The 144179-nt window shown below is 46.6% G+C and overlaps 1 protein-coding gene across 3 annotated transcripts; it reads right to left on the bottom strand.

The window, feature by feature from the left end:
* Window positions 1-73013: 73013 nt before the first annotated feature.
* Window positions 73014-126605, bottom strand: NGF (nerve growth factor). 3 transcript variants are annotated; one of them, XM_047873762.1, is made up of 3 exons: window positions 126577-126605; window positions 81262-81385; window positions 73014-73910 (listed from the first exon to the last, which is right to left on the bottom strand). In XM_047873762.1, exon 3 carries the CDS (start codon window positions 73896-73898, stop codon window positions 73173-73175), a length of 726 nt encoding a protein of 241 aa, XP_047729718.1. In that variant the 5' UTR covers window positions 73899-73910; window positions 81262-81385; window positions 126577-126605; the 3' UTR covers window positions 73014-73172. The 3 variants fall into 3 exon arrangements, with proteins under 3 accessions (XP_047729718.1, XP_047729716.1, XP_047729717.1); XM_047873760.1 differs by lacking the exon at window positions 126577-126605 and adding an exon at window positions 82474-82583; XM_047873761.1 differs by lacking the exons at window positions 81262-81385; window positions 126577-126605 and adding an exon at window positions 74210-74735.
* Between the last annotated feature and the right edge of the window lie 17574 nt (window positions 126606-144179).

The raw sequence follows: 144179 nt of genomic DNA, 5'->3' as shown, positions 1-144179 counted from the left end.
CTAACCAAAGAGGTACAAGATTTGTACACTGAAAACTATAGAAAGCTTATGAAATAAGTTGAAGAATACAGAAAGAAATGGAAAAACATTCCACGCTCATGGATCGGAAGAGCAAATATTGTTAAAATGTCAATACTACCCAAAGCAATCTACACATTCAGTGCAGTCTCTATCAAAATAACACCAGCGTTCTTCACAGAACTAGAGCAAACAATCCTAAAATTTGTATGGAACCACAAAAGACCCTAAGTAGCCAAAGTCATGTTGAAAAAACAGTCCCCTTTTTTCTAACTAACTCTTGTTTATACTTAAAGGCTCAGTTCTGGGACCAGTCCTTCCAGAAATCCTTCCTAGACTTCCCTCATTTTCCCTCACCAGGTTGGATTAAGTGTTTATTGATCTATGTTTCCAAATGCCTAACTTTGTGATTATGTTCTCTACATTATATTGTATTTGTTTCTGGGATTATTTCTCTCCCAGTAAATTATCCTAAGGACTAAGTCCTATGTATCTTTATATTACTAGTTGTTCCTTTGGCCTCCGAATTATAACAGGTACATAATAAATGTTTATGAGTAGGCAAAAAGATAGATGGTAAATCCCTTCAGGACAGATGGTGTTTTACACATTTGTATTCTGAGGACCTGGCTCAACACGTGTTTTCACTGCTGGTAAGGACGATTCCACATTGTTGTTCTCTGGGTTAAAGATGTCATTGCAGACTTTTGGCCAAACCTGTGCCTTAGAGCAGGCCCTGCAAGTCCTGTCTGTTCTCCAACACACTTCTTGGCTTATATTATGTAATAATAATGATAAAAATAATCACAGTTTGAGTGGTTGGTCTTTGTGTATTAGGTGTTCTAATACATAATCACTAATCCTCAACAGAACCCTGCAAAATTAGTATTATTCTTTGCCAAAAAAACCTGATGTACAGAGAAGTTAAATGAATTTCCCTACATTGTATAGCTAGTCACTGGCAAAACTGTGATATGAATCCAAGTGTGTCCAGCTGCAAAACCTTTCATCTTTCCATGTTATCTATCTCTTTAAAAAAAATTTTTTTTTAATGTTTATTTATTTTTGAGACAGAGGGAGACAGAGTGCGAGTGGGGAGGGGCATAGAGAGAGGGAGACACAGAATCTGAAACAGGCTCCGGGCTCTGAGCTGTCAGCACAGAGCCCGATGCGGGGCTCGAACCCACGAACCGTGAGATCATGACCTGAGCTGAAGCCGGGCGCTTAGCCGACTGAGCCACCCAGGCGCCCCATCTATCTCTTTTTTCGTACCTACAACTTATATTTTAACATCAACAAAACTAATAGTAATTAGTAATTACTAGTTAGTAATTAGTAATTCCAACAAAAGTAATAGGAGAAAGAAAGAAAAAAAAGGAAGGAAGGAAGGAAGGATGAAAGAAAGAAAGAAAGAAAGAAAGAAAAGGAAATTTTAGCCACTAACTATCCTGCTACATGAAGAAAATCCAGCTGTTTAAATTTGCCCATGTTCTTGTCCTGTCTGGTTTCCATCACCCTGATCTCTGTGTCCATGATCTCTGTTCCAGTGCAGACTCATCTTTCTCCTGAACCCCTAGAGGTGGCCCTAAGCTGCAACCCACTATAGGCTCTGGAGCATCTGTCTGAGCTGTAAAGCTGACCGGGCCAAGGTCATTCTATGTCCATATGTGTATCAAGTGAACATGGGTAGACATGCTATTTGTGCTCTGTTTTTTTTTTTTTTTAACCCAACATTACATCAAAAGCATTTTCTAATGTCTGGTCATAATCTTCAAAATTGTAACTTTAATGGCATATACTTAATTTCTCATCTTGGTGTTAATAACAAGGCTCTTCCAACTCCAACATCACCTCCACCCCTTCCCCTTTCACTCCCTGCTCTACTAGTGCATCTGGGCTTTATTGGAGGCAGCTGTGAAGAGAGTACCGAACTTGGAGCCAGAAAAATTGGATGGTGTCCCAGATCTGACAGTAAATAGCTGTGTGACCTTGGGCAAGTCAAATTCCTTCAGTTCTGAGCTCCTCCTTTGGTCTGTGGGCACCTTTAGGGCAGAAACTGTTTTATATCTCTATTGTAGGCTTTGTGTCTGTCACAGAGTATGAGATCAAAACATGCTTAAGAAAGGCTCTCAACTTCCTCGTCTGTAAAATTGGATAATTAAGCCTATTCCCTAAGGATATGGTCATCAGATGAAGTTAAACACACACACACACACACACACACACACACACTTATACATATATGTACCCTGCAGTTGTAAATCATGGAAATATAAGCATAACTGCTATAATTGCTAGGTTTATACAATTCACAATAAAAGTCTATTCAATTATCTGGAAGAACAGTGAAATTCTTGATGGAATGTTGCATCTTCTATCCAGATGTTTGGCATCCTGTAGGCACAGTAGACCACAGACTTAAAGGAATTGTTATTCACTGTTTATGTCAAATTGTCTGTATTCCCTCTTCATGATGTTCTCTACTTTGACAATAGAGGCTGCATGTGCTTAAATTGCTGGGTATGGCAGCTTGCTCAGCCATTCCCTTAAAGTGCACTTTGGTATTAATATAAAAGATGAGGAATGTTAAACATTCAAGTCTAAGGGATGCAGTAGTTTGCAAGAACTCATTCTAGTTAGTGCAGTCCTTTGCCTGGGGATAGAAAGTGCTGGGATGGTTTGGTTTTATCCTTAAAGAAACAGACCAAGAGCGTGGGGACAGTTTTCTATACTTCTTCAAGAATTAAAGGGGCGCCTGGGTGGCGCAGTCGGTTAAGCGTCCGACTTCAGCCAGGTCACGATCTCGCGGTCTGCGAGTTCGAGCCCCGCGTCAGGCTCTGGGCGGATGGCTCGGAGCCTGGAGCCTGTTTCCGATTCTGTGTCTCCCTCTCTCTCTGCCCCTCCCCCGTTCATGCTCTGTCTCTCTCTGTCCCAAAAATAAATAAAAAACGTTGAAAAAAAAAATTTTAAAAAAAAGAATTAGGACAATGGTCTTACAGAATATCAGGAAGTGGTGCAGAAGCCTGCTTTGTTTTGATTACCAGTTGCATGGAATATGTTTTTCCCTTTCAGTCTATGTGTGTCCTTAAAGCTGAAATCTCTTGTAGTCCGCATATAGTTAGATCTTGTTTTATTTATTTATTTATTTATTTATTTATTTATTTATAATAAACATCCAACCATGCCTTTTGATTTTAGAATTTAGTCCTTTTACATTTAAAGTAATTATTGATAGGTATATTATTGCCATTTAAAAAATTGTTTTCTGGCTATTTTGTAGTCCTTTTGTTCCTTTCTTCTTCTGTTGCTATCTTCCTTTGGGTTTTGATGATTTTCTGTGGTGGGATGCTTGGCTTTCCTTCTTTTTCTCTTTTGTGTATTTACCATAGGTTTTTGCTTTGTGGTTAACATGAAGCTTACTTAAAACTTCCTATACTTATAACTGTCTATTTTAAGCTGGTAAGAACTGCAAATGCATATAAAAACTCTACATTTTTATACTCTCCCCCACATTTTGTGTTTTTTAAAAAATATTTATTTATTTTTGGGGGGGAGCGCAAGTGGGGGAGGGGCAGACAGAGGGAGACAGGATCTGAAGCAGGCTTTGCACTGACAGGCTGATAGCAGAGAGCCAGATGTGAGGCTCGAACTCATGAAATGTGAGATCATGACCTGAACTGAAGATGGATGCTCAACCAACTGAGCCACCCAGGTGCCCCTCCTCCCACATTTTATGTTTTTAATGTTACACTTTACATCTATTTATATCGTATATACCTTAACAAATTATTGCAATTTAGTTATTTTAATACTTCTGTGTTTTAACTTTTATATGACAGTTATAAATGATTTGCCTTCAACCATCACAATATTAGAGTATTCTAAATTTAACTTTACCAGTGAGTTTTATACTTTCGTATGTTTCATGTTACTAATTAGCATCCTTTCATTTCAGCTTGAAGAACTCCTTTTAACTTTTTTTTTTTTGGTAAGGCCAGTCTAGTATTCCTTCAGCTTTTGTTTGTGTGGGAAACCCTTTATTTCTCCTTCACTTCTAAAGTACTGCTTTTCTGGGTAGAGTATTCTTGGTTGGTAGTTCTTTTCTTTCAGTACTTTGAATATATCATCCACTCCCTTCTATCCTGTGAGGTTGCTGCTGAAAAATATGCTTAGTCTTAGGGGTGTTTCCTTGTATATAACAAATTGCTTTTCTCTTGCTGCTTTTAAGATTCTCTCTTTGTCTTTAACTTGACAATTTAATTGTAATGTGTTTTGGTGTGAGTCTCGTTAGTTCTCCTTATTTGGTACTCTTTGGGCTTTCTAGATCTGGGTATCTATTTCTTTCCCCAGAAAGATTAGGGAAGCTTTCAGCCATTATTTCTTTGAATAAGCTTCTGCCCATTTCCTTCTCTCTCTTCTCCTTCTGAGGTCTCCATAATGCATATATTGGTCCTCTTGATAGTGTCCTATAAGCCCTTTAAACTATCTTTACTCTTTCATTCCTTTTTCTTTTGCTTCTCTGATTGGATGGCTTCCATTGCTCTGTCTTTGAGTTTGCTGATTCTTTCTTCTGTTTGACTTAATCTTTTGTCAAACCACTTTACTGAATTTTCATTTCAATTATTGTATTCTTCAGCTCTATGATTTCTGTTTGTTACTTTTCAGTATTTTATGTCTTTCTTGAAATTTTTACTTTATTCATGCATTGCTCTCTTGGCCTTAGTGAGCATCTTTATGAACATTATATTGAACTCTATTGGGTAAATCAGTTATTTCCATTTCATTGAGATTGATTTCTGGAGACTTATCTTTTGTTTGGAATGCAGTCCCCTAGTTCTTCACTATCCCTGGCTCTCTGTGTTGGTTTCTGTGCATTAGATACCACAGCTACCTCTTCCAGTCTTGACAGACTGGTCTCATGTACGAGTTGAACCTTGTCAATAAGCCTGTCCAGAGCTCCTGGTTGACTCACAAACTTCTGTGATTGTCCAAGCTGCTGTCTTTGTTCTTGGTGGCTCCCAGCAGTTAAGGGTGTGCCAAGACCTGTCAATGTCTCAAAGGGGAGGATCTCAGTCAGCACCTAGATGCAGGTTGGTTGGAAAAAAGTTGGAGCAGTAGATACTGAGTCCAAACCCATCACTCCTCAAGGAGAAGCAGGGATTTGTAAGTTCCCTCTTGAATGTGTGTTGCCATGCCAGGGGTGGGGTTTATGGAGAAATTCTGTCTCAGCTTCTCTTGTCCTTTTTTTTTCTCATTTGCTTCATGTGTGGGACTTACTCAGCTAGTTTCTGGATTTCTTTCAGGGCCAGTTGCTCCATATGTAGATGAGATTTGGTGTGTCTGTGGGAGGAGGTGAGTTTGGGAGCCTCCTATGTTGCCATCTTGAACCATAACTTCTTACTATTTCTTTTTGACATTTTACTGGAGGCCACAAATGATAATCTTGCACATGAAAAATCCTAAAGAATTCACAAAAAAATGATAACAGTAAAAAGTGAGTTTAGCCAGGACACAAGATAAAAAGAATATATAAAAATTGGTTTTAATTCTATACCTTAGTAATAAAAATTGGAAAGTTAAGTTTAAAAACAATACAATTTATAAGAATATAAAAAACTAGAAATACTTAGGGATAAACTTGACAATTTTGTGCCAGACTTGTACAAGGAAAACTACAAAACACAGTTGAGTGAAATTAGAGAAGACCTAAATAAAATTGAGAGATAAACCATGTTCCCATATCAGAAGACTCAATATTGCTAAAATTCTCCCTAAATGGAACCATCGATGCAACAGAAACCTAACAAGAATTCCAGCATGTTTTATCATTAAAAATTATACAGGCTAATTCTAATATTTTATGTAATTGCAAAAGACTTAGACCAAAATACTTTTTTAAAGAGGAAGAAATTGAGAGGACTAAACTGCTTGATTTTAAGACTTACTATGAAGCTACAATAAATAAGACAGTGTAATACTTATGTAAGGGTAGACATGTAGATCAATGGGACAAAACAGAGAGTTCAGAAAAGACCCACATATATATGGACAATCGATTTCCACCAAGGTGCAAGGTAATGCAATGGGAATAGTACATTTTTTTCAGAACAGTTGGCAATCCATTTGGAAAAAAATGAACCTCAGCACTTAACTCCCTCCTTATACAAGTATTATCTTGAAATTAATCATAGATCTAAAAGTATAAGCTAAAACTAAAAAAACTTCTTGAAGAGAGCAAAGCAGAAAATCTTCGCAAAATTGGAATAAGCAAAACTTTTATAGATGTAGCAAAGAAAAAAACGGAACTATGAAAATTGTTAAAAATTGTTTAATTTTCATAAATAGTAAAAAATTTTGCTCTTTGTCACCATTAAGCATATGAAAAAGGAAGGCCATGACCTGGGAGAAAATGGCTGTCTTACATGTATCTGACAGGACTTCTCTTTGGAATATATAAAGACTTCTTATAGAATAATAAAAAGATAGCCTAGTAAAGATTTTAATAGGCACTTCACAAAGGAAGATATACAAAACCCTTTGAAGCAAGTTAAATGGATAGAAAAAAAAAAGAGCCATTTCACAATGATAAATGTGAAACATTTCATTATGATTTAATCAGGAAAACCTCATCATAAATGAGTACTCACTTAACAGCAGGGCTTTTATATCTATGAAGCAAAAACTGACAGAACTAAAGGAAGACCCAAACATACATCACAGATGGAGTTTTTAAAGTCTTCATTCAGAATTCCGCACCTTACATTTCTACACTGTGTGTTGCCCTGGGCAGTCCGCCCTGACCACAGGGAATATTTTATCAGGCACCAGGAGGTCTGCATTTCATTCAATTAATCAACAGAGATAGACTAAGCTTCTTGCATGTGCCAGAAATTTCCTGGAGGTAGCAATCCAGAGGCAGTCTGCCTTCTGGGTTCGTGGGTTAATGAAGCACACAGGTAAGTACACCTCCCTGAGCCTCAGTTTTCCTGTTGATTAAGTGTGGGTAACAGCCACATGAAAATACTGTAAATGACCAGCAGCATATGAGTGCATCACTAGATTGTGATATAAACTTGACAGTTCTATACATCAATGAAAACAGATAAGCTAGAACTGCATTTGTCAATGGGGATAAGTAACTTAAGTGAAAAAAGCACACTGGAGAAGGATACATTTGAATGATCATTCATATAAAGGTTTAAAACATGCAAAACAATAATAGATTGTAGATACATATTTTTATACAGCCCTTAAAAATCTTAGTGGTTTAATAAAACCAAAGTTTGTCATTTATGCAAAGTATTTCAGGTAGTCCAACTCTGCCTTATAAATATGTCACCTGGATCATGGGTCTCCTGGGGTAAGTAGTTGTGGGAGGGGAAAATAGGCTTTTACAAACCAGGCACACTGGTTGGTAACTTTCTTAGCTTGCAAGTGACATGTGTCACTTCTACTCTAGCCACTTGGCCCTAATCCAATTGTAGACAAAGCTGGAAAACCTAGGGAAGCACATGCAATACTTAATGTTTTGCATACCAATAATTGGAAACAAAAAGATGGTCCTTTGCAACTGGTCATATACACAAGATCAGGAAGTAAAATGGCTTTGTATTTCTCAGTAATAATATTGGAAATCCGAAGACAGTGGAGTAATGCTTTCAAACATTTCAAAGTGATTTGTAACTTAGAATTTGATACCTAACCAAACTACCAGTCAAGGGTCAGTGTAGAATAAAGCCATTTCAGACAAGCTCTCAACCAATTTGCTTTCCATAGATCCCTTCTCTGGAAGCAGCCAGAGAATGTACTTCATTAAGTTGAGAGAGAAAACTAAGCGGGAGGAAGACAAAGAATATAGGACACAGGAGAAAGGCAAAAAGAATTCTCAGGACTATTGTGGGGGAGATCTCCACAATTGTGGGGCACCTGGCTACAAGGAAAACAGGAGCAGGTGGGAAGACTCCCAAAGAGGCTTCTTCAAGACAATGTAATTGACAGACTACCTGAAGTATCTGAATATACTGAGAGAAAAATTAAACAGTTGCCAATGAACTTGCTGCATTAATCATAGTTATTTAGAAAATAAGGAAAATGGAAAAGGTAAATTATTAAATACATAAAAAACAAAAAGTTGTGCAGGGAAGGAATTTAATTATAGCTTAGCACACAACTCAGCTGTGAATTGCAGAGTGGTTATCATTGTGTATCCTGAATATTGATCTATTCAAAATTGTGCTCTAAGTATATTGGGAGAACGAAGGGGTGGGAAGGATGCTTGTGGGAAGGTGCAGTGGGAGGGAGGAAAGAGAGCCAAACTTCATCTTTTACCGTGGGTGGGAAAGTAATTGATAATTTCTAAAACTAAAAATATATATATATATATATATATATATATATATATATATATATAGTAGCAAGAGGTATGAAGTCAGTACCGAAAGAACCAGACAGAGGAAATCAGCAAGTGGTTGCCCATGGGAAGGAAGAAATGGGAGTGGGAAGTCTGGGGACCACTCTTTGACTTAATAAACCTTATTGTCCTAGTTGGCTTTTTAAATTATGTGCTTGTATAGCTTGGTTAATAGTAAAAAGTTAAAAAAAAAAAAAGAGCAAGTTCTAGACTGATAGATATAGCCTGATACAATTTTTATAAATGCCACCACACCATATTTTATAGGCACACTCAGATGTGTGCGAATGACCGGAGAAAGTCTAGGATATCCACCAAACTGGAAACCATTATCCCTGGGGAGGTCAGCCTGGCATTTGAAGCTACGTATATAATTTTTGATAAAGAATTTGGCTTTATTGTTCTGAAAAATGTAGTCATATGTTATCCGTGAAATTAAGTGTAAACAAAACCCAAATTTTGTTATTTATAGAAGCAAAACAGTGTTTTGGGATGTAAGTCTGGGAAGTAATAGCCTAATTAAAAAGCCATTTTTGAACCTGCCTCACTTTTGCAGAGCTGTTTGTGGAAATGTCCACAGGGAGAGTCAGCCTGAGCAAAGGGACAGCCGTGAGAGGGAGTAACGGAAGGGGTACCAAAGTGGACCGCACAGGAGACTTGTACTGAACCTCACCACTGTAGGTACCTGTGTGGCCCTTGCTCAGTCCGAGGCCCACAGAGAGGTCTGAACATTTTCTTTCTTCCCCCACATCCATTATTCACTATCATATTCATTCAAAATCCATTTGCATTCATCATCTTTTCACCATCCACTTGCCATCCACCCATCGTCCTCCGTGTATACATTGAACCATGCGTTAACCATACACCACTCACTACCTACCACCCAGCTTTCATCTCTCCTCCATCTACCGTGTACCATTCACCTTTTACGTGACCATCTTCTATGATGTAGCCATCCATCATCTCACCATCAGCCATTCATCACCCAGTCATCGTGTACCCACCACCTGCCTTCCATCTACGATTCTACAGTACACAACCCATTACCCACCCACCTAGCAACCACCCATTTATTTGCCATTTATGTCCCATGCATGCATCATCCAGCCACCATCTACTTGTTCGCCACTTTCAGTTAGAAGGTCCATTCAGGAGGAAGCTGATTGTTACTATCCTCATATTCCAGGCAGTGAGGGAAAGCTGGGATAGAGAGGGTGGGTGAGGGACCTGGCTGATGTCAAGCAATGAATTGGGAAATGTGTCAAGTTGCCGAGGAGTTACTTCCCAGTTACAACTTCTCAACTGCTGCATACTCAGGCAAAGCGACCTGGGTTTGAATTCTGAATCCCCTACGTATGGTCTCGTGAGGTTGGCAAGTTCCTTAACTTCAATGAGCTTCAGTGACCTCTCTCTTAAAATGCTAATAATGCATGTAAAATCCTTAGTGATGCTGTATTGTGTGCCTGGCACATAGTAAGCACTCAATAAATGTTGATAATAATAATTATCAATACAAATCAGCAAGTGAAGGCTTTTATCTTCCTTTCCTCAGAAATCAAATGGGGTGTTCCATATCCAAATAGATATGCTTAGGGTTATCTGTTGTTTGGGTTCTCCATACTACCATAGAATTGACTGATTATAGGGATTTAAAAATTAATTATTTTTATGAGTTCAATGTAGTATTAAATTAGTTTATTTCTATATATTTCGGGCAGACCAAAAATGTAAGTAATATAACAAACACGCAGGTACCTACCAGCTCATTGAAAGGATAAAACATTTCAGGTTCAATGGAAACTCCTGAGCGTACCTTCTGGCAAAGTCCTGAGTGTACCTTCCAGTGCATCTCCCTCCCCAGGGGTAATAGTTTTTCTAAATTTGACATAGCATTCCCATGCATAATTTCTTGCTTTTATTACAAAGCATTACAAAGGAATGTATTTATAATCTATTATTGTTTTGCGCGTTTTAAACCCTTATATGAATGATTGTGCAAATGTATCCTTCTCCAATGTGCTTTTTTCACTTCACTTACTCATCCCTATTGACAAATGTAGTTCTAGCTCATCTGTTTTCACTGCTTACACTGTAATCTAGTGTTGCACTCATCTGCTGCTGGTTGTTTACAGTGTTTTCATGTTGTTGTTGTCATCCACACTTCATCAGTAGGAAAACTGAGGCTCGGGGAGGTGCTGTTTATTTGTGTGTTTCATTAACCCATGAACCCGGGAGGCAGATTGCCTTTGGATTACTGCCTCCAGGAAATCTCTGGCACTTGCAAGATGCTTAGTCTATATCTGTTGAATAACTGAATGAAGTTTGCTCAGAGACACCCAGAGTCGGATCCAGTCCCAGAACGGAAACCTCCCCCATTCCCTGCGGTCAGGGAGGCTTGCCCAGGGCAACATAGAGTGTAGAAATCTAAGGTGAGGAGTTCCTTCCCTTCCTGTGTGTGAATGGGTCAGGACCTATATCATTCATGGGATTACCAGGGCAGTAATTCTGCGTTCTTGACGAAACGTTGGTGAAATCAGGGGAACTTGAGAGGGGCGTGCTTTACCAGGAAGAAGAGCCCAGGACTCTTGGCTTTGGTTAGGCTCCTGAATTCCTGCCTATTCCTTATTATCCCACTTGCGGCCAACAGGAGATGCCCCTCACCTGCCCCATTCCTAAAGAGTTTGGGGGAAAATGCTCTCCATTCAGGCAGAAGCTCCAGGGAGGTTATAATGTTCCCAGCAAATTCAGAGTGGGGGCTGGTACCAGGGCTTCTAGGAGAAGCCATATCTGTGACATGTGAAGGCTTAATTTATTCACCCAGAAGTAGGCACCCATTGAGCTGGCCAGGGAACAGTCTCTGTTTACAGGCTGTCCAGGCCCTGCCGTGGCTCCGGCAGCAGCCCTGCCTCCACCTCCTGTGTGGAGAGCCTGGGCAGTTCACAGCAGGACCGTGCCCTGTGCCCTTTTGGTGACACACCATGCTGGGATGGTGTCCTCTGTGGAAACCTCTTGAGCGCAAATGGCCCCTTTATGACAGAAACACCACAAGAACATTCCCCAAGGGTGCTGTTTGCTCTGGTAGTTTATCTACAGATTTTCCCACCAGGATCCTGGAGCAGGTCCAGTGCACAATTGCCACTGTCATGAGATGGGAGCTGATGACCAGGGACTTAAGTAGTAGCCCTTCCCCCTTCCTTCCCCAACCCCTTGATTTCAGAGGAGTTGTTAGTGGTCAGGAGTCCCGCACCTCCTTTTTGAACTAGGAAGACGTGGGAATGAGAGGTCTTCGGGGCACTTAAAAGCAGCAACAAATAGCCCACAAAACCACTATCTGCAGCTTGAGCAACCCTTGCTATGAACCTCCCTGGAGCACAGCCAGGAAAACAACTCAAGTCAGCCCCCAAAATAGGCTCTGCGCAGGCACTTTCTTAAAGAAAAAAAGAGAGAGAGAGAGAGAGAAAAGTAAAACAAAACTCCACTCAGAAGCAATAATAATATTTGTAGAATGCGCTTTTAACTGTTGCTTCCTTGGCTCAAGTCTAATAATCTGGGAAAAAATATGTTATCAGCTGACAAATAGCATGGCTGTCAAGAGATTCATCACCATTTTTTTTTCCCCCAGAAGCAGCTGATTTCGGATTCAAGCGAGAGCTCTGCATAGTGTTGATTTTGCCTTCACCAAAGCTGTCAACAAAAGGGCCTGTGAGGCAAGGGCAGACTCCTTCTGAAGGTGGTGCCTGTATTTTCCCTTGCATTTTTCTAGAAGGCTTTTCAGGTTGAGTAGAGCAGACAGCCCTTGGCTGAAAGAGGCCTATGTTGTACTGGATACTTTTGCAAATGTTTGTTCCTTTGGTCCTATAACAACCCTTCCTGGTAGACACCACCAGTGACCCCACTTCCCAGACGGAGAAGCGACTTGCTCAGTAAGTGACAGATGATTCTGGTTCTGTGCGGCTGAGTGAGTGTTCTTTACTCTCCTTACGACTACTCATTCGTTTTATCACTTGACAAATTCATGAGAGGAGTTTAATGAAAGATTACCCTGAACCACATCCACGTCCTGGCAGTTTACACTTGTGACTTGCCAGCCCGATCTCTACCTGAAATTCTGGGCTCGTTTCCAACTGCCGACTCAACATCGCCATTGGACATCTAGTAGGCCTCTCCAACCTGACCAGGACAAAACAGATCTTTTTAAGTTTTGCCTCAAAATCTGCTATGCCTGTAGCTGTGTTCATTTCTGTAAATGGTCTCAGCATTCATCCACTAATGCAAGCCAACGTCTTATCCGTCAGAAGCTTGCTGAAAAATATAGCAAAATCAGTCCCCACTTCTTTCTTTTCCACTGCCACTGGCCAAATTCTTCTTCTGTCTCTCACCCAGATTATAGCAGTAGTCTGTTTGCTGGAAGTCTCTTGCTTTCAACCTCCTTCTCCATTCCTCGTACGCAAATCAGACATGCAGTGTCTTACCTAAAGCTCTTCAATGGCTTTTAGATTAATACCCAAACTCCTACAGGGCTTCCTTATCTGACCCTCATCTCACACCGTTTTCCCATCACCTACTATGCTCCAGTTACTCTGGCATCCTCTCTGTTTCTTGAACATGAGTCAGGGCACTTGAGCCTCCCCGTGGCCCCTCATTGCCATATGTCTGGCTCCTGCTTGTCATTCAGATCTCAACTTAAATGTCACTTCCTCGGAGAGCTCTTTCCTGAACACCCAACTTGAAGAAACCATCATCTAGTATATCACCCTTTCTTTTTTTTTAATGTTTATTTATTTATTTTGAGAGAGAGAGAGAAAGCATGAGAGTGAGCGTGTGCAGGAGAAGGGGGGTGGGGGTGAGAAAATCCCAAGCAGGCTCTATGATGTCAGCACAGCTCAGTCCCACAAACTGTGAGGTCATGACCTGAGCCAAAATCGAGTCGGCTGCTCAACCAACTTCAGGCACCCCACATAACCCTTTTGAAATTTCTCTTTGTAGTACCTCTTACTACCTGGTTGTATTCATATAGTTGTGTGTTTACCTCCCCCCAAAAATGTAGATCTGAACTGGTCTTTCTTGTTTATCTCTGAAACCCAGAACAGTTGTTCTCAACACCTAGAATAATGCCTGGGATATAACACGCACATCATAAAAATTTGTTGGTTGAATGAATGAATGCTTTTGTAAGTAGTGGCAAAGGAAAGTTTCTGGATGCCCTCTATGACCCAGTCCTCAATGGCAGAGATGTATACTGCTTTGTATTATCTACGTCCAGATAAAAAGATGGCAATTCTAGAAACCAATACTGTATCCGAGGACATGAATGTAGTCATCGATGGTAGAATAACAACTGGGCCAAAGTTCTTTTTTCACGAGGCTACTTTCACTTTTCTAATCCCACTCTGCCTCCTCAGTGCCACAGGCTTGCTGGGTGAATAGTGAAGTTCTCTTTATCCTCCTCAAATAAAGCTGTTTCTTTATTCTTAACTCAAAAAATCCACTCAATTATTTAATTTGCCATGCCTTCATCAAATATATATACTCAACGTTCAGTATTTGCAAGCCTTTGCTATGATAGTGTTAGAGGGTATGTATTTGTGATCTGATCTTTCTGAGAAAAAAGGCACTGATTACAGCCTCTGGGAGGTTTCTGGCCAATCAGAAGAAACACTTGACCAAAGAGGTGAGGCAGGGGCTCAAAGACCCCACTGCCCCCATAATATCTCCCTCACTGTGTTTGTTTCCAGGAGTTATGTGGGTACTACTGTGTATGTATCCCCACAGGACTAGACGCATAGGACTTCTCCCCCATGGACCCCTAGCTTGACTACCTGGGGTCTAGTTGTAATCCTACAATTGCTCACAGGTGAAGGCAAATAGAATAGTCTGGGCCAGTCTTATGATGAAGATGAATTAGACTCTGACCTTCGTGGTCACCTGTTTAATACTTCCCCCAGTGTCCTACCCTCCCCTCATCTTATATACCCTGAAGAAAGAAACTAAAGAATATATCTGGAGCAAAATTACATGAGTGAGGTCTTTGTTGACTTCCTTATTTACATTTATAGCCTTGTCCCCACCCTGGCACTTCCTGCCCCTATCTCCAATCTACTTTTCTCCGTAGCATTTAGTACTTTCTAACATACTAGGTAATATACTTCTTTCGTTATTAAAGGGTCACTCCAGTGAAAGGTAACCTCCTCTATGACAGTAGGGGTTTTGTCTGATTTTCATACTTCCCTATCCCCAGTGCCTTTAAGAGTGTCTGGACATTATACATGCTTAATAATTATTTGTTGAATCTATTAGTCAATCAGATACTTTGAAATGTACAATATTTTTTTTGGCCTAGAAATTCTATTTCTAGGAATCCATTCTTCACAAATTGGCTTGAATGAATGAAAAGTGTGTGAACCATCTCTTATTATGTGAAAAATAGGAAAAAACATAATCCTTTAGCATTAAGTGATTATATAGATTGTGGTATATCCATACAATAGAATGTTATGAAATCATTAAAATTCACTTCTTAGAAAAATCTTTAATAATGTGGGAAAATGTTAAGAATGATAGTCATTAGTATTTCCTGATTTGATTGCCAATTTATAAAATGACTATGTATATGTGCTTTGAAAAAGTAATGGAATAATGAAATAACAGTATCTGTGGGAGATAGGATTATCTCTGGTTGTTTGTGGGAGATAGGATTATCTCTGGTTGTTTGTGGGAGATAGGATTATCTCTGGTTGTTTGTGGGAGATAGGATTATTTCTGGTTGTTTGTGGGAGATAGGATTGTCTCTGGTTGTTTGTGGGAGATGGGATTATCTCTGGTTGTTTGTAAGAAGCAGGATTACAGATTATTTTAATTTTCTTTTTTGTGCCTTCCCTGTGTTGAATTTTCTAAGAAGCAGGGAGGGAGAAGCTGGCAGCAGTGGTGGGATATTTCCCTTGAGCCTGGGGATTTGGGAGAAATGGCCTCCTCTTTAGTTACCTCCTGGTAACCACACCCTCAGATAAATCCCTCCCACACTGACCCTGGGGTTAGCTCATGTGTCTCAATCTGGCCAATGGGACTTTAGCAAACATGAAAACAGATGGGGGTTTGAAAGTCACTTGTGCATTGGCGTTCTATTGCCAATAGGAACTCTCCCTCTGTCATGCAGACAAATCTGGAGGATGAGATACTATGTGAAGAGAACCCTCAGCCATTCCAGCCATCCCATCTGACACCATAGACATATGAGTGAGATTCTAGACAGTGGCTGTTGAGCCACTAGTGAAATGTGGCTAGTATGAATTGAAATGTATTGTTGTTTTTTTAAGTTTTTATTTATTTATTTTGAGAGAGAGAGAGTATAAGACGGGGAGGAGCAGAGAGAGGGGGAGAGAGACTCCCAAGCAGGCCCCACACTGTCAGCGCAGAGCCCGATGCAGGGCTCAAACCCACAAACTACAAGATCATGACCTGGACTGAAACCAAGAGTTGGTTGCTTAACTGACTGGGCCACCCAGGTGCCCCTGAATTGAAATGTATTGTAAGTGTAAAAATACATACTGGACTTTAAACACTTGTATGATGAAAGAATGTAAAATATTTCACTAAGAATTTTTTATGTTAATTAGACATTGAAATAATAGTATTTTGGACATATTGTGTTAACTTAAAATAAACTTCACTTGTTTCTTTTAGGTTTTTTAAATGTGGCTACTAGAAATTTCAAATTTCAGATGTGGTTTGTATTACACTTCTATTGGATAGCTCTATTCTAGACTGTTTAGCCACAGACAAGCCATCCCAGACCAGAAGGACCAACAGGATTGGAGCAAATAAAATTGTTGTTGCTTAAATCACTAAATTTTATCATGTTCTGTTATGTAGCAAAAATGATCTGTTACCAGAAGTATACTGTACTTTATAGATCCTCCCAATTCAGCATCTTGGCCTTTATGGGAACGAGCCAGACCCCCAAGGAAGCTTGGAAAGAAAGCAGTCATTGTGAAGAACAATGACCAGTGATCTGGTGCTGGAACTGGGAACATCAGTGAAAAGGTTGCAGAGTTTGGAGGGGCTGGAGACTGTTGAGAGATCTTCACCTTCTCAGATTCCCAGCCTGGAAGACACACCTCCTCAGCCTGCAGCTCTGGAGAGCAAGGGCTTTTGGGAATCCTGGAGAGGCCCTTCCTCCCCTTTCCCACTCCTGTTCTCCTTTCCTATCTTCTCTGTGTGTGCTCTGCTGTCCTATCCCACAGAGCTCTGTGGGAAAAAAACACTACATCAACAACAACAAGATAATAAAGGGCATGTCAATGAGAGAACAGGAGGAGGGAGGGGAAAGGGTGATTTTGGCAGCAATAACCCATCATCTAGAGCCTCTGTGCTTCCCTCAACTCCCTCCTCCCTGAACCAGATGGGACTGGATGTCAGAGCTAGAGGAAGCCATAGAGATCGTCCAATCTAGCCCTCTTCCTCTTACAAATGAGTTAAGCCAAGGCTCAAAGATGTTAAATGACTTGCCTAGGGTCAACAGGAAATTAGTGGTGGCAGGTCTAGGGCCCAATTTCTCAACTTCTGGGCATAGCACCTCTTTGGAAGGCCAACCCTCTCATACCACTCTATTTACTGGCTTTTGCTTTCATCATTTGATGTCTTATGGATACTCTGGTTCTTGAAGACTTGAGCACAGTATTAGAAAGTATTCATCCCAGGGACTTTGGCATCCATATGGGGGCATCTCTGCCCTCCCAGGTCAGTTCTTTGAGGAAGTCAGTTCCAATGACCTTTATCTCTGTTCCCTTTAGTTGCTCATCAGCCATATATTAGGTATAGTTGCTACACCATGGCTCAACTCAGAATTGCTTTTCTTCAAGAGTCCAGCCTCCTGTATGTCGAGTCTTCTCACTTGCCTGCTTCTGTGAAATGTTCTCTTAGGTTTCCTCTGTGCTGAGGTGATTTCCCCCCAGGGTGGAGGTGCTCAGCACTTCCTTCCAGGAGCTTGCCACCCTTCCTTGGAACAGAAGAATGCTCAACTGGAAGGCTGCTTACTGTTGACAAAGCAGCCTGCAAGAAGACATTGAAACCAATAACCGAAAAAGGATCTGGATAAAGGATGAAATCTGTCTGGTATCTGGAACCTTGTCACCATCATGCTAAGCATCCTGATTTTCTGAAAAGATTTTTGACTTTTCATCCAGGTGTTTAAAGTCAGGAAGACACATCCAATGCTGTATAACTACAAAGCTGATCGCCATCTCAGTATCAGAAGGCACAAATAACAATGTGGTTCAATCCAGGGAAATCAGCCATAATGACTTTCATGGGCCTAAGGAGCTGGCCTTTGGATTCTTTCTGGTCCACCTGACAAACACTCAAGGTGGCTGTCTCGGTCCATTCTGGTAGCTATAACACAAATACCACAGGCTCGGAAGCTTAGAAACCACAGGAATCCACTTCTCACAGTTCTGCAGGGTGCAAGTCCAAGATCAGGGTGCCAGCACGGTCAGGTTCTGGGGGAATGTCTCTTACGGACTGCAGGTTGCCCACTTCTTGCTGTGCCCTCACATGGTGGAAGGTGCAAGGGCTCTCTCTGGAGTCTCCTTTACAAGGGCATGGATCCCATTCATGACCTCACAGCTCTCATGACCTAGTCATGTCTCAGAGGTCACAGCTCCTAGCACCATCGCCTTGGGTGTTTCAACATAGGATATCAACATATGAATTTCGGGGGGACATAAACACTCACACCATGGCAGTGAGACAGAAGAATAAAGCTCCACGAAGTGATGGGAGAGTGGAAAGGAGAAAAGCATGTGATGCTATCCAGGAACCATCTAAGGAAACAACTCTTCTGAGGCAGATTGAGAATTTAAAAACAACACTCTCCCACCCAACTGCCCCATGACATCTGTTAACACAAGAGGCAGAGCTATTTCCTGGAAAGGCTCCTTGTGTTTACAAGGGTGAGACCCTCTTGATGTTTTCGTAACTTTAATTAAAGAGCTGAGGGATGGATTTATATCCTCAGCAGTTCCCATGCGGGAACACACAGGCTGGTTGTACACAATGCAGCACATTCAAATAAAAAAGAGAAGAAGTCGATCAATTATCCAGATGTTTTTGCATTTTACATGAATGTAGCCACAGTGGGGCTTTGGTCCTTGGTAATAATGGATTATTCTTGCAAACTGGTGGAGAAAAGTGTTCTTGAAAGGAAGGAAAAGGGTGTTTTCCCAGTACTCTTTTGCATTTTCTCTTCCTTTGTGAGTTTAACAATATCAAGCAGAACATGGAGACAGAGGAGACATGACAGAAAGAAGCCTAAGACATGCCCCTCCCTTCAGACTGCAGTGGGTGCTTCTGGTTGGAATAGAGCAGCCTTGAAGTGGCGGGTAAGGGGGGGAACATCTCTTAAGCAGAGTCTGCCATTCTGTAGTGTGCAGAATACCACACAGTAGGTGTGTGCTCACAAAGTGTTAATGGTGGGGCGCCTTGGTGACTGTCGGTTAAGCGTCTGACTCTTGATTTTGGTGGTTGTCACGGCTCGTGGGTTCGAGCTGGCGCTGGGCTCTGCGCTGACAGCAGGAAGTCTGCTTGGGATTCTCTCTCTCTCTCTCTCTCTCTCTCTGCCCCTCCCCCACTCTCTCTCGAAATGGATAAACTTTCTTTCTAAAAAAGGAAGTGTTATGGCATTCAACATGAGTTTCTGTTTCTCATATAGTTCTTTGATCTTTCTCTGAAATCTGAATTAGAAATCTAGTTCTTTTGGGGCGCCTGGGTGGCTCCATCGGTTAAGCTTCTGACTTCAGCTCAGGTCATGATCTCGTGGTTCGTGAGTTCGAGCCCCGTGTCGGGCTCTGTGCTGACAGCTCAGAGCCTGGGGCCTGCTTCGGATTCTGTCTCTCTCTCTCTCTCTCTCTCTCTCTCTCTCTGCCCCTCCCCTGCTCCCACTCTGTGTCTCTCTCTCAAAAATAAATAATAAACATTAAAAAAATAAATCTAGTTCTTTGGCTCAAGGAAAAGGTTCTGAGATGTTAGTGTGCCTAAGAATTGTCCTAGAAATTAAGATGTTAAATTACAGGTTTCTGGGCCAGTCTCAAATATTCAGATTCAGTAAGTCTAGGGTGGAGCTTTTTAAGAATCTGCTCTATGAAGAAGCACCCCGATGGTTCTAACATGTCTTTGCCTTGAGAAATAATTAAGGCATTGCCTATTCCAGCTGTTCTCTTCAAAAAGGGCACACACAGGCTGACAGAGCAATTGTCCGGCCAGTGTGGGAACTAGGTTCTGGAACACTCTGATCAAGTACCAACACCCATCTTTCTAGCTCTGTAACTTTGGGCCGGACAATTCAACTCGAAGAACCTCATCGAGTTTCCTCATCCACAAAACGGAGAAGAAAATCTCAGCCCTACTTAACTGAGGAGGCGATATCAAAAACATCACCAGGTGAAATAACAAACGTAAACGTTTTGAAAAGTGTCCATCACCTGGAAAAGATTTCATTCTGTACGTATGTAAATCCTTGTCATTGTTATTTTCCATTAACAGCCATTAACGCATCCATCTGAAATTGTTCGAGAAATTGTGTGACGGGGCAAGAGGCCAACTGGGGCACCGGGGCTGCTCAGGAAGGGGGCACGTGGGTTGTGCTGCTCCCAGGCTGCCAGGAAAGCTCAGGGAGTACCAAGTGGGGGAGAGAGGCAGGCAAAGTGTGTGTGTGTTGTTGTGTGGGTGGAGGGGATGTTGAGTGTTGGAGACAAACTTAACTAACGCAAAGCTACAGTTTTGTATCGGGTTTCAGGTTACTGGACACGCATAACATGCTTGGCGGGGTCCGGGGGGGAGGGGGTAGTTCTCTGGTTTTTTTCCCCAAGATTTTTGAATAAGCCTTGAAAGTCACACATAGTAGAGTATAGGAGGATAGCTTTTCATGGAAAAATAAATAACAAAACGGAACATTATGGAAATAGTATGGGAAAAGAATCAACTTTAACATAAAACTTAAAGAATGTGTTCCAACTAGCCACAGAGGGCCTCTCACCTTCTGGATATTCTCACTCTCTTTTTGGACAATGGGAATGGCCAGCTATCTTCCTATCCCCGAGGCTGGTTTCAAAATAGCCGCTTCTCTTGGGAATTCAAACCAAAAAAGAAGCCTGCCTGCCTTCCAGGAACCGGGAATGGAACTACGTGCGTGCGCTTCATCTCACACAATGTGGATGGCTGTGTCTCTACCTCCCCCGCGATCCCCCACGATTAGGGAAATTATGCCTGTCCCCTCCTTGGCACAGACCATCAGAGACTCCAAGCTGTGCATCTTCAGGGAAGGGGAGACGGTACAGGGTGGAGAGGGGACCAGAGCCACTGGCAAGAGGAGCCCCCAGCCCGAGGGGTCAGCCTCTGGGTCCAGTAGATTCCATCTCGACAGGTTAGACTCACTTCACTCTGAATGGAGACAGCACCTGCGGTCCCTGCCCACACCGTCTCTCGGCACACAGACTGGAGTTTGCACGGCAGCTTGGTGTGGCACCAGGGATCACTGAGGGCATCCACCCCCACTGGATGGGAGGTGGCAAAGGGTTTAAAAGTCAACAGAGAGGGAGACGGGAAGTGAAGAGGAACCTATCTCCCATTTAAAGTTTTTTGCAGAAGGCAAACAAATGGAGATTGGATTATCAGCTCGGAATTCGGCCTGGAACAGTGGAACGTTGAAGGGACGAGGTCCAACCTTGCCTGCAGAGGCCCGGGGAGGCCTTTTGTGGTCAGGCCTGGGCTGCTGGGCGGGAGAGGATGCTACTTTGCTAGTGAGGCCCCCGTGAAGTCTCTGGTGCATCCTGAGCTTGGAGAACGGACGGCGCCATGCAAATGCGGGGCTGTTTTCACATCCTTAACACGTCCCAGATTTGTGCTGCCGAAAGCCGGGTCCAGTTGTGTGAAATTCCTGCTGGTTTTCCTTTTTGAACAGAGCCCTGAGTGAGATGTCAGACCTGCTTCTTTAAGCAGGATAATAGAATATGCCACAGTGCAGTTGACTTCTAGAGGAACAGTGAAGCAGATAATCCCTAGCTCTGGAAAAATCCCCAAATCACATATAATTAGCTTTTTGAGAGAGAAAGAGAGAGAGAGGGAGAGAGAGAGTGTGTGTGTGTATGGGGGGGGGTGGGGCAAGAAGAACATATTTAACTGTATCATGCTTGCTTTCGTTGATATTAAAATGCATAAGCACACCCTAGTCCTCGCTGACTAATGACAGGTGTCGGAACGCTCTGCAGCGTTTGTGGGCACAGGGGGCCGTCACCCTGCAATGGCAAATGGGGTGGAGCATTTGTGAAATAATGAAGTCACGTGTGTGTAATGAGGTGTTTACTGCCCTTGAGTATTCTCTTTAAATTGCACATGATGTAAACTCTCGGTTAAGCTTCTGTTCCTCTCAACTCGGCGATCTAGGAGCGGAGCGGGCTTTCTTGTGTGTGCAAAGTCGGTTCTCGAGCCCCTGAGGATGAGCCTTGTCCCGGAGGTGGCTGGCGATTAGAATGATTCGTTTGTGGATGTGCTCCTGGGAAGGGAACCTTCCAGGGGGAAAAACACAGGCGGACTTGGGAGAACTTTGGCAGAAGTCCCCCTGCCTCCCTCACAGCAGCACATGTTTTATGAGCCTTGACTTGAGAGCCGTGCTTTGACACCCCTTGAGACGGCATGCTCCAATTTTCCAGACACCTGAAGGCGAGAAGTCCTTTTGTTCTGACTTTGTTTCTGATGTTAACTTTACCCCTTCTGGTTGAGTAGAACATTGAATTCCCTGGCCTATTAGAATGTCTACACCTTGCTTACTTGGGCTCTTTTCAAGTGTAGCTTCACGTCCCATGCCCTACTTGACACAGCCTTTTGAAAATTTCTGGAGACGTAAACTGGAGTCTCCCCTAAATTTTCCCATAGACCAATCAGCCCATTCACCACCTCAGCTGGTTATATTTCTGGAGTACCTGCTTTACTTTCTCTGTGGGGCAAGGAGGACACAAAGTCCTCCCGGCTGTGTCCCCCCAAAGGTTGTGATCTCATGAGCAGGGTGATACCTTTAGCAGATATACAAATAATGGCTTTTGAAAAATGCCATAATGTGCTGTGGTCAGAGGGGGAAGGTTAGCTAGGGCTGGATTTCCCCAAGGCAAGAGTGAGCTTCCCCGCTCAGGTAGAGAGCCTTCAGGGAAGACTTAGGAAGCTATCACACCTTCTGGCTATTCCACAGTCACCAGCAAACAGAATTGGGTGAGTTTTAAAGATTTATCCTTGGTAACAGCACCCCGAGTGTAAGTCTCCAAGATCTTAGTGACCCTGGGAAGGTTGTTAGACTTTCCAAAGGGTCACCAATGGGATTCTTTGTCTCCTCATGGTGGAGGGGAAAGTGGCATGGAACAGATCTGAATCCTTACTCTGTTTATATTTATATTTGTCTTCTATAAAATGAGGATGATATTACCTACGTGCAGAGTTGCTGTGAAGGTTAACCCGTGTAACTAACTGCCCAAATACAATGGCTCATTGTAGAATCTCAGTTGGTAGCAGCTATTATAACTTTGGTTCAATCCTAAACTCTCGAGACAGATAACGTCTTTGAGACCAGTCACAGAATTCAGCTGGAAACTATTGAGGAATTTCGGCAGTAGAAACAAATGAATTGTACCATTTTATCACTTAATAGCTCTGGGACTGAGAACACACATACTCTCTCTAAGTCCCAACCTCCTCGTCCATAAGACATGCTTTATAGGTTTGTTGGAAGAATTGAAACAGTAATCATGAAAACGTTTTCCCCTTGAAATGTAAAGCCTCCAGATACGATTCGACTCAAATTTGTGCGGATAAGTATGTGCGTTTAGCAAAGCTGGAGAAAAGTCAGGTGCCTCTTTGTGGGTCTGTAAGCAATTCCTGGGTTCAGGAGGAAATTATTTCTTATTGAAGTCTTTCTTACTTAAACAGGAAAATTGAGACTGAGAGAAGTTATGACATGTGTGACATGCCCCAAATTGTGACAAAGCCAAAGAGGAACTTGGTCTTCCCATCTGGTATTTTCTGTCAGACCAACTTTAAGAGCAGGTGATGGATGAGCATAACTGAAAGAGGGTTTCCCACCCTGTCTGCTCCCGGCTCTCCCGAGCGAGGTTTCCTCTCGTGCCCACAGAGTGTTCAACCCCATTCTGGCAAGATTGGGCAAATGGCTCCACTGTCTCCAAAGGCCGATGGTAAATGGAGTTTCAGGTAGTCGCAGGGATTGATTTTAGTCTCAGGTACTGTAAAGGAAATACTTTTAAGGTTCTTCTAAAAATAAAATTCCTCTGACGAGATGTTTGGCCTGTGGCTGATGTGTTTGGAAACCTGTTTTCTGTAAAACTCAACCTCATTAATCTACTTGCAAATCCAGAAAGACAGCTTTCAGTGCACACATCAGGGCTTGCCCCAAACCTTCCATGCAGAGAAATGAACCTCAGGCTCAAGGTGCCTCTATCTTCTTTTCCCCCCAAACAGTTCAGGAACTGAGGATTTGGGTGTCACGGTCAGCCACACCTCAGCTCTGGAAGCCAGCACTCAGGGCCCAGGCTCTTCTAGGGAGGCCATTTTCTCTCCCTGAGTCTTAGCACTTCCCATCCCCGATGCCATAGGGGACCTTGGAAGGGGCTGAAAGCTGTCACCCTCTTACAAATCAGGGAGAGTCTCTCCTCTCCAAGAAAGGCTTTTGTATCTTTCTGGCTCCTAGCTATTTCCACAGTTCCTGAAGAATCAGCCTCTGACATTCCAATTATTCATTCATCAGAACTGTCAAATCTTATGAATCTCTTCCTCCCTTCCTCTGGCTGGCTTACTGTAGACACTCATCTTCAACAAGTTTTGAAATCATCAAAGACAGTGAAAAATACAAAGAACTCAATTCCAACCAACGTTGTAATTTACTGCTATGTAATTGGGGGAGTTGCCGTTTCGTAAATGGAGGTGACTGTCTCCAAAGGAATTAAATAGTCAGGTGAACTCAAGGACCAGGACTTGGGTGCTCATGACCTCCAACTTTTCTTCTCTATTTTACAAGGTTGTTGATCCAGGTGGGGGGAGGGTTGCAGTTTATGTGATGTTCACAGGATAGAGATGCATGTTGTGAGTCTCCAGCAAAGTCCTGGTGTGTCCTCAGTGTACCCAGGGTGAGTCCCACACGGAACAGACTTTGCCACCTTTCGTCAACTTTGCTCAAGACACGCTCCTTCAATACCGTGCCTTGACCTGATGTGATTTCCTGTAATAAAAGGATTAAAATCCATGCTTGTTGACCTACATATTCCACGTGCATATTAAGAGGGTCGTCCCAGTAGCAGCGGCTTGATGTTGGGAAATCTGAGCCTGGATCGTGTGCCGGGGGAACTTTATGAGGCATTCCACGATGTCTAGGCTTTAATTTTGCCTTTATTTCAGTGTGACAAGATGTGTTCGACTGAGATGCCTTTGGGCTCTAGCCCTGGAATTTATGAAGAGAGAACACTGCAGGGTTATGGCATGGGCGAGACTGGAAGATGTCACCCACACACAGGGTTCAGCACAATAACACATGTTAGAAGAATAAACTAACACTGGAACAGTAAACACACACACACACACACACACACACACACACACACACACAGCAAACCCAGTGTCAAATCCTGGACACCCTCCATTTGGTCCTCTTAGTCTTGTGGGGGTTGGGGAACAGTTTCATTAATACTGTCCTTTCTTTCTCCCTCTCTCACACATAGGACAATAAGGGAGGACAGGAGCCAGGAGCTACGTGTCTGGGCCCCTCTCAACCCTGCCTTCATTTCCACTTATTATTGGAAGTAATTTATCACTATTCTCTCCTCTCTCAGTCTCTCTCTTGAGCCTTCCCCTGAGCTGCCTCAAAGGTGGCAGATGACAGGCTGGTCTGGCCAGGAACAAAGACAGTTATCCTTGACTGCCACCTGTCTCTCTATGGGTGCCTGCCCTGTCTTGTTGCACTCCCTCTGTGTGTCTAATTTACATGGCAAGCCCTCTGGGCAGGGGCTTTTTTTTTTTCCTCTGCTCTCCTTTATGGTTATGGCTTATGTCTGATGTTGAATTGTTCTACCTCCACTCCCCTTCACTCTTAAAAAAAGAAAACACCAACAGAAAAATCTTTAACATGTTTGACTGCTGTTAGATATACATAAAAAAATTTTTTTAAGGGTAAAATGAGACTTGGGAGGTGCTATGGTTGGAATGTCTATGTCCCCCTGAAATTTATATGCAGAAATCCTGCCCCCCAACGTGATGGTATGGGGCCTTTGGGAAGTGATTATTAGGTCATGAGGGTGGAGTCCTCATGAATAAGATTTGTGTCTGTATGAAAGAGGTCCAAGAGGGCTCCTTCACCCCTTCCACTGTGTGAGGACACAGCAAGAATGTAACCATCTATGAATCAGAAAGGAGGCTGTCATCAGACACTGAATCTGCTGAAGCCTTGATCTTGGGCTTCCAGCCTCCAGAACTATGAGAAATAGATTTCTGTTGTTTATAAGCCACCCAGTGTATGGTACTTTGTTATAACAGCTTGAACTAACTAAGACAGGAGGCTTTTTGTGGCCATTATTGGGTGTTTGGTGCAGCTGGGGATTGCCAGGGAGAAGACCTAAATTAGTCCTCAGCCTTACTGAGAATGATGACCTGAACACAGACCAGGACCAGGACCACTGATTGCTTTGCTCAGAACAGAGAAGACTTAAAAAAAAAGAAAGAGAACGCTTTGTGATTTGGACCTTGAAGTCGGGAAGTTTTCTGGGGTAGAAAAACTGGCCTCATTGTCAGAGAAAAATACCTCTTGAGTACTTTTCAGAGTACTATGCTGAAGATTCCGTACCATTTAGGGTTAGACAAGGTCCAGGGCCTGGTGGAAGCTATTATGTATTTCTTTAATCCATCCATCTATCCATCCATCCACTCATACAGATTTTAACTACAGAGATAATTTTAGAAGATAAACATGGTAACATGCTCCCAAACTGTCATCCACTTGCACATAAGTCATTGTAATGTGACTAGAAGACCAGAGGGCTACAGATGAAAGGGGAAGGACAATGATCTGGCTAGGAGAGGTCCACACAGCAGGTTTTCTGGAGGAGTGCTCGGGGTAGAAGAGAAGGGCTGCAGAGGAGGCAAAGCATGCCGTTTGGGAGGAAGGCCTCTAGAATGCTCGAAGGTGGAGTGAAGGGGCCGGTGGTCATGGCCTAGGGCCTGGAATGGGTGCTCAGTAATGAGGGCAGTAATGACAGCAGGGGGCAAGCTAGAAAAATAGAAAAGAATCATGGTAACCGTCAGGGTGTAGTTGGGAATCCGGTGAAGAAGCCATGCATCATAGGCCTAGAGGCTCATTTAAGGAAGTGGAACAAGCAAGGAAATGGTTCTCAGTACAAGCAAGGATGAGCATTCCATATCTGACGTCTGCCCTATGTTTGAGAGCCCATGCTCACAGCTCTGAGTCTGTGGTGGAGGAAACGGTCTGGTTGAGACACTGACAATGTGCAATGTGTTCATGCCCAAACGGCCAGGGGCTGCTCCTATGGCACAATGAATGCATTGAGAGTCAACAGTTCTAGAGACTGGGAGCTCTAACAAGATGCCAAGGCCTAGAGAAGTAAGACCTGAGCACATGCCATGAAGGTGCAGAGAGCTGTGGTCTCAGACCTTGGAAACATCATCAAAAGAAGCCGTTCAGAGCAAAATGCATTCCATGTGTTGGCTCTGCCCATGTGTTTCTTGTCAACGAGGCTGATCTTCCTGGGTTCGGAGGGTTTCTGTTTGAAATTTTATGAGCCTTGGCTGGGAAGCAGCATTTACCCCTGAGCTGTGGGAGTTAATGGCTTCTTCTGGCAGCATGACTCTGGGGGCCTGGGGGAGTTCCCAAATGCCAGGCAGGGATAAACTTATAGCCCATATTTCAACTTAATATTGCACTTTATTTATAGGCAGCCAGGGACCAAAGGCTCCCCAGAGCTCTTCTTCAGCATCACCTCAGAATCTGATGTGGTGTATCTGGGTTCACAGGACCTTCCTTGGGTCAGCGCTTAGAGTGAAGGGCAGCACTTTTATGGGGAAGATGCCCAAGGTCAGTGCCAGTGCCAAATAGGGACATCAACCTACATCCAGAGCAGAGGCTGTATTTGCTCCTTAGTCTTTCATTGACACTAATGGAACACTAATAACACTAGTTATTGACACACCACTGTCTACTTAATTTAACTCAACCAATGTTTATGGGGCAAAGACTAGGAGTGGATCTTGTATCGGGTGCCATGATGAATACAAAGGGACAACAATGGGCTGGGAAATCCAGAGGATGATGGTTCATGCTCTGCCCTTCTGTAATTTATCAAGTTTTGTCCCTGTGACAAATCATTGCCCTTCTCTGGGCCGCTGTTTCTGCATTTTACAAATGAGAAGTTTGGATCAATTAGCACGAATCCAGAAGAAATTCAAAGTAATGGAAAGATTCTTAAAGTATTGATCTTTGGATGAGCATTGAAGGAGACTTGTGGAATTTCTGCAAATATTGGTGTTTTGTATGAGTGTCACTTAACTGGTTATGATCTCTGGTAGAGTATCTGCCTGGAATAGCCTAAGAAAAACTCCTCACTGCTGCCCAACTTGGCTGTCTGGGACCCCTTGCCATCCTGTGTCTTCATGCCAGCCTGACATCTTATATGCTAATTTCCTACAGACAAGCTGCTGTTCACAGCAACGATCCCAGACCAGGTTATTTACCTGCACCATCCCAATATTCTTTCTGCCTGGGCCCGACTCTTGGCTCTACCTCCTCTTCACTGTCTTCTGTCCTCTGGACTTAGGGTTGTTCTTTGTTCTTCTTGGCTTGACTCTTAGCTTTCCCTCAAGGTCTTGGCTGGGACCCATGCGTGGACTCATCTCTTTTTCACTACCTCAGTTAGGATTTGAGTGCCCCATTTGATCCCCCATGACTCAACTCCTGTTGCTAGGCAAAAAAAAAAAAAAAAAAAAAAAAGAATGAAAATCCGGGGAATTGGAAACTCTTGAATGTAATACTCCTAGCTGGGAAGTAAGCACCTTACCAGAATTTTAGCCAAAAGTAATGTGTATAAAGGAAACTGTGGAAGATAAGCTAAAATATGACTCATTTCAGATTCCAACCATTGGTCCCAGTTTTATCTTTTGAGGTCACACATGAACAAGTTTAATTCCTTCCTCCTATGCCAGCTCTTCACATATTTCATTACAATTATCAAGCCCTTAACCTTCTGTGATTACCTCACACCCCTGCCAAGTCAGCTCTTCTCCAGGCAAAGCATGTCAGTTTTTCCAACATTCCTTGGATATTATGGTTTTGAGTATTTTTGCCAACCTAATTGCTCTGCCTAATCTTGTCCAACTGATCTCTATTTCTCTTCCTTTGAGGTGTCTGGAGCTACATGCTATACTCTAGATGGGCTCTGCAGTCCTTTGCTTCTCGAAGTGAATTCCACTCATCCCAGCTTCTGTGACATGACCTGGGGCCAGGGCTCGGGGCGGGGGGTCAGTTTGTTGCAGTCAGATATGTTTGGGAAATCCTGTGGAGTACCATAAAGTCTTGGAGATTTCAGAATGTGCTTCAGAGTACTGAAGGACCTGAGTAGTCCTCTTGATCCTTCCCTAACCTACTGTTTCGTAAACTAATTTGACCACAGAGCTGTTATCTACACGTAGACACCCTACTGGTCCAAAGCCTTGGAGAGCACTGCTCAGTTTTCACCCTGCCACCTAAAATAATTTATTTTTCCTCTATCTGTCTTCCTCTCTTCCTCTTTCCCTCTTCTTTCCCTCCCTTCTCCCCTCCTTCTTTTCTTCCTTCTTCTATCATTCTGACTTATTGAGTTTCATACCAGTCAAAACACTTAGATATTTTTCAAATCCGTTGCTGTTAAATCATGACCAACTCCTCCTACCCTCTTTCCTGTAGCTGGGCAATTGGTATGAAGCATACCTTGTGTATCTTAATTTAAGTCATTAATAAAAATATGGAACTTAACTAATATTTTTGGAAAAATTTAAGTGTAGGGCTGAGGACCACGTCCTTCCAATATGGTAATTCAATTAGTTATTAATTGTCTTGATTGTATTATCCAGCTAGTATATCTTGGCATCCAGCCCTTGTTTTCATGCTTGGAGTCTATCTTGAAATGCTTGTCAAATGATTTATTGCAGTCGTATTCACTACCCAATCAGATTCCCTAATATACCCATATTCTAGATATGGAGTCTAGAATCAAACTGTCCTAGAAGGAGAGGAAATTGAGATGGAAATAATTTGTCCTTTGGGACTCCATGCACAAGTTTAGAAACAGGTGAGCCTTGAATAGTGGGCAGATTTTGAACAAGCATAGGACATCAGGAAGGGGATGGTGAGAGGACCGGGGTAAACATAAATAATGGACTGTAGGTATGTGTAGACAGGCTTGCAGCAGTGAAGATAAATTCAACACACATTCATCCAGAGTTTTCTGTTGTGAGCAGCTTTATGCAGGGAACTGGCAGGAAGGGAGCTGAATGAGATGACTAAAGAAGTATCCAATGATTAGCTTTGTAATTACCACTTAAAGGATAAAATATGACAAGTGTTATGTAAAAGGAATGAACAAAGTAACATAGAACTTTTGCCCTTGGGGGAGTCAGGAAAGGCCCCCAACCTAAGCATAAAGTCTGAACAGTCTCTGCCAGAGGGTTTCAGAATTCAAACAGATCCCACTGCTCACGAGTTGAGTGTGACTAAGGGGAGACAAAACTTGGTGGGGATGGGAGTCACTGACATGTCATGGGGGCATGGAATGAGAAAAGACCCCTTCTGCAGACAGTATTGGAGGGAAGACATGGGTGGCAAGAGGGTCATAAAACAGGTGCAAAGGGGATGAGGGCCTGGGCCGGGGTTGTAGTCTCATAGGTAGAAAACCAAGAGCAAATGCGAATACTTTTCAGAAGAAAAATTAGCAGGATCTAATGATGTTGGAATCGGAATAAGGAAAAGAGTCAACAACGCTAGTAAAGCTTTCAGTCTGTGAGGCTGGAGGGAGGGCCATGTGGGGAGGGGAGGTAAGGAAGATGATGAGTTCAAGCACAGGGAGGGGGTTTTGCTGGTAAATGCCCGTGTTACCCATGAGTGGCTGAAAACCCTGAGATTAAACATTCTGAGTGTTTGGAGTTGGTCTAGGGCCAATTAAGGTTTTTATTTTGTTCCAAACATTTCTGGATGTGGTGAGATTAGTTCATGTCATTTATACGAGCCAGTCTCACAGAACAAACACATTTTTGTGTTTGTTGGACACAGGGCCGTGCAGGAAGTAATTCTGGTATATGTTGCCCTGGAGCCAGATGGCTCCCCAGGGTCTTTTCTTTGGGGGTTTTCCACTGTGGGACTTTTCAAATGTTCAGACACTATGGCTTCTGTTCTGGGGCTGGTGTGTGTCTAAGACAAATCCATATGGATCCCTAGAACCTTCAAACTGGCTCCCTTCTGCTTTTCTCCACTGCTGCCTCTACCAGCCGGAATAATCCCAATCCATTCATTCATTGGTGGATTGCCTCTTTCTTTTGAATATGTTCTATCTGCTAGTTTCTTATTGGTTCTTTTGGGAAGGAATAAAGTTTTATTTGCTCCTGATCATTCCTTGCTCCCATCTTCCCCAGAGTCTCACAGCACATTTCTTTGGTCTGTTTTCCTGCCAGTTTATATTTTCTGGATGAGGTAGGCACTAAGAGGAAACCTTCCTGGCGAGCTTATAGGGCAGTGATGACCATCCACTGTCACCCATCTTTCCACACTGCCATGTGTTCATCACCTCTCCACCCCTAAATATGCTTCAAGGTCTTAGAGGACCACAGAGGTGGTGGGATAACACAGCTCCGGTATGATGAGGAATTTGTGTGGGTCCCTTTGTCCCTTATCTCTTGTGAGAAGTGACTGGCTAGCTCTGTCCAGGCCAGTGCTCCTCCATAATGAGTAGAGCAGCATAAAGGGACCAGGTGACAAAGGGACACTGTGTGTGAGAATGGCAGAGAGTGGTCGCAGTGAATGTTTTTTAGCCAGAAAGGTACCTTAGAGCAGATGCTTTCCGTTAAGGATCTCCGGTCCCTGTGTGCCCGCCCCCTCTCATAACTTCAGCCCTTCTCCCCACAGGGTCTCTGCCCCCCAGATCCTTCTCCTGAGACGAGCACTTTCGAACTCTTTGGGAGAACTAGTTGGACTCTATTTCACCCATTTCTTTTATATAGAGATACAATTTCTCTCTAATATGCCTTTAAAAGAGCAAACTTTCTTCTGCTGGGAGACTTGGAGTCTCAAGATTTATTTAAGAAAAGTTTATATACAATAGGCTGAATTTGTCAAACAAAAGAGCTTGGCTTTGCAGCAGACCTCACCACGAGTCGCCCAAATGATAATAGTTATAATCTAATAGTGCTAAGAGATCTTCGCACTATTTCATTTCTTACAAAGACCTCATGTGATAAGTGATTAGCCCCATTTTACACATCAGAAAAGATCAAAGAGATACGAAGGGATTGAATCACTTTCCAGAGGTCCCGCAGCTGGCAAGCGAAGGAGCCAGGATGCAAATCAGAACTGTGCCCCTTCAGGAAGGTGCCTGTAGCCTCCGCACTATGGGGCAGCACCCTGTACACCTAAAACGTTCACACTGTCTTCCTAGGAATGCATTCTTGGGGTGAATGTCCCCCTTTTCTTCCCTTTCCCCTAAGGTTCTTAGCATTGGACCAGCTAATACCTCCTAGCTGTATTTCCCAGGCCCAGGTCTGGGACTCTGGTGGAAAGTTCACAGATGATAAACTGTTGACAGTTATCCTGAGTTTCCTCGGACTTCTGGTCCTTTGCTCCTTCCAGTAAAGCTGGGACCTCAGGTTTGAATTAGTTCAGAGCTTCACAGAGAAAACGAGAGGCTGTACTTGCCCATCTAAGAGGTCATCAGGGTGAGTGTGGTTTTGAAGGAATTGCTTCTCCTAAGTGTAGCCTGGAGTCGCTTAGTTTCTTATGTGGCTGAGCAGACGGGGTTGGGCATGGGGAGGGGGCAAGGGGCGGGGCCACAGTTCTAGGCCAAACACCAGATTAGGCCTTTCTTAGCCCCAGAACACTGAAGGATTTGGGGATTCCTTGTGATTAATTAATATTAATAATTTAATTAATAATAAATAATTAAATCTCAAAGAAAGTAAGTAGGAACTAACCTGACTTAATGTTAGCTAGGGACACTATTCAATTCGGCGTTGTCCATTTAAATATTGTTGAATGTATGGCTTAGAGAAGAGGGACCTGTGGGTCTTTGTCCCAGCGGTGGGGACTACATGTGTAGGGATGCGAGAGGAAGGGGAAGTTGAAGTGTAGGGTCTGGGAAACAGGTTGAGCAGATGGATCTGGGAAGTCCTGATGGGATGGAGCCTGCAGTACCCTGTGGATTCCACCTGTGCCGACTCGTGCTCCATGGGTGAGGACACTTCTCTCCCAGTGTACTAGGCCTGGAATGACCACTCTGGCTCACGCTCCGAGAACGCAGGCAGGCATGTTCGCTCCTTACGAGTCAACAAGGCCACCATTTCATTTTATACTTGAGGAATCCCTGGCTCCCAGAAGCAAGACCTTGTCCAACGTCATCCAGCTAGTTAGGGGCAAAACAACAGCTAGAATCGACTTTCCAGATTTCCAAATTCATGAGCTCTTTCTTGGAATTTGGGTGAGGTCCTGTGGAATCTTAGAGCTCAGTTTTAGCATCCTGCACACTACTGGCACTGTGACCTTGGTCTTTGTCTGAACCCCTCTTTTATCATCTGTACAATGAAAATATTAGTACTATCGCGGTGGTGAGGGTTGCATAAACAGGTAAGAAAATCTACCTACCAGAGGTGCTTAATGAACCATCTTCTTCCCCACACAGATTGGCCTCCCTGTCCTGTGTGGGCTCAGTGTGGAAGAGGTGGCTGCTGAAGGACGGTTTCCTTTGGCATTGGCCCGGGGCCGAGCAATCGAGGTTCAGAAATCCTTGTCTAGCTTCACTCTGATGAGGCTGTGGCACTCTGGTGGTGTCAGCCTAGGCCCCAGGCACATGGGGCACCTCCTCCCTATGGACTACAAGGTCAATGCCATTGCCTTCTACTGTGACATCTTCTCCAAGGGGCTGGCCCTGGCTTGACCTCCTCTGAGCCCAGTGGACTTTGGGTCCTGGAAGGAAGGAGGACTTTTCTTTCTTTGTTTAAAATACATATAGAAGAAAATAAACTCACTTTATCCACCCGCCACACCCCCCAAAACCCATCTTTCCCAACTATTCCAAAGAAGGAAGGACAACCAGTGCTCTGATCTGTTGACCCAAAGATCCTAAATCCAGACTCTCTTAAGTCTTTCACTCCGTTCAACTCTGACCAGTTGGTTGGCGTATTGAACCCTTAATAATAATTGGTGATAATTATTACAACAATAATAGAAATGGTTAGCAGTTATTGTTTTATGGGAGGCTTTATGCCAAATACCCACATTATCTCATTAAGTCTTTACAGAAGTGGTATGAGGTAGGGTTATTATCCTCACGTGACAGAGGAAGAAACTGAGGCTTAGAAAAGTTATATAATTTTTTCACAGTTGTACAGCTAGCCAGTGGCTGAACATGGATTTGAATTTAGACTCCAGAAAGCCGATTGTGAGCCTGCCACCCTAGACTGGGTCCACCTGCCTTGGAATCACACCCTCCCCTTTGACCCCAGATCTGGAGCAAGTTGGCGGGCCCAGCAATGTCCACTGCCAGGAGGGACTTGTCTTCATCACTTCCACAGAGACTGCAACAGAAGCAAATAAAACATGAAGAAAAGGCTTCCCAGAGCACCCAGCCTCCCCTGGTGGGGCTGGCTGTTTTAAATCCTTCAGCACAACATGAAGGTCATAAAATAGGACGCTTGCAATTTCCTCCCTTCTGTGCTGGCTCTGGTGGCAAACAGAATTGATGGAGGAAGGGGACACCCTGGTAGGGTCTCCACTCCTTGCTCAGCAGGCCTGGGATGTTTCATTGGCTGTGCTGTAGTTGGGACTGAAATGGCATTTCCATCTCCGTTCAGAAACTTGAGGAGTGGTGCCCAGCAGAGAATATCAACCACCACTAACATTTTCTTGAGTTTTTTAATTTACAGAACATTTGTACTTTATACCTTGTACCTGTATCTCCTGATTATTTCCCAGATTTCCTGAGCCAAGTCTGTGAGTCCTTTTGACCTTGAGTATCGAAGTTGCAATAAAAGGCTAGGGATTTAATCAAGAAAGTTGTCAAATTAGTTTGGCCCTTTTGCCCTTGAAAGAGCCCTGCATTAAGAGTCAGAAGAAATCGATTCTGAACCTTAGTTTTCTCATGTGTAAAAAAAGAACACTGATCTTACCTGCTGTACATGGATATTGTGAATATCTAATGAAATGTAAGTAAGTAGGTGTTAGAAGCCCTAAAGTCCCCAAACCAGGTAAATTAGAGGGAATTTATTATCGCTACTACAAGCATTATAATCGAATTATAAATGCATACATTTAGCTCCTTTTGTTAAATTTTTTTTTTTAACATTTATTTATTTTGGGGAGACAGAGCATGAGCAGGGGAGGGGCAGAGAGAGAGCAAGACACAGAATCCAAAGCAGGCTCCAGGCTCGGAACTGTCAGCACAGAGACCGATGAGGGGCTCGAACTCACGAATCGCGAGATCATGACCTGAGCCGAAGTCGGACGCTCAACCGACTGAGCCACCCAGGTGCCCCTAGCTTCTTATTTACACACTGCAGATTTTTCATTGTTCATCCCTGAAATTTATTGATCTTTTTAAAAGAATTGCAGTCAATGAACTTCTGTTAATTTTTCAATGCATGAGCTTTTTAAAAAAAAACACAAAACTTCATTGTTTAGAGCAGTTTCGGGTTTACAACAAAATTGGGAGGAAGGTACAGAGATTTCCCGCACATCCTCCACCCCCACACATGCATAACCTCCCCTATGATCAACATCACTTCTCAGGATGCTACATTTTTTACCAAGGATGAACATATATTGACACATCATAATCACCCAGTTTACCTTAGGCTTCACTATTGGCGTTCTACTTTTTATGGCTTTGGACTAGTGCAAAAGAACATAGACCCATCATTATAATACTCTACAGAGTATTTTCACTGCCCTAAAAATCCTCTGTGCTCTGCCTATTCATCCCTCCCTCACCTCCTGCACCCCTGGAAACCACTGATCTTTTTATTGTGTCTATAGTTGTGGTTTTCCAGAATGTCAAAAATATCTTCTAGGTGGCTGTGTCCTTTCGCATCCTCGCCAGCAATTTCTGTGGCTCCACATCCCCACCAGCATTTGGTGCTGTCAGTGTTCTGGATTTTGGCCCTTCTAACGGGCGTGCAGTGGCATCTTGCTGTTTTTAATTTGTATTTTCCTGATGACATATGATGTGGAGCCTCTCTTCATATGCTTTATTTGCCACGTGTACATCTTCTGTGGTGAGGTGTCTGTTTGTTAAAGTCTTTGGCCTATTTTTTTTTTTTTTTAAGTGAGTTGTTTTTTTGTTTTTTTTTTTACTGTTGAGTTTGAAGCGTTCTTTGCATATTTTGGATAAGAGTTCTCTATCAGATGTGTGTTTTGCAAATATATTCTCCCAGTCTGTGGCTTGTCTCCTCATTCTCCTGATATTGTCTTTGCCAGGGAAGAAGTTTTTCATTTTACAAAGTCTCACTTATCAATTATCTCTTTCATGGATTGTGCCTTTGTTGTTGTATCTAAAAAGTCATCACCATACCCAAGGTTTTCTCCTATGTTATCTTCTAGAAGTTTTATAGTTTTGCATTATAGACACAGGTCTCTGATCCGTTTTGAATTAATTTTTGGGAAGGGTGTAAGGTTTATGTTTAGATTCATCTTTTTGATCCAGTTGTTCCAGAACCATCTGTTGAAGAGACCATCTTTGCTCCATTTTATTGTCTTGCTCCTTTGTCAAACGTCAGTTGACTGTATTTATGGGGGTGTATTCCTGGGCTCTCTATTCGGTTCCATTGATCTAGTTGTCCATTCTTTTGTCAACACCACACTGTCTTGATTACTGTAGCTTTACCGTAAGTACTGAAGTCAGGTAGTATTAGCCCACAATTTTATTCTTCTTCAATATTGCATTGGTTCTTCTGGTCTTTTGCCTCTCCATGTAAACTTAAGAATAAATTTGTCAATATCCATAAAATAACTTGTTAGGATTTTAACTGGGATTGCACTGAATCTATAGATCAAGTTGGGAGGAACTGACCCCTTGACAATATTGTCTTTCTATCCAGGAACATAGGATATCCCTCCATTTATTTAATTCTTCTTTGATTTCTTTATCCCTTTTCTGATATAACAACTAGGATCAGTAATATTCATTTAGCAATAAATCATGAATTGTTTCATGAGAACTCCACTATTATTTTGAGCTCTTATTATCATGTGGCATTTTACGTGATAATAATTCCTTGTCTTCTAATTATACTGTAAATGCCATGGTAGTGGGAAACAAATTTTAGAAAGTTTTGGTATACTGCCCAGGGCCACATGTGGCTCACCTAAGTTAGAATTCTCTACGAGTGGCAGCTTGACCAAGCTTCCCTTTCCCAACAATAAGGGTTTCACTGCATATGTCAGTGGGATCCGTTTCAAATAGTTCTTAACATCCCCCTCCCCCAAATTCTTTAATGTTGACATTCAGTAAGGGCAATAATAAGATGGTTGATAGAAACTGAAACTATACTATAGAGTGAACTAGATAGAATTTATTAAACAGTTCATTTAAGAGCATGGTGAGTGCATGCGTGTGTACCCCAAAACACATACATGCTAAATTAAAAAAAAAAACAACAACAGGTAGTATAGTTCTGGTTCTGCTGCTTATTTAAAAAAAAAAAAATCCTTGCTCTGTAGAACACCAGTGAACTACTGAGCCAGAAATGATTAAGGAGCATTTTTTTGTGGATTCTCGTTTTGGGCCACTACCTCTGTTGTTCTTTTCTGCGTGTCAAACTGATTCAGGATAGCACATAGATATTGGTCACTGCCTTTGACTAATCTGGGGGTTTATGCTAACTGTGGACAATGTGCTCCTATGATTCTCTGCCTATGATTGGTTTAAGAAACAGGATTGCCTTCTCCTTTATTATTGCAGTCTTCACTCTGGTCCTGCTGTTTGTCATGCATTTGCGTAATGCTGAACCTAAACAAAGAGGGACTTTGCTGGACTATCTTTTCTGTGAAATTTCCTGCTTTGATGGCATGCTGTATACAACACCTGCTTTCTATGGCCTGTGCAGTTAAAGAGGATTTATAAGGTTCTACAAGACACAATGACCTCAGGGCTGAATGATGCTACCTTTGTCTTCCCCCATCACTTAGGGTTACTTTCTGCCATATATCAAACCCTCCTCTCCTCACCTGCTGAGACAGGCTGAGCATTTGTTGTTGGACAACAACACATTTGCTCTACATCTTGCGCATAAAACTTCCTTTATAAATTTTGTTAATGTGGCTCTTATCTTGGTTTTTACTGACCAAGGTGGAAGGAATACAGCAAGACAGAGGTCAGAAGAGGGTGTATTCTGAGAAGGAAGACAGGGATAATGTGTGCCAAGGACAGCGTGAATGAGGGAAAGATGGCAACAGGGGAGAAAGAGCAGGATAGAAGCGGTGCCTTTGGAACTGTGTGTAGACAGCAGGTGTGAGGGTCTACCCTAAAAGGTGAACTGAAATACCTGATAAATTCTGGTATTACTTCACACATTTCTCTCTTGGAAAAGGGAAGAAGCAGTCCAGTGAACTGTCATTCTGGACTTAATTTTTTTTAATGTATTATTTTATTTTGAAGACAAATATGGGAAAGTACCAAAAATAATCTAACAGAAATGAATGTACCCACTCCCCTCCAGAATTAACAAACGTCACTCCTTCAAGATACCTGCTCTAGACTTTCATAGAAGTAAACTCTTTGCCCCTGCCCCCCACCTCAGTTCTATGTCCCTCCCTTTCTCCAGAGACTGCCACCATTTTGAATTTGGGAAGGTCCTCACAGTCTGTGAACTCAAAGGTGATCAAAAAGAAACGACTGATTTTGAAGATAAGGAAATGACCGAGAAATTGGGGGAAATAGTCCTAGATAGAAGTAGCCAAGGACGGCAATCCTGGTACCTTCCCTAGATTTAGGGAAATGAATGCCATATAAAATCAGTTGTAAACTCAGGTCTCTGTAAAGCGGAAGCAGACTGAAAAGTCCGGGGAAAGTCTCGGAAATAGATTTGGGACTATTCAATTGCAAAGGAGTCCGCTGAAGAAGAAAAAGGGAAACCAGCCCTTAGCAATAATGTAGTTGCCTTCAGAGCTCTCCTTGAATTCAGCTTTCCAAAAGCACATCCTGGAGACCGGAAGGCAGTGACTAATCCAAGGTTAGCAGTGAGGGAACAAATAAAAGAAACCTCTTTTCAAAAGGATTCAGGGAGCCCTGAAGGGGGAGCTGTCACGCAGGTACCACTCATGGCAATCTGCTGAACTGCAGAAAGGAGGAAGATCAGGATTATCTTGACAAGGGAGGACATTCTTCACATAGGAATTTCACCTCCTGCTTTTAAGAGATCCCTCCCTGCCAGCAACATCTCAGTAAGCACGCTTGCAGCCCATGAGAAGCCACCTCAACCTTGAACTCTTGTTCTTCCCCAGTGAACGTTTGTTTAATACGAACTTCCGTAATTTCCTCCTAAAACCTAATAAAAGCTGACCTTCTTTTCTGTCTCTTCAGACTTGCTAAGGTTCGCCATAGTTTGCTTGTCCCGAATTGCAACTCCCCTGTTTTTCCTGAATAAACTCATTTTGCTGATAAACTGGCTATTTTATCTTTAAGAAGAGCGTCAGAGTTCTGAAATTTTTAAAGGAGATGAAGCTTTCAGCCTGTGCTGAGAACAAGAACAAAAGAGCTGCTTTTAAGACTATGATCAGAACAAAAGAAAGATCAAAGGGGTTGCCGGCCCCGCCCACTTCTTGGGATCGCTGGTGAGATGTTAATGGATGGTAGAAAGAATCCAGAACAACTCCTTTTCCGTTCTAGTTCATTTTGTTCTTTTCTTCATTTCATCCATTTTTCCACGTAGGAAAAATGTGGAACAATCAGTTAAGGCAGAGCCCGAGGTCTAAGAGAGGTGAAGAGCTGTAAGTGAACACACAATATGGCCAGATGAGCCACAATCCCAGAGGCAGCTGAATTACGTCCCAAGGGATGACTACAATTGCAGATAGATTATAGAATCTTAAGTGCTTCCAAACTTGGGATGGGCGGATGTCCTGATTTTCAAAATGGCGGGAAAAAATTTATTCAGGATTTAGAGACCAGAAAACGTGCTCTCTTTCTTAAGATGTACAAGGTAAGATATGGAGAGAAGCCTATAGGGGCAGATCTTTGCTAAGAGGTTTCCTCTACCCGAGACCCTTCAGTTCCTGGTGGCAAAGGAACCAGGAGACAGAATCTCGAGGGGACACCCTACCTCCAAAGGGTGTAGTTCAGAATGGAACTACCAGAGGGCAGTGTGTTCATCTTTGTGACCTTTAGGGACCCCTCCCATCTGTGAACCTTTTTTGGGAAGAGTGTCCAAAAATATTTTACCAGCCTTAATTTGACGGACATGGAAGCTTGGGTGCCTGGACTGGCGAGGTCCAGAGAGAGGAAGCAACCTGTCCAAGTTTACATAGCTGTTAATGGCTGAGCTGGGATCAGAGCCAAGTGGGTTGACTCACCACCTGGGGTTCTCCCCCTGCGTGCCACACTTGCCCTGCCTAGCATGGACTTTTCACTGGTGCCTATATAGCTTTTATCTTCCCAAGAAGATTGCATTCATTGCACATTGGTTGAGCATTGATTGTGTGGCAGGCACTATGCTAACTGCTTTGTGGATATAAAGATGATGAAAATCTTGTTGTTGGATTTGGCGAGCTTCTAGTATAGCAGGGACATGAGGAGTGATCCACTCACAGTGTGAGTCTCAGAAGACGAACAGGCACAGTGCTAGGGGATCACGGGAGAAGGTGCCATTGCGATCTGGAGGATCCAAGGAGGCTCTACCAGGAGACATGAGCTTCCTTTGGGCAGGGACAATACTTTACACAGCTTTGTATTCATCGCAGAGCATTTGGAAGTTGAGCAAACTGCATTGCCACAGTCATCCAAGACCTCACTGAACTTCTTGTTTGAGAATTCAGAGCACTAGCCCAACCTGCTCTTGCCCTCTGCTCTGAAGGATACCTGAGACCAAGATCCATCTCTTTCTCCTTCCCCTCTCTCTTTTTTCTTTCTCAACCCATTCAGTTCTCCTGGGCTCCCCTTCAAAGATTTGATGAAGATTAAAATTCATTTTTGAGCCAAGATATGTCACTGGCTGGGAAATGAGAGACCAATGAATCATAGGAGGAGGCCGCCAGTTTCTAGTGCTTGCACTGGCTCTGAGGCTGGACTGCACCCAGGCCTGCCTGCGGGAATGAGAAGGAGTTATGGGGTAGAAAAATTTGCATTGTGGGGCCTCCCCTCTGAGGCAGCATAGAAGCATCCACAGCCCAATGAGGAAATTCAGAGAAAGAAATGGAATCAAGGACATGGAAGTTAGGAATACATTCTTTCCCATTGAGCCTTGCTCCCTGGGGTGCAGGCTGTGGGGTGGTTTGGAACAGAGACAGCTCCCTGGGTGCCTGGACTGCACTAGCAAGGACTGGATTTGACCTGGGGCTCCTTCAGGCTCAAGGCCAATGGTGAGAACCAAGATACTGTGCGGGCAGCCTGCTGGGGTCTCCCCCCATCCCCAGGTACACATTAACCTGCACTGGGTGTCTACAGCAGGCGTCTTGTCTAAACTAGGCAGAGGGGGTTGCGGGGGGTACTGTGCTGTTAGAGACATCAGGCTTTAAAAGTCAGCCTCATTCTCATATTAGGTTGGCCTTCAGTTCAAGCACACATACCTAATTCTCCAAGGCTAAGAAGGGCTTCATGTAGCTGATGGGTGTTTGGAACGGAGAACCCCTGAAGCTCTTTCTATCTCAGGGATCTGGGGTTCCACAAGAAAGAGTTTGAGAAAGCCCACTTGTCCCCTTTTCCATCTTTGTTGCTATGTTGCCATCCTCACTTACCAGCCGTGTGACCTTGGGCTCTCACCTTCCCTAAGTGTGAGTCTCCTCATTTGTTAAATGGGCATAAAACTTCCTGCTGCCCCAGGTTATTGCAAAGACTAAAGGGAATGACAAATGTGAAAGTGTGTTTGTGTGTGTGTGTGTGTGTGTGTGTGTGTGATCAAGCTGCATAGGATGCAGTTTCCTCCCTTTCTCCCTTTCTGGCTCTCCAGTATCTTACAAAGATGCTGAGACGGTCAAGCGTAAAAACTGGAAGCAGGTCTTATACAACACTGAAGTTGCTCACGGTGAATAGCATTAAGAAGACCCTCCTTGCCCTACCCTAGACAAAAATGTTATCTTCCAAGCCCTGTGATGACTGTGACTGTGATAATGCCCGGTGAGGTGCCATTAGTCATTGCTTTTATCATATGATATCGTACTATACGTATTAGTCATTAAAATCTCAGTGGGAAATAATTTTAAAACCATAGCTTCTCAAGGTTGGAGGTCACTTTGTCCAACCTTGTGTTCGACACAAATTGTGTTGATAACACCCCCAAATTGTGTTGATAACGCCCCGGTGGATAGCCATCCAGACTCTTCTTGATTCCAATGGCAAAGTGCTCAGTACTTTATGAGATAGGTAGTCCATTCTACTATGGTGGAGCTGAAGTTGACAAGACATTCATTTATAAGTTGAAGGAAGTCTTTCTCCTTTCTCCTTTCTCAGGTCTTTGTTTCATTGGCCTGAGTTCTGTGAAATAGAGCAAGCATTCTGCTCCCTCTGTCATTTGACAGCTGTATTTGAAAACAGCAATCTTCTTTCCAGACTCTATAAGTTGGTTTATCTGATTGCTTCTGCTGTAACAGTTTCTAGGTCCTTTACAACCCAGGCTGTTCTTCTTCTCCGAGGTTGCCCACATTTTCCAGTGTTCTCTAAAAGTCTCCCCTGAGCTACACCAGGAGGGTTCTAACACCGTGGAGGCCAGAAGGTTAAATCTCCCTCGGGCTGAATTTGGGCTGATAGCATTACAGTATTTGTTTTTTTTTTTTTTAAATCAAATTGCATGATTGTTTAATATTTCGTGTCTAATGCATTAAAACTTCAAGACATGTCCATAGAGATTGCTATCAAGTTAGGCGTTACCTGGATTAGACTAGTATATTAAGCAATTAATATTTTAATCTAAATGCAGATAACTTAATCATTAGGTAAAAATTTCTCTCTCTCTAACTCTTCTGTTTCAGGCCATTGTTCTTGTCTGTTCACTCAATCTTAATTTGTTACCCCACCTACTAGTGGCTACTCCTGGCTTTGTATCATCTGTAAGTCTGACTAAGCAGATCCAGTGAGAGCTCTTCAGCCCAACACTGAAGTCTTTCCTAAAACTGGCACATAGCCACCATCCCCGAATAAGGTTGCTGAACTGCAAAATTATTTAATAGTGCTGTCATTGGTACAGTCTTGAGAACTCCCAAGCCCAGACACTTCCATAGTCATTCAGTTAGCGAGTGAAAGTTCATTCGTTAATAATCTGAGTAGGATTCTTAACATGCACATGCTTGGCAGACAGTATTAATCAGTATGAGGTTTCTGGATGCCTGCAATGCCACCTGCACGCTGGAGTGGCTCTAGCCCAGAAGCAATAAACTCATTCGCTGTATAACAGGAATATTGAGAAATGCACATGAGAAATTCTGGATGTGCCTTGATGTTTCAGAAGGCTGAGGAAGAGCTGGCTGGATTGAATTCTGACAGCAAAAAGAATCCTGATTGACCCAGGGGTTAGCATGCCCAATTTTCAAGGGCTTCTCTGTTTTCACCTTGCCCCATAAACCAGCCCTCTGCAGTTGCTAAGAAATTCAAGGACTTGGGGGTGCCTGGGTGGCTCAGTTGGTTAAGTGACAGACTCTTGGTTTTGTCTCAGGTCATGATGTCACAGTTCATGGATTGAGCCCTATGTCAGACTCTACGCTGACAGCACAGAGCCTGCTTGGGATTCTCTGTCTCCCGTTCTCTGCCCCCTCCCCTGCTTGTGCTCTCTCTCTCTCTTTCTCAAAATAAATAAATACACTTTAAAAAAAGAAAAGAAAAAAAGAAACTCAAGGACTTGGACAATAGGGAAGGAGGAAGGACTGTCATTGAGAGGAAACCCAAGCCTTAGAAAAAGGAAGCTTTGAACACTGGGCTCCATGTTGGGAGAAGTAAGGCTGGGGACTGAAGTCAGTGGGAGGAGGAGATTGTGCTATATAACTATTTTCCTGAGACCACAGGTTTAGCTTGGACAGTTGAGTTGGTTTTTGCTCCATGAACTGGTATGCATTGTAAGAGACCAGTATGAAACCATCACCACTCTCAAGTCTGGTCCCAAATATGTAGAATCCCTCAGCACACTGGGGAAGCCAGTCATCAGCATCATAGTCTCCTCTGGAAACATTTACCAATTTATCAGGGATGTGGAAGACCAGAACTTTGGGTGAAAGTAACATGGTAATATATAACTGGTCAAGGCCAAGGGAGGCAACATCTTGTTGAAAATGGCATATGGCTTCAGGTTACCAATACAGCTTCTCAAAATATTCCAATGGCATAAATACCCCTGAAGGATCAGCAAAAAAGACAAAAATGAATGAAACTAAACTAAACTAAAAATGATGGATAACCTAATACTAGAATCTAAGAAGAATCTCTTATGTATAAGAGAGAAAGAACTAAATTAGAGGAATAAATCCTGTATAGGTTTGTCTTCCTGGCACTTTCAGGTTTTGCTTAACTTCATAAGAGAGAACACCTGGGGGAAAGAAAAGTCACTTCATAATCCTTGACATCTGCTTCATTGATCTGAGGCTGAGGGTTTTCACAAACCAGAAAATAAAGAATAAAATATTCTTTTAGGGCTCAGGGTAGAGCACCTTGAGTTTTCCTGAAAACTTCTCATACCACTTAGCCATCTTTATAGAAAGACAGATATAGTCTCATCAGTTATGAAGATGATATCAGTGAGTGTACTGGGAAAAACTACTGAACTGCTAGAAGATAGTCCAATGGCAAAAATGGACAGGCAGGAATTAGCTAAGAGGATGGGAGGGAGCTGGAGAAACCAGGGGAACACTGCATTTGAACAGGTATATTCTTGAGTAATGTAGGTTAGAAAGACAGTGAAATAACAATGTCAGAGTGAAAAGTAATGTGATAACAACATAAGCAGAAAACTAGATTTTCTTTAGCCATATTTGTTCAAAGTATTAGAGCCTGGAACAATAAGTTTGGGGAAAATGCCACTGAAGCTGACCAGCTGAAGTAGATATTGTAGCTGCTTGACTGTGAATGTCAACTTGCCCTTTAGCTGTGGAACTGAGGAGAGTCATCCATTAGCCTAGGAGTGTAGCCAAGGACAATTCATACATGCTGTTGTTTGTAGAGATTCTGAATATACAGATCCTGCCTCATGTGAGAATGAGTGACGAAGAACATTGTCCCTGGAGACGATCTAAAAAGAAATACTGTAGAACAAGGAAAATTTAACAAGATTGTGAAAACTCAGGAAGAGGACTTCAGTTTCTCATGACATGGAAGAGACTGGAGAAACTCTCCAAGTGCAGAACACCTAAAGATGCCGGGTAGTTTATTTAAATGCTTTGCTTAGTTGATGGGAAAGTAAAAGAAATCTTCAAAATCTGTAAATGACAAGAAAGTTCTGGCCAACACTTGTCCCGAGGTTTATGTGAATCTCTAGAGCTTAGTATTTAACGGGGCAGAAGACAGAGCCTACGTAAGGCAGAAGATTAGTCAGATCTAAGACTTCTGCTTAAAGCTGACATCACTGAAAGACAACATCCTCAGTAGTAAATTCGGGAAAAAAACCCACACCACAGAGGTAAATAGTGGGAATCCTTGTGTGTCTTGGCTTTGAGTTTGGGTGGAGGAAAATAAGGCGAAAGTCTTCTACAAGAATTCCTAATCCCAAGCTTACTTCGGGGTATCCAGGACCAAAATTTACAACCGTTTTAAGATTTGAAAGCCAACCTCCAAGGTGAATACTTATTTTAAAGAGATCTCAGGATTGGTTGTCCACCGGGTCCTTAAGAATTAAATGAAAAATTATCTGTGGAAACATTTGTTAAATTTCAGGACTTGAAAATTCCTATAGGTAAATTTCCAAGGACTATGAGCTCTCTCTCTCTCTCTCTCTCTCTCTGTCACACACACACACACACACACACACACACACACACACACGGGGAGAGAGAGAGAGAGAGAGAGAGAGAGAGAGAGAGAGAGAAATTACCATGCACTAGAATCAGAAGACACAATAAACTTCAGAACGGAAACAGAAAGTCAAAGCCTGAAGTTATTGAAATTGTCAAAAATAGAATGTAAACTATGTTCAATAGTTTAAGTGAACAAAGATGGCATTTAAAATGCTACAAAAGGGAAGAGGATTATAAAGAGTGACCGAAAAGAATTGAAAAGGAACCAAATGGAACTTCAAACTGAAATTAGAAATTCAATGTGAGGATTATTGGGTGCCTAACCTTGGCTAGGCACTGGGGAGAAACGTGACAAAATAGATTGGATATTTGTCCTTATGAATCAATAAGGGAGATAAAACTAAATAATTACACAAATACAAGTATAATTACAAAATGTGGTAAGTGCTATGAAAGCAAAGCAAAGGCAGTGAGAGTATGATAGGAGTCCTTCCTTGAGGAAGAGGCATTTAAGCCACTTCAGTGGAATGCGTGCCAAATAGAAGGCACCCAGTGTCTATAGTTTTTGAATGATTGCTACTTCTACTTTCTCCATTCATTCAACAAATATGTATGAGGAACCTCCTCGGTGCTAGGTATTATTATAGGTGCTGGAGGTACAACAGTATCTCCTTGTAGAGACACAGCCAATGAACAAAGAAAGTAAATTGTCTGCAGTGTTTGAAGGCATTGAGGTCTATTGAGAAACTTAATGAAGGAAAGTAGCCAGAGAGTACTGGGAGGGTGCTGGGATTTAAAATAATGTGGTCGGGGCGCCTGGGTGGCGCAGTCGGTTAAGCGTCCGACTTCAGCCAGGTCACGATCTCCCGGTCCCGGAGTTCGAGCCCCGTGTCAGGCTCTGGGCTGATGGCTCAGAGCCTGGAGCCAGTTTCCGATTCTGTGTCTCCCTCTCTCTCTACACCTCCCCCGTTCATGCTCTGTCTCTCTCTGTCCCAAAAATAAATAAACGTTAAAAAAAAAATTAAAAAAAAATAAATAAAATAATGTGGTCAAAAAGCTGTATTTCCTCGATAATGTGAAATTTGACCAAGGCTTGAAGGTGGTATAAAAGCAGGAAAAAAAAAATGATCAATATACAAGGGGAAGCATAGAGATGGTTAAGGGGAAATTGAGGCCCAATTTAGGTAAGAAGTAGTTACTTCTAGTTCCAATTTCCAAGCCCAGAGACCATTCATCATCCTAAGGCACTTATGAGAAGGCATACAGAATCTCTCCACTCAAATGGAGACACTGAAATATTCTGGTTTTTTTTTAATAAAAATTTTTTTTCTTAACATTTTTTTATTTTTGAGAGAGAGACAGAGAATGAGTGGGGGAGGAGCAGAGAGAGAAGGAGACACAGAATCTGAAGTCAGCACAGAGCCCGATGTGGGGCTTGAACTCACAAACCATGAGATCATGACCTGAGCCGATGTTGGACGCTTAACTGACTGAGCCACCCCGGTGCTCCTTGAATATTCTGTTTTTAAAAAAATAAGAAAAGGTAGACTCTGGCACTGACCAGCTTGTTACATTTCTCTGCATCCTTCACAGAATTCTAGAATGCATAACAAATATGTGATTTGTGAGTATTTGTTTCATTATTTTTTTTTAAGTAAGCTCTACACCCAGCATGGAGCTTGAACTCATGACTGAGTCAGCCAGGCACCCTTATTTGTAAGCATTTAGAGAAGGAAATAGTGGGTGCCCCAATATATCCTATTATATAATATACTTCAATATCCTTACACTAGTTTTGTGCATGTGCGTGCGTGTGTGTGTGTGTGTGTGTGTGTGTGTGTGTGCAAGCACAACACAGATTCCAGGGTCAACTAATGTGAAATTCTGCATAGAATACCACTCTAACTAAAGCTTCGAGGTGCACATTAGCATATTAAGAGCTCCACAGTAGATGAACTAATTTAGACTCTTTTTTTTAACCCAAGAACCACTCCTTTAAAAAAATCTGGCAGAAGGCATGTTCCATGAAACACACTTGTAGACACACTGTGTGAGAAGAAAGGATCAAAGATGGGGCTAAAATGTCAAGGAATTCGACTAGGCAGGAAAGGGTTTGGGAGCAAGACTGGGCTGGATTAGACTAAAATAAGCAAGACTAGCCCGGCGGAATGACTCTGAGTAGCTGGGTAAGTGGTGTAGGGAAACCAGGCTGCCCTGGAGGGCCAGAGAAGGGCGGGGTAGCACTGAAGCCAACATAGATCCTCAAAGAGCAAGGCATCCTAAATAATTCTTTTCCTTGATGGGTGGACTGACCTTGCAGATCAAGGCAACACCATGTAGACAGTATGTTTTGATTTCAGAAAAGCATCGGACAGAGTTCCTTCTAAGATTCCTATGGAAAGGATGGATGGAAACAGGTTAAATGATAGTACAAATGTTGGGGTTCTAGTTGGTTCACCCAGCTGTTCCTAAAGGGCATTGGCTGTTGGTTTAATGATGTCAAAGTGGAGGGAAGTCTCCTGATGGCCTCCAGCAGGGGCAGTGCAGAGCAGTGGGTAAGACCACAGGCTCTGGAACCAGGCTGCCCGGCCTCAAATCCTGCCTCTGCCATTTACTAGCTTAGGGGCCTTGGCAAGTTACTTAACCTCTCTGTGCCTCAGTTTCCTCATCAGGAAAGTGGGGACACTAATTACACCTATATGTCAGGATCAATGTGAAGATTAAATGTGTTAATTCATGAGATGTGTTTAAAACAGAGAGGGTGGCAAACCGTAAGAGACTCTTAAATACAGAGAACAAACAGGGTTGCTGGAGGAGTGTTGGGTGGGGGGGGGATGGGCTAAATGGGTGATGGGCATTAAGGAGGGCACTTGTTGGGATGATCATTGGATGTTATATGTAAGTGATGAATCACTAAATTCTACCCCTGAAACCATTATTATACTATATGTTAACTAACTTGGATTTAAATAAAATTTAAAAAATAATAATAATAAAAAGAAGTGTTTAGAACAGAGCCTGGCACATGGTAAACACTCAGTAAATGTTGTTAACTGCTGTATATTCTGTCCTGGGTCCTACTGTATACATACTTTTTTTTTTTTTTTTTTTTTTTATTAATCTTGGGCTTGGATTAAGATAGAGAAGTCACTTAACCTCCTAAAACTAGGAGGGAGGGGCACCTGGGTGTCTCAGTTGGCTGAGCATCTGACTCTTGATTTGGGCTCAGGTCATGATCCCAGGGTCATGGGATCTTGGAGCCTAATTAAGATTCTCTCTCCCCACCCCTCTCCCTCACTCAGTCACACTCGCGCTCTCTCTCTCTCAAAGAAAAAAGGAAAGAAAAAAAGAAACTAGGAGGGATACAAGATGTGTTAGATAACAAAGTCACTTGGCTAAAACAATTTCAATAGGCTAAACGTAGCCTTTAAACTGTGAAGATAACAGTTTCAGAGGTAAAATTCAGCTCTATGCTTCAAACAATCAACAAAGTCCAAGATGAGCGAAAGGTGACTTAAAAGCCAGTTGCTGCAGGACAAAAACACAGATAAACTACAGAATGCTATGATGGTGTTGCTTTTTAAAGAACAAAGGCTAAGAGAGATAATGATTCCAGTGTCCTCTGTGCTCAGCAGACCCTGTCCAAAATTTTATTCCTATCTGGGAGTGCCCAGCCTGCCGGCAAGACATCTCCAAGCAGGAGCGTGTCTGGGGGCTGTCTAGATGGGGAAGACTTTGACAATCCCATCGCTTGTGGGCCAGTTTCAGGAAACCAGGACTATTGAACCAAAAGAATGAAAGACTCGGAGGAGGCCAGACAACGATTTCAACATATTTGACTGTCTGCCGCGGAAAAGAGGGATTTGATGTATCCTTTGAGGCTTCTCAGGGTAGAACAGGTCTGATGGTTCCAGTTACAAGAAGCAACTTAGGGTGGAATATGGAGATGAGCTAATAAATAAGAGGCCTGGACTCCTCTTGAGGTGGCGATCACCTTGTCATCGGGAGACCCCTGCAGATGGAAACGACCCCCCTCAGGGCCTTGTGCCAGAGGAAATTCCCATGTGGGGAGGAGTGTCCCGATGCATGGCCATTAAGGCTCCTGCCCACTCTGAGATTTGCCACTCCGTGAACAGGCTCCGGTAGGTTAGGGAGAAATTCCTTTGAAGAACAAATTGCTGGAGTCTGTCTGGAGGGAAAGGCAAGGGGGCATCTGGGAACTGGTCTATTGGTTCTGGAAAGGTGGCAATGGAAGAAGCCACTGCCCACCTTCTGGGCTCAGTCCACTGGCCTGGAACCTCTTTCACATCATGGAGCCTGTCTTGGAGACAAAGCCATTTTTGGAAAAAACCACAGGGAAATAAAGCAAGAGTGTGCACTGTAGAAGGGAGCGCTTGTTTGGAGACATTGTTTTCTTTTCCTTTGGTTATTTTCTGAGCAGCTTGGCAGCAGGAACTGTTAGAGATGGCTTCTGTGCTCCAGAGTGTGTTTCCAAGCATTGTAGGCACAGATGTTTTGGAAATCTAAACAGGCTTTCTGAAGCTGCTTTTTAAAGTGAAGGACTGTTTTTAAGTAATGTGGCAGTCCATTTGGACTGAATATTTAAAAAATATTCTGTGATTGGATAAAGAACAATTTTCACTCCATGGCCTGACCATAACTTCTTCAGGAAGATGATAAGAAGAAGTTCTGTGCTATTGAAATCTGGGGTCACAGAGAATGAATTCTACAGCAAAAGAAGAAGCCCCCCACGCCCAGTGACCCGTTGTTTCCATCCCTGGAGGACCTTTCTCCTGACTTCTCTCATTTCAGGGTGGATTTAATAAGGCTCCTGTGTCCTTGGTTCTGAGTGATAATACAGTTAGAAAAACAGGGCCCAGGTCTTCAGGAAGCTTAGAAACCAAATTGGGAAATGGTTTTACCTGCACCAAGTGGCTTGAGGTTAATTGTAAGGCAATTAACCGATAAGGAGGTCTGGCCACGGCAAGCCATATTCATGACCTCACACACCAATGCAGTTTTTTTTTTCTTTTGTAGAACTACTCATATTATGGCAGCTTCTTAGGAAACACAATTACAGAGAAGGGTAGTTCCAACGCCTGTTACATAAATCTCAAAATGCCACGGCCAATGCAACTGCTCTACTTGGCCTCCGTTCCTCAGGAGGCAAATTAGAAAGTATCAAGGAGGAACTTGGTATGAACTTGCTGGCAGAAAAACACGCATATCTTTCACTTGGCTTTGAGCAGGAATGGAAAGCAGTAATAGATCAGACAACTTCACTGAGTAACCCTGGTTAATTCACGCTCGTCAGACGAGGTGATGTAGACCGTCAATCAGCATTCACGTTTTGAATCTCTTTTATGGGCTGACACCTGCTACATGTGCACTACCGGATTACAAGGGAGAGCTTACTCCTGTGGGGGAGACAGGATTGGGAACACAAATCCCAATATGCTAGATGTAAAGAATTAACCAAAGGCATCCTGTTTTCCGGACAAAAAGCGATTCTCCAAGGACTGCTTTCCTTGTCCAGTCTTCCAAATGGAACCTTAAAAGAGTCTTTATTTTTTTAACTTCTGGTACATGGTGATTAAAAAAAAAAAAGCATTGATAGGAAGTGGTGAACTGTATTTCATTTGGGTTTGGGAGAATAAAAAATGTGTATCTTCTCTTTCTCATAATAATCACCCATCTGAAGGGATTATGTCATTACGTGAGTGATCCTCATGAACCTTATTAGTGACAATGCTTTCTACGTAGTGACAATTACGTAAAGAGAGGGAAATTGGACATAAGACTCATTCTCTTACCATGGACGGCTTCCCACTGCGTCCCTTGCTTGAAGGACAGGAGCGGTAGAAAGGAAGTTGGGTTTGGTTAACCAACCACATGTAATCATTACATCTCTTTCAATATTGCAACATGACATCCCCACTCTCCCTTTCCTGTCAGGATTTTTCCCTCATGAGTTTCATTTCTTTAGAGAAGATGGGGACCATAGTCCCTGGTTTTAGGCTGGACACACATCCTTCTCTTAGAGCCTGCAGGTTCTAGAGAACCTGTATTCTAGAGAAGACCATCCACCGGCATGCTGGGCATGCATTAGCATCTCAGAGTCTTCACCAGGGAGCCCAATTTATTTGGTTCCTTCTCTCAGAACTTTTTTGCTAAGTAAATGAATTATATGTTACTTCAATTCCCTTGCTCCCAGCTGTCTGTCTGCATAATGAGAATTGATTATCAAACTGAACAGAGGGCTTTGGGATGGACCATCCTTATCTGAGACTTCCCTGAGTCTTACTCGTCTCATTTGTCAAACATATTGAGGGACTTTAATGGGCGCAGAGGTTCTTTAGAAATGATAAAGGGCTATGGAAATGCAAGGCATTATTGTGAAACATGCCCCTAGAACCTTAGAGTATTGCAATGGCAAGAAGTTTCTTATCAAATTCCCCTTACCTGGAAAACTTGGAACCACTTTTAGCCCCTTCTTCTTCTTTAGCAACTATATCCAACTTTCTAGCCAACCCTCCTGATTCACCTCTGTGGCACCTGGTATTTTCTTCCCATTGTCACCACCCCAGCCCAGGCTGCCACCCCATCCCTGTATCTCCATCTGTGTTCCCCTCTTGGGTGCCCAGACCACCGCTATGCTGCTCACTGCTGATGCCAGCCATCCCACCTCCTCTTTCTGGCTTCCGAAGCCTACCATCAACACTTCCTAGACCCCCCTTCTCTCTGCCTTATTTCTTCTGATTCATTCACATGCATTCCCCACTTTTAAAAAGGAAACAGATTTGCCACCACAGGAATGTGACTTCAACTGTCTGATTTTTTTTTCATTCCTTTAACCATTTCAATAAGTGATTTTTTTTTTTCCTTGCCAGGCATGGTGTGCTGTTGATGAGTCAGAGTTCTACAAGACATAGTCCTTGGTCTTAAGGCAGTACAGTGGAGTAGGAGAGATCTGAGTTCGAATCATGGCTTTGACATTCAGTGATCTTGGGTGAGACGCATAATCTTTGCACCTCGAGTTTTTCATCTGGTGCTGTAAGATGTCAATGAGATAATGTGCCTGACTGACCTATCGCGTTGGTCTTCTGTAAACATGGGGTTTATAGTTGTTATTATTGTTAATATATTATTCTTAAAGGGTCAGGTCAGCCACCCCCTGGAATTCACTCACTGTAAAGAGCCAATGCAGGAAAGGAGATGGAAACCCCTGCCTGCAGGAGACAGGAAGACGTGTTTGAGGTAATGAGCAAGCTACTCCCTGGTGATGTCATGAGATGATTGAGAAGAATTTGGTGGGAAATACCAGTTTGTTCTCGTGTTGGGTCCTCCTGTGGCTCTTGTGGCTTGGGGAGGCACAGTCACACTCAAGGGAGGGAACGTTCCCCTAAGCACCTGCCTGGGAACATCAGGAATACCTACATTTACAGGGTGTTGCCCAGCTTTACACTTTGTGCCTCTGTTTCTGCTATGTAGCCCCTACTACAGAGTAACTCTTTTATTTCCTCAGGTTTCATAAGGTTCTGGAAGGCCAGGAGTCTTTGGCTAATATTTGTGCCTCCCATAATGTTATAGTAGTAGGGTGCTTCAAAACTATGTTATATCTACTTAACCTGAACTTCAGTGATTTCTCATTGTCTTAGTTCCAAACTCAGCCCACGGCCGAAATTCTCCACTAACTTTATCTCCCACTGTTCTCCAGGGCTGCCTTAGGCAACCCTGTCTCCTTGTGGTCCTGGGAAAAAATAGTGCTTATTGCCTTTTTGTCACGGAGTAGAAAATTTCACAGGCTTTGGAACCAAGGACGCTTGCATTCGAAGGTCGGTTCTGTAATTATTGGAGGTATGCTTTGGGGAGAACAAACTTCATGGTCAATCTGAGACCCAGTCTTATCTATAAAATGGGAATCATAAAATGTAAACCTCCCTACAAAGTACTTAGAACAAAATAGGTGATATATAAATTTTAGTTCTCTTCCCACTTTTCTCCGTGGTTCTCCTCTCTTGTGGAGATGCTATTTTCCTCTCTGTGACCCAGACCTATTCATCTTCCCACTTTTGTTTATTTATTTTTTACTTTTTTAATTTTATTCTTTATTTTTTTAGAATTTACATCCAAATTAGTTAGCATATAGAGCAACAATGTTTCAGGAGTAGATTCCTGAGTGCCTCTTACCCATTTAGCCCATCCCCCCTCCCATAACCCCTCCAGGAACCCTCAGTTTGTTCTCCATATTTATGAGTCTCTTCTGTTTTGTCCCCCTTCCTGTATTTATATTATTTTTGTTTCCCTTCCCTTATGTTCCTCTGTTTTGTCTCTTAAAGTCCTCATATGAGTGAAGTCATGATTTTTGTCTTTCTCTGACTGACTAATTTCACTTAGCATAATACCCTCCAGTTCCATCCACGTAATTGCAAATGGCAAGATGTCATTCTTTTTGATTGCTGAGTAATACTCCATTGTGTATATATATATATATATATATATATATATATATATATACCCTATATATACCACATCTTCTTTATCCATTCATCCATCGATGGACATTTGGGCTCTTTCCATACTTTGGCTGTTGTTGATAGTGCTGCTATAAACATGGGGGTGCATGTGTCCCTTCAAAACAGCACACCTGTATCCCATGGATAAATGCCTAGTAGTGCAATTGCTGGGTCGTAGGGTAGTTCTATTCTTAGCTTTTTGAGGAACCTCCATACTGTTTTCCAGAGTGGCTGCACCAGCTTGCATTCCCATCATCTTCCCACTTTTAATGGTGTGATCATGTCCTACCTCTGCTGCAAAATCTTCCCTTATATTCAACTCACATGGACTTCTCATTCGTTCATTAATTCTTCATTCACTTAGCATTTTCTTCATTTAGACCTTGACTAACATCGTCTTAGGTTGTTGTCCAGTTGTTGCGTGTATTTGTGGGACATTTGTATTTGTATTTGATGCATCTGTGTTGGTGATGGACATCAGTATTTCTGGTCCTCTTCCTTGTGGACCCGGTAGGATCACACTTGCTGCCTCTTAAAGTTGGTCATGCCATGTGACTTGCTTTAGCCGATCATGTCAAGCAGAATTGACAAGCGTCACGTTCAGACAGAAGAGGAAGAGTCAGTACAGGACTCTCCCTCTTCTCCTCCTGCCGTTGCAGTGACCTGTGACTCTCCACAAGTTTGAGCCTCTGTCAACCTGGATGCCTGAGGATGACAAGGGGTAGAGACCTGCCCCCTCCACGACTTACGAAAACATGCAGCACATATGAGCGCTTAAGCACTGGTCATTTTAAGCTTCTGAAATGAGCCTAACGGGGTGTCTTGTTTCCGAGTAAGGCTAAGCACAAGGCTGGAGTCTTCACTTGTTTCTGTGTGTCTCATGGTATCACAAGAATATCGCACACACACCAGGCTCTTAGTGTTGGTTAAAGGAACATACTTTCATTCGATCATCCCACCTTAGGACTGAAGGGATAACTAAGGTCATCTAACATCAACACTTATTTGTTTGAATCTCTTCTATAACTTTTCTGCCTGGTGCTCAGTCTATTTAAATAGTTCCAGTGACCGGAGACTCCATTCATTAAAAAAAAAAAAAAAAATTACACTAGAAAAGCTCAGCTTTATGTTGATCCAAAATTGATTTCAGTATAGCCTCCTTGGTTTGAGCTACCTCTCGAGCTGTAAGGAAAATGTTGGCCTTTGAGCCCAGCTTCTCACTCTCTTGGTGCAGAGGGGAGGGGTGGCTCCTTCTCACTTGAGAGAATTCACATCAGTGAATTTCATGACCCAGGTTGAATTTTCCTCCCTGTTCAAGAAAAGCCTCGGGACATTTGGGGGGCTCGGTCTGCTAAGCGTCTGACTCTTCATTTCAGCTCAGGTCATGATCTCATGGTTCACGAGTTCAAGCCCTGCATTGGGCTCTGTGCTGATGGCTCTGAGCCTGCTTGAGATTCTCTGTCTCCCTTCTCTCTCTTCTCTCTCTCTCTGCCCCTCCCCCATGTGTGCTTGCTGTCTCTCTCTCTCTCTCTTTCTTAAAAAGATATATATATATATATATATATATATATAGGCTTCAAAAGGCCCCAGATCGCTTGTGGAACAGCTTTCAAATGTATTGCTGTGGCATATCTCCCATCATGTGAAGGGAGATCTTTTCTTTGGCCTCTCCCAAACTGCACAGCACATTGGCAGGGGTTTGAAGAAAAGTGGGGCGCTCTGTGATTATGAATTGTTAGCACAAATAGTCACTATGAGGGACTGCACTCATTCATCCCACAGATGTGATAAAGCACCCTCAACTGATGGCCACGAAACCACACGGAGCGACTCACCTCATCGGCCCCGATCTCAGCTGTGCTGTGTCTGGCCGCAGCCCCTGTGCTTTCTCCAGGGAAAGTTCTGTGATTAAAAAGACACGGGAGGGTCCGCTTGCAAGGCCGCTGCTGACACGGGCCTGAATAGAAGCCCGGGGGATGGTGATTTATTTCCCTGAGCTGCATCTCTGGGCTCTGCAGCCAGTGGCGGACTCTGCAGCTGCACGGGGCCTTTCACCCTCCAGAGCACTCACGGCCTCGGAGGTTTTCCAGCCTCAGAGGAGTTTAGAAAGTTGAAAGCTCAGCAGAGGAAACAATATCACAAATTAAATGGTTTTGAACCATAACAAAATGAGTTTTCCTTGGAAACTGTTTTGTTTCTTTAAATCAAAAACAAAACCTCTCAGACGGTGGAAAAACACGACCCAGAGACTTAGGCAATACGGGGAGGCTGGGTACTTCTTTCTACCCTTGCCTCGGCCCTTGCCTCCACTTGGTTAGTCCAGGAGGCATGAGGCAGGGTCAGAATGAAGGCTGGTGATGTGCAACTTCTTTGACAGCTGGACGGTCCCTAGAAAAGCATGTGATTTTCTGAGGCCAAGAGATTGAGTTTTCTGGAGGAGACTAGAAAGAAGAGAATAGAAAATGTGAGGAATTTATTCAGTTCCTCCCCCAAACAATCTCTTAACCTGTCTACTTTCCAAGGGCTGGAGATGTGAGGAGGAATAAGACAGCCCTGTCTTCAAGGGGGAAGAAAGAGCCATTCAGTAAATAATGATGCCTCGATATGTAGATGTTATTCATTCTATATGAATATACTGTATATTTGTTATTAAATATTAGATATCTTTGTTATATTTTAGTTATTAAATGTTAAATACATTTGTTATAGATTTATAGCTGTAAAGCATCCTTCTTAGGAATAATTCACATTGACCGAGAGCCACTATGTGTCAAGAGTTCAATATTTCTCACTAAAACCCAAGGGATATAGAGATACCACTACCACTCTCTCTTTCTGGATGGAGAAACTGAGGCCTAAAGTGTCTAAGTAGTATGCTCCAGGTCACACAGCAGGTAAGAGGTGACCTGATGGCTTGTACCAGATCTCTTTCTATCCCCAGTGGACTTAACTACGGAGTCATATACACGCACTTTGTTTAACCCTCCCGACAGACCTAGGAGCTGGGAAATCATATCATCGTTTTACCAAATGAGAAAATGGAGACGGACAGATCAAATAATAACTTGCACATCATCTTGCATCTAGTGAGTGGCAGAGGCAGGGTTTGACCCCAGGTTTGTTTTCAGCAGTCCGCTCCGGGGGACAGTTCTAGGCAGCTGGTTAGGACAAACTTATACTCTCAGATACAGAAGGGGCTTTTCGTATCGGCCAGCACTCACACGGTGCCTGGCACCTGCCACAATCTCCATAGGTGTTTGTTGCATAAAATTTAACTTATACTTTAATTCCCTTATAAATGAGGAGACTGAGAATTGGAGAGGTTAAGTGACACGTTTGAGTTTGCATAGCTAGAAAATGCAGTGAACTAAAACTGCATGGAACAAGAGGGTTTTTTGCACAAAGAAGACAAGGGCCTGGTTGTAATAACTGGAGTGAGACAGTATATCTGTATTCATCAGGATAGGCTGTGTGCGTGTGTATGTGTGTGTGCACGCACATTTCTGTGGCATCTCCAAATCTCAGTGGTTGAAAAGTCCATAAAACAAAGGTCTGTTTCTTACTCATGCTTCAACCCTGTAGGTTGATGGGGAACTCAGCTCAGCTTGGTCGTTCAAGACCCAGGCTGACAAAGGCCCTACCCTCTTATGATTCCACCATGTCTCCAGAAAGCTCTGGAGTTCCTTAGGGAAGAAGATTATCGAGAGCTACACCCTGGTGTTTGCCGAATGACCCACATCACTTCTGCTCATGTCTCATTGACTGAAGCAAGTCAGGTGGCTGCTCCTAACTTTACGGAGGCTGGGCGGTGTAATCCAGGGAGCAGGGAACTGGAAACACTGATAAACACCAGCTGTGTCTTCTTCAGTGGCAAGTGGTTATGTGCGTAGGCTCTGGAGTTGGACAGTTATATCTTCGAATTCCATCCGAGACACGTGATCGTGACTGAGTTCATCTCTCTCAACTGTGGTTTCCTCTTCTGTAAAATGGCAACAGTAGTAGTAACACGTAAAGCATTTAGTCCAGCGTCTGGCACAGTGTAAGCCCTCGATAAATGTTGTCACCATCTATGAGGTCACAAGCACTTGGAAACTACGACGGTAACATTTGTGGTTTAGATAGTGTGAGCTGGGAGGGGGAGGGGACAGGTATGAAGGCGACAAGACTGGATGTGGACACATCAGGGAGGAAGCTATTACCATATTCCAGGCAAGGGATAATGAGGCTTACCACAGGGCAGTAATTGCTGGGAGAGAGGGAACAGGTTTGAGAAAACCAGAAGCTAAAACTGGCAGGATGATTGTTGATTCTGAGCTGCGTTTTAAGGTGGTTTAAATTCTCTTCACTACCTCAGCAATCCATAGTTGGTGGTCCCAAGGGGGAGCGAGGCACTATGGCAAAGCAGTGGTGTAATGGCTTGGGAGCAGTGGGACCCCAATACCACTCCTTCTCTGCTCCCACCTTAGCCTGAGAAACCCTGGAGAGGGTGGTGGTGGGGGGTGGTATCCTCAGGAGATGTCAGACTTTGGCTAAGGCCAGAGGGAACGAATACAATGGGATGAAGTTTCTGAGGGTGCAAAAGGATGAGAAGAGGGTCCCAGGGGAGGCTCATGGGAACCAGGGATGAATAGCACAGTGCCACGAATACTTACCAGTGGATTTGATTTGAAGCCACCCCCCATACCCCCTGGGCTCTAGATCCCCACAGGAGAGGCCAAAACCTGCACACAGAAGGTCTGACGGTTGCCAGTGCTTTGACCACAATCAGACCACGAGTGTCTGGTTTCTCTATGTGGTCCTGGGATCGTGCACGTGGCATGGGGTCCCTGTCTGATCAATGTTTGTTGAGTTGGAAGGAAGATTTAAGAGAAAAGAGAAGATTTTAGAGATTTTAGAGAAAAGAATGAGCCTAAAGAGCCCTCTTCCCAGCCAGACCTGAACACTAATGTTGGACGAGGACACTAGGCAGTGTCTCCACCGTCTGAAGCTGGAGAATTTGCAAGTCTGCCCTTGTAAATTCTTCCTTAGACATTACATGCTGTGATTTTTGTCCTTGTTTATCTTTGAGCAGGGCCAGGAGTGTCCCTGAGCAGAGGGTTCCCTGGACAGCCTCCCTGACAGGGAACTCATAGAACTCCAGAGGAGAGTTGGTGGGAGTGAGCATGTGGAAGTATCTCTATCTCGCTGTGTCTCCGGAACAGCTCTTCCTACTAGGAGCAGCTGTGTGCTCAGAGACTACCAATATCAGCCCATTTTAGGACCGGTCCAAGGAAAGCAATCATAGAAAGAGAAGTAAGCGGCTATGTTTATGTCTGTAGCTACTTGCATTTGGTCTTCTTTGGTGCTTTCTGGAGAAACACAGAGGCACTTTCTTTCCTTTATTTCCTCTGGGTTACCTATAAGGCCACTCTACTCCCTATGGGTAGTAACCCAAAATATCATTTCCTAGAATATAATTGACACATATTCCCCCTTGCCCCCACTACTTAGCACCTAGTAACACCCCATACAACTAGAGCACATTCTGGGAAGAACTGAGCCAACTGTAACTGTATTTCCAGAGAGTCTGGGATGGTCATTGATGTTAAGATTTTCTATCAAATAAATCAAGGTAACAGCTCATGTGAACAGCCAAATGTATATGGGCCAACCAATCACTGATGTCAGATGGGTTAAAGTTCTCTGTGACTTTTCATGATCACAAATTATGTCTCTACATGGCTGCCTGGGTGATCTTCTCAAGTGCAAATTGGGGCTTCCCAGGCTTGCCTTTGCCTATGGGACAAAATCTAGATTCCAGAGAACAGTGTTCAGGGCTCCTCACAAGCAACTCCTAACTGCTTTTCCAGCATCATCTTTCTTCTGACTCCTAAGGACATCTTGGACTCTGTTCAAGCCACCTTCCTCCAGTTACCCACAATCCCAAACTCCCTTTTGCCTCCATGCCTTTGTAAACGCTGTTTTCTCTGCCTGGGACTTGCTTTTGTCCTTGTAGTATGCTTCTACTCATCCTTTGAGCCTCAGCTCAAATTCCTTCTCTTGTAAAAGGCCTTCCTGGCCTCCATAAACAGAGTTCAAAGTTTTCTCTCACCTCATGTTACCATTTATCACATCCACATCGATTCCATTACTCACTAATTAGATTGTGTCTGGTTTTCCCACTAGACTGTGAGCCCTCAGAGGGCAGATACCCTGTCTTATTCATGTTTTTTCCCCCCAATGTCTAGCACATGGTAGAAACTTAATAAATGTTTGTTGAAAGAATAGCTGATTAAATAAAAAAAAAAACAACAATAAAAGTAGGGGATGTTACTGCCCAGTTACAGATTTGTAGCCGGTGTTCAATAGTCCAGGAATGAAGGAAAATGAGCTTGAAGTTGCTTGGTCACCAGCTGATATTTTTTACCAACAAGGAAAAACATTGAACAAATGGAAAGCACTGCTGAGTGATGTGATCCTTAAGGAGTAGTGAAACTATTCAGAGAAGATATCAGGCAGGCACCTAGTCAGGAAGGACTTTGTTTTTCACTCACGTCAAAGCTTCTCTAGCATCCGTAGCTTCTCCCTCTTTGACTCCTTCCCTACGCTTCTAAGTATGTTCATACATTCCATGTTAAACAAGAAAAGCAAACAAGTAACTTCTAACCATGCCTGAAGCTCTATCTCTAAGATCCGTGATGGAACTTCTCAGGGTTGTGATAAACACATAAAGTATTTTGACTTCCTCAAGGCATGTGACCACGTAGCTCATGAAATCCTTGCAGAGAGGATGAAAAAGAAGTGGGTTAAAGTTTTACGACAGTCAAGTTTAAGGAGCACTGGCTGTAGATCGATACTACCCTGGAGGCAGGTCTTGGTGACAAGCCAATGGCTGTCTTCCATGGCCTCATCTTCCTGTAGGCTTCCTTTTTCTGCATTCATTCCAGCCATGCTGGCCTCTTATCAGCTTCCAGTACTTTCTGGGCTCTCTTCACCACCAGATCTTTTGTAGAAGGCCTTTGCCTGGAAACTTCTTCATTCTCTTCACCTGGTTTGTCCCACACATCCCTCACCTCACACATGACTTCCTCCTCCCCACCCAGGTCCAATCCCTTTATTGTAGTGCTCCTGGTCCCACACACTTCTATTTGTAGCACTCCTCATGGCTACAGTTTATTTATTTGTGGGTTATCTTTCTTCTTCATGAGACCCTCAGGAGAGGTTTCTTTTCCCATGTCTGAGTTTTCTTACTGGTGCATTCTCAGTTCCTGTAAAGTCCTTGGCTTGGATGAACAAGAACAAAAGAATGAATAGGAAAGCTAAAGTCCAAGTTAAGCAAATGCAAGCTCTGAAAGTATGTGGGAGGCTGCCCGGGGTCCAAAGCTGACAGGAACAAGCAAACAAATAAAGAGAGTGTTCAGACAAAGTGAGTTTGCAGTGAATTCCTTGGACCAAGGTCACATACATTGGTATTTCTTTTAAAAGTTCCAGGTTGCTGTGATTCTTCCTCAAGTCACAGTTCTCTGGAGGCTGAGAGAACTGATCAGTATGTTGGATCACCAGATCAGTATTCAGAAAGAACAGAAGACCAGTGATCCTTCAAATCATTGAGCGTCTCTTATCAGTCCTACACTCTAACCTCTAGGGGGAGCTCAAGGCTTCTCCTCTCACCAGGTGACCAAAGGAGAAGGGGTGGGGCTCCCAGTGGGAGGAATAATGTGATTATAAATGGAGCTGGACTGAGCAAATGCCCTTTTATCCACCCTCCCTGTTTCACAGTTTGCTTTTGCTCTTGGTGTCTTTTCCTTTTCTGCTGTCCTGTGTTTGTCATCAGATGGGCTTGTCTGGATGAGTTCACGTAAGTTCTACAAAAGCCAGAGATGCTCCAGTCAAGGTTGCCAGGATGGAAGACATTATAAGGATTTGGGGGGCAATGCTATAATTAGGAGGAAAGATTAAGCTTTTGCCTCGTGCCTTCTTGGTGCTTTTATGCCTTGAGCTGTCATCATGAGGAGAGGCAGCCCGTAGAAGACACACCCAACATGTCAGTGAGCCAGGCACTGTGCTAGGCTCTGCAACACCATGATGAGTTAGACATAGTTCTTGCCCACAGAGGCTTTCGGTCTCACTGGTTTAGTCCGCCACACTCCCGTGTTTAACTTAAATAATCGTTGGCAGAAATGCAAGATGGAGGAGTCTTGGTTTAATAATAGTAAGAAAACAAAACACAACAAAACCCCAAGGAATTATAATTTACCATAAACTCAAAATGAAAATCTAGAGTGATGTGGCAGCTGCAAAAGTTTTTGTAATTTTAGGCTCCATTAATAGAAATATACTATGTGGATCAAAGGAGTTAATAGTCTCATTGTAATTAGTGCTGGTCAGTCCACATCTGGAGTATTGTGTTTCCTTCTGGACACCACATCTGAAGAGACACACGGACAAATTAGAGTGTGTCTAGAGAGGACTGCCCAGGATGGTGAGGGGGCTGGAAACCCTATCATACACAGATAATTGAAGGACCTGGGAATGTTTAGGCTGGGAAATAAAAGACTTAGGTGGGGGACATAATAGCTATTTTCAAAGATTTGTCATACAGAAAAGGGCATAGGCCAACTCCATGTGTTGTTATAGAGAACGCTTCTCAGGAATAGCACTTGGGTGAACTAGTGGAGATGTTAGGGAAAGATTTTTAGTTTGACATGGGGAGAAGCTTCGTAGCAACCAAGCTGTCCAATGGTGGGCCGGGTGTTCTCTTTTCTCAGCATTTTACTTTCTTGTCTTTCTTTCTTTCTTTCTTTCTTTCTTTCTTTCTTTCTTTTTCTTAAATATATTTAAGTTGATTTATTTTTTGTTTATTTTTAAGTGTATTTAATTATTTTGAGTTTATTTTTATTTTATTTTATTTTTTTTAATTTTTTTTTCAACGTTTATTTTATTTTGGGGACAGAGAGAGACAGAGCATGAACGGGGGAGGGGCAGAGAGAGAGGGAGACACAGAATCAGAAACAGGCTCCAGGCTCTGAGCCATCAGCCCAGAGCCTGACGCGGGGCTCGAACTCACGGACCGCGAGATCGTGACCTGGCTGAAGTCGGACGCTTAACCAACTGCGCCACCCAGGCGCCCCATTTTGAGTTTATTTTTTAATTTTTTACAGTTTATTTATTTTGAGAGAGAGTGAGCGTGAGTGGGGTAGGTGCAGAGAGAGAGGAGAGAAAATGTCAAGCAGACTGTGTGCTGTAAGCACAGAGCCTGACGCTGGGCTCGAACTCAAGAACCGTGAGATCATGACCTGAGCTGAGATCAAGAGTCGGACGCTTAACCGACTGAGCCACTCAGGTGCCGTCTGCCTCTCTTTCTAAGAACTGGTTTGCAGGTTCCCTTTTCCTCCCTAATGATCTCAAATCCCTCATTTTTCTTGGTCATGATGGAATGAGGCCTTACAATTTACTTCTGTGTGAGTGAATGGTAATATTGACAACCAACACTATGCTAAGCACTTTACAGAGGTGATATTGATTGCTTAGTGCGAAGCATGGAATAAATATAATCATCATTCCATTGTATAGAGGAAGAAACAAAGCTTAGATAACTTGTGCAAAGTCACATACCTAGTGCTATGGACTGAATGATGTGCCCCCTAAATTCATACATTGAAGCCCTAACCCTTAGTGTAGCTGTATTTGGAAATGGAGCTTTCAAGGAAAAAACCAGTTAAGTCAAGTCTTAAGGATAGGACTTCGATCCAATGGGGTCAGTGTCCTTATAAGGCCTCTTCTTTTTCCTCCCCTTCCCCACCCCCCCGTCTTTCTTTTTCCTCCAAGGGAGGACACAGTGACAAAGCACCATCTATAAGCTAGGAAGAAAGCCCTCACCAGAAACCAAATCAGCCAACACATTGATCTTAGACTTCCCAGCCTCCAAAACTGTGAAAAATAAATTTCTGTTGTTTAAGCCACCCAGTCAATGGTATTTTGTTAAGGCAGCCCAAGCTGAGTAATATAGTCAGGAAATGGGAGAGCCAGGATTTGAACCCAGAAATTCTACTTTCCCAGCCTTTTCCTGCAATACATGCCTTTTCTCCACCAAAATATAAACTCATGGAAAAAAAAAACAAAAAACAACAACAAACAGGTAGATTAGAAGTTTGAACCTAAGTGGATTAATGGAGTAGAATACTTTTCCCAGTGAATTAGGGGCAGAAACACATGGCAGACATAAATACGTAGCTTGTGTGCTCAGTGTGTTCTCCCAGACTTGCCACTTCTTGCTACTTTTACTGTGCAGAGGGTCTTTGTTAAAAGAAAATGGTACTCAGATCCACCCCGTAGTCCAGATGGCCTGCACGTGTCACCAGGCTGGGCCTTCTTTACTCAGTGGCACAGCCAGGATTCTGATTTAAACATTGCTTTCTTTTTCTGACACTCTCCCCCAGTTCTGTGGGGATCTGGGTATTCCATTTTAATTGTGTCTTTATTGCTTTACGTAAGACAAAGTCTTTTATAATGAATAAGACAATTGAAAAGCTCTTTCCTCTTAAAAGCCTCTATGACTCACCAAATACACTCAAACCACAACTCAATAAAGCCATGATTAAAGTCTATGTTGAATAAATCCCTCAATGAGCAGAGTTTTGCGTGCTGTTACCACAAGTCATCGAAACCCTTTGATGTATGTTGGGCCCTCTTGCTCATAGACCTCTGTCCTATCATCACTTTCCCCAGCCATGAATCTTATGCCCATATGATTTCTCAGTGGAGAAGAAGTCTTGTCTAACGGGAGGCACAGAGGGAAGGCTTCCTGGAACATTGGAGGAAAACCAGGAAAGTGACCCAAATGAAAGGTAAGACTAGAAGAAGAAAATCAGCAGCAAATGGATAGCTTTCCCAGCTGGCATCCTTGCCTGTGCTGAATCCAGAGGCTGCTGGAATAAGTGAGCAAGACTGATTTAGAGGGAGCTTTGCCCACATTTTCATCTTCTGGCTCTTGTTCTGTGTAGAATCATGTTGTGAAAAAGAAAAAAAAAACAACACCCTTCAAACAGTGTCTGAAACAAAATTCTTTCCAGAGAGACATTTATATTTACCACCTGAGGCTTCCAATCCCAATACCAAGAGGTTCACTGAGTTACCTGGATATACAATCTTGGTATACATGTACAACATTTGCTTTGATTTTATTGCTTCCAGCAACTCTTAATTCAGAGAGAACTAACTGGCCATCTGTTCTGATAAACTTGAGGTGGCTTCAATTCTTTGAAAAATTTTTTTCCAGCGAAGCTTCTCTTCGGGCCATTGAAAGCCTCATTTCTTTGTGTGTTCATGGTATTTTACTCAAAATAGTGATCTTTTTACTTAATGGATAAAGGAGAGATTGTAATGATAGCAGCAACCGTTAGAGAGCCAGCAAGGAGCCCCCTAAAGAGAGAAGACTAGAACTGCTTGTTTCTAAGTGATAGTCTTCAATGTCGGCCAACTGTAAGTTGTATGTTGCCCTTTAAGGGCAAGGGCCTAGAGGTGCAAACTCCACATATGCAACTCCGTCCAGAGATCTGGCTTGGGGTTTTCAAATGCTTTGAGTACTCCTGACACGGTTGGGCTATGGAATTCATCTATTTCAAGCTGAAGGGAGACAAATCCTGAGACCAATGGGAGCTGCTTGTTTTACACACTTAACTGTGACATTTGTCATTTTTACAGCCATTGCCGATAGTTATATTGAGTGTTATGTAAACTGTCCCGGGTGTGGTAAAGACAGCCCCTTGGGGCAACTTTAAGACAGACCAGAATGTCTGACGCCATTGAGGATGCCTTTTCATCCCTCTGTTATCAAGATGAAGAAACAGAGGGTCAGAAAGGAAAGGACGCTCACTCAGATTTACTTTGAGAGGGAAGGATTCTGCATCAGCCTTCTGTTGTGGTGCTTTGCTCGTCACTGAGTTCTTCTGCAAGTAGGACCGAGCCTGGGTGGCAGGATCTTTTGGGTGGCAGATACCTCTCTTTCTGCCTCGCCGCTAAACATACCCCTTTGAGGTCTGCCTCATGAGACCCTGCCTTGGCCACTGGCTTCCCTTTGGGATGAATTTCTACCTCCTCAAGGCTTGGTTGGAGCCCCTGTTGCGCTTTTCCCAGTATTATATGTGTGAGTCAGGTCTGCTCCCTTCTGACTTCTCCCCATCAAGGGAGGAGGACTGCAGGGAATCAGATCCCCAGGTCATTCAGGTGAATATTAAAGTCTGAGAAACACTTTCCTAGGGCGGGACCAAGGTCAGGGACACAGGCAAGGAGTTTGGAACTCAGTGGGGGTGAGATGGGAGTAAGCGTAGGTCAGGACAAGCAGGTGGGGCCAAGGTGAGGGGCAGGGTGGTTACTGCCGACACCAGGGGGTATTTGAGCCTGCCGCCTTGTGCTGTGGTGTGGGGTACATGGATATATCCAGCCTAAATGCTCTTTTCGGCTTTCACCTTGGATGTAGGGGCCTGGAGGGTAGCGACCTACCTTACCCTCTGTCTCCTTGGGGCCTAGCATGGCACTGGCACATCAGAGATGTGCAGCTGGTGCCTGCTGAACTGAAGAGGCCTCCTCAGCCCCTCCTGAGCTTGGGGTGATGGTAGTGGAGAGTCGCCACTGATTCTGCATATCCCCCAGGGCTCTCCTGCTAAGATAAAGACGTTTTGGTATTTTCTTCAGCAAAAACCATCCAGCTGGATCAGAGAGGCTCCAGCATCATATCCCTTGAAAAAGCCCAGGCAGTGCCCAGAAGACCCAGCTTCCCACCCGGGTGTAGACCCATCAGCGCGCCACCCCTGCACAACGGAAAATGGACCTGCGGGTTCTTGCTCTTATTTCTGGAAGAGTTGGTGCCGGACGCCAAAGGCAGAGCCCTGCTGGGCACTGGGGGGGATCGTGAGTGCCAGCCTCTGCAGAACCTCAGGAATGAGCCCGGCTTGCCGCGGCCTTCTCCTGGCAAGAGTTAACGCTAAGGTGCAGCCAAAAGAATGCGAAGGCGGCAGAGCCGGCTCGGGGGATTGCTATTGCAATCAGAAGACGGCCCAAGTCAGAGTTCCAAAGTCCTTTGAAGGGATGCCAGCTTGGACACATGCTTCCAATTATCATACGCAATCTCGAGACAGTGTGCAAGTTGCACTTTCATTATGTCAAAGCGAAAGGAATAGCGAGGGCGAAATAAAGGGGGGGAGGCCGCCAGGCCAGAGACGGCACTGAGCTGTGGCACCAAATGTCAGCCCAGGCGCCTAGCAGGCCTCCGACCCGGGTCTGTCCCCAAAGCCAGGGGCTCGTTGGGCCCACTCTGAGGGCCAGCCTTTCTCCTACTTATTTGGGGGGTTAAGGAAACCCAGCTGATAAGGCTGGAGGGGGTCCCATCTTCAAGAAGCTATTTGCCTGCCCAGCTCTTTGGCATCTGGGCTCAGTACAAAGATTTTGTGGGTAGGATGAACCTTGTGAGCCTTGTGTTCATCCGCGGGATTTCACACCATTCTTCCTCGGGTTTCCCCAGGGTCTGTATTTGCAGGAGAAACTAGTTGCTTTGCCAGCTTGTAGCTCAGAATGAGGCGAGAGAACAGGGGTGGTTCTTCCGTCTCTCCCGCCTGGGGCCGGACGACCTCTTGGGTGGGTTTTACATTGTTTGTAAATCTGGAAAACCTCCTAGCACAAACAATAATTTCATTCAACTCCTTTTTCCAAACACAGTTTTAAAAGTTGTTTCCTTCAGGAAGTCTTCCCTGATTCGCTCTTTCCACCCGGTTGCCTCTTATCAGTGCAGCTTTGGTTTTGAGTGTTTATCTGCACTGATTTGTTTGTTGCTCTGTGTTTTCAAATCAGTGTGTGGGTGCCTGTGAGTGTAGAGGTATGCTTCCTGGCCGCTTCTTAACTCTCGGGGGCTCTCTTTGTGTGTGTATTTGTATGTTGTGTCTGTATGTGGACATACATGTACGTGTATTTGTATGTATTTGTGCATGTATTTGTATATATTTTACATACAATTGACAACATGCCCAGCATTGAGCTAAGTGCCTTACAACTCAACAAAGTAGATTCTATTGTTATCATCCACATCTTCTGTATAAGAAACCAAAGTGCAGAGAAAGAAGGTAATTTGTCTGATATGGCTCAGTCAGGCTTGCGGTGAGGCCAGGATTTGACTGTGGCAGTCTGATTATCCTCGTGGCCATGACACCACCCTCTGAAAGCTTCTCGGATAACTCTCCTGCAATGGCCTCAGGACGGACCTTGTCTTTAACCCCTTAACCCATTTATTGCTGACACAGGGGAGGCACAGACAGGGTGGGGGTGGCGGCGGTAGAGAAAAAAAAAAAAAGGAATTAAATGGTTTTACCTGCCCTACTGCCCTGATCGAGCGGCTGTCACGTGCAAGATCGGGCCAGGTGCCACGGGGATGCAGATGGAACGCATCCTTGATTTTAAGGAGCAGTCCGGGGTTGGAGGGATTCTCTTCAGGCTTCTGGTGCAGGAGGGCCCCCCCCCCCCCCCCCCCGGTTTCATCTTGGCTCTGGACCTCCTGAGCCACTTCCACAAACCCAGGTGAATTTTGAGAAGGTCACAGCCTTTTTTGTGGCCGACTCAAGTGAGCTGGAGCGAAACAGATTCCATACGTGCTTGCCGCGCGGAAATGCTCAGAGCCGATGGTCGCTCAACTTGCCAGAGGCTGGAGGACTAAACCCATCCCAGAGAACCGAGAAGGAGTTCCTCTGGCAGTGAGGCAGGCAAACAAAACGCGCAGACTTCTGGCACTCTTCTTAAGGTGGTCTTCGTGTTAGAACCCAGACACTTGCTCAGAGCTAATCCGCACGAGCTGCTCGGTACTGAGCTGGCACATAGCAAGCTCTTAGTAAATGCTCACAGTCACTATGGCATGTTACGGAACGAACCGGCTATACATCTGCAAAACTGTTCACAAACCTCCTCGCCTGGTTGAAAGCTGTTCCACCCTCTTCTAACATCCTATTAGGGGTCCCCAGCCAACTCGACTTTTCAAAACTAAGTTTTATTACATACTTCTCAAGTGCCAGGCACAGTGTGTGTGTATTTATGTATTATCTCATTGAATATTATATATTATCTCATTTAATAAGCTCTAGGCCCTCTGAGAAAAGTGCTATTATTATCCCCATTCCACGGATGAAGAAACTGCAACTCAGAGACGTGAAGCAACTTGGCTAAGGTCACATAGCCTAAGTAGAAATCCTTTGCTTGTGTGGCTCCAGAGCCCATACCCTTTACCATGAGGCTAGAACCTCTGGAATGTACGGGGCTTTCCTGAGCTTGGATTCAAACAGAATCTGAAGCTGAAGGACTGCTGTCCTTGCTCTTGACCTCCTGGGCCTGGCTATGCCATACCCATATTCATTTTCCATGACATCCGCTGACCAGAGGGTTTCCCTTACCCAATCCATGCCTCTGCCAATAAACCAATGTTTAGTGAGTGCCTTTCCTATACCCAGTACAGGAATTGTTAAGTGTAGGATAAATTACTTTGCCTTACACTTGCATGGGATGCGGCTGTTTACTTTCAAATATGTGGTTTTGCTTCCTGGTCCTCACTCTGGGAGATAGGAATGATTATTTTCATTTCACAGCTGCAGGATCTGAGGTCAAAGAGGAGCCGTGGCTTGCCAAAGTTCACAGATAGGAATGGGGGAGCGGGGCCTAGAGATAGCTCTGTGGACACCAAGTCCTTTGTTTGAGGCATCACACCAGCTGCTTCCTCAGCACCAGGGGCCTGGGGGTTCCCATGGTTCCATTCAGGCTGCTGGAAGAAAGACTGAGGTCACTGCCAAGCTGGACCCCTCGTGATCTTCATAGCCCACACTTGCACTCAGTTCCGCACCGCCCCCTTCCCTTTTCTCCAAGGAGCAGGCAATATGTGGCCCAGGGCAGGGGGCAGACCCTGCCCCTGTGTCCTCTGTCCTCCAGGTCTGCGGTGGGCCTTTCTCCCATAATGCAGATTATACTGAGGAGGAAGTGGGGCGACCAATGAAGAACATTCCCGTGTCTCACGGGGGTGAAAATAGCCGTGCGCTGGCTGCTGAAAATCTGTATCTCTGTGCGTAGGTTGTTTTGCTAGTAGCGGAAGCAGATCTAGGGGAGGCTGGCGCTCTGGCTGGGGGAGGGGAGGCCAGCAGGACAGGCTTGGAATATAAACTAGAGTCAGGCACCATGTTGCTCTTGTCTCCCAGAACCAGGAGATTGGCTTTGCCGGGAGGGCTGGGCCGTGTCGGGCTGAGGATGAGCCAGGGTCTGCACTAGTTTTCTCTGGCATGCCGGAGGGAGGCCCTCTGATGAGGCTGCGAGGGGAGGCTATCTGCGCTGACCCTCCCGGCTTTGGGGGTGCTGGGGTGGGAAACCTCAGTGAGGCCAGTGAAGGAAGGGCTTGTGCGATCTGCAGCTGCCGCCCCCGTAGAACACAATGGGTGGGTTCGAGCTGTTGTTTCAACGTGTTCGAGTGTCTGGCTCCCTGATGACCTAGGCCAGCCTCTTGGAGGCTGGCCCGGCTGGGTCCGGAAGCCAGAGCTCCCCCCTCTGTGTGTGTGTGTGTGGGGGGGTGCAGAGTCCAAGCTGTAGAACCACCAGGCTCGGGGTTGATTTTGGACTGCTCCAGCTCTGTTCAGCCAAACTTCAGCCAAGCCGAGAGCTCCAGGCATGGTGTGAAAACCCTGACTCCCACACCGTGACTCCAGAGGTGGGCCTGGAGCCCCGGCACCCCCGGGGAGGGCCTTGGCGTTAGTGGGGTGAGGGGGGCCTCCTTTTACCTGACCCTTGGCCTCCATCCTTCCTTAGAGGTTTGGAGGCTGTCAGCCCTCCGGGCAGGCCAGGAGAGTCCCAAAATATCTTCTTGAGAGGTCCCAGCGGCCCGTAGTGCCGGGAGTAGCTCCCCAGACCCCTCGTGCTGGCCAAGCTGCTCACCAACGAAGCTTCGCGGCTGGGAGCTTCCTAGATGCCTCCCTCTCAGGCTTGCCAGCCCCAGGAGGAAGGCCCCCCGGGAACTGTTTGCAGGCAGGGCCAGGGGGGCTGAGGGCACTGGAGCCCAGCAAAAAGCCGCAGACACAGGCCAGTGGGAGGCTCCCTCCCCCAGGTCTTTATCTGACCAAGTATCTCGGCACACAATGTTCTGGTTGGTGTTTCTTGAACATAAATCTTTATTCCAATTGCAGTAGCTTTGATGGAAAAAAACAGGGCACACTTCATCGTGCTTTTACCCTAATCAAATGTCTCTCTTGCCAATGCTGTCGACGTTTCTAACTTGCCCTATTTGGATTGGGTTGGGGGCGGATGGGACAGAGAAAGTTCTAGAGGAATGAATAGGACCATTTGCTGTTTTGTTTTTTGTTTTTTTAACCAGAGGGACAAGCTGGATCTAAAAACTAGAGCAGGGCTTTCACCCCGTGCAGGAAGGGGATGGCTAGGGAAGTGAAAACTTGGTTTCAGTGTATGTGTTCTTCTGGGGGAAAAACTGTGCCTTCAGGGAAAAAATTAAAAAATCGCAGGGGAAGGTGGTAGCTTGAGGATGGGTGGAGCCCTGGGCCAGGCTGCCCCCTGGGGTCTGTCACCCCCATCTCTTTCTAAGACCTCTTGAAGTAGTCAATGTTGATGAGGACAACCCCCTCAAAACATGACTACTCACGGTGTTGGGTTTCTTGGAAGCCTGGGATCCTGATGCTGGTAAATATGACACACCTTCCTCCTCTTTCTGCTCCATCGCCCCCCTCCTCGCCTGCCTCTCCTCTCCTCTCTCCCGTTAGCTTTCCCATCAGGGCAGGCAGGAAGCCATTGTTCCCTCCTGGCGTGACCCCCCTTTCCTATGCGTCTCCCTGGCTTTTGTGTTGGTTCTCACTCTGTTTCTTTTCCTCCCCCGCCATCTTCTCTGCCGGTCCCATGACCCCGTCCACCTTTGGTCACTTGTGGACATCACCCAGTTAGAAATCAAAAAGTTCTTTCTGGCTCCCTGGCTCGTAGGCCAACGCTGGGGCCCCTGGAAGTTGCCGTGGGGCCGTCAGTGGGTGGGAAGAGTGTTGGAGGCCCTCCTGTTTTCTCGGATAATGAAATCTTCCTGCAGGAAGCCACTGGAGGATGAATCAAGGACCAGCCAGTAGTACTAAGGCAATCTTAACATGAAATCAGATCCACCATGACAGCTCTCATGAGATTATCTCGTTACCGCTCCTCTGGTCAGCATTTCTGCAAAAAGCAGCTCTCCCCCTAAGAACAAGCCTACCTCACAGGTCTTTGGTGCACGTCTCCTCCTATCTAGATGGTGAGGGCCTCCAGGACCCAGGCTGGGCCTGAGGCGGGGGATCTGCTTCTGATGAGGCTCCACAAACCTCCCCGCGCGAAGCAATCAAGGCTCCTGCATCGGGGCGGTGGGACAGGTAATCCAAGGATTAGGTAGCTTTGGCTCTGGAATGCAGAGCGAAGTTGCAATCCAGCAGACTTCCCTTTCTAATCATGTCCGGCTTAGGCTAATATCTGAACCCAGTCAGCCTTCCCTGAAGTTTTTGCAGAGCTGGCTGGGGTGGGGCGAGGGTTCCAGCCAGGGGTTGCTGTGGGCAATTCACCCCGCAACGGCCCAAGCCTCGTAGGTGGTCACAGTGGGATAAAATGACTGGGGCTCCGGCACAAGGGATGCTTCCAAAAATTTAATAAATAATGATTTTTTAAAACTGTATAAACTATAAATTACCATGCAGTCCTTATAATTTAAAATAATTTACAGGTTGAGGTAGGGAGGGGCCCAGGAGGGTGTGGAGGGGGAGCTCGGGGAGGGTGGGGGCTGTCCTGCAGGTCAGGCTCTTCTCCCAGCCTTCCTGCTGAGCACACACACACAGGCCGTGTCGATCCGGATGAACCGCCAGGCGGCCTGCTTGCCGTCCATGGTCAGCGCCTTGACGAAGGTGTGCGTCGTGGTACAGTATGAGTTCCAGTGCTTCGAGTCGATGCCCCTGCACCCGCTGTCCACAGGAGTGGGGTCCCGGCACTTGGTCTCAAAAAAGTACTGTTTGAACACACTGTTGTTAATGTTCACCTCTCCCAGCACCATCACCTCCTTGCCCTTGATGTCCGTGGCGGTGGTCTTGTCCCCCACCCACACGCTGACGCTGTCGCACACCGAGAACTCCCCCCGGTGGAAGACAGGGTGCGACGACGACCGCTTGCTCCTGTGAGTCCTGTTGAAGGAGGCAGCACCACCCGCCTCCAAGTCCAGACCCTGAGTATCTGCAGCCACAGGTGGGGGGTGCGTGCTGAACAGCACGCGGGGGGAACGCAGTCGCCGCTTTTTAAAAAGTTTGGGGTCCACAGTGATGTTGCGGGTCTGCCCTGCCACCCTCGCGGCTATTGCCCCGGCCGGGGTGCTGCGGGCTCTGCGGAGGGCTGTGTCGAGGGAATGCTGAAGCTTAGTCCAGTGGGCTTGGGGGATGGCGTGTCCTGCTGGGACATTGCTCTCTGGGTGTGGTTCTGCCTGTATGCCGATCAAAAGAGCTGTGATCAGAGTGTAGGACAACATGGACATTACGCTATGCACCTGGAATGAAACAGAAACGAGGATTATTCCACGGTGCACTAAGTTTTGAACAAAGGCGGTTTCTGGGTCTTGACCTCCCTAGAGGATCATGAGGTTTCACCTGGGAGTCTAAGGGCAAGGTGACCTGGGATTTACCATTCAAACCGGGATACCCTTGAGAGTGACAGGGGCTGCGAGCTACAGTTACCTGAGCAGGCATGGACGGGCCGGCTCAGATGACCTGGGGGTATGGTCATGCCATCTAGGGGTGGGCTTTTTCAGGAAGGGACAGAGCCCCCGAACTTGCCAGCAGCTCTTACCGAGTCCTTTGAGTTGTCTGCCTGCCAGCCTGGGGCAGCTGTGGGCGGGCAGTATGTGTCTGACACCTGTTCCCAGCACTGTGTCCTGCCCGAAGGCTTGGCTCCCCTGGGAAGGCTGTGGGAAGGGCTGCCGGGGACGTATCTTGAAGCCTTGGCACCGAATACACTTTCTTCAGACAGTGGTACCGGGTCAGATCTGAGATCTGGTGACTCGGAACCCTTGCTACAAATCCATGAGGCATCACGTTTGGCAAAAAGTATAGAGCTCTGGGACTGTCATCGCCAGCCTAGTCAGCCGCCAGCCAGCACACACCAGCCAGCACACACAGATACTGATACTGATAATAGTTCCTGGTCGTGGGACATTCTTAAACTTTTCAAATGCATTCATTTCGAATTTCTCATTAATCTGTGAGTTAGGTTAGGATTCATCATCTTTCTGTCATGTACAAAGAGAGTGATCCACACAAAATTAATGAACAGGCCTAAAGTCATCGGCACAAACTAGACTAAGAATAGACGCCAAAGCTGACCTTACTAAGCCAATCTACCCTTCCTCCCTCCCTGTCCCCGCCTCCCTCCATTCCTTCTTTCCTTTCCTTTCCTTTCCTTTCCTTTCCTTTCCTTCCCTTCCCTTCCCTTTCCTTTCCTTTCCTTTCCTTTCCTTTCCTTTCCTTTCCTTTCCTTTCTTCCTTTCCTTTCTTTCCTCCCTTCCCTTCCCTTCCCTTCCCTTCCCTTCCCTTCCCTTCCCTTCCTTCCCTTCCCTTCCCTTCCCTTCCCTTCCCTTCCCTTCCCTTCCCTTCCCTTCCCTCCCTTCCCTTCCCTTCCCTTCCCTTCCTTCCCTTCCCTTCCCTTCCCCTCCCTTCCCTTCCCTTCCTTTCCTTTCCTTTCCTTTCCTTTCCTTTCCTTTCCTTTCTTCCCTCCCTTCCCTTCCCTTCCCCTTCCTTTCCTTTCTTTTCCTTTTTCTTTCCTCCCTTCCCTTCTCTTCCCTTTCCTTTCCTTTCCTTTCCTTTCCTTTCCTTTCCTTTCTTCTCTTCCCTCCCCTTCCCTTCCCTTCCCTTCCCTTCCTTTCCTTTCCTTTCCTTTCCTTTCCTTTCCTTTTTCTTTCCTCCCTTCCCTTCCCTTCCCTTTCCTCTTTCCTCCCTTCCCTTTCGCTTCCTTCCTTCTCACTTTCTCTTTCATTCTTAAACATGCCTTTTCTTTTTATTATTTACTTTTATGTGAGTATAGACCAAATGGCAGAAATCCGTCTGTCCCCAAGAGGCAGTACTAGCCTCCCCTAGAGCCTGGGCCAGATAAGGCTCCACACTGCAGTCGAGTGACCACCCCCAGGCAGCTAACTGTGGAGTTACCTCTGCTCTTGAACTCACTTCTGGTGGGGTTCTAGTCACACCTGCAGATGTATATCAAGTGTCACCCCCTCTCTTGGTAGGGTTAGAGGCATCCCCTGGAGAGGGTGCTCAAACTTCCCATTCCATCCCTTCCCCCCACTCCTCCCCACTCCCACAGGTCATTCTGTGACCTGCCCTCTTTTCCAGCCTGCCTGCCACAGACACCACCTTCTCCTTGAGGCTCCTCAGATCACCCTAGGAAAAGTGATCTCTTTCCACGCTCAACTTGTGAAGTGCGTGTGCACACGGGTGTGTTCTCTCCTACTACATCAGTGCAATGACAGGAACTCAGCATCGGATCTGGGGTTAGAAAGCCTTGTGTGGATTCCAAACTGGTTAGCAAAGGGGAAGTCAATCTTTCCGAGCCTTAGTTTCCTCATTGATAAAAAAGCAGGCAAAAACTATGATTTCGCAGGGTTGTCCTGAGGACTGATAGATGCCCACACACCTCCTTAGTCTGGGGTCCTCCCAATGTCCTGTGGTCAAGGACTTTGTCTTCTTCAGTCACAATGCTGCTCGTTCACTCTCCAAGCCTACTCCATTCACGTCTTTTCATAGCACTGACTACCCCGATTGGGCTGTTTTTCAAGCCCAGTGATTTGAGCCCGTCTCCCCACTGGCTGCAAGGACCTGGAGCGCAGAGCCGCGTCTCCTCCACACGCACTAGTCACTCCATCCCTCGGTGTGCACCTCTCTGGTCTTCCATGATGGCTTGTGCGTAGCCCTGTCACCTCTCCTCGCACTGTGGGCAATCGTGAACATGTCTGTCTCATAAGAGCACGTCAGACGGTGTGCCATTTGAAGTTAAGTATCTCGGGGACCATGCGCAGTTCCGGCACACAGCAAATAAAAGGAAAATGAATGGAAGAGTGAATGGGGCTGGCCCGAGAGGCTCACTGCCTGCCTTCTCTTCACTGCGGTGCACGCCTTCTTTTGGATTTTGTGGATATGGCTACGTGCTACGTTCCTAATCTGTTTTCAAAGGGATGCATTCTTCTCCTCAACCGTGCTTTATTTCAGCTGGCAACAGGCAGCTCTTTGGTGAGATACCAAGAAAACCACCAAATTCTTTTCTCTTGGGTTACTTAGGAAAACATCGGTGTTTCCTCCAGGCCTCCAGCCGGCCACGCAGAGCCGGGCTTCTGACCGCCGCTGGTTCTGCCGGCTAATGGTGTGATAGTCCAGCCAACGGCCACAGAACTGATCATTTGTTGGCAGCTAAGTCAAACCCTTTCGTTGGCTCCTTTCCTTTCTTCTCAACACACGGTGGCTCTCCTCAGACAAGAAGGAGAAGAAAGGAAACCGAAATTCATCCCTTTATAACCAAATTAGTAACACTTAGAATTTGGTTGGGGAAATGGGAAAAAATAACCACTAAGAGTTAGGGTTTTGATGGTAATAAGGGACCTACTGCTCCCTCTCTCCCATGACCACAGGTCCCCACCCACTCCTACAGTCTCCCCTGTGGTAAGCTCATCCTCTTGTAAGAGTCCCGTCTTCTGTGGGGCTGACGCCCATACCGGGACCTCTAGCCCAACTGCTCGTTCGAAAGCCAGTTCCGAACCTCCAGCTTCCTCGTGAGCAACTTTCCACGGATACTGACATTTAAAAAAAAATTTTTTTTTAACATTTGTTTTTTGAGAGACAGAGAGAGACATAGCATGAGCAGGAGAGGGGCAGAGAAAGAGAGAGTCACAGACTCCAAAGCAGGCTCCAGGCCCCGAGCTGTCAGCACAGAGCCCGACGCGGGGCTCGAACTCACGAACCGCGAGATCATGACCAGAGCTGAAGTAGGACATTCAACCAACTGAGCCACCCAGGCGCCCCGGATACTTACATTTTAAATGCAAGGCATCCCAAGCAAAAACCTTCACACCCATACTCCTCATTAGGATGATCATTCCCTGCCTCCGGCTTTACTCAACAACCACTTGATGGTTTATGATGGAGTTCCACAGCTGCTATCTCTTGTGAACATCTCCCCCCATACTCCTAAATGTATTTCCCCAACCTCTTCCTTTTTCCATCACTGGAACCACCATCCCTTTGTTCACCAGCTCCAAAACTCCACTCTTCGTTGGCCTCAGCTCCTTCCTCCTGGCCTCCCCTCCAGCCCTTTGCCTTCTGCTTCCGTAGCATCTCTTGAAATTCTGTTTTATTCTCACCTCTCTGTTCCTAGTTCAGGTCACAGAACAGTCTCCCAACTGATGTCCTGGACCCCCACCTCTCTTCTTCCAGTTCCTCCTGTCCCTGGCCACCCGATTCAACCTCTTGAAGCACCACTCTGATCCCATCACCTTGCTCAGAGGGTCCAGTGGTGAGCAATTGTCTAGGGAGCCAGGAACCCATCAGACCCTGCCCTCCTTCTACTCCCCTCCCATATATTTTTTTAATATTTATTTATCTTTGAGAGAGAGAGAATGAGAGAGAGCAGGGGAGGGGCAGAGAGAGAGGGAGACACAGAATCAGAAAGCAGGCTCCAGGCTCCGAGCTGTCAGCAGAGAGCCTGATGCGGACCTCGAACTCACAAGCCGTGAGCTCTGACTGAGCCACCCAGGTGCCCCTCCCCTCCCATATTTTGCATTCCAGGCAAACAGAACTCCTGTCGCAGTGCCTGCCCTGCGCTTTCCCACCATTGCCCTTGGTTCAGACTCTTCTCTGCCAGATACTCCCTCACGCCCTCCCTGTGCCTTTCCTGTTCCCCACCTTTGCTGGTTGGAGTCCTGCCTGTCACCTTTTAACACCCGACTTAAATACCACCTCCCCTGGGGACCTTTTTCTATTTCTAAAGACATAAACTCTCTCCCTTCTCCACCTCTGTAGAGTATTTCTTTCGTGCTGTCTTAGGGCCATTGCATTCTCGTATTCTCCCACCTGCAGGCAAACTGCCCGGAGGCCGAAAGGCCTCCTGTTCACCTTTGGCGCGTCCAGGTGACCTCTAAGAATCAGCGAGTGTGTGGACAAGTCTCCTTGCTTCTGTGTTCTTTCATTTCTTCATGTGACTGCTGATGCTTAAGGCATCTTCCAACTCTGACATTCTTCGAGTTTAAGCAACCATAAAGGTTGCTGCGCTGCCTAGCACTCTGCAGGCTCAACTGAATTGACTTCACAAAGTTCATAAAGTCAAATTTTACTTCTCAATTCGCTGTCAGGATAACACGTGGTAGCTGATGGCATTTAATCACCGTAAAGATTTGCACCAGGGACAGATTGTTTCATTAAGATTTGAAAACGTTGCAAATATGTTCTCACATTTGGGCTCTAGATTAAAAGTTGGTTTTTTTTTTTTTTTAATTGGATCACTCATCATAGCATGCCCCTATACCATAATCTTTTAAAAATTTTTATTCATTTTTAAAAAATATTTAAAATACACATCTTAGCTTTTCTTTTTTCCGAATGAGAATATTGCCATGCCTGACATTATCTCATAATGCAGTGACAATATCAAATATCTGTATTTTTATTTATTTATTTTTATTATGCTTTTTAATTTTTTTTTAACGTTTATTTATTTTTGAGACAGAGAGAGACAGAGCGTGAACAGGGGAGGGGCAGAGAGAGAGGGAGACACAGAATCCGAAACGGGCTCCAGGCTCCGAGCTGTCAGCACAGAGCCTGACGCGGGGCTCGAACTCACAGAGTGAGAGATCATCACCTGAGCTGAAGTCGGACGTTTAACCGACTGAGCCACCCAGGCGCCCCATGCTTTTTAATTTTAATTCCAGCAAGCACACAGTGCTGTATTAATTCCAGGTGTACAATACAGGGATTCAACAATTCTATACATCGTGACCAGTGTGTTTTTCAATCCCCATCACCTCTTTCTTTTTAAATTAAACAAGTCTTGGGGTGCCTGGGTGGTTCTGTTGGTTAAGCACCTGACTCTTGGTTTTGGCTCAGGTCATGATCTCACGGTTCTTAAGTTTGAGCCCCACGTCAGGCTCTGCGCTGACAGTGTAACACCTGCTTGGGATTCTCTCTCTCTCTCTCTCTCTGCCCCTCCCCGTACACATGCACTCTCTCTCTCTCTCTCTCAAAATAAATAAATAAACTTAAAAAATAAGTTAAAGAAGTTTTTCTTTTTAAAAGCCATCAATGGATAGAGAAAAGAAGAAGAAATGAGTGCTATGTCTATTCCAGTGGTGCCAGTGGGTCAAGGGTCATTTTCGCTGTCCACTTGGCCTTGCTCTAAATGTAAACATGCAGCTGACTTCAGCTGTGAAGATTGGGACGCCCCCGGTTGTCAGGGCCTGTGTGGAGTGCGAGAGGCGTCCTGCGGCTCCTCAGCTCCCCGGGGAGGTACGCCTGAGACCGCAGCAGAGAAAAGCCTTGACAGGATAGAGCCCAGTGAGCGCCTCTGTGGGCATCTCCCGGGGGGAGGCTTGGACTGGAAGGGGCATTCCAACATGCTCAAGTCCAGAGGTTCAGGGCATCGAAGCAGCTGGCGGGTCTGCCAAACAGCAGACTGCTGGGCCCCACTCCCAGAGTTTCTGACTCAGCAGGTCTAGCGTGGGGCCTGAGAATCTACGTTTCTGACAAGCTCCCAGGTGATAGTGTTGCAGCAGCTCCGGGGGCTGCATTTTGAGAACCACAGGTCCGGTCCGATCCTTGAACTTGACGGAGGAGAGACATGGATGTCGGGAGGCTGGGGCGGGGGGGGGGGGGGGGTGGGGGCTCTGGGTGGCCTGGGACTCTGCAGCTGAGTGGCAGGCTCTGCCTGTGGGCACTTGGCGCTGCTCAGCCCCAGCACCTTCCAGAGGAGAGAGCCCTGAGGGGGCACGCAGGTCGTAACTGATGGCAGCGCCTACCCAATCACCGACATCAAAATGAAAATTCCCTTCAACAGACGGTAAGTTTTGCCTTCCTCACGCCACAAACCTGGACACCGGGGAACCCCTGGATAGTCAATTATTTTTACATTTGGCTTATCAGGTTTCCGGGCATCAGGCAGATTTGGTCCAAGAGCACTTAAAGTGCCCATGATAGAAATATGCCTCCAGAAAGCACTCGCAGGTACCTGTGGCTTTCCTGGGACCAGAACCTGCTGGTCTGAATTCTTAGACACACATCCTTAAATGAAGGAGGTGAGATCATAATGATCATCATTAGCATTTATGGGGCACAAGTATCTCCTTAACCATCACAACAAGCCCGGGAGGAGGCCTTATGCTTCCTGTCGTACAGAGGAGGACACAGACACAGGAGAAGGAACGCGATGTGGCCGCACACACAGTAGGAGCGGAACTCAGAGCTGGCCTCTGTTCCCAGACCTGGAGCTCCCTGGCCAAGAGCATGACCGTGATCAAGGACATTTCGTCTCACAGGGTTGCCAGTGCAGACAGACCAGGAGCCGTGTGGAGGGTCTGACTGATGTTCTCTGTCTATTCGAGGCCCTGTGTTCTGCTATTTCAGGGATGGGCAGCTCAGACTCTCAACATGTTCCTGGAAGCCGTGGGGCCAGACTGAGAGGCCGGGGGGATTTCTCTTCCAGTTGGGCTAGGAGGGCCACATGTGTTGGATCACTAGGACCCACCCCAGGCCACTGCTAGTTAGCAGTTAGATGTGACTTCCCTTCTTCAGCCTGGGGCTCATTTCCAGCTGTCCTGGATGCTCCAGAGCCAGGAGCCTTGGCGAGGCAGAAGCCCCTCAGGCGCTTACCTCAGTGTGGCCAGGACAGAAAGCTGCTCCCTTGAAAAAGCCGTTATTGGGCCCGGACGCTGAGCTGAGCTTGGGTCCAGCATGCCATCCAGCCCCCTGGACTGCACGACCACGGGCCAGGACTCTGCGGGAGGAGAGAGCTGGCATTAGATGGGCACTTCACCGTATTCTGCAGCAGGTGGATAGCTGTACCCTAGGCAGGAGGGGAGGGATGTGCCAGCGGGACAAACCCAGTTCCCTGAGTTCTAGGACTTTACCAGCATCAGAGCCCAGGCAGGAGAGAGTGTCTTGCTCCTGAAATTGCCACGGGCTGACCTTGCACGGACCTATGGTGGCATCTGCCTCCCACTCTTGTGCCAAAGCCCTTGGTTTCTGCCTGGATATAGTCCACAGGTCCCAGTGAGATGCTTGCAGTCCCACACCAGAGTCCTGTTCCAGGAGACCCCTGACCCAGCATCAAAATGGAAATTATTCTGTATATCACACACACATGCAGATGTAGCAGACCCAACTTTGGACAAGCGTAACTTAAGATAAATTATACAGAAGGAGCACCTGGGTGGCTCCGTTGGTTAAATGACCAACTTCAGCTCAGGTCATGATCTCATGGTTCGAGCCCCACGTTGGACTCTGTGCTGACAGGTCAGAGCCTGGAGCCTGCTTCAGATTCTGTGTCTCCCTCTCTCTCTGACCCTCCTCCACTTTCTCTCTCTCTCTCTATTTATCTCAAAAATAAATAAACATTAATTGCATGGGTCCACTTAAAAAAAAAAACAGATAAATTATACAGAAGAAAACATCCTGACAGTTGAGAACAAGTTGGTCCTTTGATAAATATTCAGAGAAGTTATGGTGGCAAATATGACAATCTTGATAGATAACAGAAAACTCTTATCGAATTAGGTTGTGGCTCTCAGAGAACCAAGCCAAAAGTCAAAATTTATCAATCAGAAGATATATAGATGATACAGTGTGAAAAAAATGCTCTTCAGGTTTAGGTTGTGGTTCCTAGGAACAGTGGAAGGGTTCTCTTCTCCTCTCCCTTCTATAAACTTCATACATGTAGGTGCTTCCTTCATACATTCAACAATATTTCCTGAGCACGTGCTCCATGCCAAGCACTGATCTAGGTGCTGGGGATCCAGCACTGAATAAGACACACAGGTCGCTGCTCCTATGGAGCTCACAGTCTTATGTAAACAAACAAGGTACCTTCTGATTCTTTTCATGTCACGGAGGAAATAAACAAGGCAAGATGACAGAGGGTGGTGACTGACTGCAAGGTGGAATGAGGTCATCCTGTAGACAGGCTGCTCAGTGAAGAGTGCTTGGAGGAAATGGTGTTCAGGTTGAGATCGGAAGGATGAAAAGGAATGAGGGAGAAAACTTGCAAGTCAGAAGGAATGGCAAGTGCAAAGGCTGTGAGGTAGAACAGGTCAAAGTTGCTGAACGTGTAGGGAAATGAAATGGAGAGGCAGAAGGAACCAGGTCTGCAAGGACATAGCTGGAGCTATGGCTTTATCCTAGGGGTAACGGGGAGGGGCAGTGGAGGGCTTTAAGCAAGAGAGTGGCATCACATTTTTAATGAATGAATGAACTATTATGTCCATCGTAGAACTTGTAGGGTTGAGGTACCCCCCCCCCCACTAAAAAAAAAAAATTCAAGAATGATATCTGTAGCTTTCCTGTTTATATTCTCTCCAATTCCCCAACCCCTTTGCCCCATCATGTTTTTTTTTTCCAGTGTGGACCCCACCACTCATCCTCCTTCAACCCCCTCTCATCTTGTACTATAGAAGCAAATGTCAAGGAAGCCATCAAGTCGCTACTCACATAGAGGAGGTGGCATGGGACAGGGGGTTAGAGAGAGCATCTGGAGTGGTTTTCCCGCTACTAGATGTCATGAAATTAAGGACCGAGGTGCTTTCATTCCTCTTCCTCACCCACTCAGCTCAAAATATCCTTCTTGCCGCGGAAGCACCAGAAAAACCTTCCAATACTCAGTTGGGGTTCAGGTCTAGAGATGGAAATTTACCCGAACGCCCTTTTAAAGGGTTAGATTCCGTGGCAAAGTACACAGTCACGCTCTCTCAGGGTTGGGTTTAGCCCTGGAGGAGCATGACGTGTTCCCAGGGTTAAGAGGTGGGCATTGTGGGGCCTTCCATCGCTCCCAGGAAAGAGGGTCTGGATCCAGTCCACAAATTGTTCAGCTGGCCATTTGGCCAACACTGACTGACCACTAGTGGAGCCCACAGAGCTGCATCTGGGTCCAGTTCCCTCTGATTCCCAGGTAAATCACTTAGTATCCTTAAGCATCTCTGGGCTTCCTTGTCCTGACGGCGAACTGCTGTGATAGCTAAGGTCTCCAGCTCTGATCATCTGTAGTTCTCCGAGCTCAGTTAACATTTTGGGGCCCGTATCCCTCCTGGATTCTTAAGCAATGCTTTCCCCCACCCCAACACTAGAACTCATTTTTTTTTTCCTGTTAATTAAATAAAACTCGCAGGCCCTGTGCCAGCCGCTCTGTGCTTCTTTGTGCTAAGGACACAAAGAAGAATATGACTTAACTTCTAAGAGCAAATAATCTAGAGATGCGGAAAAGCAAGCATATGAACACGCATTTAAAGCACAGTGTGACAGGTATGATGTGTATGTGACATGATATGGAAACCTTGTGGAAGGAGGAACTTCAGCTTAGGTCACGATCTCACGGTCCATGAATTCGAGCCCCACGTTGGGCTCTGTGCTGACAGCTCAGAGCCTGGAGCCTGCTTTGGATTCTGTGTGTGTGTGTGTCTCTCTGCCCCTCCCCTGCTCATGCTCTCTCTCAAAAATAAATAAAAATTAAAAAAAAAAATTAGCTGGAGGTTCAACACAGCTCAAGACGGGGTTTCAGGTTGGGTGTAAGAAGCGGTGATGGGCCGTATATATTGGTAGGTGCCTGTGAGCTTGGGGAGCACACCACAGTGGCCTGCCCACTGACTGTAACTTCCTGTATGACAGAAAAGGCCTCCACTTTCCACCCAGGGAAGTAAGAGTGACTTTCACTAGAAATATTCTGGATATTCTACTACAAGCCAGGATGGCCTCCAGTTTAGATGGCAAGAAGGAGAGAGAAGGTCGATCTTCATAAAAAATCCCCCAAATTCTGGGCAGAGCTGCCTTCTTGGGGATTTTCCCTAGACCTATCACAAAAATTTCCCTGGCCCTATGGATGCAACCTGGGCCAAGCCACCCTGGTGCACCAGGGTCACCTGCCAATCACATCTAGATGCCTGAGCGCTATATTTGAGACCCCGTCTCACATCTCCTATGCTTTTGACCTTCTCTCGATCAGCATAGGTATAAGTAGTTTGCTTTTGGAGAGGACAATTCACTGTCAAGAATACTGAAACACTAAATGATTTTTTTTTAAATTTTTAATGTTTATTTTTGAGAGAAAGGCAGAGCGTGAGAAGGGGAGGGGCAGAGAGAGAGGGAGACACAGAATGAAGCAGGCTCCAGGCTCCGAGCTATCAGCACAGAGCCCGATGCAGGGCTCAAACCCACATACCTCAAGATCATGACCTGAGTCATGATGCTTAACCGACCGAGCCACCCAGGCACCCCTAAATGATTTTCACAGAAACTGCTATCATTGTTTTTAGTCTTATGCTAGTGAGGGTTGGGGCTGTAAAATTAAATCTGATTTAAATATCCCCGATTTCTGATGCAAAGATATTAGGGGCAACCAACCCCAGTGCATATCTATTTTAAAATGCTGTCCGTTCTCATGAGGTAATCACTAAATCAGATGGCTCTCACCCTTTTACAAATGCATGAAAATAAAGCCAAGCTCATTGCAGACCCGTGTTCTATTCCTTCTTACAGGGCATGATGGAATGCTCTTGAAGTCTAGGGTACTTCTTCTAGACCAGGACAACCCTGGTCTGTCCAGGGCCCCCTGTTTAAAGCAGTGATTCTCGGGGCGCCTGGGTGGCACAGTTGGTTAAGCGTCCGACTTCAGCCAGGTCACGATCTCGAGGTCCGTGAGTTCGAGCCCCGCGTCAGGCTCTGGGCTGATGGCTCAGAGCCTGGAGCCTGTTTCCGATTCTGTGTCTCCCTCTCTCTCTGCCCCTCCCCCGTTCATGCTCTGTCTCTCTCTGTCCCAAAAATAAATAAACGTTGAAAAAAAAATTAAAAAAAAAAAAATAAAGCAGTGATTCTCAAAGTGGGAGCCATGGTAGTATCAGCAATGTCTTGGAACTTCTTAGACATGCAAATGCTTCGGCCCCATCATAGACCTAGCAATGCTGAGTGAGACCCGGCCATCTGTGTTTTAACCCCTCAGGTGGTTCTGTGCACACCTAAGCTTGAGAATCACCCATGGGGTGAGGGAGCCAGGGCCAAGAGAGAGCCAACCCAGAGGAAGTCTACTGCACTGGGCGACCTGCTTGATGGAACTTTCCATATTATAGTCCACGTTATGTCTAGACCACGTTATGTCTGGACCCCCATGACCACGGGGTCCAGAACCCCAGAACAACCAGCCTCGAGTCAGCTAGAATTAGAGGTTCTCCTGAGGACCTCCTGAGGTTTAGCCTATTTGTATGGCTCTCTCTGTTGATGCCTGTGTCAGTGACCCCTTCACTTTCTTAAGGTCTCAGTGATATTTTGGTCAATTTTAGCCAAGAAGCTTAGAGGAATGCACACTGTTGAAAACCCAATTAATATACAATTGGAGGAACCCATGCCTCTGCTGGAGAGTTACTGGGGAGTGAGGGGCATCAGCTATAGCGATTGCAACCTGCTAAATGTCAATCAGCATCCTGCGAAGTTCTCCATGCTCGAACTTTGTGGAAGATTTCATCTACCTCCTAGCTCCCCCATTCTGCTGCTCTCCCCCCCCTCCCCAATCCTCTGCAGCAGTGACCTTCCACCCAGGCTGAACACTAGAACCACCTGAGGAGGTTTACAAAGTCCTGACACCTGTCCCATCTCCAGAAATTCCAACTTAACTGTTTTTTTTTTTAATGTTTATTTATTTTTTGAGAGAGAGAGAGAGAGAGCAAGCAGGGGAGGAGCACAGAGAGATGAGGACAGAGTGGGCTCCACGCTGACAGCAGCAAGCCCGATGCGGGTCTCAAACTCGTGAACCGTGAGATTATGACCTGAGCCAAAGTCAGATGCTTAACCGACTGAGCCACCCAGGTACCCCCCAACTCAACCGTTTTGGAGTGCTGCCTGGGGATCAGTATTTTGTGAAGCTCTCAAGGTGATCTCAAGGAAAAGGGCTGAGAACAACTGTCATACAGGATGAACAGGAAGCTTGACATTGGCTTTGATGAGCTAGCAATTAAGAGAAATTATGAGGAAATTAATATAGCTCAGAAAACGTAAAGTTTTCTGAGGTATGGTCACTTTGAGGCAACAAGAATACAGTGTCCAGACTCTCTGGGGGATGTGAGCCCCTTCTCACCACCCTCTGCCCTGCCAAGTATCTAGACATAATTGACATATGTGAATTGGAAGGTCTCCTCTTTACTCCTTGCAAGCCACTTAACATGTTGTTTGATGGTTGGAGTTACGGTTAGCTTCTTATTAAGCCCAAGGATTATTTGCTGGCATTTTTAATACCAAAGATTTGGGGATGCTCGACCACAAAGAACTCTTGGACGGTTCCTCGCACGTGCTCAGAAGCGACGGCTGGTCCCAAGAGCAGTTTCTGCCACATCAAAGGTGCCAGAGCCCCTGGCATGAACTACAGTCTCCTTTCCCCTAGCTTCCACCTGCCAGAGGCCTGTGTTGGGGAAACTCACGGGGGATGTTGGGCATTAAGAACATGTAGTTGCGGGCATGATAATAATCACTGTTGGTGCTCTCTCTGTGATTGTCATCATTATGACTGTTCTCCCTTGATTCTCTCCTTTTCTCTGGTGGTTCTTGCTCTACGCCTGCACACAAAAAGGAAATTTGGAGTCTTTCGCGTTGTAAGTCTGTTTTCCTAATTTTTAGCCTAATCAGAAATTTTCTAGTATGGAATACAACCATGAGGTTTGCTGACTAAGAGTTCTTGTTTGGGTGGCGGTGGGGAGGGGATTCAATTTGACCATTTAGAGATGATTTGATGTGTTTTAACTATTTAGTGGTTTTGGCAAGTCCAATAGGAAAATCGTACATCTGGCACCAAGGACTTAGGAAGACGTTAAAGTTCAGCAAAACTGCTATTCTTTTTGACTGAAAGTATTCAATGCTAACAATTCTAAAGAGTCCTGCCACATTTTTCTAAAAGAGAAATGGGCCTCTGGCTCTTTGGGAGATTCTGAGGTAAATTACAAAACCCTAGCATTTCTCCAGAGAGACAGGCAGCTTAAGGAAGAAACCACCAAGGTTGGCTGACCTTGAACTTCAGAACCAAAGAGCATTTGCTATGCATGTGCAAGGCCTCTTGGTGTGTGCGGCTGGCCACAGTCCGCGTGGTATTTACCTGCCTAGATTCATGAGCTGTGCAATGCCCACACCGCAGAGAGGTTTTCATAGCGTGGGTTATTACAACGTCAACATGGTGGTAGGAGATAAGACATCTAAATGCAGAGCTGAGGGCAGCGTACTTTTGCAAGAATGCACTTCTAAATAGCAGTTCTTGTACTATAGCCCATCAGCTTAGCAATACTAATGATATATCTATAATCTATGCTTCAGTGCCAAAAACAATCCAATATGCTTTCAAACTTCTCTGCAACCCTAAGAAAACATCTCCTTGGTTCCAACTGGCTGATCCTTAAACCACAAGAAAAAGATTCATTTCAGCTCTGCTTTTGGCCTTTCCCTGCCTGCCGTTCCCATACTTGGGACTAAGAGCAGACAGAAGTATTGGGGGAAAAAGGACTCTCAGGCTGGTTGGAGCCAAAGGTTGCTTTCGAGAATCCTGGCACCTAGAGAGGTCTCTCACCCACTGCAGACCTCGGGTGGCCACCTGGGAGGGAACGCGTGAACGAAAACAAAACATTGTCAGTGAGCGACAGCTCAGATTCAAGTCTCACTCTTCTATTTGCTTTATAGGATTAAATGTCCTCAACTCCTCTTGAGCTAGCCTTTTCCTCTCAGTGTGTGGTATGTTTTCCGAGCAATAGGTCAAGCAACGTTACAGCACATAAGTCTATAATGCAATTCAGATGGAACTTCAGAAATAAAGACAAGCTAAAGATCTATAGTCTTGTAACAGACCGGCAAATATCCTGGCCTAACAGACACAGAACATTCTAGGGCTTTTAAAAAGGCAGGCAGGCCATCTTTCAATTGGTGAGGGATAAGGGATGAGCTATGGGACGTGAATGTAAGCATCCTGGTAAAATGTCACCCACACTTGTCCCTGAGACACCCACATTTGTCCCTAAGACACCCTCACTGTCCATGAGACACTCACACTTGTCCCTGAGACACTAACACTTGTCCCCAAGACACATTTGTCCATGAGGCACCCATGCTTGTTCATGAGACACCCACACTTGTCCCCGAGACACCCACACTTGTCCCTGAGACACCCTCACTGTCCATGAGACACTCACACTTGTCCCTGAGACACACTTGTCCATAAGTATGTTCAAGGCCACTTCTGTTTGAGCAGCTGGACTTCAGTCTCACAGCAAAAACTGCCGCACCTCAATCCCCCTGCATCCACGAAAACCTGGATCACAGGTAGCCAGCACCAAACACATCACAAGGGGAAACTGAGTCCCAAAGATGGGTTGGCCACCTTCCCACACCACAACACCCTGGAGTGACAGCTGCCACCGTGTCTCCTGCTCCTTCGCTCTTCCGTGCTGACATTTCCTGGCTTGTTCACTGATTTCACACCCAGAAAATCTGACTCAAGGCACGAGAGAGGTAGCTCAGCCCAGCTCTGCCCAGGCATGCAGCACATGCAAATCGTGGGTAACCCGAGGCTAAGAGAAGAACTGGGAAGGAAGAATTGATTTCCACGTGTGTGTTTGTCTGGGGGCTTTATGCTGTTTTAGCTACTTCCTGTGTGTGGCTTTAACTATCCCAGTCCCGAGAAGGCTCGTACCACACATACATGCCTGATGGGGGATGTCGGAACATCACTAGGGTGGTTAACTGTAATGAGGGGCTATTTGATGGGCCTTTTTCAGCTTATTTGAAGGAGTTCCATCTAGCTCTTTCATTATGTTAGGAAAAAGGTCAGGGGAGATGAAAACCTGCTGCCCCTTCTAAAGTCACTTGACTCACATATAATTATATTTCAGAACATTCCCAGTCTTCTAGTGTTTCTTTTTTAGGTTTTATTTGACCATGACATCATGAACAAAAGAAAAACTCCGCACTGGTGCATTTCAGTCCGGAGCTCACAAGAGACCCACAGCGCACCTCTGTCTCCAGGGACCCGGAACACTGTGGGTAATTAGAAATCCCAAAGATGAGGGCAGACGGTTTCTCCCGCTCGCTCACCACACATGGGCACACGTGTGTGCACACACAAAGTACCTACACACGCACAGACACCAGAAGCTCATCCCGTGGTTTCTAAAGAGGTAAGTCTGGATGTTTAAGATCCAAAGAACTATACATGACCTTATTTTAGACTCTCAATTGTTATCTTAATGATAGACTGTTAGAGCTGTAGAGAAAGGGCCACTGGTGATTCTGCAGTCCAGGTGCTTCCCTTGACAAGCTGGCCAACGGATGCCCTGAAGCCTGGGGTTGGCTGTATTTTAGACCTACCACTTACCAGCTGTGTGACCTTTGGCAAGTGCCTTAACCTCTCTGTGCCTCGGGGTCTCCTCTCAAAAATTACAGTAACTCTATCTTCCACACCGGGTCATTGAGAGGCTTAAATAAAATAAGCATTTAGCCCAGTGCTTGGCACCTGGCTATTAGCTAGCATCGTAGCTATTCTTATGAATACCACTGAAGACATTCAGCTAGAATCAGGTAATCAGTTAGTGGCAGGCTGGGTGCAGAACTGAAAGCGACGCCTCATGTCCATCTCGCGTCCCCACCTGGCTGTCTCTGGCAGGAAGAACCCTGCTTTTTGTCCCAGTCTTGGACGGAATGGCTGGCCACGCACAGGCTCAGTGGCCCCGTCTGCAGCTGCAGGACAATTATCTGCAATCGCTTCCCAGCGAAAATGCTGAGTAACGAACTGAAACGTGCGCTTTTGGAATGATCCATTTTCCTCAGCCACGTGGCAGTCGGAGGGAGGAAGCTGCTCCAGCTTTGACTGCATTTGGGGAGCACAGTGCCCGCTCGCTCTTTGGCCATCACGAAAATGTGCCAGGCCCCGCAGAGTTAACAGCATCTTTACTTAGGGTAGTTGCTGCCTTACAGGGAGCGTGGATCACAAGTAGAATACGACACGGAGGTATCCTCATGGTCAGATTCACGCTCCACTATCCAGGCACTGGGGACAAATTCAGGCAGCTGCTTGACTGTTGACTTCTTGAGGTCTTAGGTGCTTTTCTGACCATGGGCTGTCCCAGGGTAGGCACTTAACGAGTGTGTATTCAACAGAATCGACAACTCTTCCCACGGCTGCACCAGTTTATTCAAAGTAAATCATGATTTCGTATTACATTGGGAAATAACAAGTGGTCCCAATTTATATTCCTGGATACCTGGGGAAGCCCCCCATTTCGCTATGGCGAGGCTTCATTTAAGGAGAATGCCCCATTGGTAGGCTGACAGGTGCACTGCTGAAGAACTGTCTTAGCTCTCAGCGGACCCTCATCCCGCCTCCATTAGCAGCAGGAAAGAGCACACATAGGTGTCGTGCAGAACAAATTCCTCACTCCCAGCATGCTCATTTTTCTCGTCCAGAATTTACTTGGGGAAAGCTATGCTCCAACCCAGCCACTGGTGCCATTGTGCAATCCAGTGGGATGGCAGTCACCTCGCTGTTTAGTTATGACCCATGAAAGGATGAAAAAGAAAGAAAGAAAAACACAGAGCATACACACACAGAACGAGGGTGGAGGCTGCGTGATGATAATGAAAACCATTTGTCAGGATTTCGCTCCTTTCTTTCTGAATCGGCCGAGTTCCTGGCACCAGGCCTCTGTCTGCGAAGGGAGCTGCACCCCTAAGACCTTCCAGGGGCTCGTTCACCATGTCCAGTCCATGTCACGCCGTGTCCTCAGAAAGGAGGGCACTTGATTGACTGTCCCGGCTCCCTCTGGGCCACAGCCTAGACTGGGCCTGGCTCCAGTCGCACCTCTGTCCTAAGGCGCCTCCCCCACCCTGTGGAATCGGGCATTAACCTCAGTTTCCAGCTCTGCCTTAGCCAGACTGCGGTTTGCTGTAAGAAGGGCTCTCCCCTTGCCTGAATTGTGTCCACCGGCAGTCCCCGCTTCCTTTTGAGCTGTTCTACTTTTCCTTCTTTCCACAGACCTGATCTCCATATTCCCCAAATACAGATTCATACCTTTGTTTTTAGGATAAAAAAGCAAAATGAAAATTTAAAACGAAAACAAAAAAGTGTCAACAACCCCCCCCCCCCGCCCCCAATTTACAACCGGTGGAACAGTGTGTATCTGCCTGAGCATGTTTGTGGTGCTTGCATCGTCCCTGAGAGAGGAATGGCCTCGAAAGACGTGTGTTGTAGTTACAGTAATGTGCACTTGGGCCCGTGAAGTCCTAGTGCCTAATTGTCCACCTCTCGATCTGCCCCTTTCTCAAACCCATCACGGCATTTGCCCCAGTCATGTCTCTTATTCAGACCTGTGGAGCACAGCGGCATTCTCTCCAACCTCCTCCACCACCACTCTCCCCACCACCATCATCACCATGACCAGCTCCTCCTCCATCACCAGGACCACTACCCTTATTGCCATCGCCTCCTCCACCAACATTCCCACCACCAGCTCCACCGCCATTACCTCCAACACCGTGACCGCTACCCTTACCGCCATCGCCGCCTCCACCAACATTTCCACCACCAGCTCCACCGCCATTACCTCCAACACCGTGACCGCTACCCTTACCGCCATCGCCGCCTCCACCAACATTCCCACCACCAGCTCCACCGCCATTACCTCCAACACCGTGACCGCTACCCTTACCGCCATCGCCGCCTCCACCAACAGTTCCACCACCAACTCCACCGCCATTACCTCCAACACCGTGACCGCTACCCTTACCGCCATCGCCGCCTCCACCAACATTTCCACCACCAGCTCCACCGCCATTACCTCCAACACCGTGACCGTTACCCTTACCGCCATCGCCGCCTCCACCAACAGTTCCACCACCAACTCCACCGCCATTACCTCCAACACCGTGACCGCTACCCTTACCGCCATCGCCGCCTCCACCAACATTTCCACCACCAGCTCCACCATCACCATGACCACCACCATCCTATCATCACTACCATCATTTTCCCCAACACCTCCTCACCACCGTCGCCACCACCACCACCACCAGCACCACCACCAGAGGACTCCAAGGACTTTCTGGAGTCAGGGAAGTCTTGCCAATGTTCCCCCAAGATCTCCTCTTAGGCTGTCAAGAAAACCAGCAGAACCAGAAGAGAGCCACACCCGGGGGTCATTTATTCTCTCCAGAGTTGTTAAATGAATTGTTTAGGTCTATATTGCTTCCAATGGAGTGGTGAATAGAGCCACGTCTAGAAATCAATATTCCTGCTTTCCCATCTCTTCTATTATACTGTTTTCCAGCACCTATTCTGGAAACTGCTTTTTTCCCCTTCCCTCTCCTGAGATTTTCTTGTTTGTCTTGCTGTTGCTGTTACCTTTGCTTTTCTAATAATGTAGATGACAACATTATTCAGTTTAGACCTTGATAAAATTATATCAAAAGAGGAAGATCTATGATTGTCACAATGACATTATACACACACACACACACACACACACACACACACAAATTCACAAAGGTAAATAAGGAGTTATGTACCTTGGCCCTCCAAAATGAGGCGGGTGCTTCCATATGTCTAATGCAATGTGTTAAGGATAAGTGTACAATTGTTGCTAGCCATCTTTGAGTTTTTCTATTTCTTCACATTTGAAGCCAAGTGGACTTTGTGTTTAGGCCCATGCAGGCCTCCATGACCCCTCCCAGCAGCCTCCAGAAGGAGGTATTCCTCTGACTAGTTTGATTCCATAGAGGTGATTGGCTCCCACTTGTAAGAGGGGAGTTCCCTGCGGGCCCATGTATGGCTCTCTCCTGGCCCTTCTGTGCCAGAATGAGAAGAGGCCCATCAGCTGGACCAGGAAGAAGCTTGGCCAACTCCCTGCCATGCTTCTTCCTCGGCCACAAGGGTGAGCACACCAATACTGGAAATCTGAGTCTGGGCTTTGTGGGGAGAAAAGGCAAGGGTGGGATAGAAATACCCCCGAAGATTCCCCTTAGGCCTCTCTCTTAGGCTGTCTGAGAGGCATCAATAAAGATAGCACTGCCTATATGTTAGGTGTAAAATTAAATGTAATGTAATATGATGTATTAAAATATGTCAAGCCCTTCACTGGCGTAAACTGTGGGCCAGAAGTGAGTATAACTGCTACCACCGATAATATATGACATTTATTGTGTATTATGTGCCACTCTACTAAGGGTTTTCTATAGATTAACTTCTAAAATACCTATTAAAAACCTCTGAGGTCAGTATTATCCCCATCGTACAGATAAGGTAACTTCCAACTCAGCATGAGGTGGAGAAGTGCAAGGTGACCCTGCTTAGGGGATGGTGTTATGGACAAGAGCCCGGCCCTCTTGCTCTGGGATCCCCTCCTCCACACCTACTCTAGATTGCTCACAAGTCTGACCATCCAAAGGGGCAATAGCTTCATCCTCTGGCTTCTGGACTGAGGGTCGATTTCTGCTTCTGCGACATGGGTAATGGACAGGTGGAATGTAGCTATTCTATTATTTCCCACATATTTTTCATTCTCAAATTTACCTAACTGCTTTTAAAAATCTAGTGCTGATATCTATAATTTTCCAATTATAAAATACCTTGACTTCTCCACTTCTCTGTCACGAGACTCTCCTTGTTTACAAACTTGAGAGAACGCATAGACCATACTCCCGCCTCACGAAAATAACCACCAAGAAATAGACTCAGAAAAGACCCACTATTGACAGAAATGTAGGCACAGAAGATAGATGCTTGGAGTAGGCAGCCGTTTCTTCCTGAGTAATTTACGGACATTGGAATGAAGTTATTGCACTTACTTTCATATATTTTGTTTGAGATTTACACTTCATTGTGAGACCATGAACAAAAACCACAGGCAGGACAAGAACTACTCACTCTGGGCTGGGATGTGATTCTCTATTAGTTGGCTTTTTGGGTGTGAAGACCAAGCCAGAGGCCAATGGAGCCAAGTGGAGTCTGTTAATATTTCCATTCATGGACATGCAATAGAAAACCATCTCATACATTTACAGGAAAACATCGAATATAATATCGTTGTGGAGCTTAATCAGAACCAGAGTAAAATTCCAGTCGCCAAGAATAGAAACTTACCCTAATGATTTCATTTTTAGTCCAAAATATACAGTGTTTTCTCTGCCTGCTCTGTTTGTCACTTTCTAAAACAAGAAATTACCAACCTATGACTTTGGTTTGAGGGATGGGTGGAAAGTAATAAACACTGAACAGAAATGCAAAGAGATCGAATATCAAGGGTCCTTGGTGAATGAGCATTCAGAAGTGGATTCAGTCTGTGAATTGTTGACTTTATTTCCCAGAACTGTGTGAATTACTCAATCAGGGTTCAATTGTCCAGGCTTCATGCTGTCAGCAGTGAGTACTTCTTACAACAGGAGTCAATCAAAAGGCAAAGAAGAGGAGGTTGAGTTACCACCAGTGTTTTTGTGTTTTGTTTTGTTTTGTTTTGTTTTTAGGCAGACATGGCTGTTTTCACTGTTAGCAGGTGAAATGGTTTTTCCTGGGCGAGTGAGAATCTCTCACTAGGATAAAACAGGATACCTATTGGGAATCTTGTTGCTATGTGTGCAGCCGAGCGGGGGTTCCATCTTAAGCTCTAGAGTGAAAATCTGATAGTCTCTTTAGCTCACCAGCCCACTGCCTCCAGAGACCCTCTTGAAAAGACACAGGGTCTCTGTCTTCTTTTAACTTCTCAAGAATAGCATGAGCAGGAAAGTGCAAATCACAGGAAGGCTCTTCACCAATGAGCAATGGCTGTCACCTATAGGCTGACAGTGACATTTTGGCAGACACATTAGAAAGGCCCACACTGGCCATGAATTAAGTGGCTTGGCCCAGTCCCCACAGGGCACCATGGGGGATCTGAATAATGCTGGCACGGGGATGGCCCTGGCTCTGGTGCTGGACCTGCTGTTTCCAATTAGGGGCCAACCTGGGGCCGAGCCCAGGTCAGGGACAGAGGGAGAAAACGCCTTTCTCATTTCCCATCAGCTGGGAGCCTGAAGGGTGTTTGCGGCATGAATAGATGAGTCCTGAACAGATGGTATCAGACCAGCCAAACACCTGCAGACAGTGGGACAAATTGGCACAAGTGGGCTGGGATTCGCCCTACCCTGAGGAAACCTGATGTCATTGTGGAGGGGAACTGAAGACGCAGGGTGAGAAAGAGAGAACTAACTACAGCCAACCTTTGAACATCGTGGGGCACGAGGGCCCCTTGTGCAGCTGAAGATCCACACGGAATTTTGACCCCCCAGAACTTAACTACTAACAGCCTACTCTTGACCAGAAGCCTTACCGATAACATCAACAGTCAACTACCACATATTTTGTACGTTACATGTATCACGTACTGTATTCTTACAATGAAGTAAGTTAGAGAAAAGAGATTGTAGTCAAGAAAATCCTAAGGAAGACTGGGGCATCTGGGTGGCTCAGTCGGTTAAGCGTCTGACTCTCGGTATTGGCTCAGGTCGTGATCTCATGGATTTTGAGATCAGTTCCGTGTCGGGCTCTGCACTGACAGCATGAAGCCTGCTTGGGATTCTCGCCCTCTCTCAAAGTAAATAAATAAACTTAAAAAACAAAAGAAAATCATAAGGAAGAGAAAATACATTTACAGTACCATACTGTGTTTATAAAAAAAAAATCCATGTATAAGTGGATCTGTGCAGTTCAAGGGTCAACTGTATAGCAAAAAGCAATCAGGAGAGGAGGGGAGTGGGCAACACAGAAGGAGGGTGAAGAGGGAGACCCAAAGGGCAAAACAGCAACAGCAAGGAGAGGGAGAGTAGCCTGGGAGAGGAACCAGAGAGGGCAAGCAATGGAAGAAAGAGAGAGACAGACAGAACGCATTCAAGATGGCCTCAGGCTCAGCTGTAGTGAGGTGGAAGAAATCCCCGGCCAAATCACAAGCAGATTCACACTCCTCACCCTAGAGAAAAAAATCCAAGCAACAGGTAATCAGAGCCATTTCTAATTAGCAAGTCCCCCCAAAGAACCCAGATTTCATCAAACTGGCTTCTGGTAACCTTACAAGATAATCCTGACGGTGTTTCAATTAACAGTCTATTACAATAGGATTTTTGCTGGAAAACTTCCAAATGTGAGCCCAAACCCAATGATAACATTGCCTTGGCAGAATGACCCAGTGATTTCATTCCATAGGGTAGGATGAGGCCACATCCCAGGGTACACAACATCTTCCACACAAAATCCTTCATCACAGGGCCGTCGTGCTGGGCGTGCCAGACTGGCCCTTAAAATAAATGAGATTGGATGACCTCACCATTATCAGATTCAGAGCAAATGACTTGGAAAAGAAATTGTGAGGGAGAAGGGCGAGAGGACAATATCAGGGGAATTGGGGCTTCCCATTGATGCTTAGATCCAGCTGGAGCTGGTTATAGTGGAAACTTTGTTTAATCAAATCCTCTGTCATTAATAAAACCCCGAACCAAATCCAAACACAGACAACTGGTGATGTACTTGGATTTCACATGGGCTTGCATCATTGCTTCCCCAGGTGCCATCCACAAATCTGGAAATCGGGCTGCTGGAGCGAGAGGTGCAGAGAGGAACCAGAGTCATTCCGCTCACGCCCTGCCATTGCCCTGTTACTGCTGCTTAGGCCACCAACGAACTGAGGGGACCCACAGTCCCTCCTCTCCTGGGCGCAGCAAGCATTCAAGGCAAACCAGGAAGGCGAGGCAACTGGAAACCACTCCAGAACAAAAATGACTGGAGGAATTAGAGATGTTACAAATTCAGGAAGGATTTCGCGGGCAGGGAGCGAGGAGCTGCTCTCCATCGCGCCAGGAGACACGAGTGACCCGCTGAGGTAAATTCCCTGTCAAGAGCCGTGTTCAATGCAGGCTGAATAACTGTAATGGCCTCTCATTACAAAAGCGTGAAACCTGTGTGGATTCAGTTGTAAGCAATTAGAACAAATAAAAGGAGGAGGGAGGAAGGAAAGAAGGAAAGAGGGAGAACAGATGACCCTTTCCCAGTGAGGGTGATTCTTCACATGGCCCCACCCAATGAGCACACGAGATGGAGACCATTCTTTCATCAGTGTCAGTCCCCAGTGACCTCTCATTCTGTGAGCCTGTGTGTGAATTTACTGTCAGAGATTTGTATGCTTTTTTTCTTAATGTTTATTTATTTTTGAGAGGGGGGAGGGGCAGAGAGAGAGGAGGACAGAGGATCTGACAGCAGTGAGCCCGATGTGGGGCTCAAACTCATGAACTGCAAGATCTTGACCTGAGCCGAAGTTGGACGCTCAACTGACTGAGCCACCCAGGCGCCCCAGAGATTTGTATGTTTTACACAGTACGGCCCCTTTGCAAGTCAACTGTTTCATCTGGTGCTCAACCAAAGGAAGAGGGATCTGTTCTCACACCAGAGGAAAACTAGCTGGTTGGACTTATTGGGGGCATTATGTTATTCTCCAACATAGGAGACCCCTTCCTTAGGGGTTTTTGAAGGTTCATGTGGCTATACTTCACAGATTTCTTCCACAGTGACTTTATTTTTTTTGTAAAATATAATTTATTGTCAAATTGGCTTACCTACAACACCCAGTGCTCATCCCAACAAGTGCCCTCCTCAATGCCCATCACCCATTTTCCCCTCCCCCCCACCCCCCATATCCACCCTGTTTGTTCTCTGTATTTAAGAGTCTCTTAGGTTTGCCTCCCTCCCTCTCTGTTTGTATCTATTTTTCCCCCTCTCTTCCCCCCATGGTCTTCTGTTAAGTTTCTCAAGATCCACATATGAATGCAAACATATGATATCTGTCCTTCTCTGACTGACTTATATCACTCAGCATAATACCTTCCAGTTCCGTCCACGTTGCTGCAAATGGCAGAATTTCATTCTTTCTCATTGCCAAGTTCATATATATTCATATATATGAGATATGTTCCTATATATTCCAACCACATCTTTGTCCATTCATCAGTCGATGCCACACTGACTTTAGACCACAGCCCCTGCACGAAAGCAGTCAGGGCTTTGTCTGATAGGAGTGCCCATGCTAGGGAAGGTTGGCAAGGAGGGCAGATAGATGGCCTTTCACAAAAGGTGGATGATGTGGGGGAGGCTTCGGGTGTACTGAAGCAATTATGGTAACCCCCGAGCCTCCTTCACACTCAAACAAGACCCCTTAAATATTGAATTACTTGAATACTGAAAATTACTCGAATATTGAAAACTTGAATTACTCCTCTGACCGTCTTAGTTGAGGCCAGAACCACCTATAACTGCTTCTTCAGAAAGCCCTATCTTGACAATATTACCACAAAACTAATTTTAAATAGTTGCACATATTAAAGACAGACACGGAAAACACTAGGAGGAAATGCAGCACATGTTAGCAGCAGTTGGGTTAAAGGATTAGGAATGATTTTTGTTTTCTTTTGTATACTTTCCTCTATTTTCTGAATGTTTTGCAGTGCGCCACTGATAGCTTTTATAATCAGAATGATGCATTTAAAATTTTGGACAATCATATTTAACACTGCAGAGAAGTGTTCACAGATTTTACCTATGAATCCCACCTTTGAGACTTGATTCTAAGAAAGTAATCCTAAAAGGGAAAAAGCTCTATTCATGATTTTTTTTTCTAAATGATTTATAATTGCAACATCAGAAGCCAAGTGTTCTTCAGCAATGGGGTAATTAGTTACTTCGTGGAAAACCTTTTCCAAGAATGTCCCAGTAGTGGGGCGCCTAGGTGGCTCAGTCGGTTGGGCATCTGACTTCGGCTCAGGTCATGATCTCGCGGTTCGTGAGTTGAGCCCCAAGTTGGGCTCTGTGCTGACAGTTCAGAGCCTGGAGCCTGCTTCGGATTCTGTGTCTCCCTCTCTGTTTGCCCCTCCCCTGCTCATGCTCTGTCTCTCTCTCTGTCTCGAAAATAAATAAAACATTAAAAAAAAAAAAGAATGTCTCAGTAGTCATTAAATAAGAAAACTGAAAGTAATAAGAACAGAGGGTGGGGCACCTGGGTGGCTCAGTCGGTTGAGTGTCTGACTCTTGATTTTGGCTCAGGTCATGATCTTGCTGTTCATGAGTTTGAGCCCCATGTGGGCAGAGCCTGCTTGGGATTCTCTCTCTCTCTCTCTCTCTCTCTCTCTCTCTGTCACTCTCTCCATCTCTCTGCCTCTCTCCCCCATGTCTCTCTCTGCCCCCCTCTCTCACTCGAAAGAAATACACAAAAGAACAAAGGGGAACACTTGTGTATCTAGTACAATATGGGGGGCAAACAGGTCAGAGAAGACTATGCATGAAATCATTGCAGCCAAGGGAAATCACACGTGCAAAGGAACCAGGCCTAGAAGTAAATATGTAAAATGAGAACATTCGCACTGAGTGTGAGAACTTTGGGGGACCACCTTCTCTTCTCCTCCATATTGCCAGTGGTTTGTAATGTTGTTATAATGCCTGTATAATGAGAATAAATTCCATAAACCTTTCCAGGTGTTCTTTCTGTAAACCCTTCAGGTGTGGAGCGATACCAGATATGCTCCCATGTCAGCGCTCCCCCCCACCATGGTGGCTCGTCTGGGCTTCTTCATTCTAGACTGGTGCTGTCAGTGTCACTGACTGAGCCCCCAGGCTTATTCTACGGCTTTGGGTAGGTGCAGCTTGGGGATACGCTCAATCTGTGAGCAGGCTCTTTCTTTACTCAAGTTACAGTTTTATCTCGTCGAACAGAGAATAAGAAACGGATGAATGGTTCCGATGTGTGTGGACACATTCCTGTATTTGGCAGTTCTTGGGCATGGATGCAAAGGAGGACTCAGATTCTCCTTTATCTCTTGCTGACTTAGGCGGTTCCATCCTCCAAAGCTCACATAAGGTTTGGATAAAATGTCAGCTCCTGATTATCTGTTCTGTGGAAGGAAAGAATTCGAAACAAACCACCAAGCTATTTGTAGTGCACATCATTTGGTTGTGTTCACCCCTGACTTTGGGGAAAGAGGAAGAGCAGAAGGAGGAGGAGGAGGGGGAGGCGTGGGAGGAGGAGGAAGGGAGCTACCGACATTTAATACATGCCTGCCACTTGCCAGGTATTATACTAGGGGCTTTTCAGCATGCTGCTAACTTACATTCATCAGACAAGGGAACTGAGACTCTGAGAGGTCAGGTAACTTCTCCTAAGCCACACAGGCTAGAAAAAAGGAATCATCTAGTTCCAAAGCACAGTGAGCCTTGGTCTCCATGCTCTGGGCACATACCAACGGACAATCCGCAAAATGAAAAATAGCTAGAACTGACTTGAATCACCAGGGGGTTCTTTTATCATCGGTGGTTCTCAAGCAGGGGTGACTTTGACCCCCAACCCTATCCCAGGGGGCATTTGGCAACCTATGGAGATATTTTCGGTGTCATAATGGGGTGGGGGGTGGCTGCTAGCATCTTGTAGGTAGAGGCCATGAATGCCGCTACACAGCCTATTTTGCAGAAGGCCACCTGCCACAACAAGGAATCATATGGGCCACAATGTGTTGAGGTTGAGAAGCTGTGCCATGTCGTAATAGAGCCCAGTGTAACTTATCCCCACTACATTCACTTCTTTGTTCACTTACGAAATTAAGTTTCTGTGGTTCTGAACAATTCTGAAATACATAAAGCATCCGAGGTGCTGTCTGTTGACTGATCATACAATTAGGAACCACTCCGCATACATAAATCAAATAAATGTGCATAAAATCTAGATGACAATGCCAAGTTTAAATCTAAAATTTATGAAGGGAGTTTACAGTGAAATTGCCAGCCAGAAATTAACAATTCCCCAAGTGTTACCAATTGTGGCTTAACCCTAATCTGTATTAAATTCTACAATGAATAGCTAAGCATTCACTTGAGTGTCAGGATTCCCATATGTAAAATCAGAAACTTGGCTGTTTTCCGATTACAAGGTCGAGGCACTAAATTTTAACACTTAAGATGTGTCTATAAGCAGAGAGTAAATGGCTTTAGTTTGCTGTGGCTTGCTTATTTGGAGGGGTAGCACACATTAATTTTGATACTTCTATGGCATTAAGATAGCTCCTGGAAAACTAGAGCTATGAATTATTCAATATTTTTATGGTTCACCATAATTTTGTAGGCATAGGGTTGTACCAATATTTGACAAATGTTCTTAAAAACTCTGCAACACTAAAAAGGACTAAGGGATCATCTAGTTTAGGCTTTTTTATTTGTTTTCATTTGGTTAATGAAATCAACTAGTTAATCAATCAACTAGTATTCACTGGATGACCTACTATGTGTCCAAATCCATGCTCAGTACCATAAATACAGACAAGTATAAAGCATGAGCTTTGCCTTCAAATAGTACACAACACAGGGAAGGAGATAAGACCAGTGCACAGGAAATATTTAGCGAATAACCTGGGTTCTAAATTGTGCTACATAGACTGTCAGCAGCAATGGGGTGCAGAGAAGACTGTATCATATGAAATTGTTCATATTTGGTCACATTTATCATTCCCATTACATTGACCGGAGTGCAGGGACGTAGATACTTTCTTCTTTGTAACTGTCCTGGAGTGCAGACAGAGTCTGACCTGGAGAGTCCATTAAATTAGTGTTCACTTAATCGGTGAATGAATGATCTTGGTAAGAAGTGGACCTTGATCTCAGCCTTGGGGTCACAAGAATGTCTAAACCAGGGTTCCCTCCCCTAGGATGTCAAAAGAGGTTTGGTAAAACAAGGGTTCCATGGTCAAAGGCATTTTGGAATTATTGGGTTGGAAACAGCTCTCTTTATCAAAGCATTACATATGCCAGCATGCACTGGGACTCTCCAGAAGGATTCGCTTCTGTGAGGTCAAACTTACTTGATCATGGAAACATTTTTGGCTGAAGATTTGGTAACACACATTTGAATCAATATGCCAAAAAATTCACTTTGAGAATAATTAGCTTAAACTATCCAAAGAAAATGGCTTCTTGAATTCACCAATGCTGTGATCACCAGTATAATGGAGCCTCGAAAATTGCGATTTGGAGGTTTTCTAGAGAGAGCAAAAAGGAAGTCCTGCTGTTCTAAGCCAGGCCCATGTGAAGGGAAGACCAGGCTATTTTTTACGCCGCCCTTCAGTAGCTTTTCTAAGTCACCTCTTTGCAGCTCTGGTTTATAAAGTCTTGCTTTGGCTTGTTGTAATGGCTTGAGCCCTGGATGCACATTTTTCAAAAATTTGGATGAATCTATTCTTAATATTCCCAATGGGCCTGTACTTTTATTTTTTAAATGTCTTTTGCCCTGAACTGCTCAATTGGACTTGATAAATTCTCAGCAGATTGCTGGCCCTGGAGCCCTGGATGATTTGGGACAGCTGCTGTTTGTTTCTCTGCAAATCTGCACTTGCTTTCATTTTGGTGGGTTTCCTTGCACAGTTTCCAATGATAAGGATCACTTACGGGCACCAACCCACTAAAAAGGTAAGAGCAAAAATACCTAGCATATTAAGTTTCTTTACCTTATTAAAGCTTTTCCTTTTTTTTTTTTTTTTTACTTTAATATACCTTTCAAATGTATAGTTGTTTTTCCTCTTCTCATTAACTTTGGAAACAAGCCTTCCAGATCCCAAAGGGTTTTTATTCAAAGTCAAAGCAGTTTAAAAATAATTGACGGTGAACTGGAGGGTTGAGTAACATTCTGCTCCCACCAGGAGAAAAAACACAAGCAGTGACACATTTTGTGAATTATTTCTATTTAAACATTTGAGCCTGAGGATACAGTCGAGGCAGAGCTAAATCCATTCTCTCAAGTAGCTTTGATTTTAAGATAAATTTGTAAAACGATTCCTAGTATATTGTGTCATGTTCTATCCCAACTTATAATCCTGAATTTTGTTTCTGGATGCCTTCCAAAGGCGCTGGTTATTGGGAAAGGGGACTCATCACAGCACAGCCTCGCCCATACCAGGGCCTCCGGGGATGGGTCCTGAGGGTGGCATTGTGGAATGGCCCAGTCCCCTACCGCAAATAAATGGGAGAGACTTCAAAGCCGAGGAACGAAGTTGTCAGCTTCCGCAGTAGTGTAGCAGGATAAGACAGGAGCGCGAATCTTGGTGTGTCTGACTCACCGAGGTTTGTCTGCATGGTGCTGTGGCGGCCGTGTGGTTTACCCTTCCCCTCCAAGACGGACCCCGTGACCCTAGTGGCTCAGGTCTAATCAGCCCCTTTGGTCACATTTGCTTCTGCTGCTTTCCCCAGAGCTTGGCTCTGAATGCTCAGGCCTGGCAAAAGGTCGCTGCAAAGAGCTGTGCTGTGTCTGTACCTCCCTGTTTTCTCGATCGCACAAAGCTCCATTTGTGCCATACCTCCCCCCTGCCCCGCCCCCCAGGCCCCCAGAGCCCCAAGTTCTAACGAAATACCGGGACCGTCTCTCAGGAAAATTAAGAAAGCCTTTGGGCAAAAGGCCTCCTGGAGATGATACGAACTGGATTTAAGTCACATAATTTGTGGCTAGTGGTTGGCAATTGTTCCATTTAATTCAACAAACATGTCAGGAGCACCTGTTCCATGCAGGCGCACTATGCTTAGAAGTGCAGGAATTAGAGGGGAATAAGGCTGGTCTAGTCGGGGCATGAAGAGAAGTACACAAACTAAACAGAAACACAAAGTATATTGTGGATTCACTGATGCAGCAAATATATACCAGCAAATATATACTGAGCACCTACTGTCCGGCAAGGCGCTGCTTCAGGTATGGCGATACAGTCGTGAACAGAGTGGAAAAGTTCTCTGCTCTCAGGGAGCTTAAATTCTAGTAGGGGTGGACAGAGAACTAAGAAAAAAAAAAACCAGCCAATAAAATGTCCCTTGGTGGTAAGTGATGGAAAAAACAATGCATGGTAAGGCGTGGGAACTGTAAGTCAGGAAAGTCCTAGTTTGGTCAGAGAAGGTCTTTCTGAGGAGGTGAAGTTTACAAAGGGACCTGTGTGTATGGGAGAGAGCTGTGCAGAAATGTGAGAAGAACATTCCAGGCAGAGAGGATGGCCCGTGTAAAGGTCCTGAGGCAGGAGTGTGCTTGGCAGAAAACCGTGAACATGCCCCTGTGGCAGGGGCGGAATGTTTGCCTCAGCGGAATGCTGAGGATGAGCTCTGAGACACAACTGTGGCTAGCTTTTCTAGAACTTTATGGACCCTGGTGAGGCTTTGGACATAATTCTAAAGGAGAAAGGAAGCCATTCGAAGGTTTCGAGCAGGAAAGTGAGCTGAGGTGTTCAGGTTTTAAAGGAGCACTCTGGCTGAGCCTGCAAAGTCGAAAACAAGAGCAGAAGTGGAAAGACGGACGGCTCAGGTGGTGCCTGTCATCATCTGGGTGACAGGTGGTGACTCACGGTCAGGGCTAGGATAACGGTGTAGGGGCGGCGAGAGGTCACTGGGAGTGAGCTGTGTGTTAGGAGAGAGGCAAATAGGATTCCCTACTGGACTGTGAGATGGGAGAGTGAGGAAGAGGAGAATCGAGGATGGCTCCGAGGTTTTAGCTGCCAACTGGGCCGAAGACACTGTGGAAGGAGCAGGTTTGAAGGACAGAACCAAAAGTTTCGGTTTGGATATGTTACACTTGAGATCCCTATGGGGTCTACAAGTGGAAAGTCTGAGTGGGCAGCCGGCACAGAAATCGGGAGTTCAGAGGAGACGTCAAGGGCTGTAAGTGTACATTTTGGAAATATCTAGCTGTGGAACTCATCTGGGATAAGGAGCCTGGAGAAGTGCACTGAAGTTTATTATGTGATTTGATTTCTGACCTTCAATCTTCTGTAGAGGAAATTAAACAAGTCTCCCCTCTCTGAGACCCCCCCCCCCCCGCCACCCCCTGCTGTGCCTTCCCCGGTCTGTCTTTGGAAGCTTCCTGAAAGCAGAGACTGTCTTATTTAGCTTCCTATCCCTTACACTGCAGGGGTATGTACCTGGCAACTCAGAAGCCAAGCACCATTGTTGAACTGGACCGGCAGACCATATACCAAGACCATATACCATATACACGCACAGGGCTGTGCTGAACACTGTGCAATATTACCTAGTGGTACAAGGCATCAGTGGGGAGTCAGTGTCATTTGGAAAATGGTCTGGATCGATCATCTCTAAGATTCCTTGTGGTCCTAAATTCTGGCCTCCCCAGATTAAGCATTACACGGAGTCCGGAGGGCTCGAGCTGGGCTCTGGATATTCGTTTTACACTCACATCTGTTCCAGATGAGAGACATTCAGAAAAAGAAACAATATCTGCTCTCTGGCTCACTTATGTTTCGCAGCTCTTGGTAGCATCTTTAAAAGGAAACTAAAACGAAATACGTATATTCCTTTCATCCAAATGAAATTTTCGTATATACATATATATGGCTAAAGATAGCTAAACTTTACCAAATACCTGGTATGTGCCATGTATTAGAAACACTTTAAGTAGACCATCTCCCTCAATGCTCAGAGTAGTTGTATGAGTGCAGTTGTCTGCTTTGTGCACAGAGGAGGAAACCGAGGCTACTTATGTATTTGCTTAGGTAAACGTCAAAAATCAACCAAATAACCAACAGAGTCCCACCAACTTCACGTTTTACCCGGATTACATAGTTTTACCCTAGAAAATCTCAAAGAAAAGTCAATATGACTTACACTTCTAATTCTTAGAGCAATTGAAATCATTTATTAACTCGCTAGAATTTTATGCTACATTTATCTTGAAGGACGTTGCATATTAGAAAACAAACAAACAAACCAGGAAGCCTCGGAAAATTCTTTGGGGATTGAGTGGAATTTTCTCGAACAAGTATGCGCAACTCCAGATATGCCATCTTGGTTTTCTGTCCCAAAGCCACCTACTCAGAGATAACTAATATTAACATTTATGGCACAATCTTCTAGAATCATCTATGGCATTCACATTTTTGTACTACTTTAGCTGTCTAGAGGGACTTTCTTTTCTTTCTTTTTGACGCAGCCTTGGGCCCTCCAAGCGTGTGCTAAGAGAAGGGAAGTCCTTTCTTCTTGCCCAGTTGGTAAAAATGGAGTTTCACATGGCAGTGAGGAGATGTAGTCATGGCTCTTGTAATTTTCCAAAGTGGTGGCGCTTGCGTGGAGTTACCATCTGTTTGCAGGGCAGCCCTGAGGGCTGGACATCTGATTTCAATAAGCCTGGAGAGTGGTTCCATCCTACAGTGCGTTAGTGGGCAGCTCTCTTTCCACACTCCAGAAGCCAACGGAAAGTTGGTCTCGTGGAGCCCAGGGTCCGGGTTGACAAGAGAAGACAGTAGTTGCTGTTGGATTTGGTCCAATCCCTACGGAGGTCAGGTTTTGACCCAGAGCCTTTCGGAGCTTAGATGCCAGGCTAGCATTGTTCTTTATCATCAGTTATGTCGTCTCAATTAGAAAAAAAAAAATCTATGAAGTCTGGATGCAGAATTCTCAAGTCTGGAATTCCTCCCACGTATGGAAAACAAGACTCACTCAAGGACACAATGCCACTGTGTTGATCACCCACATACTTTGGGATCTGACCACGGAGAAGGGGGCTCGCCCTGTAACTGGAAATGCATCCCTGCCGCTGGCAGGAGCCCCGTGTTCACTGTGATCTCCGGATAATTATCAGCAAGAAGATGTTTTATTTAATAATATTTAGACAATAAACATAATAATATAAACAACTTAACTACTTCCTTGTTAATGGGGATAAGCCACCCTTCAGCCTGCATTTCGCCGGAGTAAACAGATAAGCCTATTCTGGCTCCAGGAGTCATTAAGTGAGCAACACTGGTCTTCACCTTTCCCTTCCAGAAAGGCGGCCCCTTCCCTGTCCCCTGAGGTACCTGCCTTCCCCCTTCTCTGGACTTTCCATCTTCTCCAGAGGCCTCCCCTGCGGGGTCCGAGGGGTTTCCCGGGATCAGGCTGCAGCGGGGCCATATGGAGCCTTTGTGTGAATTAGGAGAAGGTGCCCCTTCCACAGGCAGCCCCAGGCCAGTGGGGTGGCTGGGTACGCGGAGTCCACACTCATTCCCTCGGCTAGACACGCCATACAAGATACAACCTGCACAACCGTACCGGAGACTGCCTGCTGTCCCTCCACCGGTGGCTTGTCAGAGGGCCCCTGTGGACTTCCTCTCTGACTCGCGGTACCCGGGCCCGGACCCTCGAGTGGCCAGAAGCACCACTAGACATCCTTGGGCCCCAAGGCAGTGTCAGGAAAGCTACAGGGGCGGGGGGAGGGGGAAGCCGATGTAGCTTCTCTGCAGGGCAGCTGGGGGCTTCACATCCACCTGCCTTTCCTGCGTTACTGGGGCGGCTCCGCTGGCGCCGACCTCCTTCCCCACCACTTCTGCGATCCCAGCCACCCTCTCCTTCGCGGTCTCCCTCGTACTCTGAACACACAGCACCTACAAACGCAAGTGCTCCAGCAGCAGCCCCTCCCCACCACCCTGGCAGCCCCCCCCACCCCCCACCCCCCGCTGGCCTCCCTCCCACACCCGCTTCCGGAGGCCTCTCTCCCTCGGTGTGCAGCCTGATCCTCTGAGAAGTGAATCCAATACCTGGTGTTAGTAGTAGGTAATGCTGCCCTCATTACTTTTGGCTTTGCTTTGAATGGAAGCCTTCTGGAGACTCACTGTCAACCCAGGCGGTGTTGCCTGGAGCGGGGCTCCGGGCAGATAATGTTGGGTGGCTTCTCCCCGGGACTCAGTCCCTGCGTGCACAGGCCCGGCTTTCACAGCAAATCCTGGCCGGGAGACTTCCTGGTGTCACCGAGCTTTCGAGTCAGATTAGAGGTCAAGGAAGTACTTGCATAGCACCTGGGGTACTTCCCCAGCACGGACCAGCTGTGGTAGTTACCGGCTCCTGCCCAGGAACTGGGAGAGATCAGTGGGAAGGGGCTTCCCTCCATCTCCAGTGCCCAGCTTCTTTTCCCAACCGGATGCCACAGCCGGTCTCTTCCTTTGGGATTCTCCATCGCACAGCCCCGTCCGCCTCACATGCACCTGCACCACCATCCACAGGCACCGTTTGTCCCCTGTGTTCTGCACGCACAGCAGACACAACACACACACACACACACACACACACGCACACGCACACACACACACACAGGTGCACACACGCCCGGGAAACAAAGGTGCTTCTCCAGCAAATCCCACCCTCCGGGACGCCCACCCGGCCTTGCTCAGAACCCACTTTTTGTTCTGGCAGCTCTCAAGAGGGCTGGCGTGGCAGTGAGGGCGCCGGGGTGGCAGCATCAGTTGTGTTTAAAACTTGGCCATGTCACCTATATGGTGAACTCCGACCTCTCTCTGCTCACTCGGGGTTTCCTGTGCCCAGGAACAGACCAGGGGAAAGAGCAGTGGTACCAGCTCTCAGTCTCCTTCAGCCCCTGGTTCTTGGGTCCTGAGCAGCCCAAGTTATGTTAAGGAAGAACAATGTCGGCCTAGCAGCCTCGGCCAGGCCCCGAATTCCTGAGGGGTCAAAGCCTGACTTGAAATCTGCCTGGCCAAGTGTCTCATGCAGAGCTGGGCCGGCGTGGGTGGTTGATAAAATATCATTAGATGGCAGGGGGCGTGACGAAGACCACAAGAATGGGCTCTTTCTTGCTTTCTAGTTGCTTGCTATTAACTTGCTGGGGTGTCCTGGATCCCAGGAGAAGCCAGATGGCCCAGGGTCTGAGATAAACAGCCCTGAGGCTCCAGTCACTTGTTGACAGTCCTTCCTGGGAATAGGCTCTTGGTGGAGTTTCTCAGGAAGGGGATCAGGCATTTGGTTAAAAGGGCAGGGTCTGTGCTACCCACAGTGACGAAGCAGGTGGAAATAGGCGGAGCCCTGGTGTCTTGGTAAAATCGGCTCTCCGAGAGAGAGAGAGAAAGAGAGAGAGAGAGAGAGAGAGAGAGAGAGAGAGGCGTTTTGATTGGTAGCACTTGCTGCTTCCCATGATGTGACTACTCCCACCGTGGCCAAGTGCCAGCTACCGGTGTGACCTCACTGAGTGTGAGCCGGGAAGAGAAGCTCACAGGGAGCAGGCGCAAGCCCGGGTGAGCCGGCCGCAGCCCAACACCGTCCGAACGAAGCGTTTTCCTGGACGGGGAAAGAGGACGTTCCTTTATCTTGGAGGCACCTCCCCTTCTCCCCCTGCCTGCCTTGGAGGTCTCAAACGAACCTCAAATACCTTCCTGCCGGAGCTCCCCTGCCCTGCTAATGCACCCTCTCTAGGGGCATGTGAACCTCTTTTCGTGTGACTGTTGATCCCTGTCTTCCTCGCTCGTCTGTGAGCCCTGCGAGGGAGGGGACTCTATAGTTGTGTCCCTGGATCGCTGGTGCCCAGCACAGCGCCTGCCACCAAGTTGGTGTTTAGTAAACAGCTGGTGACCAAGGAAAGAAATGAGGTGAGGCCTGTCCTGGGCTTTGCTCCGAGCTCTGTGATCTTACCCAACCAGGGCACTTCATCCTCTAGCTTTTGGTTTTTTTTCCTTCTTTCCCTCCGCCCCCCATTTGCATATACATATTTTTAAAAAGAATGCAAGATTTCAGAAGGGCAGTGTGATTTGCAAATGTTTGCAGCCCACCTTAGCAACGTGTCCACTTTTTTTGTGTGATGTGTGTACGTGTATGTGTGATGTGCATATAGCATATGTGTGTTTGCAAGTGTGTGTGAGAGAGAAGAAGGGAAGAAGAAAATCTTAAAATGAAATGTTTTTGTTTCCTTTTCATGTCCAAGGTCACCGGGTCATAGAAGAATCCATCTGACAGCCAGCCCTGCGGTATTAGATTCATCTCCGTCATTGTTTTCCCAAAAGACTCAAGGCTTCCTTGGAATTCAAAGGGAACTAAGAGGTGCCAATCAGCTCGTAAGTGCCTGTGGGCAGGTCTAGGTCTTAAATGGCCCTGCGGCCCCCTAAAGCCCAGAACAGGGCAGTGCACACAGTGAGAACTCGGAGGCACCTGCTAAACACTTAGCTTCGAGACAGACCTCACCCTGGCAGTGAAAATTCGTCCTCAATACCAGTTTTGGAGGGAACAAAAAGTCCCTCCATTTTTTACATGTTTGCTTAGGGACACATGAACAGAAACATCTCCAGAACATTTGATAGGTTTTGGTAGCTTTGATCATAAAGGCGACCACCTACAATGTATTTCTCCCCAGAGTCTAAGAAACACAGAAGATGCTTGTCTCTGGGATTTCTCTTCTGTCCCGGTCCAGCATTTCCCGGCAAAGCCAAAGGCAAAAGCTAAGTTTGGGGCCACGTTTCCCTTTGCTGGCTCAATTCAGGGGCCACGGCTCCCTTGCTTTTGTGACCATCCCAGGAATGAGAGGTGAGGGCCAGGTAGGACCACCCCCAGGTCCCTGGTAGGAAAGAAAAGACAAGGGGCTGTTCCCCATGTGTTCAGAACATGACATTGCCTTTCCATGGGACAAAGCCACATGGAGGCAGCAAGGAGTGGATCCCAGAAATCTATGGGAGTGATATTTAGCTGGCTGCAAATGCCCCGTGGCAGGAACAGACCCTGATGGGTGGTGGGGAGCAGTCCTGGCCTAAATTCTGGACTGGGGCTTAGGAACCTGGTTGCACCTGTGTATGTAGAAGCTGGACCCGAGGAAAGGGTTGAAAGAGGAACTGGCATGAGGAACACAGGTTGTGATTATGGTAACATACAATGCTAGACCCTTCAAGGCTTAAGTGCCAGGTGCTATGTTAGCCATTTTATAAGCATTACTACCCCGATCTTACAGATGGCTTAACTGAGGCTCACTCTACAAATGAGCAGTAAGTCACAGCGACGCCGCGACACTGACCTTCTGTCTTCCTTGTTTGGGGATTTAAGCTCCATTCCCTTCCGTCTCGCTTTACAAAGACCTTAAGCTCCAAAATATTTCCATGAGTCATTGACTGATGTCTGAAATTTAACTTTCTAAGATTGTAATAATTCAAGGAGAATATCTGCTGTCCGTTGAAGAGCTTTTAAGTGCCAAATACTGCACGATTACCTATTTTCTCTCATTGAACCACCACTTCAAAAAGGGGGTATTGTTATTATATTCCAATTGTACAGTTGAGGAAGCTGAGAATCAAAGGGAGAGTATGTGATGTATTTAAAGCCACCCATCAGTAGGAAGAAAGGACCAAGGCCAGCCTTTTGCTTGCGCTGTTGTCTGTGAGTGGTTCACTGCCTTCCAATGGAGACAATGTGACGGCTGCTAAAAGCATTTGCCCCTAACAGAAGCATCAGGCTGAGCCTTATCCAGCATGCATTTCTTAGTACGATGAAGGGTCAGAGATCACCTTTTGATGGAGCCAAAGTTTGAAAGCATCAAACCTCTGCATACCAAGAAGGGGACCTAATGATGGAAGGGGGCCCCACCGGCAAGTTGGCCGATAGGTTTTGTAAACAAAAAGCCAAAGTCAGCGAGCGGTTCTCTGAGGGAGTCGGAAAGGGTTGGTCAGCTCGAGCGTTTTATGACTTCCGAAGCTATGTGACAGACAACCTCATCACCTTAGCCCTACAAAGCAGCTATGAGACCACGTCTGTGGGGAAATACATATTTCTATGGACTGAGTCAGGGCTAAATTAGACATTAGGGTAAGGCAACACATCTGACTTTCATCACCATGACATCATCCTTTAGACCTTGTAAATGTTCATAATGATATTTTTGGTAGGCTGGAATAAGCTGTCTCCATCTGAGGTGTATTACTTTAAACCTACATTTAACAGACTAATAAAATGAGGTGTCGGCCAGCTAATCCCCTGTAGTCATATCCTCAGAAGTATCCAGGCAGCAAAATGAACCAGTTATGAGTAATTGTCCTGAGGTGGCCCTGAGGGCACAGACCCTGACCATCCTGTGTCACTTGGAGTAGTGGGATGACCAGAGCTGTGTATCTGGGACCGGGCATTCCCCTCCCACGGGAGACTCCATGGTCTACATCCCTCGGGATCCTGAGACCTAGGAAAAGGATCCGTGGTCTGAAACATCCCCCACCCCCACCTCAAGAATGGGGGTTGACCTAGGGCTGGGGGACGCCTGCCTCATCTACCATGTTTTAAACACGGACCGTCCATCATTGCAGGTGGCATTATGGGAATTCCTTTTTTTTTAACTGAAGCATAGGACCAATGTCTGACACTGAAGGCTCTCCTGGAACCACAATTTTCCTAATTATCGCATGATAATCATACTAACTCAATACAGGCCAGTGTGTCTGTTCAGGACCCAGTCTCTGCCAGGCTGTGTGGGATGCTTGATTTCACCCCTCATTGGCCTTTCCGGTACACTTGGTCCTACTCAGCCCTTCACTGAGCTCCTGAAAGTGATGGCATAAGATCCCCCATTCCTTCCCTAGGAATGACCAGTGGCCCTTCTCCATTATCTTCAGGATCCAGAGATTTCCCCCTGGAGATGACCGCTCTTCCCTCCCGGGTCTCCGCCTCCCTCAGGTAGAGGGAGGAAGGGAGGTCAGGCTCTGCCCCTGACCAGGACCCACTTGAATTTAGATTTTTCCCTCCTGCTCCTGTCCTTCCCCCACTCACCTACCTTCTCTGACTCCTCTCTTCAGTCACACGTCTCAGAGCCTTCCAGCCTCGCTTTCTGTCCTGCTGAATATTAAAGCTCACGTCCAGCTCTGGTCTACAACAGCTCCCTGGGCTGCTGTGCATTTACCAGAGGCAGCCAAGCCTCCACAGCCCTGCTCTACCTGTGACCCCTTAGCTGAAAGGGACTCCACAAACTATTTGTGCAGTCCATGTCATGCCTCCTCCAGGAAGCCTTCTTCAAAATGCAGATCCCACGCATCTCCTTTCCTAGCCTTCTGTGATAATCCACGTCTATGCCACACTTACCAACCTCATGCATTCAACCAATGCTTTTTGAGCTCAATATAGCAAACCTCCAACCCTCATTCTTACATTCCTGTGGAGGAAACAGCACACAAACAGACGAATACTAGAATTAAGTACTGTAAAATAAAGCACGGGAAGGGGCTAGCTAGAGTCTACCGGTGGCTGGGTTTGGTAGGGAGTGGAAATAGATATTTTAAATTAGGCAATCAAGAGGTGACCTCTGAACAGAGGTTAACAAAAGTTAACCATGCAAAGAAGACCTGTGGGCAGAAGAGTCCCAAATAGCAAGCGCAAAGACCCTGAGACAGTAAACAGATTAGTGTGCCGGAGACCTAGCCAGGAGATCAGTGTGGCTGCCACATAGCAGTCAAGGAGAGGAGAGATCCAGGATGTTGGAGACAGGGGCAGGGTCCAGACCATGGAAAGGCAGGGCTTCTCCCAGTAGGGTTTTAACCCTACTGACACCTGGAGCCGGGTAACTCTTTGTTGCAGGTGGCTGTCCTATGGACTGTAGGATATTTAGAGCATCCCAGCACTCTACTCCCTAGATGCCAGTGTCACCATCCCCACCTCCCACTTGTGACCATTAAAATTTATCTCCAGAGCCTGCCAGATGTCCCCCGGGTGACAGGGGACAAGTAGAAGTATGGATTGTATTCCATGTGTAGTGGGACGACATTGGAAGGTTGAGGCCTGAGAAATCATGGGACGTGACTGACACCATTAAAAGGGCACACTGACTGCAGCGGGGTTAAAAGAGTGGAGGCAGGGGGCTCCATGAGGAGGTTCTGGAGTAGTCTGGGGGACAGGTGATAGCGGTCTGGGCCAGGCAGTGGCGGGATGGTAAGCAGTGATTGCATTCAGAATTTATTTTGAAATCAACAAGACTTGCTGGTGGATTGGATGAGAGGTGACCAGGAAGGTAGACACAAGGATGATTTCTATCTTTGGGGTCCGAACAACTGTGGGGATAATGATGTCATTATCTAAAATAGGGAAGGCTAAAGTAAGACCTAAATCTGCAATATCCAAGTGGATGGGGCAGTAGCCCATGAGACCTAGGGGCTCAGGGGAAAGGTCCACATTGGCAACAGACACTCAGAAGTGGTGGACTGTATTTAATGCCTGGGGAGGATGAGATATCCAGGAAGAGAGTGATACAGAAAGGGAAGGAGCCTGGACTGAGCTCAGGGCATTCCAACATTTAGAGGTCAGGAGAAGGCAAAGCCACCCAAGGGGACAGAGAAGGGAGAAGGGACATTAGGAGAGCTCATGTCCTTGCGGCATCTGACCCTGTAACTACATCCACCATATCCTGTCCACGGCCGGGTCGACAAGTAGCTGAGCAGCTCCTGAGGCATCCATTTGTGCTCAGCGTCAACGACCCCTACAACACCGGGTTTTGGGCAACCAAATGACATAGCAGAAGTCACCTTGTCTAATCCTTCCCAAGAAGTTCTGTTAGTCCCATTTACAGCTCAGGAAATTAGAAGTCAAAAAGGTACAGTAACTCACTCTCAATCACATGTGTTTTTAGCCCCCCCGGACCTGGAATCCTGGAGGGGCTGATTCCACATTCCCACTTTTTCCACAGTGCCCTTGGCCTCTTGCGTTAGGCCCGTTCAATGCCCGGCACAGGCTCTGTTCCCATCATGGCAGGAACAGCTCATCTCTTCCCAAGCTTATGCGAAATGCTTTCACATCTGCTGCTGCGTTTGGTATGGGCGGGAGGGAGCTAGCATCACTCACGTAGGGCAAGTGACTGTCAAGGTCCCCTACCCAACCAAGGGCAGAACCAGCGCTGGTACCCGGAGCCCCACACTCCTCGTCCAGGGCTTTCACACTTCACTTTGTTTATCCACAGCCAAGGTGCTTCCCCAGCTGGCAGCCATAGTCAAAGCAGCAGCCCTACGCGGTACAGAGGGGCAATATCATTACTCTCATTGTACAGATTAAGACTCAGAGGCTCAGGGAGGTTCTGCGATTTGACCAGGTTACACAGCTAGAGAAGGCTGAGCCAACGATAAACCCCTGGTCTCCCGAATCTGAGTATGACCGAGGTGAAAGAAGTACTCTATACCCGACTTAGCCATTTTTTCTTTCTTACATAACAACCTTTCCAGCCCATGAAAGAAAGAAACTCCAGACAGGTTTGTGGAGTTCTCCCAAGCGTGAGTTTGCCAGTCAGAATTCTGTAATGGGGCCATAATCATTCAAGAAGTTGACAAGATGAGAAGGGGACCTTCTGTGTGCTGTGCCAATTTAAATTATTATTTTGCTTAACCATCAAGATCCTTTAAAAAGAACCTTTGAAACATATTTTTGCTTTATTAAGCCGTCCACTTCCTCACATGCCCTGCTCTTTTTTAGAAAAATTCAAAACAACAACACTGAAAAGCCCTTCCCCCGCCCCAAATATTTCCTTCCATTTCCAAGACACAGAGATGCTGACACACGGGCGTGAAGTCTGGAGTCAGGCTTTGGGTGTCTGACCTCTTCAGAAAAGAAAACGAAAACATTTCTGGGTGTTCACACTTTCCCCCAGAAAGGACAGACACCACACTCTTGAACCCAGATGAAAAGAAAGGTAATTCATTTCATGCCTAAGAAACATTCTTGGTCGTGTGTCATGTTCTGGGACAATTGATTCCATTTGTCACTGCAAGTTTCAGGAAGGGTGGAAATATGCTTCCCCCACCCCCGCCTTTGGGGCACAGAAAAAGTAAGTCGGCGTTTGTTTTTTCCTTAAAAATAAAAACAACCACAAAACCAGGTGCAATGATGATGTATTTAAACAGCGTCTTGGCTGTTTCGCCTGCTGTCCGAGCAAGCTCCAGGGCTCGGCTCAGTATAACCCACCTGCTTGGGGGAAGGGACTGGGTACATGCAGGAGTGTCCCTCTGTTATAAATGTTAGTTACAATGTGCAACTGACCTGGTGATGTTAATTTCATAGGGCATAGCCTAATGAGTGGTGGAGGGGAGAGAATGCCCTTACAGAGACGGAAATTAACACTAGGACCAGGTCCCTTTTCTCCCCTTCTGCCCCACTGCCCTGAAACCTCAAAGAGAGATGTCTTAAGTGCCCGGAAAGGAGCATTAAATCTTTGGTCTGGACAGGAATTCAGCATTTGAGGAGATGTCACTAATAATCCTCTTTGAGTGTTAGTGGTGAAAATGGGGCCCAGGGGGAGGGCATTTTATGAGGAGAGAGCTGGAATGAGCCCCAGGGGAGCACGAAGAAACACAGATGAGGGGGGGAAGGTGACAATTCCACGTGAACAAAGAGGCAGGCAGTTTGTCATCACTGATCTGTCTTCAGGGGCTGCATTAGCCAGGCTCTCAAGAAAATTGGGACATTTCACCTTTGTGGCCCCAAACTAGGATTCCGGTGTGGGTCGCTCAGGTACCACCTGCCAGGAAGGGGAGGTCTCGGGTCAGTGATAGACTGTGGGCCAGGGTGAGGGCTGGAGTTAGGATTAGGGTTTGGTTTGCCTGAAGGTGGCTGTCCCAAGTGTCCACATTAGGAGCCTTTAAGCTGTTTGTACCAGGAGAGAAACAAACCCCCGGCATTGGGGCAGTCTGGAGCCTCGCTCATGAGAAAATGTTAGGCTCTCTCGTCTGGGCAGGAACTTCTTTAGTATTTTGACAATGTCAACATTTTAATGGTATCTTAGCTCTGCTGCCCTTATAAAAATATACTAAAGGGGAAGGATGTGATTTGTGGGAACAGAAGCTCCCTCCAGAGTCACTGCATCCGCACTAGGACCAAAGCATTTGTCCTAGTCCCAAGGCCAGAAGAGGCGGTGATATCCCTCTGGTGGTTCCCAGTGACAGGGAAGGATGCCTTGTGCCCCTTGGACAATGAAGCCATGGTCATGAGTGGGCAACAGGATCACAGGGAGATGGCTCTGCAAGCATGAAATGGGAGAAACATGATCTAGAAGGTGGGAACGAAGACAAGCTTGGTTTGCCAGAGAAACAACAAAATTCAGGGATGATAAAATGGAAGTCATAGTTCTGATGAGGTTGAGTAGTGATAAAGGAGGAGGAGGGGGCGAAGAGGAGGAGGAGGAGGATGGGGAGGAGGGGGAGGGGGAGGAGGAAGGGGGGAGGAGAAGGGGGAGGAGGGGGAGGAAGGAGAAGACAGATGATAACAGCAGCTCTCACTTACAGAGGGCCACTTTGGTGGCAGGCACTTCATACATCTTTGTCACTTAATCTACACAACAGCCCTATGAGGATGGAATTCATCTGACCGCCCAGAGAAGGACACTGATGCTGTGAGAACTCAGGTTACCCAACATCACACAACCGGGAGTCACAGAGCTGGGACTTAACTCCAAGTTTGTCTGGCTTCGGAGCTACGCCCTTTTCTAAACCGTGCCGCTGTCTATACCAGTAGCTTTTAAACTTTTTAAACCATGACTCATCATGAAAAAATTCATTTTCCATCATGATCCGGTTTGCACATATGTACGTGTAAGCGTGCATACCACTAAAACACAAGTTTCATGAATACTTTTTGCTACATGCAATGCATTTTGATTTTTAAAAATTTTATTCTACTCTCTTGCATTGAGAGAGAGAGAGAGAGAGAGAGAGAGAGAGTTATACTACTAAATTGGTTTCATATCCCCCTGATGGGACTCAATCTGTATTTTGAAAAAAGTTTTCCTTTCCTCTACTCGATGGCAGTTGATTTGAAATGTTTTTCAACTTCCTGCTTGATCTTGCTGGATGCTGGGCAGCATCTCTGCTTCTGAGGCATGCTGCTACTCATGCACTCAGGACCACCCCTCTGGTGGAGGGGGTCATCATCAATCAAATATTTCAGAAATTACAAATATCTGACAAAGCCATTTGCTTGGAGAACAGTCAGTCCAGGAAACCATCCAGAAAACATAACCGCTGATCTCAGGCACCAACTAATACAATATTTTAGGCAGTTGACGCATGCTTGCAAAAGAACTCTTTTCACTGCTTTCGGAGCCTAAAGGACTCCTCTCGCCTCACGAGGCAGTGTGTGCTCACGACCTAACAATAACGCCAGAGGGAAAGAAACACACAAGGTCACGTGGGGAATCCATCAACCCACCGTCAAGACTCACGTTGCCTTTCTCAATTTTTCGTGAGCACACCTAGGATCTGAAATTGGACTGCTCTTTAGGGGAGGGTGTGTGTCTCCACCCTGGTCTGGGATTTCGGGGATAAATCTGTTTCGACAGCTAGGGACAGTGACAGGGTTGGTTGCATCAGGGTCAGGTCATGGAAAGTGAAGTCCAGATCAGATGGCTCAGCACGAGTCAGCCCTGATGAGCCGTGGACTCGGTGACTTCACTCCAAGCAATGTGCACGCTAATTGAGAAAACATGTTCCTGTGATGGCCTCATGCAAAAATCCAGATTTACGAATTTTTTTTTTATTCCTAAGAATTCCTTGAATATTTGCCGTGCGTGTCTATACAGCCTCCCGGAGTCCTTTTCCTTCTTACCGAGTAGAGCTGTGTTTTTCTGCTGTGGCTCAGGTCAGGTTTTTAAAAGGGTGGGATCCTGATGGAGAACAAGTAGGCAGGTGGCCACAGGCCGTGGGGAGAAAGAGGAGGAGGGCGAGAGATGAGAAAAATAACTACACCTTCTGTCCTTTTTCTGGGGCAGAAAAAGCGACTGAGACCCAAGTCCTTACAAAGCAATGATCCACAAAGCTCCGTGAGGGGCCCTTCTCCTTCATGCTTCTGGCTCTGTATTCTTAAAGCCCCCCGAGCTGGCCAAACCCCCACCCACCCCAGCCAGCCTGAGGAGCAGGCTTACTGGGCACTCCTGCATTGCAGGTTCTGGGCTAAGTTTGGGCCTTCCAGCATCCACTTCTCTGACCTCACGACTGCCCGCTAAGATTGGCATTGTGATTCCCTCTTACAGATGAGGAAACTGAGGCACACAGGGATTAAGGAGCGTGGTCAGAGAACCAATAAGAGGTGGAACCATGGGATCGGGAGCTAGTTCTGTCTCTTTGTGTGCCAAGGTTCCTTCTATATCCAGCCCTACCCCCCACCTCCAGGAAGCCCCCCTGGAGTGCACCACATCATTCAGACCGCTCCCCTCCTGGGGCTCCTACAGCCACCACATTAGCACTTCTTCAGCTAGCTCCCCTCGTCCCATCCTCATGCTGCCCTCAACTGCTCCAAGTGTGTTAATCTAACTGAGAAGATAAAAAAGCCTGCTGACAGATTCTGTTGGGTTTGCATGGGTGTTTTGAAAGTGAGGACATAATACATTTAAGCTCAAAGTTTTGACTTCTCTTGAAAAGTTGGAAGACCTGGCCACATTGGCCCTACAATCCCGCAAAGCGACAGATGGCTTGTCCCCTTTGGACGGGGCGCACTCTGGAGCTCACCGTGGTCCCCACCAGCCTCTGGACTTACCTCACTTATGTTATCTGATGAGCCTGTAAAGCCAATTCAATCTCGACTCCTGAGCAAACTCCTTGATGAGATGGGATCATGATTTATATGGATCGTGAACCACCCCCCCATCGTGCCCAGTCTCCCTGGTTAGTGCCTCAATAAAGAGGCTGAGAAAAAGGAAAATCAATCCACAGGCCTGATGTCTGGGGGACCTGCCTCCCCAGTGGGGTGGGGGCTGTGTCCCCTTTAACCACAGGCTATAGGTGGTTCAGTGACAGCTACTCAGCCAGGGACCCTTGGCCGGGAGAAGCACAACCGGCCTGCTGTCATAGAAAAATTCACTTCCTCCTTCTTTCTCCTCTTGTAAACTTGATAAGACACATAAAATCCCCAAGACACAAGTGGTTGGAGGAGGAGGCGTTGGTATGTGGGGTAAGGAACCAAAACACTGTTAAAGCTGCCAGTGCAAATGGCCATTCTCAAGAAATGCCTTATTTAGAGAGCACTGCCTAATGTTGCTGAAGTAAAAGTCTGAGGAGAAGTTGGCCTCTGAAAGAAAATTATCCACGTGTCGTCTTTCCCCTGGACGTTATGAGGCAAAAAGAATTCAGAAATGAAGGCTTTGGTTAAAATTCTATCAAAACGAGTATGTTAATTACAGAAGGTCCAAATATAGGTGGGTTAAGTTCCTAGAAAAGCCTTCAATGCTGTTAAAGAGATTTCTTCCCTCCATGCAGCAAAGCTTTTGATAGAGACGCAGAGATCTCAAAAGCGTAAGGATGGGTGGCTCCGTCGGTTAAGCGTCCGACTCCGGCTCAGGTCATGATCTCATGGTTCGTGGGTTCGAGCCCCACGTCGGGCTCTGTGCTGACTGTGCGGGGCCTGCTTCGGATTCTCTCTCTCCCAATCTCCCTACCCTTCCTTCCCTCAAAATAAATAAATAAGCTTTGAAAAGGAAAAAGTGCAAAGCTGATAGTGTCTGACCTGAAGTGAAAAAACATGATGGGATGACCTCCTCAGATGAGTCCCTCCGAGGGAGAACACGAGGGAAGGAGAATCGTGCCTGCGCGGTGCCTCCCGCGTGCCCGGCAGGTGCTGGCGTGCGTCCCACTTACTACGCACCACAGCCCGAAGGAGCGGGTACTACTCTACTGTTACTTCTGTTTCATGGAAGAGGACCCCATACCACAGGTGACCCCTTGCAGCTCTCTCTGCTGGGTGGTCACCCCTCTCCCCTCTGTCACCTGTGTCACCTAGTCCAGCATCTCGTAGGCAATTACAGCCCAGCATGGCTCCAACTTCAAAACCACCGTCCAAAGGGACCCTGCCTCTCTTGGCATCTCCCACACACCTCGGGGGTCCGACACCTGATTATTGACAAGGATGAGGCGGTAGCCCAGGGACTCAGCCTCCGAGCCAGGTCTGCCCGAGTCCAAACATGGGATGGCGTGTCACCAGATTGAAAAGCAAGTCACTTTGTCCATGCCTCAGACCCACAGTGCTGAGGGGAGGCAGGACCTCCCTCCACCACCCACCTGGGCCGAGCGCTCATGGCTTCTACCAGACGGCCGGGCCTCCTTCAGCTCACTTGGGGACAGCATGCAGAATGCAGACACACGAGCACGTCACCAACCCCGGCTACCGAAGGAACAGCCAGAGGAACTGGGAGACTCAGCCCATCTGCGGCCGTGGTGGATCCTGACTGCCCTCGATGTGGGGTGGCTTGGGCCGTTCCCTCCCACTGACTCGGGAGCACTTGCAACCCTCCACCTGCAGAAGCCAGCGCAGGAAGGTGCCAGAGCATCTCCAACTGCTTTGCCTCGTGGTCAGTTTTCAGGAAAACCCTGACTGTCTGACTCTGACTAACCCTACTACTAATGAAAAGACTCTCTGCGCGTGGAAGGGGTTGGCCCAAGTCTTGGGCAACTTAAAAAGCCACTGCTGCTGGTCCCACCTGACAGACTGCATCACCAGACCATTCTTGGCCTCATTAGGGATCTCCTTAGGTCTCCTATGTCCTTCCCCCACCCCCTCATTAAGAGTCAACTCTAAACCCTGCCAGCCCTCCTCTATTACTTGGGGGCGGGGGGAGGGGTGTAGCAAGCAGGTGTGTCTAGAACACCCTCCCAAGATGGCATTCATTTCAGCCCTCTGCACTATGAATAATCAACCGGTTCCATCTTTTGTCCTACAGTGAGAGCTTGGGGCGGGCGTAAGTATAACATGAGCTGTTCTCCTTGAGAATAAACCCAGTGTTCCAAGCACCACCCCCTCCAGTGTAGCATTGCTGGCTGACTTTTTTCAATCAAATGTCACATTTTTGATTCCCATTTATTCTCACAGCTTGGGCACAGTTGTATTAATTTGCTATCAACATGGCCCCATGTTGTATTAAGTGCCGGCAGTGCCGGAGAGGGTTCTGCCTTCTCATTCTCTCATTCAGGAAAGGGACCTCCTGGTGCCAGAGTGTGATCCATTTAGTAAAGGAAGGAAGGATTCCCTCCCAGAGCTGCGGACACCCGGGGCAAGCAGTCTGCCTGTGTTTTTAACAGCATATGGCAGGGAAGGAAAGCTGCCATGCTCTAATACCACCTGTCCCTTCCCCCCACTCTTGCTGGTTTTCTTTTCATGTGGGTCATTTGTAGTCATACTCCAGTGACAAAAGGGACAGAGTGATTCCTGGTGGGACCACAGCACTGAGGTTCCTGCCAACGGCCTCCTGGAGACTGATATGCTGGTTCTTGGAGATGAAGCCCGAAGTCAATGATTAAATAATTGATGCCCCGAGAGTGGGGCCTGGAAGAAAGGCACTTATTGGTAATTCCCAAGGGAATTTTTGACCGAGAAGAGTATTATCCTTTTAATAGGCATTTACCCATATATGAGGGGTAGTGGCGGGGGGTGGGGGAGGTGAATTTTTGGTTGTCGCCATGACTTCTGGCATTTATTTGGTAGGCAAGATAGGGATGCTAAGCTTCCTGCATTATGTAAGTAGGTCACACTTAACCAAGAATTGTCCCCAAAGTAAGTCCCATTGGGAAACACTATTAATTCAATACAACTGTCCTATAGATTGGAAAAGTGAAGCCTGACAGGTTGAGTGACTTGCTCAAGGTCACAAAGATTTTTTCTCTCCTGTCTCCCAACTCAGGACTACTACAGAACGTTTGCCCACAATACAGCAAAAAAATGTCAAGAGATCATCTCAGTGTTTCAATCTGATTCCTACTATGTCAGAGTCTGAGGCCAATGGTCTATAGAGGCTCCTCAAAAACATGTAAAGCAGTCAATAGAAGAAGAATAAAAAACATCAGGAAGCTTGAGAAACTCTTTTTTATTGTATGTTGTCATTATTCTGGTCTTGGCCAATCATTGTGGCAGAAGGTCTAGCCTCCTTGGTTCTAACAGGGACCAAGGACAACAGGGACAGTTCCATCCCTGTGCACACCTGATCTAAAGGCCAATGACTCCAAAGCCTTGGTTTCCCCAGCTGCATTTCTGCCTCAGGGCCATCCTGGTGTTACTGCTCTTTGGAGTTAGGATGTCAACCGTGTGCTCACTGTCAAGACGCAAGGTCCCTGGGAATGGGTCGGGGAACGGTCTTCCACCTACATTTATCTGCCTAATGCTTAATGCCACCATAAACTGTTCTGTGACACTGGTCCATCATAGAGTTGATTTCTCAAGACCAGGTGAGCTTGAGAGCTGACAGTTTAGGTGGTGGTTTGCAAGATCGGAAGTGTCAGTCAAAGAAAGAGAAACCCTCTCGGAACATAGGTTTTATTTTGCTCAGACCTAGCCAGAAAAATTTTTAAATGTTTTATTTATTTATTTTGAGAGCGAGCGTGACTGGGAGAGGCAGAGAGAGAATCCCAAGCAGGCTCTACACTGCCATCACGGAACCCGACAAGGGGCTCGATCTCACAAATCGGGAGATCATGACCTCAGCAGAAACCAAGAGTCAGATGCTTAACCGACTGAGCCACCCAGGCGCCCCTGATACCCAGAGATTTTAAGTGAATCCTCAGCAAACCTTCCACTGCCTCCTAAGAGCAGAGTATTTGCTGCCAGCAAACGTCTCCAAGGCCTGCTCGGGACCCCGAAATCCCTACCAGTTCTTACTGGGAGCAGATCAATGGCTGGGGGTCTGGTCCCTGGTCTTGCACTGATGTTGGCTCAGGGGTTTGGGCGTTGCCTCCACTCCAGGCACAGTAGGGAAGAGCAGTAGGACGTCTCCTGGTAATTTCTCTGCAGCTCAATGCAACTGCCGCTGCAAAGGGCACTCGACTGTGCCGCAGGAGTGCTCAGTGCTTGTTGCAAAGTGAAGAGGTGAGACTTTCTCATCAGTTTCATCTCAGTAATGATGAGAAACTTCCCTCAGGCTCCAGCCCTGCCCTGCCATGCCCTACCCTCCCTGCTGATGTCGGCAGGCAGCCGGGGCCCCCTTCCTGGTCCTGGCCACTGCCAGAATTTCTCCACGGAGGAGAAGAAGAATGTCAAACCTCCCTCTGGGCCCCCAGCTGGGGGTGATGCGGGGTGGGTCATAGGAGGAGGTGAGAACCTCACTGCTTTGAGAAGGACTAAAGGTGCAGGAAGAGTCACCCAGACTAGGATGTCTGTCCCCAGCGGACCCAATTTTCCCACTTGCTGGTAGGCTTGGGCTGCTTCAGGGGTGACAAGGCTGCCCAGGGAAGGGGTGGCCCCAGCAGCTGGTTATAAAATCCTCTGAGGGACTCCTACAAGTCCATCAACACATGGGTCCCCATGCTCCTGGGACCTTGGTTTCCCATTTGTGGTGCCTCCTAACATTTTCCCCTTCAAGGCTGCCCTTTCTTTCACCTGCATAAAAACATTGGGGAAAGGAGGAGGGGTTTGGCAACACGTGACGCGAACCCCACCCCCTGCAACTGAGGGACCCAAGTATGAGGAACACCACGCGCTTCTTCAGCGAGTCAATGCCATCAGCGCCAGACCCAGCCCCCAGACCACTCCTCCCCGCCCTCTCTGCCCAGTCCTCAGTCCCCTCTGAACCTCCGGGAACACTGCCCAACATGGATTGACATTTGGGTTGCCGAGGCTGACATATGACTTATTCCAGAATAAGATCCACAGAAGGCGCCCATCCAGATCTGATGTAGCCCTTTCCTCTGCAGAGGGAGCAAGTTTCAGACGTTGGGTAAAAAACCGAAAACACTGCGCAAGACGGGCGGGCAGGGCCCAAGTGCTGCTGCCCTTTCTGTGCTGCTCTGGGAGGGAGAAGTATTCCCCTCCAGCGGACTGAATTGGCAGCTTCAAGAGCCTGAAGACCCTGCAACGGTGTCACTGGTGGGCCTGCCACCACCATGTGTGAATTTGCAGAAGGCAGCTGGCCCTGCACGTGGAGGGGAAGAGGGGGCTGGCCCTGGCAGTGGGTGTGCCCACAGGATGGAGCCAGGACAATTAATCAAGTGCCTTTTCTCCAGGATTTCCATTGGCCTCAGATGACAGATGGGGCAGAGGCACCCAGGAGAGCACTATTTCGGTTTCCATCTGGGAACGTACACTAAGTTTTCCTTAATACCCACAGCACCCAACAGGCTTTGCTGTAACACACTTTAATGCATGAAACACCCATAAATTATCCTTCAAACTGTTACAACTTCCAACCTGGAACAACTTGGAAAAACCAGCCTAGCAAGCAGGATCTTTTTTAATCTCTCAAGTCACAAGGGAAGAGAAAGTTCAAGCAGAAAACACCTTCCATGAGAATCTCAGAGATTTTTTTTTTTTTTTGAAAGGAGAGTTGTAATCAAACACTGCTGAGCCGCTTGTTCGTGTTGACCCAAAGATGCCGCTTCCTGACCTCTGAGTCCTCTCTCTGCCTCCCCTCTGTCCTTGCCCTCTGGACCCAAGGCGCTGCCCGCCCCACCCCTCCAGCTTCTCCTACACCTGGCAGCAGACAGCTGGAGGTGAGGCCTGTGACCCAAGTAGCCGGGTTAAGCCTTGGCGACCTCGGTCCAGCGCGGCTCCTTGGAGGTCCCCTGGTGCACAGGCTCCTTCTGTCGAGCCCTGGAGCCCTCACTAGGGTCTCCCAGCCCTCCAGCGACTCGCGGAGGAGCCCAAGGACCCTTACTCGGTTCCCTGCACCGCTTCCAGTGAGCTCTGCCCGGCTCATCCCCTCACCTGGGGGCGACGTAGCACTTTCCGGACTCCGCGCACACACCAGCCCGCGCGCGCTGCGCACTCGCCCGCCGCGGCGCAGACCACCATTCCTCCCGCCCCGGCGCGCTCGCAGCCCGCGCATCCCTCTCTCTACGCTCTTTCGCGCTCCCTCACTTGCGCGCGGTCCCCTTCGCCCTGGAGCTGGTAGTTCCTGGCACAGCCGATGCGGCCACTGCAGGCTCCAGGGATGCCTCCCGGACTTCGGGCCATCGGGAGACCCGGAACTCCTCGACCAAAGAGCGAGAGAGAGCGCTGCTCTCCCGGACTCGCCCGCCTGCCCAGGCTCCCGCGCTCCCACACCCACTCGGGACACTGCTGCACTTCAACCCGCGGGAGCCTCGGGGGGTGCCCGGAGATCTCGCCAAAACAGGATCCATGCACTCTCTCCCGGGGAGCCCAACCGCGCCAGCCCGCGCCCCCTGCCCGCGCTGCGCCCCTCTCCGCGCTCGGTTCGGGGCAGCCTGACTCACCGCTGCGCTCCCCTCCGGCTCCCAGCGCTCTCTGCTGTGCATGAGCGCCGAGCTGCTCTAACACAAGCTTCTTGAATTCTTAGCCCCTCCTCCCGGACTCCTGAGTCACTCACTCCAAATCCTTCCCCCCACTGCAACCCTCCCCAGCCCCGGCCCAGCACCTGCTCTGGTGGGCGGAGGTGTCGGGCTATCAGGGGTCCTGGGTGTTACAGATCGATAGCTCCCGGGAGGGCCGGCTCCACACAGCCAGGGAAGGGTTCAAGTCTCCGGAGGTCAAAGGGAAACGCACTGGGGTCGGAGGGGCCGCGCGCGCAAAGCCTGGACCGGGATTTTCTGGGGCATCAGGCGGGGGTACCGGCTCCGGACGCCAACGGGCCAGCAGGCCGTTGTGGGCGGAGTTGCCCGGAGCTCCCCGCACCTCCCCGCCCTTGCCTCGCTCGTCGCCTGCAGCCCGAGCTCCCGGGGTCCGCCCGACGTCACGCTCGGTGCCCTAGGCTCTCTGGCTGCCTCTGCTCCTAGCAGCCAGAGAGAAAAGCCAAGAGAGCTTTCCGCCTGGGACGCCACCCGACGCCCGGGGAGAAAAGAGCACCCAGGGAAGCTTGGCGAGATGCAGGTGCGGGGCTCCTCTGATTCAAGGGAAGGAGGCGTCTCGGAAAACCAGAACCAGCTAGAAGGCCCCCAGGCAGGGGCAAGTCGGCGTGGGGACAAGGGCTAGAGTACTTAGGCAGCAGGACTTAGATTCAGGGCTAGAACTTAAGGGCCCAGATTCCAGAAGCTTCCTTGCTGCGATCACTGATCCCTCTGAAATTGTAGGCGAATTTGTATGGCTGTGTTTGATGTGTGGATTTTTCTGGGTAGAGGGTCTGCAGCTTTCTTTAGCTTTGTTAAGAGTTGTCACTCTAAACTGATCTAGGCAGAAAGAGCCTCTGCCCAGCCTTAGGCCCTAAACAAATTCCTTTTTATCCTCACCGTGTGGACTTTAAGTGAGACAGGATCTCTGGGATTTCTTGGGTTCCTGGATTCAGAGCCTGCCCTTTCCCACCCCAGCCCCAAAGGAGCAAGGCAGATTTTTCACCAAGTGTACATCATTAATTGTAATGTGCTGGGGGATCCATAGGTCTTTGAAAATTCACACCCCCTCTCCCTCTGGGGTCCAGCTCTTCAGATGTCTTCACTTCTCCCTTGAATAAATTGTATGCTGAACCCCCACCCTGTGCCTGATGTCACAAGGAGGAACAGATGTGGGGACAGAGACAGAGAGAAGCAGAGAAGGCATGCCAGCACAATACAGGCGAAAGTCACCCTCATGTACTGGGATTTAGTGAGACCCAGGAGTGACTTCTGTTGTCAATCCAAGAGTAGCCCTTTACCCCCAGTGCAGGTCACTTGAACACAGCGAGGCTCTGCTTAGACGTTTCCAACCCCCTTCACACATATTGGCCTGAGGTCTTCACTTCTTTCTGTTTTCACCTTTGCCCGCATACCTAAGTTCACTCCGACGATGCGTACTCTGAGAAGGATGAGGTGGGAAGAAAGCCCCAGAAATTAAAAGTCAGCTTTAGCTTTGGTATGACCTCGTTGTTTCCCAGCAAAGGCTCTTCCACTTCTGAGTTGTTCAGATACAGACTGGTGGCTGAACACACTTTGGAGGTGGGTGCAAACGACTGGGGACACCATAAATGGCCTTTCTGCAAAGGCGGCATCAGACTCAGGGTGATGCGTTAGGAAATTAGCATCGTCAAATAAACAAAGGAATTTCCAGACAATAGGACAAATTCATTCATCAATCGTGTCATGTAGAAACTTGTTCCAAAGCACCAGCCCTACCTCTTACCTAATAGCTGCCTGAGAATTTAGGGATGAAGTTGACAATTCTAGAGTAACAGAGAATATGGTTGTTGAACGCGGAGCTTTTGTGTGCAAACTTGTGGCGTCACCCAGAAGGACAAAAGGATTTGGGGCACTTGTGGTTCTTTTTCATGTGGTGTGTAAGAGGGAAATTTAAAATGATGTAAGCAGAATATAAGCCTAGATGTCCCACCCCCCAAATTGTTGATTGTATTCTGATGGCACATGTTGGTTTAATAAGAGCTCTTTCCAGCCCTGTATAGCTCTGCTTCTGTCCCTGAACTTTAAGGATCTCAAGTAAATGACATGTAAATGGCATGTAAATGACAAACAAATAAACAAACACTCCAAAGATTACTTTTTGAGCACTTACTGTGTGCCAGGCACTGTGAGATGGCCGTAGTCCCTGATCAGAGAGTTCATGTTCTTGTGGGAGCTGGATTATTAGTCCCTACCCACGTGTATCACAGTCTCCCCAGGTCCTGGTACGCGGTAGGTGCTCAGTACATGCTTGCTGAATCCAAGAGTGGTCAGAGCCATCTGTGGCTGTCAGACAACCCATTCACACTGCATCGGTTTCCAGCAGGTTGAGGATCAGGCTGACCCTGGCACAGAGACCACAGCCAGGTATGTCTTCGCTTGCCTTTTCCGTTTCCACGAAAGGCCCCAAAGGAAATGTCCTTCTCCTGGGTAATTGAGACAAGGACTTTAAGGCTTGGACCGGCTATGTTTATAGGAATGCAAAACAGTTGAGGGACAGCGGGCAGAAGGAATGGTGCAGACAGGCAGAGGATAAGAATGTTTTTCTGTACTAGATTTTCTCGAAAGAGCTTTTTATCTAGGGTATCAAAATAACCAGCAGCTGATGCATTTGCTGCCTTGGAGGACAGATTGTGGCGTGTGCAGAAATTGTTGTTATTTCTGAGGATTCAGAAGCCTGCAGCCGTCGAGTGCCTCATCAACAGCAACACTCAGCCTAGCACAAGGCTCCTGCCTCTCCCTTGCTTCATTCCAGAAGCCAGGACGAAGTGCACATGCTATTTAAAACACCAGGAGGCTCGGCAGCGATCTGCCAGCACTGATGGAATCGCCGGATCTGCTCGCAATACGTGTGAAACAGAAATATTGTCCCGGTTGCTGGGGGAGGTGGTAGCTTCAGCTCCAAGTTGTTTGGTTTTTTTTTTTCTTCCTTCTAATCAGCGTGGAGAAAGGCTTCAGAAGAGAAAACGCTTTGTGATGCTCACTGAGATGCCATGGCCCAAATCAGAGATGATTCCTCCCTCCCACCCCCTGCCACCTCATTGACATAGGAGGAAGCAGGGGCCCGGCAAGGACGAGGGCTCAGCCAAGTACAAATGGCCAGGGTCAGGGTCAGAACTTGGGCCTCTTCTTTCTACCACCCTCTCTGAAAGAGGCCGAGGGAAAGACCTCTGGCCCTAGCCTTCGTGGGGAGGCTGGTACCTGAGCAGAGGCAGGCCAGTGTGCAGAGAACAGTCAGGGGCTCCACTCCGTCTTCTCATCTGGGGGCCATCCCTGCCTGCTCCCCGGGCCCGCCCCTGGTTTCTCTGAAATCTTCAGTTTCTTCTCTCCAGGTTACTCGTGAACATTCACTTGCCTCAAAGAAACTGCTGGCCCTCCTGCTGCCCAACCACCGGATTTCTCAACTTCCTTCCACTATCGAATTCCCCCGCAAAGTGATCTACACCCACCGTTTCTTTGGCTCCCTTTAACTTCCTGCAATCTGGTTCCCATCTTCTTCCCCTCCCCTCCCCTTCCCAGTACTGAGCTGATATTTTCTCCTTAAAGGTCACCAGTTGCAATAACAACACCGCCACCAACATACTAATCACAGCGTTTATTGAGTGCATGCCGTGTTTCAGGCGCTGGGCAGGGCATCTTACGGGCCCAGTCTGTATCATCTGTTTGTAAATAAGGATGCTGACAAGTAGGAGGTAAGTCTCTTGCTCATCCTAAGTTGCTAGTAAGGCAGTAGAATGGCCAAGTACAGATTTGAACAGGCTCTTGCCATGAAACTCTGTGCCTTTTCCTCCATGCAGCCAAGTTCAGCAGACTTTGCCAGTCCTCCGTCTGGTCTCCTGATGATTTCCTGCACTTCACGCTTCCCTTCAAGGCTCTGTGACTGCACTGTCCTGGCCTACCATTGTTCTCTCAGATGTCCCTGCCTGCTCTCGGGATGCACGCACTTCCATGCCTCAGTCCTGGGGCTTTCCATTCTTCCCCACTCTCAGTCCTCCCGACGTTAGGATTCCTCCCCCAGCCCCAGCTCTGCCCTCTCTCCCATGCTCCTTCGGGCACTAACATTTTGAGCATTCCTATTTGCAGAGCCCACGTTTGCAACGTGCTATCCAGGTTCTTGTTTTAGGCCACCTGTACGGGCCCCGGCAAAGCCTATGCAGCCATCCCACCTCTGATCCTCAGCACCACCGTCCAAAGTTCTTGGTCTCAACCCAGCCACCAGAGCCCCCCAGGTCTCATCCTTGAAGCAGGTCAGAGAATCTACTTGGGCTCACAGCACTTCAGCTCTTCTCCAGCAGGGGCACCGCAGCCCAGGAGAGCCACCAGCTTGGAACCTGGGAAGACTGAGCTCGTCTGTCCCATCTACCCTCTAAGGTCTTGTGATCTTGGGAGAAAGATCTATCTTCTTTGAGCCATGAGAACACGAATTCCTTGTAATAATATAACTAGGTATATCAGGTGACTAATTTCTGAGCACCTGCTGGGTGCCAGTCCTGGTCTAGGTGCTGGGGATTCAGCATGTGAACAAAACAGCCACTAGCCACGTGGAACATAATTCCAGCAAGTGGCTTCTCTCATTTAATAAATATTTATCCAATGTACATTGTATACCAGGCCCATACAAAGAAAACTGTGATGCCTGGGTGGTTCAGTCAGTTATGCATCTGACTTCGGCTCAGGTCACAATGAGCCTGGTTTGGAAACGAGGGTGAAACAGACATAGAAACCAGCATCGATGATGCAGACAATGATCTCCTTAGTGCAAAGCAAGTGAAGCAAACCTCCCAGCACATTGGAGTCTGTCCTCTGCTCTCCTGACCCGAACAGCTGTGAGCCTCCAGCTTCTGACTGCTCTCTGTCCCCACAGGGCCTCCAGTGACCCCATGGCCACCCCGTGGACAGCAAGCGCAGGTCTTCACTGGTGCTGTCTTCAGAGACCTCCGCGGTTGTCAGAGGGGCAAGCCCTCCGTGCTCCTCCTGAGCCTCCCCAGCGCTGTACTGCCCGAGTCTTCTTCCGGGTCCTCCCCACGCATCCCCTCGCTCCTGGTGTGGGCCATTCCTGCTTGGCCACCCCAGAGATGCCTCTGGGTCAGGGATCCTCAGTGGTCAAATTCTGCCTGCAGAGCATCTCAGCTGCACTTTCGCGTCACCTGGTGTGGCATTGACAATGAGGACTCTGATGCTGAGGCAGGGGGGAGCCTCATGCCTTCCTTTGTAGGTGGGCTGTGCTGTGATCCGGATGGCAATATGTCCCTTCCGTGGACCAGCTGAAGGCATTCACGACAATCCTGTTCTGGGGCAGGATCTGTGTCAGGTGTAAGGGAACGGAGATTAAGAAATGCTTCTTGCCATATCTGAATGCGCTGTCCGCTGGGGAAGCAGGCACATGAACTGACAAGACGTATCCCAGGGAAGACATGGAAGCTCGGGGGATGGAGCATTTGACCGGCTTGGAGCTTCAGGGACTCTTCATCGTTGTGCCATTGCGCCGGCACAAATTCTATGTTCCGTAAAATGACACGAAGCCCTGTGTCGTCTCACAACCTCTTGCCTTTTCATCTCCCCCCCCCCCCCCCTTGCCGCTTCCTTTTCTCTGCTATGACGCCATCCTCGGTCACTTTTGTTGGTTTTCGTTCACTTAACCGGCTGCTCTGGCACCTGTGATCCACCTCTGCTCTGGCATCACTGCCGGTGCCTCAGAAACGAGAACCCCCACCTCCTTCTTCATCTGACCCCTCCCTCTTCCTTTGAGACTCATCTCTTAGAATTTTAGATGACACTTCTGATGGGGTGCTTTCCGTCCCCCAGGTCAAGACGAGGTGCCCTTTCCAGGTACTTCTGTAGCACTTGGTATCATACAGAGCAAATGCTTAATAAATATTTGCAAATGAGGTATTGCCCGAGCTGAGCTTTGAAGCATGAGAAAGAGCCAGGGAGGAACGTGGGGAAGGGCATCACTGCAGACAGAGGGAATGGCTTGAGCTAAGGCGTGCAAGGGCCAAACAGCGTGGTGCGTGCAGGAAGCTGCGGCCAGTTTAGAATCAAGGAGCACGAAGCTGCGGGAGATGAAACCAGTGTAGTTGTGGATGGATGAAGGAAGGCCTGCATTGTGGAATCGTGGAGGGTAGGGGCAAGGACAGGGGGAACAACTTGGGGTCCAGGCAGAGCGATCACTCCTCAGTATTATCTCTGGTGAAAACCAAGGGAGTTGGGGTATTTATCCACCAATTCCCCACCAAAACTGGTTGAAGGTGGGGCACCTGGGGGGCTCAGGTCATGATCTCACAGTTTGTGGGTTCAAGCCCCGCATCGGGCTCTGTGCTGACAGTTCGCGGAGCCTGGAGCCTGCTTCGGACTCTGTGTCTCCCTCTCTCTCTGTCCCTCCCCCGCTTGCACTGTTTCTCTCTTGCGCTCTCAAAAATAAATAAACATTAAAAATTAAAACAAAAATGGTTGAAAGTGATTTCAGGGGAGGGGAGAATGATCTCCCATCACTAGTGGCCTGCCTCTGGTCCTCCTTGAACACACTCCTGCATCCAGAGAAAACCTCCACGTGCTTACAGAGAATGGCCACCGGTATGCACCACAGTCGTGGTATTGGAGGGGATGGGCCACGGCACAGTACTTCATGCTGCGTTCTCAGCCTGATGCCCCAGAGCCTTTTGTTGTCTCCGCCCAGTTTGCTCTCCCAGTTTCCTAGGATTGAAACAGAAAGTTTTGATCCAAGTCAACAACAAAGATGGCAGCCTGAGCGGGGCCCTGGGAGCTGAGCGTGGAGAAGAGACAGATTCGAAATAAATCCAAGGGGTAAATCTGTCAGGCTGTGGGGAATGGTGGGTGGTGGGATGAGGGAGAGGAAGAGGTCTCTGGCGTGTGCCCTGGATTCCTCATTTGCCTGACCGGATAAATAGTGGTGCCAACTGTAGAGATGGGGTGTCTGAAGGCGGAGCCCATGGGAGGGCCGGGAAACAGAGGTCTTCAGTTCGGGACTTTTGTGGGCCCTGTGGAACAACATTCGAGGGCATCTGTGCAACACAGAAGTCTGAAGGTCAGGAAAGGCGTTAGGGCTAATGGTTTGCGCACACTGCATGCAGGCTGAAGGGAGCCAGCGGCGCTGTGTCAGAGTCTCCACTGAGGGCTTCCCTCCCTCCCCATCGATGCCATACTCGTTCCTCCACCATGTTGGTACCAAGCCAGCTGCGGGGCATCTCCCAGAGGCCTGCGCCCAGGGAAATGGGCTCCTTGCTCCAGCAATCTCCAGTTCTCTCCCGTTTCTGTAGCGCTCCTCTGCACCCCCCACCTTTAGGGACAGGTGCAAGAGTGGGCCTACGATCCCCACTGAACCATAAAATCCTGGGACCTTTCAGTTCCCAGGACCTGTCATAACACACAGAGTATAGTAGGTCCTCAATAAATGCACGTTATATGACTGAATAAATTGAAGCTCAGAGAGCTTGAATAACCTGCCTGAGGCCACACAGCTAGTAACTAACCTAGTGTGTTGGCCTATGAAGCCCACACCCCCAGTATGTATATATCTTAGTGACTAATATTTGGGAAAATGATTAAAGAACCCAGCCTTGGGTCTCTAAAATCATTTCTGCCAGTATGGTGGAAGCTAAGAAGACGGTGCGTGCCGGCAGGTTTAATTCCACTGCGATCCTTGGCTGTGGGGTCAAGAAGCCCGTGCAGATGCCACTTTTTTGGCAAGAATCGGTTCCCGCAGGATTTCACTTCTGACAAACTGTGAGCCTGGCAAAAACTGCCTCCCTCTGGGAGACCTACCACCACCCTCCGGTCTTCACCCAACTCTCAGGAAGTGGCCCGGGATCCTCATGGACCCCAGACCTGAAATGGACTGAAATCCGCAGTTGGTGCAGGGATGTCTGACTTTCAGTGGGCCGCAGTGCTGATTGGAAACAGAGAAGAGCTACCTTGTAAATTGAGAGAAGGAGACATTCGGGGGAACACAGGGTCTTGGCTGGGTGGAACTGAGGTCATTTCTCATTCGGTCACAGACTAATCGGGTAGATTTCCACGGATTGTGCTCTTGTGTTTCTGGGCCTTCACGCATGCTCTTTCCTCTTCCTGACACGTTTTCCTTATTCCGCGTTCTCTTCACTGAGCGGAGTCTGCTTCCTGCCGGAGGCCTCAGCACAGGTCGGAGTTTGGAGGCAGCCTGACTGCTCCACTCTGGGGCAGGGTCCCCCTCGGTGGCCCCACCGCCTTCTCTGACCGGACCTCCACGGTATCCACGCTTGAGTGTAGAGATCTGCGTTCATTATTCCAGTTCCCAACCCCTGTGCATTAAAATGATGCCTGCCTATGAGGCACAGGAGAGACTCTGTGTAGCAGGTGCTCGACACAGACTTGGATGTATCCCCTTCTCCGCTGCACCCCCATGTACACATGCCCCGTGCATGCACACCCACATGCGCCCTGCCACGGGCCGAGCTGGGTGGATTGCGGTGGTATTTGGGTGGACCCGTGGCTTGAGAGCCCAACACAAGGTCAGTGCAGGGGGGCTGCTGGACACTTGGGACAGCAGTGTTGGACAACTGTTGCTGGGGACAACGGGAGACAAGGCTGCAGACCAGAACACTTCTCCAAGCCGCTAGCTCCTCTGGGCGGTAGCATGTCCTCAGGCTGGCTTTCCTCCCCTCATTCTGCAAGCAGGCAGAGCATTTCTTTTTTTTTTTTTTTTTTTTTTTTTTTTTTTTCAGGAATGGAGATGCATCTATCGTCATTCTAATTTTAAAAGTCCTCCATGCACAGAGATGACTTTGATCTTCAGCAGGAGTTTACTTCTTCCCATTAGCATCACATTATACAAGCCCTGACAGATTAATCACAGCTATTGTTCTACTGTTTATTCTGCACTCTGTATAATTTTACTTTCAAAATGTTATTTTAATTAAGGAGGAAGTGCATTAGGGGGAGGCATTTTCCCGACAGGCGGGCTTCTCTGGCCCCCGCCAAGCAGGTAAGCCCCTGCTGCCTGCAAAGGTAATGTCTCCAGCAAGGAGCTCAGGCAGGAAGTGAGTCCTGGCCTGATATGATGTGATGGGAAGACCGGGAATACCCTGGTTGAAGACGAGTTATGTATTTTCCAAGAAACTTTCTTCTTTGTCTTTTTTTTTTTTTTTTTTTTTTTTTTAAATAAAGGAGCATGCCTCTGTATTATGCAGCATAAAGAATGCTGACAGAAACATGGCTGGCGTTTGGTAGAAGGCTGTCTAGGCATCGAGGTTGTCGGGCCCGTGGCCTTCCCAGTTTCTTCATCCTAGGCTTGAGCCCCGCCTGTCTTAGCCATTCACCACCTCCGTGACCTCGGGCAAGTGGTTTAACCTCTCTCTGGGCATCGGATTTCTCAAGGCAGGAAGATCTCCATCAGGGATGCATATGGAAACTTCGGGAGGTTTAAATGGGATGGGACGGCACGGGACGGTAAGGTAAGGCACTTGGGGATATGTCTTGGCACACGGTGAGTGCTCGATGAAGGGATCATTATTGATTCCACAGATGCATTTCCTTGTGCTCAGATCAAGCCAGGGATGCCAGGAAAGCGGGGAGGCCAACTTCACCAACTTGACAGTTTTGCAGAGGGCCCACCCCGGTTTGGAAAGAGTAACCACTTTGAAACCACAGAATCCAAAAACACATTTCGACTTCACCATTTACCCTCAAGTTCTGGACCCAGAGCCAGATACCAGGCCGGTTGGAACAACAAGTTCATTTTTTTGAAAAAGAAAAACATTTTGCGGTGGGGAGATAAATGACTGCAAAGGCCGCCCGAGCTGTGAAGCTCTTATGTTGGACGTCGTCCCCCTTGCCAGAGGTGAAGTGAAGGAGCTACTTTGCTACCGAGCTCTTAGGACGGTGAGAACCTGGGTGAAGCTCTGTATCTGATGTGTACTTTGGTGTAGGTAATCCCCACTCAGCCGTGTGGTGTCAGTGCCCGTGTCATCCTGGCAGTCCTGATTGGTGTGATTAAGGGCACAAGGGGGCCTTTTCAGACCCCCTTGGAAGTGAGTGTGTGTCGTCAGCGAGGATCCGCAGTTGCGGAAGGACCCCTATCCCTAGAGAGACCCTAGGAGCCATCAGACCCTGACCAAAGAGCTACAGAAGTGAAGAGAAAAACGACGATGACAACTAAAATTCCTAGAGAGTAAAACCGCCATCCCCTCTCGGAATTCTATATTAGGTCCTATCAGAATAAAGTTTGAAGGAAAACCACAGTTCTTTTGTGGTGTTGGAATTTTGTCATTTCGAAAAAGGAGCCCCCTGGGATCAGATACTTGGCTTTTTCTCATCTCTGCATCGGCAGATCTGAGGACATACGGCACCTGGCAGAGTTGTCTTCAATAACAGTCGTTAAACTGAATGGGGTAAGATGGTTCCAAGAAATGGGCCCTCGCTTGGGGTGGTTCGTTATAGGGAACTCTTTATTGTAATGAGACTTCGACACTGTTCTTTAGTAACAGCTGGGATCTGTTAGGGTGGAGTCAAGGTAGAAATGGGGGTAAAAACTTAAGAGAGCACACATGGCATTGTCATTAATGGCGTTGAGAGCGCAGTTAATATATGAAACAGGCCGTGTGTCCAGAAGCAGTGCACAAAGTCACGCTGTTCCAAGAGTGGCTTTAGCAATCTTTCCAAACTCCTTGCACGTGTGTAGGGAGAGACAGATCGGTTTGCATTGGAAGAAAGGAAGGTTTACCCAGGACATCAAGTGCAGTATTTGCCAATCTCCCAACAGAGCAATGAGGCACAGATTATGCCTTTTTATGGGGACATTTCCTTTCCAATGAAAGCAAGATCATGGGAAACGTTCTTAGTTAACATTTTTACAGGCTTTGATATGCTTTTCGGCACTTTTATATGATGCAGATATTCAGTTAGACTTCAGAAAACAAAAGTTAACACGATGTCAGTTTAGTCCACACGTTTTTCCAATACTGGGGCCCGGTAAACATTCAGGTGTCTCTGGGCCGCCAGTGGCTCTGAAAGTTGCTACTTGGCCTCTAAAGTGAATCTCTTCGGGTAACTAATTCTTTTCCTTCTTCTTAGAAGAGGACATTCAGGTCGAAACCTGCTTGTTGCCTCCTACCGTTCTGCCACTCACGGGAAATTTCTGATCAGTAAACTACCTGAAAAGGTGGTTTGGTTTCCCTAGACCCCAGGGTGGGTCTAAGACAAAAATCACTAAAAATGGCCTTTGTCCAAGATTTGCCAAAGGCAGGGAAGGGTCTCATGGTTAATGGTTTCAAATAGCTGTTTTAAAAGGTACGACTAATAATAAAAGTCTAATAAAAGTTCTAGTCAGGCACTTTGCAAATTTAGCGCATGACATAAAAATGCATAATACAAATGATTCTAGTCAGTGTGCTAGGAGACAGTGTGCTGGGATCTGAAGAGTTGTGTTGGCACTGTCTGTTTTTAGCTGTGCCCAACCCGTGGGGTGCAGTTCAAAGAATGCTTTGCAAGAAGAATGGCACCAAGCTGGCAGGGCAGGAAAGTACCAAACAAGACAGAGGGGAGAAGGGACTTGAATGTGCTCCATGCTTGGTAAATGTGAGTGTCAAACACACTCGCACACAAAGTTGAACGGGATGCTTTTTTTTTTTTTTTTCTTCAGTGTCTTTTGATAATTTTCCTTTTCGGTTTTACTCTCTGATTCAGGACCAGCAAAGTCAAGGTTAGTGTGAAGGAAGGATTTGTTACCTCAGGAAGGTCCTGAGTCCTGCTCAGGACTGGTCTGCACAAAATAGTGAAGAAGGGACTGCTCTTTTTACATGGCTCCCTCTCTCTTCCCTGCCCCCACCCAAGACCCAAGCACAATCGGAGCTCTCTGCCCAGGCTGGACAATAGGCAGGGAGTCCGGGAGTCCTTCTGTCTGGAGCTCAGCTTGACTCTATAATTTTTTTACATGACCTTGAGTGAGATCATTTACCTCTCCGGACCTCGGTTTCTTCAAATGCAACAAGAGGCTTGGACTAGATGGTTTCGAGGGTGTCTCTGAATTGCAAGTTGCTAAAATAAATCAATCCACATTAAGCAACCTCTCCAGTGGGTATTTTCATTTTGAAGTAAGCTGCCTGAAAAGGGCAATGCTTATCCAAGAGGAATGACTGTTTAATGGCGAAATTTCGGGCATCTGCCAAATGAAAAACAGAGGTCTTTTTTTGAAAAGTGTGTGCGTGTGTGTTGCACAGAAGGGATGATTGGGACGGTTAAGAGCTTTTTCATCCTTCTAGTGGCCCACACCAAACACGTTGGGGACATCTCTGACTTCCTTCTCTCCCATCCAGCATCCAGTCCACTAGCAAATCCTAGTGGTTCATTCAACTTCACGTATCTAGCTAGAATCTGATCACTTTTCATTATCTCTAGTGTTCCTGACCAACAGACCATCATCCTTATCTCTCAGCTAGATTATAGCAATACCCTCTTAACTGCTTTCTCTGCTTCCAGCTGGGTCTCCCTTCAGTCCAACTGCTGCCAGAAAGATCCCACCAAAAGTCAAAGCCCTCTCTTGGAATATCTGAGTCGCTTTGGGCTAAATGATGCTGAGATCACAAACAACACCCAGATCTCAGTGGTTTAACCCAATAAAGCTTATTTCTCCACCAAAGCTTCTGCATGAAAGTGACCACATCCCCTCGCTCCCATTTTGTTGATGGAGTGAAGTCACATGGCCACACACAGCTTCCCAAGGACAAGGAAGGGCAACCTTATGCTGTGGCCAGACGGGGAATTTTTGGCAGAAGGGTAATCATCTCACTTGGAAAACATCACACGTCTTCATCACAGCCTTCAGGGCCCTGCAGGATGTGACTTCCAACTCTGACAATTACTCTCTGGTCTCACCTCATTCTAAGGTCCCGTTCCCTCCACTTCAGCTGCTTCACACTCTAGGCAGGCTCCCTGAGACATTGTAACTTCTAATAAGAAAGGTATATTTGGTCTTGGACACAGAGCTCCTAAAACCCTTGGAATTTCCTGTGATGGGAGCATAGAGGTATCTCTTATTATGTTAATGAGGTGACTTTTGGACCACACCTAGGGATGGGGGCTGGTTGCCAGGAGAATCAAGCCCTGAACAGAACGTTGGAATTTTCAGTCCCACCCCCTGACCTCAGGAGGTGTTATCAATCTCCAGTGGCCAATGATTCAATCTATTATGCCTATGTAACGAAGTCTTTTGAAAGGACCAGTGTCTGAGTGTCCGGCTTGGTGAACTTGGTGGCGATCTGGGGAAAGTGGCACGCTCAGAGAGGACAAGGGATCTCAGCACCTTTCCCACATACCTTGCCTTATGAGCTAGTCCATCTGGCTGTTCCTGACCTAGATGCTTTTATCATAGAACTGGTAATCCAATAGGTAGCATGTTTCTCTGACAGGTTCTGGCAAACCAATCAACCCCAAGGAGGGGATCGTTGGGACCTCTGATCTATAGCTGATGGGTCAGAAGCACAAGTGACAACTTGGATTGGCAGTGGGCATTTGAAGTCAGGCGCCGGGGGTCAGTGTCATAGGACTGAGCCCTTAGCTTGTGGGCTCTGTCGCTATTCAGTTGAGTTGTGGGACACCCAGCTGGTGTCAGAGAATTGCTTGCCGGTGTGGAACTCTCCCACCCCCGTATTGAAATTGGGTGCCAGGGCCTTTGCACTTGCTATCTGTTTCTTGGAAGGCTCTTTCCCCAGACATTTGTAAAGCTCACTTCCTCTCTCCCTTCCAGTCTTTGCTCAAATGCCCCAACATATTGAGGATTTTCCTGACTGCCGTAATTAAAAATACGAATCACTGTCTCTCACACATACGAAGCACCCCAGCACTTCCTATCCTTCCTCCCCGGTCTTTTTTTTTTTTTTCCCCCACTGACTTTATCACCTCCTAAGATAACACATATGACTGACGTTTCTTTTCCGGCAGAGACTAATCACGGCATGGGCTTGCATGACCTCTGTATTACTTACGTTCAAATCCTTGACCTCTCTACTTCCCAGCTAGTGACCTTAGGGCAGATACTTGACCTCCGTGTGTCCCAGTTTCCTCGTGGGTAGGTTGGGGTTAATAATAGCGCCTACCTCACGGGGTGGCAGCGAAGGTAAAATATGTAAGGCACTGAGAACTGGCGCACAGCAATAGCACTTGTTATTCTGATTTGTTGTCTGATTTGCTGCCATAGGCTGTCAGCTCCATAGGGCAGTGAGTTTTATCCTTTTTCAGCCCTGGCCCCACAGCAGTGTCTGGCAACAGTTGGCACGGCATAAATATTTGTTGCATGAACGAATGAGTGACTGCTTGAACGCCTGGCATGTTGGGCAAGCTGGCCGGCGCTCACTCTGTTCTGGCCCCTGCGTCACCCTCAAGTTCCTAGGCCTCGGCCTGGGGAGGGCTGAAGAGGAGTCAGCTCCTAATGTCAGGCCAGACTGCACAGGCTCAGGGTCCCTGCGACACCTCTACAGGCTCCTAGGGACCTCCTTAGATGTAATGATGTGTGATGGGTGACGTGGTTCATTGTAGCAGGAAGTATCCCTGCTGAACTTGGAATGGGAGGATACAAATTGATCCCAGAGTGTGGACGAAACCGGATTCTGCTCTGTAAGGGCAAACACTTGGCTGGGTCAGCCTCAGCTGTGGCCTTGAACTCTGCCTTCTGTTCCCCTGTGCCAGGTATACTTGTTCCTATTGCAAGTTAGCCACTCACCGTTGTCATGATTTGTCTCCAGTGTGTCCCCTGGGGGGACATCTGGAGGCCCAGCGGCTGCCACCGGGCCAGGCGCACAGTAGGTGCTCAATACCGACTTGTTAAATGAATGAGCCAGCAGATTCAGAACCCCACTGGGTGGAAGTCAAATTCCCCTCTTGAGTAGCTGCAGGAATTTTGATCCCCTACATTGTGGGAAATTGCAAAGAGAGCTATCATCAGAGGCTATTTTTTTCACTTGTAATTGGACCAATTAATTCAACATCATAAACCTGAAGTGTCTTAACAAGGAGCATCTGGATTTAAGGGACGTTGTGGCACATTGGGTCCAACATATTGGGCTGTCCCGGGCGGGTGGCTGCCTGAGGGAACTCGGAGCCCCCATCTAGGGTGCGTGGTGGAACACGCTTAGGGTTACAAAGCAAAGTGTAGATACTGAGAGAAAATTCCTGGCAGTGAGGACACGGCAGGATGGGTCATGTTTTTAAATACATTACATATGTCAGGCTTTGAGAAAGGGAGATGCAGGGACAGTATCAGGTGCCGTAATAGTGCTGGACTTGATTCTGTTTGCCAGCGTCTGGTTCTGCGTGAGGCCCGAGGGGAATCTTTTTCCTGTCTGCAGCCACGCTTGACCTTCAGGCCCCGAGTATAAAAGGTTGGTGGGACAGACACATGTTTGTGATTGATGGGAGATAAGAAGGGAGAATCACTGGGGTCCTTTCTTTTCCAGCCTGGAACCTGGTAGGGGAAAATGAGGACAGACACGTTCGCTCACATGGGTGCCTGTCTTGACCCTCACTTCCTCACTTGCTGGGTACCTGCTCTCACCCCACTCATGCCTGTTCTGGTCCTGCTCTCTCTCTGGGAAATCAGAGAGCTGGGCTGTGCTTGTTCCAGGGCTTGCCCTAAGAGCAACTGTGCGACAGGTAAAGCCTACCTGTCCTCATACTGTTCTGTCCCCTTCCCAATCCCTTCATGTCTCAAAACCCTGTGTGGCCCGACAAGTCCCTTACTATTCTTAAAGGCGAGCTTCCTCATCTCTAAAATGGCATTAACGAGCATATGGCTGTCCATAAAGTTGCTTGGGGGATTAAATGAGGTAGTTCCCAAAATGAATGATACCATCACTCCTGCTCCTCAGGAAAGGCTCTGACATCCGTAAGGTCCATGTTAGTGGAGTTGAGCCTGCATTTCCCAAAACAGTTGCCTTTGAACTTGAGGAACAGAGCAGTGTGACCGCTTTGGTCAGTGTGAGCAGGTCAGTGTGACCAGGAGAGCACCTAGGGGAGATGTTCCTTGGGGTGAGGCACAAGCCCCCCCCTGAAACCCTGCTGGGAAGAGAGTCACCTGCTCGCTCCAGGAAAGACATTTTCTGCTTCCTTCCTGGGAGGGCAGAGGGGCTGGTGAAGGTAACTCCTTTGCAATGTGCCCCTCCCCCATTTATGCTTGAAAAAGACACCTGGATGGGGCACCTGGATGGCTCAGTCGATTAAGCATCGGACTCTTGATTTCGGCTCAGGTCATGATCTCATGGTTTGTAGGTTCGAGCCCCGTGTCGGGCTCTGCGCTGACAGCCTGCTTGGGATTCTCCCTCTCTCACTCTTTCTCTGCCCCTCCCCTGCTTTCTCTCTCTCTCTCTTTCTTTCAAAATAAATAAATAAACTTTAAAAACATTTTTTAAAAAAGAAAAAGACACTTACTTTATAGCGGCTCAAAATATGTCCTCTTGTCCTTGTTGCCTTACTTTCAGACGTTTATGTCAAGAACATATTCATAAATCCTAGAGCATCTCAGCTAGAGGACAGCGTTCTTACAAGACTGCCATACAGGCCCCCGCTGAAGGATCTCTCTCAGTTCCAAGCCTATTCAAGAGAAAACTCCTAATAAGCACTTGTGTTCTAGTACTGATGAGATATCAGCTTTTATCAACAGTTCAAGTAAAATTTCCAGATCAACAAATCAGGACGATCTACACACGATCTATGCCTACTTTGGCATCTGTCCTTATGGCCCCGCAACGTAGGGTGGATGAAGCTGTGAGCTCTGTTTCACTTAGCTGGAGAGCCTTGCGAATCAGTGCCATCAAGATGCACAAGGGGCTGACCTTTGATCCAGTGGAAACAGTGTTGAAACTGAATTTTGTTTATTGGCTCGGGGAGCATTGGCTCCTGATGTCTTTCTGCTGTCAAGTCACTGGAGGGCCATTTGTTTATGGGATTTGTTGTCCAGGGAGGAACACGGTCTAGGGAAGTGAATTTAAAGAGATTTAGTCCTACAAAGAGGGACTCATATGCAGAGAGATTGTTTGGAGGGAAAAAATTAAGCTTCTTCTGAAGGTACTGCTACGGGGTCTATGGATTTTGGAATATGGTGTATGGGTGTGTGTGTGTGTGTGTGTGTGTGTGTGTGTGTTTTAAGAATACTACCAAGGCCTCACTTTAGAAAAAGCCAATAAGCCACAACCCAAATTTATAGTGAAAATAAAGGAGATTTTTCACACCATAGATGAAATTCTGCAATGCCTCTTTAAGGGCCCCAAATTGGAAAACACAATCCATTGGTCTCAAATTCAGTTTATACACATGATTTCAGGAATGAATGGACAGTGAAAAGTGAGGCACACCGGTATTTATTTAAATAGAAAACATTTCTTTAGGATCAACCAACCCTTTTGCAGAATTCTAGGCACAGCATTTTGGAGCTTAAGCTCCATAAGGTAAGAATCTTCATCTTAACAAAGTCTACCTTTTCAGTTATTAGTTGGGATAAAACATTTCACAGC

Source organism: Prionailurus viverrinus, chromosome C1 (assembly GCF_022837055.1).
Source record: "Prionailurus viverrinus isolate Anna chromosome C1, UM_Priviv_1.0, whole genome shotgun sequence".
Lineage (NCBI taxonomy): Eukaryota > Metazoa > Chordata > Mammalia > Carnivora > Felidae > Prionailurus > Prionailurus viverrinus.
This window is presented reverse-complemented; position numbering and strand designations above follow the sequence as displayed.

Coding starts and splice junctions, on each gene's coding strand:
- NGF (XM_047873760.1), bottom strand. CDS start 82,559: ATGACCTCATTCCACCTTGCAGTCAGTCACCACCCTCTGTCATCTTGC. Junction 81,386..82,473: donor GACATGAAAAGAATCAGAAG/GTACCTTGTTTG, acceptor CTCCTCCCGCAG/AGTCCTGGCCCGTGGTCGTG. Junction 73,911..81,261: donor TCTGTCCTGGCCACACTGAG/GTAAGCGCCTGA, acceptor GTTTCATTCCAG/GTGCATAGCGTAATGTCCAT.